Source organism: Pongo pygmaeus, chromosome 1 (assembly GCF_028885625.2).
Source record: "Pongo pygmaeus isolate AG05252 chromosome 1, NHGRI_mPonPyg2-v2.0_pri, whole genome shotgun sequence".
NCBI lineage: Eukaryota > Metazoa > Chordata > Mammalia > Primates > Hominidae > Pongo > Pongo pygmaeus.
The window spans coordinates 193,070,100-193,197,959 of NC_072373.2; the positions used below are offsets into that span (position 1 = coordinate 193,070,100).

General features: G+C 46.3%; 5 protein-coding genes and 1 pseudogene across 6 annotated transcripts; 3 read left to right on the forward strand and 3 right to left on the reverse strand.

The window, feature by feature from the left end:
• The first annotated feature begins 9,466 nt into the window (after positions 1-9,466).
• Positions 9,467-33,980, forward strand: RSPO1 (R-spondin 1). Its single transcript, XM_054458072.2, has 7 exons — positions 9,467-9,839; positions 12,068-12,134; positions 14,475-14,856; positions 27,700-27,891; positions 30,023-30,172; positions 30,464-30,652; positions 31,435-33,980. The coding sequence occupies exons 3-7, from the start codon at positions 14,763-14,765 to the stop codon at positions 31,599-31,601; spliced, it is 792 nt and encodes a 263-aa protein (XP_054314047.1). The 5' UTR covers positions 9,467-9,839; positions 12,068-12,134; positions 14,475-14,762; the 3' UTR covers positions 31,602-33,980.
• Positions 33,981-48,363: 14,383 nt separating this feature from the next.
• On the forward strand, positions 48,364-77,574 carry GNL2 (G protein nucleolar 2). The gene is made up of 16 exons (XM_054495028.1): positions 48,364-48,590; positions 50,486-50,570; positions 51,562-51,656; positions 53,527-53,666; positions 56,907-57,091; positions 60,468-60,534; positions 61,464-61,622; positions 62,064-62,177; positions 67,854-67,982; positions 68,710-68,814; positions 69,587-69,745; positions 69,954-70,067; positions 75,103-75,551; positions 76,040-76,122; positions 76,631-76,722; positions 77,387-77,574. Exons 1-16 carry the CDS (start codon positions 48,527-48,529, stop codon positions 77,537-77,539), a joined length of 2,193 nt encoding a protein of 730 aa, XP_054351003.1. The 5' UTR covers positions 48,364-48,526; the 3' UTR covers positions 77,540-77,574.
• A 1,665-nt stretch (positions 77,575-79,239) lies between these two features.
• On the reverse strand, positions 79,240-87,897 carry DNALI1 (dynein axonemal light intermediate chain 1). 2 transcript variants are annotated; one of them, XM_054495068.2, is made up of 6 exons: positions 87,372-87,897; positions 86,690-86,835; positions 84,937-85,106; positions 82,672-82,850; positions 82,160-82,324; positions 79,240-79,374 (listed from the first exon to the last, which is right to left on the reverse strand). In XM_054495068.2, exons 1-6 carry the CDS (start codon positions 87,516-87,518, stop codon positions 79,339-79,341), a joined length of 843 nt encoding a protein of 280 aa, XP_054351043.1. In that variant the 5' UTR covers positions 87,519-87,897; the 3' UTR covers positions 79,240-79,338. The 2 variants fall into 2 exon arrangements, 1 of the variants encoding a protein (XP_054351043.1); XR_010126554.1 differs by lacking the exon at positions 79,240-79,374 and having other exon boundaries at positions 82,239-82,324; positions 82,513-82,850.
• A 45-nt stretch (positions 87,898-87,942) lies between these two features.
• On the reverse strand, positions 87,943-88,197 carry LOC129040487 (small ribosomal subunit protein eS27-like). Its single transcript, XM_054495090.1, has one exon. The coding sequence runs from the start codon at positions 88,195-88,197 to the stop codon at positions 87,943-87,945; it is 255 nt and encodes an 84-aa protein (XP_054351065.1).
• An 838-nt stretch (positions 88,198-89,035) lies between these two features.
• On the forward strand, positions 89,036-107,803 carry SNIP1 (Smad nuclear interacting protein 1). The gene is made up of 4 exons (XM_063665776.1): positions 89,036-90,421; positions 91,654-91,756; positions 103,585-104,183; positions 106,348-107,803. The coding sequence occupies exons 1-4, from the start codon at positions 90,198-90,200 to the stop codon at positions 106,610-106,612; spliced, it is 1,191 nt and encodes a 396-aa protein (XP_063521846.1). The 5' UTR covers positions 89,036-90,197; the 3' UTR covers positions 106,613-107,803.
• Positions 98,933-99,798, reverse strand: LOC129012892 (ferritin heavy chain-like; annotated as a pseudogene).
• Positions 107,804-127,860: the final 20,057 nt, after the last annotated feature.

Here is a 127,860-nt window from a genome sequence, read left to right on the forward strand (position 1 = left end):
CCAGAAAATCAAGGCTGCAGTGAGCCATGATGGTGACACTAAACTCCAGCCTGTGTGACAGAGTGAGACCCAGTCTCAAAACAAACAAAAACAAACAAAAAACCAAAACAAGATTAAGAGGCAGAGCTGGGATCAAACCTAGGTTTTTCTGACTCCAAAGTACCTCAGCTGTCTTGCTCTGCTGTGCCATGTGTTAACATGGAGACCAACAGTGGAGGCAGATGACAGGGAGGCAAAGACCTCTTCCCAAGGCCCTGAGATGGCCGATAGCAGATCCAAGGGCTCAGCATGGGGCTGCCTGGAAGAGTCAGGTTGTGTCAGAGGCAGGAACTTGACAGAGAGGAGCCAGTTTCTGGAGGAAGAGTAATCCAACTTTTCCTAGGTTGAATTTGAAGAAATACTAGGATACACGTGTTGGAAATATGCCGCAGGCAACTTAAAGTATTGACTGGTGTGAAGATAAGAACCAAGCTGGAGATGTATTTATTAGGGAGCCAGAGGACTCTGAGCTAGTAGATGAAAAGGTGGTTGGAAAAGACGGAACTCATGTCAGTTGAGAGCTGGAGTGTGTGCTCAGTGCTTTGCACTACCACGGACATGTTTTGGGGTGCCTGCCCAGTCATAGTTCTTTCTTTGGGATTGTGTCCCATCCACAGTCCCTTCTGAGGGCATGTGCCCAGACAGCCAGACAGGGCTCATAACCCCGTCATCTTGTCCACAGGTGATGGCACCAGGGGTCGACAAGGTGTTCAATCCAGGGCAACTGGACTCTGTCTCCCTGGAAAGGGGTTTAGGACTCTGAGAGACAGTAGCTACGAAGCAGCTACGCCATAATCTCACAGAGAGTTGAGGCCATTTTGAGCCATGAGTGACCATGTGGAAGCAGAAGCAGCTAGTCTTCAGAGAGAAAGCCCAGCTGCACAGAAAGAAGTGGTGATAAGGGACCGTGCTGCCCCTGGAAGGAGTGATGCAGGTGATAAGCAGCCTGTCTCTCCCACATTTTACCCTCTCCTTGGATGTTTACCTGATTGTCTGTTATAACCTTCAAATAAACCTCCTCTTCTTTGAGCTGGCTTGAGAGGGTTTCTGTTCCTTGCAACAACATGGCCTTGAACTAAGACATGAAGAACACATCTTAAGCATAAAGTTCCTAGTGCAGTGCTTAACTCATCATGGGCAACTAAAAACTGTAGCTATTGTTATTTCATTTGCTCCTCAAATAAACCTGATGAGAAAAAAGGTATTATTATACCCATTGGGAAAATGAGAAAACTGGGACTGATTGACGTAGCAGCAAATACTGGCTGAGTTCCAGTGCTGGGGATTCAGGAGAGACAAGGTCCCAGCTTTGAAGATGCCTGCATTCCTATGCAGCAGGCAGACAACAAACAAATTTAGGTTGAGCATCACAAATGTAAAAATCTGAAATACAAAATGCTACAAAATCCAAAACTTTTTGAGCACAGACATGATGTTCAAAGGAAATGCTCAATGGAGCATTTTGGATTTTCAATTTCTGGATTTGGAATTCTGAACCAGCAAAATGCAAATATTCCAAAATCCATACAAATCTGAAATGAGGAACACTTCTAGTCCCAAGCATTCTGGATAAGGGATGCTCAGTCTACAGTGAACAAGAAAACGTCAAGCAGTGATAAGGCGCTATGAAGGAAACAATATGAAATGATCTACTAGAGCTACTTTAGACAACAGAAAGCCTCTCTGAGGAGTGACCCTTGAGCTGAGACCTAAAGGACAAAAAGGAGCAGGCAGGCCACATGCAGATCTGGGAGGAGGGCACTCAGAGCAGAAGGAAAAGCAAAAGAAAGACTTTTGGGCTTGATTGGGTGTGGTGCACTCAAGGAACAGCAAGCAGGCCAAGGTGAGCAGAATGGGGTAGCAGGAGTAGGTTCCTGAGGGTTTTACAAGTCAGGTGAGATGTCTGGCTTTATTTCTAACAGCAATGCGGAACCACTGGAAGGATTTAAGAGTGCTGTGGTAGACAGCCCTCCAAAAATGTCTCCATTCTAATCCCCCAAACCTGTGAATATGTTACCTCACATGGCAAAGAGATTTGCAGATGTTATTAAGGCTTGAGATGGGGAGAATATCTTGGCTTATCTAGATGGGCACTGTGGAAGCACAGGGCTCCTTATAAAAGGGGGGCAAGAGGGTTAGAGTCAGAGGAGATGTGATGACAGAAGTGGAGGTCAAAGGAATGCAAGTAAGGGGCTGTGAACCAGGGAAAGCAAGTGGCTTCTAGAAGGTGGAAAAGGCAAGGAAACAGACCTTCCCAAGGTACCTGGAAGGAATGCAGCCCTAACAACCTATTTTAGACTTCTGGCCTCTAGAACTGTAAAATAACAAGCCTGTGTTATTTGGAGCCGCAAAGTTACAATTTGTTATAAATAGGAAACCAGTACAAGTACTAAGATCTGATCTATATTTCTTAAAAATCACCCTGGCTGCTGTGGATTGTGGGGGCAAAAGGGAAGCTGGGAGATAAGCAACGAGTCTGAGGCATCACCCAGGCAGGAGACAGTGGTGCTTGGACTAGGTGATGGAGTCTGACATATGGATCCACTCTGGAGGTGGAAGTGAAACAATTTGCTGATGATCAGGCATGAGGAATAAAGGAAAGACAGGAATCTAGAAAAATTACTTCTTGGGGTTTTAATCTGATTATCTGGATGGCTGGAGGTGCTGTTTATGGAGATGGGAAAGACTGAGGGAGAAGCAAGTTTACAGACGTCGGCGGACTTGGATAAGATCATCCAGCCAGCAAGTGGAAGACCCGGAACTAGAACTTGGGTGTCCTGGCTCTCAGACCCAACATATTTGGATCTGTGAGAAAGATTTCACTAAGGAAAGAGTTTGGGATTTTTTAAGTTAAGATTTATTTAGCACCTCCTCTATTAGTCAGGGTTCTCCAGAGAAACAGAGCCAGTGAGAAAGAGAGATTAAATTTTAAGGAATTGGCTCGCATGAGTGTAAAGGCTGGCAAGTCCAAAATCTGCAGGGATAGGCTGGCAGGTTGGAGACCCAAGGAAGAGCTGGTGTTGCAGTTCAAGTCCAAAGGCAGAATTTCTTCTTGCTCAGGGGAGTTCAGTCTTTTCCTCTTATGGCCTTCATCTGATTGGTTAAGGCCCACCCACATTACGGAAGGTAATCTGCTTTACTCAAAGTCTACTGATTTCAGTATTAATCCCATTGAAAAAATACTTGCAGAGAAACAAAAAGCATAATGTTTTTTCCCATGGCCTAGCCAACTTGACACTTACTTTTCTTACTATTGGGCATTGTGCTTTTTCTCTATATTAGTTCATGGTTGACAAGAAAGGCAGATGGCCAGGAATCACCCTGGGTTTGTCCACAGTTAAGGGCTAGGAGGGCAGGTGGACAGATATACAAGGAAACAGGAACCAGGACAGTGGAGAGAAGCATTCCAAGAAGGTGGAGGTGTCAAGAATTGCAGAGGGAGAGAGAAGGAGGAAGACAAAGAAACCACAGAATGCAGTGATAAGGAGGTTTTTGGTGACCTTAGCCATGGATCATGCAGGGAGAGTGAGAACTGTGGCAAGGAAGGAGGCTCTTTCACATGGAAGGATTGGGAACTGGAGTCTAGTACAGGAGCATGCAAATAAATGGCTACAAAACGCAAAATAGGGCCAGGCATGGTGGCTCATGCCTGTAATCCCAGTGCCAAGGTGGGATTGGTCTTGAGGCCAGGAGTTCAAGACCAGCCTGAGCAACACAGTAAGACACCATCTTTACAAAAAAAAAATGTAAAAAATTTTTTTTTTACATTTTGGGCATTGTGACACGTACCTGTAGTCTCAGCTAGTTGGGAGGCTGAGGTGGAAGAATGAGCTATGATTGTGCCACTGTACTCCAGCCTCAGTAACAGAGTGAGACCCTGTCTCTAAAACCAAAATAAAACCAACAAACAAATACAACATACACTACAGCAGAAAGGAAGCTGTGATATGAAATAATGGGGGAGCTACTCAGATGGAGAAGCCAGGGAAGGCCCTTCTAACAAAATAATTTTTCAGTGGATATTGGAAGGAAGAAAAGAGGCTAGGCACAGTGGCTCACACCTATAATCCCAGCACTTTGGGAGGCCAAGGTGAGAGGATTGCTTGAGCCCAGGAGTTCGAGATCAGCCTGGGCAATATAGTGAGACCCCGCCTCTATTTAAAAAATTTTTTTTAATCAAAAAAAAAAAAAAGGAAGAAAAGAAATGCCCTACATGAAGAGCTATGGGAAGGGCAAGATGGCAGAGAACCTGTGCAAAGGCCCTGAGATGAGAAAGAGTCTGGAATTACCAAAGAACGGAAAGAAGCCTGGTAGGGCTGAAGTCGAGAAAGAGGCTATGTATGAAGCTGGAGGGATGTAGCCTTATAAGGGATGGTGTTTGAATTTGGTTCTAAGTGTGATGGAAAATCACTGGAAGGTTTAAGCAGGGGAGTAAATGATCAGACCTGCTTTATAATTGTTAATTTACTCTGGCTACCGTGTGAAGCCTGTGTTGGTGGGGGATAGAGTGGGAGTGGGGCAACCTGGAAGGGACACTAACAATTGTCCAGGTAAGCGGCAAAATTGGCTTAAAGCAGGAAAGGTTCTGGGGGCAGATCCAACAGAATTTGCCAGTAGAGTGGATGTGGGAGGTGAGAGAGAAGAATGCAAAACAACTCCCAGTTTCTTGCTTTATCGGCTTCATCGCTGTTTCCACGGAGAAAAACTGGGGAGAAAGAGGTTCTGTGCAGGGCTCAAGAGTTTAGTTTTAGGGGTAGGGAGTTGAAGGGGTCACTCTTGGCCATCTTAGCTGCTTGATGATGGGGGCTGGGAGGGAGTGAGAGGCTGTGAGAGGCTGTGAGAGGCTGGAAGGGGAAGTCTGCACGGTCATCCGTGGGCTTGCTGAAGCCCCAGTGGAGGCTGGCTGTGGATTTGCAGTGGCACTGTCCCAGGTAGCTGGGGGACTGTCCTGAGGATCTCAGCAGGAACTGGTAGGGGGTTTGTGGGGCAGTTGAGATGTTGAGGCAAGGCCAGTGCAGAAATCGTTATCGGGCAGGTGAAATGCCAAGAATCTGAATTAGAAGGAAAGGCATGAGAGATTGGGAGCAGAAGGTTAGAGTGGGGGGTCTGAGGATCTTGAAGCTTATGATTTCAGGGATGGAGTAGTTTGGGTGAAGTCAAGATGGGGTGGCCATGTGAGTGAGAGGCCAAAGTGGAGTGGACAAGAGTATCGACCTGGTCCAGGAGGTCCCAGAGGTGTTGGGAGTAGCACTGACACAGAGAATGAGGTCTCTAACATGATGCTTGAGTCTGCCACAGAGACGAGGACCTTGAGACAGATGCCAGCGTCCTGTGTGAGCAAAGAAAGCACAGCAGGGCATGGGGGAAATAACCCAGGTGAGGAGAGCAGGGAGGTAGAACAGGAGGAACAGTTACAAAAGGGAGGGCAGGGGGGTGGTGTGGAATGAGGCAGATGCCACACCCTTGTGCGGGAGAATGAGTGGTTTTTCCAGACCTTGCTGGGCAAAGGGGATGGCATCCCTGGTGTGTGTTAAAGGAGCCTGAACTCACTCACAACAAAGTGGAGAATCTGAGAAGTGTGTTTCTGCTGGTATGGGGCTTCCAGAGGACACAGCAGGCCCCCTGGGAGGAAGGTGGAGAGAAAGGAACAAGGAGGAACTGGGCAATGTTCTTGGGAATGATCTACTTTATTACTGCTCGCTGGGGCTCCTCACTCCCTTCAGTCTCACCTCTTCAAATTCAGCCTTCACCAGAGCTGCAAGACACTCCTAAAGCACAACTCTGGTCCTGCCTTTCTGCCTTATCTACTCTCAGGGGCTGCCCTTGCCCTCAAGGTAAAGTTCCTGCTCTTTGGCCTGGTACCATAAGGTCCTTTTGGAAGGACCCCATCTGCTGCCCTCTTCCCCGCCTCACCTCTCTCATCCGAAATCCCCACGAAGCAGAACTACTTATAGCACTAAGGGCACCATGATGCAGCAGGCCTCCGGGCCTTTGCACCTGCCATTCCCTCTGCCTGGAATGCGTTTTGATCACATGTGCCTAGAAAATGCCAATAAATCTTTCAAGCATTTCTTCCCTGGAGAAGCCTTCTCAGATTCCCTCAAGAAGTCACGGTCACCCCTTATTTTGTCCCACCACTCTACCTCATTTACCCTTTCACTAGGCTCTTGAGTCGGCCTTCCTCACTAAACTAGGAGTTCCTTAGGAAGACAGACAGTGTGATACTCATTTCTCTATCCTCCATTTCCAGCCGTGTGCCTGGGATACAATAGTGCTTGGTTGATATCTAATAAAGGCACTGACCAAATTATAGCTAATAAGAAGAGCCAGCATGTACTAAGTACTTACTATAATTCCTAACATTGTGCTAAGCTCTTTAAATGCATTATCTTATGTCATCCCTATAAGAACTGTGGTGGGTTAATACTGTTACTATACCTATTTAACAGATGAGGAAACTGAGGCTTAGGGAGGTGAAGTGACTTGCCCAAGGACATTAAGCTAGTCAGTGGTAGAGACCGGCTTCAAACTCGGCCGATACTAGTGTCCATGCACTTAGCTGTTATGCTACATTGCCTCCATGAAAGAAAGGATGACAAGATCTAGCCAGGGCAGTGGCTTACGCCTGTAATCCTAACACTTTGGGAGGCTGAGGCAGGCAGATCATTTGAGGTCAGGAGTTCAAGACTAGCCTGACCAACATGGTGAAACCCAGTCTCTACTAAAAATACAAAAAAAATTAGCTGGGCATGGTGGTGTGCCTGTAATCTCAGCTACTTGGGAGGCTGAGGCAGGAGAATCGCTTGAACCTGGGAGGCTGAGGTTGCAGTGAGCCGAGATCGCATCACTGCACTCCAGCCTGGGCAACCAAGCAAGACTTCTTCTAAAAAATAAAAAATAAAAAAATAGAAAGAATGAATGAATGAATGAAAGATTTCAGAGAACAGCAGGGTTATGAAGACTAGAGTTTTCAGGGGAGCCTGTAAATTGACAACAACAAAGTCAGCTTTTTCTAGAGTAACAGTAATGATCACAGATGCCAGTAGTTTCCAATCCAAAAGCCCTTCTTCTGTGCTGACAGAGTTCTGCTTTTGTCTGTGAACATCCTCCCAGTTCCTTAGGAACTCACTGCAGTGCAAGAGACCATCATTGGCCAATGATGGGTGGTGTACAGGTCTACACAAGGTTTGGAGGCTGACTTTCGAGGTGGTCACGCGAAACTTCGTACAGGCCTTTTGAAGGATGACACAAGAAGGATTAGAGAAAAAGACATTTCTTTTTTTGAGACGGAGTCTCGTTCTGTCGCCCAGGCTAGAGTGCAGTGGCGTGATCTCGGCTCACTGCAAGCTCCGCCTCCCGGGTTCATGCCATTCTCCTGCCTCAGCCTCCCCAGTAGCTGGGACTACAGGCGCCCGCCACCACATCCAGCTAATTTTTTTGTAATTTTAGTAGAGACGGGGTTTCACTGTGTTAGCCAGGATGGTCTCGATCTCCTGACCTCGTGATCCGCCCGCCTCAGCCTCCCAAAGTGCTAGGATTACAGGCGTGAGCCGCTGCACCTGGCCGAGAAAAAGACATTTCTAAGCAGAATGAACAGCATATGCAAATTTAGAGCAACACAGCTTTCCCAGGGAAACAACTCATTTGGCATAACCTGAACTGGGCTGGCCACTTGCAGGCTGTGTGTCTCTGAGCAATTGACTTGGTGTCTCTGAGGATCAGAATTTACATTTATGAGAAAAATGGGGGGAAAAAGAAAAAAAGAAAGGAACTACAATGGTTGCAAAATTAGGTAACAGAATATATATGCAAAACACAGTGCTTGGCATACATTAGATGCACAAGAAACATTCTTTCTTATTCACCCATTATTGTCACATGGTTCTAATTCGTTATCTTCTGTGACCCAGGTGGCTTTCTTCCCTTTCTCACTCATTCCTGAGCCTAGTAGCGAGGCCCCCCAACTTCCACAGACTTTTCCTCAGGCAGGAAACCCGAGCCCACTGCCTGGCCTAGGACAGCTTCTAGGGCTGTGTGGTTTGTGTTATTTCTTCTCTTTTCTCTCTCTCTCCCTCTTTTTTTTCCTAAATGCAACAAAATAGAACCAAACAAAAAGCCCAATGCCTGGCGTGGCTTGTCAGAGAGTTATGCAAGTGTGTAAAAAAATAAAATAAAATAAACATTGAGTTTTCGGCATTTGGGGCTGTTTGATTAGACACGGAGCAGAGCCAAGGGCCGGTTAGACGCAGGGAAGGCTCAGGGCAGAGGCGAGAGAAGAGGGACTTGAGTGGGGGTTGGAGGTTGGAGGGGGCCCCTGGACCAACTCGGAAATGACTGTTTGCCTCCTGCAAACTTGGCAATGCTCTAACTAAATGAACCCAGACACTGGGCATTTCAGACCCAACTGCTCCACTTTCTCTGGCTACCCACCATCCCTGTTCCCCGGCCATCGGGACACTCTAGGGGTCATTACATCCATTCTCCTGTCATTGTAAACGACCCTGTGCCCTTAATTCAATAGTCAGGGCTCCCCCCTTCTCTCTTAAGAGGGAGATTCCACAGCCTGTCTTGATTACTCACCCCCACTACACACACACACAATCAGTACATCTTTTCTGCTCTAGCTTAACTCCCACTAACTACAGTTTTAGCCCATTTTCCTTTCCCAATCTGAAGTGAAGCTAGAGAACAGCTTTTGCCACTCTAAGAAGTGAGTCTCCTTCCCTCCCTTCTTCAGGCTTGACTTCAACGTCATCTGGGTCACTGCAGGTGTCTGTAGCCTTTCAAGACTCATTCCACAAACATTTATGGGGTTCCCACCGTTAACCAGGAGTTTGTAGCCTTCATTTCATTGACCCCTCAGAACAGATGAAACCTTGCGATTCAGAGAGGTTCAGTAACCTAGGCATGACCACACAGCTGGTAGGTGATAGAGCCAGACATGAATCTAAGTGTTATTCTATGATCCCCCTCTACCAGCTGCCTCTGGAGGTGTCCTCACCTCAGTGCCCAGGATCTGATAGCCTTGGTATTTCTTCTGAGCTGGGAAGATGCACAGAAGATTTGACCCTGAAGGGGGAGAGGGTGTGGTCAGGACCACCAGGCTCTGTTGAGCCTGTTCCTTGTCACTTTCCAGGTTCCTGATGGGGAAACTGGGGTTTTCATGAGGGTCTCTGGCCCCTTTCTGACCCCAAGATGAGCGGAGTTGTTGGGGTTCTCTGGCTGCGTGGAATCCCCAGGGCGCGGGGTGGGGCAGGGGACAAAAGCAGAAGGTCTGCCCCAGGGTCGCGGGGACTTGTCCCTCCGCCAGCCCCGCTCTCGGAGCGCAGGGCGCCAGCTTCGGGCAAGGACGTGTGAACTCCCGGGCCGGCGCTCCAGTCCATTTTTTCTTGCGGATCCCCGGAAGGGGGGCCGGCTCGCGGGTGGGACTGCGAAGGGGGGGATTCCCTCCCTCGTGCTCGTAGCGGACTGGCCCCTCTCCGGGCTGGGAGCTCCGGCCGAGCGGAGGCGCGACGGAGAGCACTAGCGCAGGGCAGAGAGCCCGGAGCGACCGGCCAGAGTAGGGCATTCGCTCGGGTGCTGCAGAGAACGAGGGCAGCTCCGAGCCGCCCCGGAGGACCGATGCGCCGGGTGGGGCGCTGGCCCCTAGGGCGTGAGCCGTCCGCAGATTGAGCAACTTGGGAACGGGCGGGCGGAGCGCAGGCGAGCCGGGCGCCCAGGACAGTCCCGCAGCGGGCGGGTGAGCGGGCCGCGCCCTCGCCCCTCCTGGGCCTGCCCCCGTCGCGACTGGCAGCACGAAGGTGAGTCCCCTCGTAGCTGCCCCGTCCTCCTCCCCAGCGCCCCCTTCCCCGGGAGCTGGGGCGCGGCGGGCCCTCCCGTCGGGGCTGGTTCGAGCTGGGTGCGGGGGGTGGGGGGAGACAGATAAAGGAAGGGGAGTCTGATCGCTCTCCGGTCGGCGATCGGGAGAGGGCACCTCCTGCACCCCTTCCTGCAAGTCTGTCGCCCCCGTCGGCCCTCAATCCAGCAGGCAGCCTCCTCCCCTCGAACTCCCCTCCATCCCGCAGCCGCGGGTGATCGTCCGCACTCGCAGTCCTGAATTCCCCAAGTCCACCAGCCCTGTTTATACCCCGCCTCCAATCCAGAAGTTCTTGATCCTGGGGCTCATTGGCTCGGATTCCCCCAAGTCCCACGGTCTCTGGTGACCCCCACCCCAGTCCGCAGTCTGGGCCTGGGTTCGACGTGGCAGGCGGCATGCGCTGCGGCTCCCGGCCCCAGGTGCTCAGCGAAGTGGAGCGGCTCCCTGGCCCTCGGGGTCTGGCGCTCAGGAACCGATGGTATCGATTAGGTGGGGAGAGGTGGGGGCTATGTTCGCCCGGGACTCCCTGGAGGGCAGGGACAGACTTGGGGTGAGGGTGCTTGGGGGCAGGAGTTTTCTTGTGAAACTGGCCTCTCAGACGTGGACAGCTCTCTTGGCTCTTGAGGGCCAGCCAGGGGAACCTCAGGTCCGCGTCTCCCTCGGCACCTGTTGGGGCCTCTGCGGGATGGTGGGGGAGGGAAGAAGAATGTGCGCGCTTGCGGGGGTGATGGAGGGGTGAAGAAGCCATCCTCCGCTGCCCTTGCTTTTGGGGGCGGGGGCACGGCCCCAGCACCTGGCTTGGCTCCGACAGACAGGCTAATCCCGACAGGTCGGACAGGCACATACTTGGTCCCGCCCCCCGCCCGCAATTCTTCTGCCCCCGCCTGCCAGCCTGCTGGGCGGCCAAAACTCTCCAGCCTGTAGCCGGGCCCGGGGAGGGCTAATGTGAAATTATCTGGATAGTTTACATTTTTGGGTCTGTATCGGGCCCCTGATGGAGTACCACTTTATTCTGACGGAGTTGCAGGCAAGAAGGTGAAAGTGATTCCAGCCCCCTCCCGGGGCTGAGTTTCTGCCCTCAGCTCCACCTCCAGCTGTGTCCCCTTCCCCAACCTGTGTCCTCCCCTCCGAGGCCTGTGTGGCCTCTCGCTTTGGTCTCCCTTCTCAGCTCTGCCTCTGCCCCCAGCCCCGTCCCCACTTTGCAGGTCCACTCCCCAAGCTGGGTTGTGCCCCACACTCGGCAGCTCCCAGCAGGTTGCCCCGCCCTCCCCACACCCAGTCCTGGGTAGCAAACCCAAGGGCTGGTCCCTAACTAGGTCTGTAACCCCTGGGACCCTTAAACACTCAGGGCCAGGTCTCTCCCCCTGTAAAATGGAAATAATTCTACCTTCCTCCTTCCATTGTGAGGAGTAAACGAAGACCTGGCACATGGCAGGTGGAGGGAGGCATCTAACAAATGTGAACCCCTCACCCCCACAGTGGCAGAGAGAAATGCCCTTTCATACCCCCACCAATAACCTGAGGCACTGTCAGCAGTCCCCATTCTATCTGTGTAGAGCGAGCCTCAAAAACATAAACTGCCAGTGCCATATAGCCCATGGCTCAAAGGAAATCAGACAGAGGACTCTAAGAGAAATGAGGTAGCTTGCTTAAAAGGGAGTCGTCAGCTCCTATCTCCCCTCTCAGCCCTAGTCCATGCTGTCCGTGTCTGCAAGAGTGCATGCCTGTGTGTGCGCATATGGGGTCAGGGACTAGATGCAGGAATGTGGAGCCACTGAGGCAGGGACCTGTGGCCCTCTGGGGCTTGGTGCTGCAGGGTTCCTAGTTCAAGACCTGTCCAGCATTTCAAATCAGATTTCATATAAGATCCTGGATTTTCCACTCCTCTTTTAGAAAATCAGAAGATCTTTCAACAATCAGTCAGAGCTGAACAGCATATGCTCCCTTTAGATGGGGCATTTACCCTCCAGTTTACCCCCTCCACATCCAGCTTTAATCATATATGTCATTTGTACCCCCTGGTATAGAGGAACTCTTAGCCCCTTTACAGGGTTGATTCTACATGTATCTTTTCAAAAAGTGCTTGCAACTCTTCCCATCCCAGAGGTGAGGGAGGCCAGTGTCACTTGCTTCAGTGAAATTTACATCTGGATCCTCCTTATGATTTTCCAGCTGAGATTGTGGTTTCCTGGTGATTCAGGTGGGAGTGGGCCAGAAGATCACCGCTGGCAAGGACTGGGTGAGTGTGGCAGGGGTCAAGCTGAAAACTAGGATCTGGGAGGATTGAGATGGAATTTAGAGGGAGAGGAGAGGGAGGAAAAAGAAGGGAGCTAACATTTGCTGAGCACTCACCCTCAATTGCCAGGCCCCATGACAGGTAGGCACAAGGAATGCAGAGATGCATAGGGGACCTTTTGTGCCCCCAAAACCCCAAGGATATTGATCACGTAGTGAGTCCAAAGTCTTTCAGATCCAGGGTTAACACCAAGTTTGTCTAATGCAGTGTTTGTCAACTGTAAGGACTCATGGAACAGATCTACCAGGGATTCTCAGACCTTAGTTTGAGAAATGCTGCAATTAAAGGCAAATCCTATCACTTTGAGTGATTGCTTTGGTGTCAAGACAATCAACCATAAAGATAAATGCAAATATGGAAATTGCATAACAGTACTCAGTATTAAGGTTAGTATCCAGATGATACAGAACATGTTCGTATTGCCTTTTGAATGATCATTAGAATGTAGACACAAAGTGAAGCTTTGGTCATAACAAATACAGCAAATATTATTGAGTCATCACTATGTGCCCAGCACCATTCTAAGCAGTTTTATGTATTAACTCATTTAAGTAATAAACAACAATAACCTTCTTGCAGATAAGAAGACAGGCTCAGACCAGCTAAGCAAGGTCACACAGCTAATAAGCAGCAGAACCAATATTCAAAGCCAGGCAGTCTGACTCTGAAGTTTATGCCCACGACTGTCATGCTTTACAGCCAGCCTCTGAGACTACACACTTGGGCCAGAAGACCCCAGTTTGATAAACTCAACTGGACATCTATCATTTGTGGGTGATAGAAGTGTGCAGTGGGGGCTGGGGAGGATAGAAAGTCTTTGGTAAATCAGGCAGGGAGTACTGGAGGGGCGTGCAGGGGTTGGCAGCTGACGGGCATTTGGGGGTGGCTGGGGGCATCTCCACTGGCTCCGGCCACAGCACCAGGTGGGATCCATCAGCCTCATGTAAACACTTCTCACAGGCAGCTTAACCACTTGAGTGTGTCTGGCCTTCAAAGCCAGCGGGAGAGGCCAAGGAGGGAGGTACTGAACTCCCTTAGGGGATAATGATTTATCTCCTGTGCAGGTGGGCTCTGCTGGGGCCTCTTTGAGAAGTGAGGGGGTGGACTGGCACTGAAGAGCCTAGAGGGGAAAGGATTAGGACAGGGGGTGGGAGGGGCACCTCCACTCCAGCACCTCAGATTTCTCATTCCTGAGCCTGAACTCTCTGACTCTCAGCTAGCCTGTGACATAGTCATGCTTGTCCCCATTTTATAGATGTGAAACAGGTTCAGTGAGGCTACATGACTTGTTCAAAGGCATCTAGCCACTGGAGCGGAAGGTGATGGCTCCCTGGCATCTACAGAGACTCTGTGCTATTGACCTGCACGCTCTGTTGTGGTGTGGGTGTGTGTGTGGCGGGGGGAGTGTGGGGTGTGCGTGGGCAGGCCGCTGCTGTGAAAGAACCTTGGGAGCATCAGAGCATGTGTGTGATCCCGTGACGGGGAAGCAGGGTTTTCACTCTCGCTCCCAGGTTGGGCTCAGATGTCCAACTTCCCAGACACATCTGATCAGGGGAGGGACCAGCTCCCCTGCCCCCATCACCCCAGCCGGCCAGCGGGTCCAGAGACCTGGCTCTCGCTGGGCTGGGGGATTATCCCCATTCTCTGTGTCTCTGGCCAGGGCAGGCATTGCTGCCTCTTTTATCCTCTCACAAAGGCCAGGCCCGCCAGGCCTGCTGTGTCAGAGTTTCTGTGGCCGGGGGAAGCCTTACTTCCTTTTCTCCCGCCAAGCCCAGAGGGCCTAGCAGAGTCTGCCAGCTTACCGGGGGCCACTGCTTTAGCTCCAGGACAGGTGAAAGGCACATGGGTGACTCAGCCCTAGGAAGAAAAGGCTGAGGGGTCACTCATTCAAGGACAGAGAGAGAGAGCTCCTCTTCAAGAGACAGGATACTACTGCAGCATGAGGTCTGCAGGGTAGACTTAAGGAAGGACTTCCAGTTAGAGCTGGACAACATGAAGCAGGGGTGGGACCAGCTGGCTCCCGTTATTGAGAAATCATCAGTGATCCACAAGTTTGGTTTGAATGTTCGCCATATTCTGGCTACACAGGTTGCCGGCTCCGGTCCCAGGTTAGGGAATTCTGTAAGACAGGAAAAGGAGCAGATTTCTTCTGGAAAGGTGCTAGGTAGGTAACTTGTAACGTCCAAACATTTTGAGCTCCCAGTCTTCTGAGTAGGGCAGGAGGCATAGGTGGGAGTGTTCATGGTACTACAGAATTAACCCTTCTTTCTCCTTCCCGGACAGGTCGGTTTTTGGAGTAGTCCCTGCTGACGTGACAAAAAGATCTCTCATGTGATATTCCGAGGTACCTTTGAGGAAGTCTGTCTTTGAGGACCTCCCTTTGAGCTGATGGAGAACTGGGCTCCCCACACCCTCTCTGTCCCCAGCTGAGATTATGGTGGATTTGGGCTACGGCCCAGGCCTGGGCCTCCTGCTGCTGACCCAGCCCCAGAGGTGTTAGCAAGAGCCGTGTGCTACCCACCCTCCCCGAGACCACCCCTCCGACCAGGGGCCTGGAGCTGGCGCGTGACTATGCGGCTTGGGCTGTGTGTGGTGGCCCTGGTTCTGAGCTGGACGCACCTCACCATCAGCAGCCGGGGGATCAAGGGGAAAAGGCAGAGGCGGAGTGAGTAATGGAGCATGGTGGGCCACAGCTGGCCTTGGGAATGGGAGGGGGCCACCCGGGAACTAGGGGTCTTCAGGAGTTTTATTCCATGATGACCCTTGCAGAGTTCCACTCTGTCTACTATAGCTTTGTAGATTACTCAGTAGATGATCCTGTTTGTGGATTATTCAATTGGTGGATTAATTTCCTGAGATTACCCACTCTGTAGATGACTCACTTTGTCTGTTTTCCCCTTTGTAGACTCTGCTTTCTAGATTAACCCCTCTCTTGTGAGGATCCAGTTTGTGGATTACGCCTTTGTGGATTATGTGCTTTGACATAACACCAGCTTTGTGTGGTATCCATGGAGATGCTTCCCCAAACCCCCTGCCCTGGGGCTCCTTTTTTGGCTAAAGTGCAGCCATCAACCCTTTTGGATTAGGAGCTCTGCACAGCTTAGCACTGGGTAACAGGGCTTCCCCTGCCCAGATCATAGGGCAGGAACAGTGGAGTAAGGAGGGTCAGGAGACTGTCCACTGCTGTGGCTTTTAAACCATGCCCAGTGGGATTCAGGGAGCTACAGTGGCATCGAAGGAGAGACAAGCAGGCAGGGGTCTGGCCCGACCACACTTCAAACCAGAGCAGTCTCAATTTTCCCTGCTTTTGGTAATGAGCGTCCACATAAGATGTCATTGGAAGAGAGGGTTCTCATAGCTTTAAAAGAAAACCAAAATCCTATCATTGTACAGATGCTAAGAAAGGGGAAGAAACAGGTCTAAGGAGATACAGTTGATGTTGGAACCCAGGTCTCCTAATGCCTGTGGGCCCAGTCTTCTTGAAAGCCGAATTTGATGGAGGTCAAGGGTAATCTGTCCCTAGCCCCTTGATAGGCACTCTTCAACCTCTGCTTAAGGTCTCCAGTGATGGGGTCCCAGTGCTGTAGGGGTGGCCACTGTGTGTGAGGGGCCCACACGAGGGAGAAGGTGGGGGACTCCAGAGTCCCAAGTCCTCATCTGTCTTTTGACATCCGGCATCAGAAGATGCCACGCCCACAGGCAGGAGGTCTTCCTGAAGTCTAGGCCAGCTCCCTCTTGCTTCATGTTTCCCTGCAGACGGAGGCCCCCCAGTGAAGGATGAAAAGCAGTGGGGTTTTGCTGGGGCTCCACGGGAGCAGCCAAGGCCAGGACTCAGCCCAGGGAGAGAAGCTCAGAGAATTGGTGAAGCTGAAAATCCCTGGCTTAACAAACAATTAGAGACGGTTAGGTTTAATCAGCAGCAAGGCCTTGATTTTCCTCCCTTCTCATCTGTTGTGGCCAGTATTTTGGACTCCATGGGCCAGATGCGGTTTAGCGGTTTATAATCAGTCTCCTCTATTTCCGAAATGAGAGAGAGAGAGAGAGACAGAGAGAGAGAGAATGGGAGGAACCATTCACATTCATGCGATGTGCACATGTGCTTAACGCTGACCCTCACCCATGCAGAGCCTCATGCCCGGCTAAACCAGAGGTCACGGGACCTGAGTTCAAGTCTGTTGTATTAAAAAGGAAAGGAAGTACTAGACTTGGCATCAGAAAGGGCCTGGTCCTAGCGATGGTGAATCTCTTGCAGCAATTTTGACATGCTTGCTCGCTTTTCATATGGCCACATCTAACAGCCGTGGCAGCACATGAGCCAGTTTTTATTACCAAGTGATGTGAGTAACAGACATCCTTGATGGTAAGAGGCAAGGGTGGGGAGAGGTGTGGAGACAGGCTCAGGGGTGCAGGGAGGGATGAAGGTTGTGCTGTTTGTCAATACTTGTTATGTAATAGCCATAGTCATTGCAATCAGGAAGCTGAAATGTAAGTATAGGAGGATAGTAAGGCTTACATGAGATAATAGGTATACATATATAGTTTTGTTTTGTTTTGAGATGGAGTCTCGCTCTGTCACCCAGGCTGGAGTGCCGTGGCACGATCTTGGCTCACTGCAACCTCTACCTCCTGGGTTCAAGCAATTCTCCTGCCTCAGCCTCCCAAGTAGCTGGGATTACAGGCATCTGTCACCATGCCTGGCTAATTTTTGTATTTTTAGTAGAGACAAAGTTTTGTCATGTTGGCCAGGCTGGTCTCGAACTCTTGACCTCAGGTGATCCATCCACCTCAATAGGTATATATTTTTAACACCTTTGTAAAACATCAAGTTCTGTGTAGACTCTGGGTGCAAATCATTGTTACATAAACAATGTGTAGACCATTTTGCCTTAGGGATTCTGGGGGAGTAGGGAAGGGAAGAAGGAAGACCAAGACACCTGTGTGTGCCTGGCCTCTCGGCAAGACAAGCGTGGAAGGGCACTGGGTGGACCTCGGGGCAGGGGTAGGTGTGCTGTGTATAAGCCTCAGGGTTGTTGACTCTGGCTGACAGCCCCCGGCTGCCGGGTAGGAGGGCCACCAGAAGCCACTCAATCTAAATCTCATTCTGAGCTATTATACACCAGTTTTGAAGCCATGTCTGATTTCGGAGTCTGAGTGATGGTCTGCCTGCATGGAGCGAGAAAAGTTGAGCAAAGAACTTCTCTTTAGCTGTGAGTGGTGAAGTCCCCTTGAAGTTCCCCTCCTCCATTCACTGAGGACCCTGCCCCTCCCTGAACTCCTGTTCACTAAGCCCCTTGTCTTCTTGCTAGCCCTCCCCCCTGATCTGGGGTCCCTGCACCTTCCTGAGCCCTCATTCCCACTCATCCCTCGCACTGAGTAATGCTCCTTCCTGAGCCCCTTCTCCTTTCTGATTCTTGGGCCCCCTCCCTCAGTCCTGCCTCCCAGGAAGCCTTCATTCCTTCATTGAGCCCTGACTTCTCCAGAAGCCAGGAGCCCCCTTTGTGCCTCTTCTCACTGCCCCATCCTCCATCTGGAGCCTCTACCCCTGCTGCACTGACAGCCTTACAGTCCCTCATCCCTCACTGAATCCCCGTTCCTTCCTTGGGTCATTCTGCAAATGTTCATCGAGATCCTGCAAGCTGGCCCTGATCGCAGAGATGAATCTCGAGGAGCCCGCAAGCAAGTTGGGGAAGAAAGAATGTCAATCCAGTTCGGGAATGCTGCACAGGAGAAAACCCGAGGGCATGGAGAGCCCCGGGGAGTTGGGAGGAGGCATAGAGTGTTCCTTTAGGAAGTGGGGTGCAGCTAGGAGTAGCTGGGGAAATGAATTATCAAGGGGGTTCTGGGGAGCCCTAGGATTTCCACTGGAGAAGCTGTGCTCATATCTTTTCTGTTGGAAAGAAGTGTTCTGCTGCTAAACAAGCCATCCAGAACCTACTGGGATAGAGCAAGGAAGCTGTCTGGGGCTGAGGGGAGGGTCCGGGGAGAAGATGCTGCAGGGTAGAGGTTGGGTTATTAAGCTCTTCTCACCTGCCAGACTGAGGAGTTTGGACTTGGCCTGACTCCAGCTACAGTGGGTGAGGAGCCACTGAGGCTTTCATCAAGGAGCCCAGAGCCCAGCTGCATAGAGGGTGGGGGAGGTAGCTTGAGGTGGGAAGCAAACAGCCCAGGTAAGAAAAAGCGAGGATCTAAACTAAGCTCATAGTTGAGCTAAAGAATCCTGGGTCTGGCTCGGCATGGTGGCTCATGCCTGTAATCCCAGCACTTTGGGAGGCTGAGGCGGGTGGATCACCTGAGGTCAGGAGTTCAAGACCAGCCTGCCCAACATGGCGAAAGCTTGTCTCTACTAAAAATACAAAAATTAGCCAGGAGTGGTGATGTGCACCTGTAGTCCTGGCTACTCGGGAGGCTGAGGCAGGAGAATCGCTTGAACCTGGGAGGTGGAGGTTGCAGTGAACTGAGATTGTGCCACTACACTCCAGCTTGGGTGACAGAGCAAGACTCTGTTTCAAAAAAAAAAAAGAATCCTGGGCCTACCAGCGGGACATGCCCAGGGCTTGCTGAATGTGCAGGTCCCAGGAAGCCACAGGGATAGATCCACCTCCTGGGACAGCGTGTGGCCTGAGAGGGGCCCTGGCCTACTCACTTCCTCAGTCTCCTGGCTGAGGCCCCGCTACCTATCCTCCTACCCTCGCCAACTGAACTCAGGTCTCTCTTACCAAACCCATTTCCTCCAAGACTAGATTCCACCCCAAAACCAAGATTATCACTCTCTGGGTCACGGTGAGTTCTCTCCACCCACCACTGTCCCTAACCCATCCCACCTGAGTCCCTCATCCGTATTCCATCCTGGTCCCTCCACTGTAGTGAATCTTCATTAAGATCCATCCATACACCACCCCTCATCTCAAGCCTCTGTCTCATTCACCATATCCTCAACCTTATACCCTTGTGGAGCCTTATCCTTTACTGAGCTCCCATTCAGAAATGATGGGCTCTGCCTGCCAAAGCTCTTTCTAGTGAGAGAAAAAGACATGTTAGCAGATAATAACAATATAAGTGACGTTCACCATGACAGATTCAAGTACTAGGGGTGTGGGAACACAGAGAAATACTCCATTGAGACTTTGCAGGGAGGTGAGATCAGGAAGACTTCCTGGAGGAGGTGACTTTAGTTCTGAGGCTTGAGGGAGTTGGTCAGGCTCAAGAGGAGGTGGAGAGTGTTCTGGGCAGAAGGACCAACTTGAACAAAAGCACACAGGTGTGAGATAGTGCGACGTGTCCAGAGAAACAAAAATGGTTTGATATTGCTTAGGAGTGGTGCTGAGAGGTAAGGTGGATGGGATGGGCCCACAAAAGCTTTTAAGGTCAGGCAAAGAGCTGGGTCTTAGTTCTGTAGGTGATAGGGAGCTATTGATAGATAATAGGATGGGGTGTAAAACCATCAGATTTTTAGTGTAAGAAAGATTCCTGGGGATGAAGAAATTGGGAACTGGAAGAAGTGAAGCCCCTAGAGGGGAGGGGCAGCGATCCAGAACCACTCTTCAAGGGGTGTGGGGCTGAGCTGCCCTGGAGCAGTGCCTCATCATAGCCACAGCAACTTAAAAGGGCTTTGCGTAGGATGAAGGAGACTAGGAGAGTGGGAATTGAGGGCACAGCCTTGCTCTGCTAGCTCAGCAAAGTGGGCTGGAGAGCAGGGTGCTTGGGAGCTGAGGGAGGTGGGGTTGGGGGGGATGGTGGTTGGTGGGGAGGGCAGAGCTGGGGGTGCTGAAGAAGCCAGGAAGGAGGCTCCCTCCCCCGCAAGCACCCCTCGTCCTCGCCACTTGCTTGCCCTGCAAGCAACTTACAGCCCTTACAGCCCTTACAGCCACTTACAGCCCTGCAAGGCCACTTGCCCTGCACACCCCCCATAACAGACAGCAGAAGGAGGGAAATTTCTTGCCTTTGTTCCTTCTTTTCTTTTAGAGAGAGGGTCTTGATCTCACTATGTTGCCCAGGCTGGTCTCAAACTCCTGGGCTCAAGATATCCTCCTCCCTCAGCCTCCTGAGTAGTTAGGACTACAGCGTGTGCCACTGTGCCCAGCTAGAGGAGAGCTTTCTAAACTACCAACCCAACGATGCCCTTCCATTGGTCGCTTTCTTCACCAAGAGAATATATAAAGCTCAGCCGGACTTGGTGGCTCACGCCTGTAATCCCAGCACTTTGGGAGGCCGAGACGGGCAGATCACGAGGTCAGGAGTTTGAGACCAGCCTGGCCAACATGGTGAAACCCCATCTCTACTAAAGATACAAAAAATCAGCTGGGCGTGGTGGTGCATGCCTGTAATCCCAGCTACTCGGGAGGCTGAGGCAGGAGAATCGCTTGAACCCAGGAAGCAGAGGTTGCAGTGAGCCAAGATCGCGCCTTTGCACTCTAGCCTAGCCAACAGGGTGAGACTCCATTTCAAAAAAAAAAAAAAAAAAAAGAGAGAGAGAGAATATATAAAGCTCTATGTTCTTTTTTTTTTTTTCTTTTGAGGTGGGGTCTTGCTATGTTGCCCAAGCTGGTCTGCAACTCCTAGGCTCAAGTGATCCTGCCTCAGCCTCCCAAGTAGCTGGAATTACAGGCACATGCTATATAAAGCCCTATTTTCCATGCCATGGTCGATCCAGGATATTCAGTGCCTTGGAGGCTTTGCACTGGCTGTTCCTCCTGTGTGGAACGCCCTCCTCCCCTAGGCTTCTGGGTCAGGGAGTGCCCTCTGCTTCTCTACATCCAGATGTGTAACCAGCCCTGCCTCCCTCGTCCCAGTGGGCCTTTGTGGCTATACCTCCATGTTCCGGCTCCTAATAGCCCTAAGCACCTGTGAGGTGTGCAGTAAATATCTGTGAAATAAATGAGCCTTTGTTTTCCTCCTCTGAATCATTATGCATTTCCCCCAAATATGAACCGTCTTCCTTGGACCCTTCCTTCAAGGGCACATTCTCATTGTCGAGCCCCCTCTCCTGTCCCCCCATCCCCTCACTGCCTCTCTGAGCTGAGAACATCCTGTGCTTCCTGTCCCCCTTGATAAACATCCCTTTCCTTATTGAACTGACTCCACCTGTCAACTGAGCCCCCATTCCTCTTCTGAGCCCCCAAATCCTCATGGAGCTCAGCTCCCTGACCCCCTGGTCCCTCCTCCTAACCAAGGCCAGGCTCGGCATCTGAGCCCTGTATCTTCATGCTCCTATTTCCTCGTGTCCTTGGGTCTCTACTCCATCAATGTCCCCTGCCTCTGAGTCTTGTAATCATATTCCCCACCTCCAGCCGTGCTCTCCCGTTCTCTGTCTGTGATCTCTGATTTTCTGTTACCCTCCTGGCTTTATCTCCACTCCTTCCCTTCCACTCACTCCAAAGCCCACTGTGGTTCGGCTCTCATCTCCACCTCTCCACCAGAACTGCCCTTCTCAAGGTCACCTAATCAATGATCACTGAGAGTCAAGTCTTGTAGATTTGCTTCAGAGCTCACTGGTCTTGCTTCCTCCCAGCCCTGGTCCCTGAAGATCTCTCCCTTTTCAACCTGATTCCTGGCACCTCTGTCTCTCAGTCTCCTCCCAGCTCTCCAAGGATCCTTCTCCACTTCTTTCCCAAACCCCCCTTCCTCTTGCCTAGCTGTTGAATGCAGGTGTTGCCTGAGGCACCAACCAGGCTCTTCTGTTCCCACAGATCTATCAGGTTCTTTTTTTTTGAGTCAGGGTCTTGCCCTGTCATCCAGGCTGGAGTGCGGTGGCTCAATCATAGCTCACTGCAGCCTCGAAATCCTGGACTCAGTCAATCCTCCAGCCTCAGCTGGATTACAGGTATGAGCCGCCATGCCAGCCAACAGCCAACTTCTTGAAAGAGGGGGCGCTATTTCCTCTCTCTACTTCCTGACCTTCCTTTCACTGCTGAACAACTGCCTCCTGCTGTCCACCCCACCACCCCACTGAAACTGCACTTACCAGGTCGCCACCACCCGGTTGGGCTCACATGACATCTCAGAAGCAATTGTCGTGTTGATGCCTCCCTCTTCTGAGTGTACTCTTCTCTGGGCTCCCATGATGCTATATACTTCTCAGTGTCCCCTGCCTGTCTGTTGGCTCCTCCTCTGCCTCTGAGTGGACTAAAGACTTTTCCGTCCTTCTCTTCAATGTCCAGTTCCTCTTCTCACTCTCCAGACCCACTCTTCTTGCCATCTCATGGACTGGCATGCCTTTGATGACTGTTCGATGTTAAGAACTCCACCTCTTCTTAGCCAAGCATGGTGGCATGTGACTGTAGTCGTAGCTACTAGGGAGGCTGAAGCAGGAGGATCACTTGAGCCCAGGAGTTTGGAGCTTCAATGAGCTGCGTTTGTGACACTGCAATCCAGCCTGGGCAACACAGTGAGATCTCATCTCTTAAGAAAAAAAAAAAAAACTCTTAAAAAAAAAAAAAAAAGAAAAAAGAAAAAAAGAACTCAGCGTCTCAATCTCCAGCCAAAATAGTTCTCTTGAGTTCCAGACCCACGTGTTCAATTGCCTAATAGACATCATTCCCTGGATGTTCCACAGGAACCGCAAACTCAACATGTCTAATACTTAGCTGCTCATCATTTTCCCACCCAAACCCCCTCCTCCTTCTGTGGTCCCTCTCCCGGGGAAGGGCTGTTACACAAGCCCAGCATCTCGAGGTCACCTTGCCCCTGCCCCTCACACCCTCTTGTTGAATGCATCGCCCTGTCTTGTTGACCCTGCCGCCTGACCATCTCACGTGTGTCTACTCCCTCCCCTCTCCTTGTCTCAGCCCAGCTCTCCTGGACTGGAGTTCTAGCCTGGGAGTCTTCCTGTCTCCACTCTTGCCCTCGGAAAATCCATTCTCCACTCTACGGAGTGATCTTTCTAAAATAGAATCCTGACTGTGTCTCCTGTTGTAAACCTCCCACTGATTCCTTCTGACCTTCAGGATAGGGTGTGAACTCCTTCATCCAGGCTTAAGACCCTTCCTCATCCAGCCCCTGCTTCCCTCTCCAGCTTCCTGCCTCATCACTCGCTCCAAGCTTCCGCCATGCTGACCTGATTCCAGATTCCCTTCTCCGGGTGTGCCACACTTTCTCTGCAGTGCCATTGATGGCGCTGAAGAAAAATGCACACAGGGACTTGTTGCTAGTGGAATGGAAGGTGGGCAGCAGATCTGAAAGGGCGCCTTTCGCAAACCTGTTCTTAACACAGGTGATAATGGAGGAATAAATGAGTATGGCGGCATCGCTTGAAAGGGCTGCAAATGGGATGCCGGGATCACTGCCGTTACTGAAACTAAGGCAGAAACCTAGAGGGCGCATTCATGTCAACAATGAATTAAATCAAAACAGTGAGTCATAGACAATTTAATATCTTTGAAGTGGAAGAGGTGCCTAAAATCTATAATGATTCGTGAATTTGTAACACAGCTGAATAAAGACCCAGAATAGAAAAATAATCCGAAGGACTCCCTCATTTTGCCGCATTTGGAGTATTTTTGCTCATACAATGATTATACCAACAAGAACGATCGTGATTTTTATTTTTATCTTACATTATTATTACTATTATTTTGAGACAGAGTCTCGTTCACCACCTAGACGGGAGTGCAGAGGTGATCTTGGCTCGCTGCAGCCTCTGCCTCCCGGGTTCAAGCGATTCTTATGCCTCAGCCTCCTGAGTAGCTGGTATTACAGGTGCATGTCACCACGGCCAGCTAATTTTTGTATTTTTAGTAGAGATGGGGTTTCACCATATTGGCCAGGCTGGTCTTGAACTCCTCGCCTCAGCTTCCCAAAGTTCTGGGATTACAAGTGTGAGCCACCTTGGCCAGTCTATTATTATTTTTTGTAATAGAGACAGGGTCTCCCCATGTTGCCCAGGCTGGTCTTGAACTCCTGGGCTGCAGCGATCTGCCTGCCTCAGCCTCCCGAAGTGCTGGGATTACAGGCATGAGCCACCACACCCAGCCCATAAATTCCATTTTCCAAAAACATATAGTCTAACCACACTTTTAGTTTCCATGCCACCTCATATTGTCCTACCCTGGGCTCCCTATACTTTGTCTGCTCTGCCTGAAACACATACTGGCTGAGAAATTTTGTTCAAGTAATTTACCTTTCCATTCCCTCATCTAAAAAAATGTGCATAATAGGCCAAGAGGGGTGGCTCACGCCTGTAATCTCAGCACTTTGGGAGGCCCAGGCGGGTGGATCACCTGAGGTCAAGAGTTTGAGACCAGCCTGACCAACATGGTGAAACCCCATCTCTACTAAAAATACAAAAAATTAGCCAGGCATGGTGGCAGGTGCCTGTAATCCCAGCTACTCGGGAGGCTGAGGCAGGAGAATCGCTTGAACCTGGGAGGCGGAGATTGCAGTGAGCCGAGATTGCGCCACTGCACTCCAGCCTGGGTGACTGAGTGAGACTGTCTCAAAAGGAAAAAAAAAAAGGATAATATATTTAAAAAAAAAATAACAATAGTACCTAACTCATGGGTTGTTGTAAGGATTAAATGAGTTAATACTTGTCAAGCACTGAGAACATTGCCTGCCACAGAGTAAGTGCTCAACATTTAGTAACACACTGCCGCCATTGTGGTTATTACTGTGTTGTGACGGTTTGGTGTTCGTTATCATCTTCCTTCCTTCGGTTGCTCTCCTTCCTAACTCCTCCATGTTCTCCTGTTCTGAAACCAGGAATGATTCCTGCAGCATAGACTCACTCCAGCAGTCGTCCAGAGTGGACATCCTCATCTCCCCTTTTCAGGGAAGCACACAACATCCAGGATTTTGCCCAGCTTCCCAGACTGGGAATCTGGCTCCGGGTCCTGATGACTCTGAAGCCTGAGCTCTGGGTCCACTACCCTGCACCACCTCCTACCATCTCTATTCTGATTTTCCCAGCTCTCTGCCTTCTGCCTGTATCTGCAGCTCCTCTCTGCCTGGCTCTTTTTTTGTTTGTTTTGTCTTTTGAGACAGTCTTGCTCTTTCACTCAGGCTGGAGTGCAGTGGCACGATCTCAGCTCACTGCAGCCTCTGCCTCCCAGATTCAAGTGATTCTCCTGCCTCAGCCTCCTGAGTAGCTGGGATTACAGGTGCCCACCACCACATCCAGCTAATTTTGTGTACCTTTAGTACAGATGGAGTTTTGCCATGTCGGCCAGTCTGGTCTTGAACTCCTGACCTCAGGTGATCCACCCATCTCAGCCTCCCAAAGTGCTGGGATTCTAGGCGTGAGCTACTGCACCTGGCCGCTGCCTGGCTCTTGTTGCCCTTCTTGATCAAGTTCAAGTTCCTTAGCATGATACAAAGACAGGATACTTTACCTTTCACCACTCCACTCCCATTCCCATCTCCACCCCATGTAACTACTTTCCTTCCTCTCCTTCCCTCTCAACTCGCTTCTCTTGCCATGGGCTTCTTTTCATGTCTGGCCCCACAGCTCACCCACACCCCAGGCCAAACATCTGGGAATCACCCCAGGCTCCTTCCCACGCCTCTTTCCTCTCTGCCTGTTAGCCACGATGGCCTACTGGTTGCATTTCCTAAGCATCTCTCAAATCTGTCTTTTTTCCCTCTATCCCTGTGGAACATAATTTTAAGACTTTCTCACTTTTCTCACCTGGATGATCTAGTCAGCTTCCTCCCAAACAGTTCTTCCATCTCTGGTCTCCACCCTGGCTACCAGAGAAAATTTCCCAACATGTAAATTGGGCCAGGTCTCATCCCTGCTTGATATGTTCTAATGGCTCCCTGATGTCTAAACAGTCTGAGAAGGTCCCGAAACAAGTGTTCTGTGGCCAAAATGCTTGGGAAATGCAGTTCACTCTGTCCCCCCTCAGAGAGTCATTGTGCACAGGAAAGTAATAAAGCTTCCATTAGGCCTGCAGTAAAGAAATCTGTTGAGATTTGTTTGACCCACTGGTTCCTGGTCTTACATGACACAGTAGCCTTTCTCCACATTCTCCTATTCACAGTTGGGGGAATCAAGTTGTAAGGAATACTTTTTGGGAAATGCCATCTGGCAGGATCAAGTTCAAGTTCCTTAGCATGATATAAAGATAGAAAACCTTGTCTTTCGTCACTCCCCTCCCTTTCCCTTCTCCACCCCAAGTTATCTGCAATTCCGCCTTTCCCTAGTTTTACACCTCTGTGGTCCTGCTCCCTGAGTGCCCTTAATTCTACTTCCTAAAGGACAAATCTGTACAAATTATCTAAGACTTGGCCCCAGTGACACCTCCTTTGTGGCTTGTTTCCCTCCTTCTTTTGGGTCCACTATTGCTTGGCCTTGTGGCTGTCAGCATTCACCTATTTGTCGGTCTGTCTGCTCCACTGGAAGATCAGTTCCTCTACAGAGTGGCTTATATGCCTCTGTCCCCAGGGCTCACACTGTGCAAGGTCCATGGAAGGGCCTCCATGAGGATTAAACAAGTAAGTGAGATCAAAGATCTTGAGACTCAATGCTGGGATGGAAAACCATGAAGCCTCAAAAGATGGTTCTCTTTTTTTTTTTTTTTTTTTTTTTTTTGAGATGGAGTCTTGCTCTGTCATCCAGGCTGGAGTGCAATGGCACAATCTCAGCTCACTGCAACCTCCACCTCCCAGGTTCAAATGATTCTCCTGTCTCAGCCTCTCAAGTAGCTGGGATTACAGGCATGCACCACCATGCCTGGCTAATTTTTGTAATTTTAGTAGAGACAGGGTTTCACCATGTTGGCCAGGCTGGTCTCAAACTCCTGACCTCAGGTGATCCGCCCGCCTTGGCCTCCCAAAGTGCTGGGATTACAGGCGTGAGTCACCGCGCCCGACTTCAAAGGATGGTTCTGAGCCAGGATTTCTCAACCTCAGTGCCATTAACATTTTGGACCAAATGATTCTTTGCTGTGCCCGATGCATTGTAGGATGATTAGCAGCATCCCTGGTCTCTACCCACTTGATACCAGTAACAACCCCTTTCCCCAGGTGTGATCATCAAAAAGCTTTCTAGGCATTGTCAAATGCCCCCTGGGGAGCAAAATCATCCCTGGTTGAGACCCCTGTTCTAGGCATAGATTATTCCAGTTGTCTTTGTGTTTCTGGGTAGGTGGTCCTTTTCCGTTTCACTGTTTATCCCTCTTGCCCTTAACTTTCTCAGAAATTTAAGAAACCCTCCTTCTATACCTAAGGCTGACTATTTTGTGCTCTGGGGAGAGTGGATAAATTCCAGGAAGGCTGCAGCTTGGGTTGCTTCTCTGGGGAAGGTGGAGCCAGCCTAGAGAGTGAACTCATGTCGTGCCTGGAGCTAGGGAGGTACATGGGTCAGCATTTGTGCTAGCTCTCTGGAGAAAAGCTACGGGGAAGGTGTATAAAGCAACCTTGCAGAGAGCTGCCAGCCTGGCCGGTGCTTTCTGAGAAGCATATTCCTTCTGTGGAAGGAAATGTCCATCTACTCACTTCCCATCCTTGTCAGAATCTGGATAGGTGAGGTTCTCTCCACAGCCGCCTTCTCATGCCTGCTCCACCTTTGCAGTCAGTGCCGAGGGGAGCCAGGCCTGTGCCAAAGGCTGTGAGCTCTGCTCTGAAGTCAACGGCTGCCTGAAGTGCTCACCCAAGCTGTTCATCCTGCTGGAGAGGAACGATATCCGCCAGGTGGGCGTCTGCTTGCCGTCCTGCCCACCTGGATACTTCGACGCCCGCAACCCCGACATGAACAAGTGCATCAGTGAGTGTGGGCAGGGCTGTCGGGGGCAGGGGGCACTAGAAGCTCTGGACTGGTGGAGAGTGCTTTGAACCATTGGTGGCTGGCAAGAGGAGCAGAGGGGGCTCTGAGGAGAGGAGATGAGGCTCCGATTCAAGTATCCAGCTGCACACTTTCACCTTGGTGTGTAAATATCAGAACCCCGTCTCCTCCCTTCGCACCTGCCCCTACCTGTATTCCCAGAGGTCACCCTCCATGTCCCAACCTGTCACCCAAGCCACAGCCCTGAGTGCCAACCTCTCCCACCCCATCCACCCAATTGCCAGAGCCTGCCTGTCATCTCCTGTCTGTCCTCACTGCCACTGTCCTCCCCAGGCTCCCAGCACCTTGCTCCCGGATCATTGCAATAGCCTGTTCATCTGTCCTCCAGCCTTCATCTGGTTCCCTGAAACCCACCTTCTGCACTGCAGCCAGAAAGACGCTTCTGAGACACACACCCTACCCCATCACACTTCTGAGACACACAACCTATCTCATTACACTTCCGAGACACAGAACCTATCCCTATCCCATCACATTTCTGAGACATACAACCTATCCCATCACACTCTGCTTAAAAACCACTGTCAGCTCCACATGGGCTACAGGGGAATCCAAGCCCAGGCAGCCTGCTCTTCCACTCTCTTCTCTCCCTGGACTTCTGGCTCCTCATTTCCACACCAGCTATAGCTCCACGTGCTCCAAGGCACACGCTGCCATATCTCCATCCCTTCTCTGTAGATGCAGCTGTGGTGTGCTGGGGGACACGTGTGAACACACTCGAGGGACAATGCCAGTGCCCCCACCACCTGTTCAGTGCCTTGCCATTTAGAATGCATTTGCAGGTCTCCTATCAGTTGAGCCTCACAACAACACTGGGAGGGAAACAGGACACAATTGATGGTGCCCTTTTCAGGGCTGACAACATTGAGGCCCGGAGGGTAAATGACTGGTCCAAGACTAGACTGGGTTCTGAGCTCAACTCTGCTACTTCTTCATTGTGTGACCTTGAGCACATCTTAACCCCTCAATGCCTCATCTTTAAGAGTTTTTGCCCCCTAGGGTTGTTGTGAGACATGCATGTAAAGCCCTTAGTGTCTGGCACTCAATGAATGGTAGCTGCTATTGTTCTTATTTTTGTTCTTATTTGACTGGCAACCAAACCCAGGAATCAGAGCACCAGGGAGGGAAGGAAGGAGGGAAGGAGAGAGGTGAGGCTGAGATAAGCCTAGAGGATGGTGGGAGTTTGTGAGGACAGAGGTGGGACCCTGGGAGCTACCCTCTTGGTCGTCAAGGTCCTTAAGAGTCGGGAGCTCCTGGCTACGCCAGCTCCTAGGAAACTGGCAGCATGGGCTTCAGGTGGCAGAGCCTGGGAGGAAGTCAGCCCCGCCTGCACTCTGGGAAGGAGAGATTGTGAAAGACCCTGCCTGCTTCCAGCCAAGCCCTGGGAGACCCACCCTGCCCCCATTCCCCCAGAGGAGAGAACTGGCAGCAGGGAATCAGGGAGGGACCCAGGAGTCCTACCAAGGTGGTTCCTGGAACTCAGCCTTGCAGAGGCAGAGGAATTTGCCCTGGGATGGCTTCCCCCTCCTCCGTGCTGATTCTTTCTGCCAGGCAGGAGGAGAACCACAGTTTGGGACATTGTAGATGCCCAGCAATGAGGGAAGAAGAGATCACGCAGCCACTCTCTGGGGGGCCATTCTGTCCCTCAGTTCAACTCTGTTTAGGGTGGCCCTCTGGATGCTGTGAGATGCTGAAACACTCCTGTCCCACCACCACCAAGCCCAGAGGGCCCCACCTTCCTCTTCTGAAACTGCTCTCTTGAGCCTCACCTTGGGCTCCAGGGACTGAGACTGGGTTCATGTTCGAGTTGGCTGACGGTGGCAAGAGTCCCAGCCAGCCTTCAGGAACAATCGCTTCAGCTTCTTCCCTGGCCTGCCACTGCCCTTCCTTTCCCTTTCATCCCGAGATTCCTCTGCAGTAACTGCAGCTCTAGGCCAGGGTCCTGCCCTTCATGTAGGTGGGTGTGGATGGAAGGGAGGGTATTGGGGCTGGGGATGAGGGGAAACATTCCCACTAGGCTGGGCCGAAAGCCCCCAATCTGTCCTCTCCTCAGAATGCAAGATCGAGCACTGTGAGGCCTGCTTCAGCCATAACTTCTGCACCAAGTGTAAGGAGGGCTTGTACCTGCACAAGGGCCGCTGCTATCCAGCCTGTCCCGAGGGCTCCTCAGCTGCCAATGGCACCATGGAGTGCAGTAGTCCTGGTAAGCCATGGCAGGCACTGTGGGCAGAGGGTCCAGAACCCCAGAAGGAGGGGCCGGGTAAGGGTCTGCCCAGAGAGCGGGTGGGCTGGGGCACTGTGCAGGGAGAGCTTACCCTACCACTCCTTTCTGGGTCTCCAAGGACTTTTCTGCCCTCTGGACTAAAGATAACTGCAGCCTCAGGTCCAGGCAGAAGGAAGGTGGGAGGTGCTCCCCTGGGCTACTCTGGGCCAGGGGAGGAGACGTGATCCCCTCCTCCTTGTCCTTCTCTCCCTTCCTTTCTCTTCCTGCCAGCGCAATGTGAAATGAGTGAGTGGTCTCCATGGGGGCCCTGCTCCAAGAAGAAGAAGCTCTGTGGTTTCCGGAGGGGCTCCGAGGAGCGGACACGCAGGGTGCTACATGCCCCTGTGGGGGACCATGCTGCCTGCTCTGACACCAAGGAGACCCGGAGGTGCACAGTGAGGAGGGTGCCGTGTCCTGAGGGTGAGCTGCAGCCTCTGCCTCCTTGGGGTCAGGGCTCAGGCACCAGCCATGGCAGGTCCCACCACCTCTGCTTCCTGCCCATGGCTCAGGAAGAAGCTTCAGGGCAAGGCCAGATGGGGCACCCGCAACTCAAGACCTCATGCTGTCCAATCCAGATGCCATGTCCTGGCAGAGAACAGGGCCTCAGAACTCTACATGGTGGAAGCTGGAAGCTTCTGTGGTCAACATCCTTCCAGTTTCCCCACTTCTTCTGAGCTAGCGGATGTTCATACTAGAAGGCCCCTCAGAGGCTGGATGGGTGGGTGAAAAGGGGCACTAAGACCCAGAGAGGTGTAGTGATTCCATCAAAGTCACACAACCTGCAGTTGGCAAGGAGGTGGCTGCTGCTCTTGCCTGGCCCCAAAGGTAGCTGGTGGCGGATAGGGGATGGGGGCAGTCCTGCCTGTTGTGAGGGTTGCACTGAATACCTGGGAAGTGCTCTTGGTCCATTGGGATCCAAGGTTTGAGGAACCCATGAGGAAGAGGATGATGTCTTGTGTGCCTTGAGGGTTGGGGAGTGAAAGGGCTCTTGGGCTGCCTCCCATTACTCAAGCCTCAGGGTTCTGTGAAGCGGCTGTCGTCAGAGGAGGTCACGATGACCCAACTACCTAGAGGCAGCATCTCCAGCCTCCTCCCTGCCTCCCCTTCCGGCTTCCTCACACTCCCCTCCTACGGCCTGTGGCCATGCCCAGGGCCTCCCTGCACATCCTTTGTTGATTCTTCCTGCTGTTTGGTTGTTTCAGGGCAGAAGAGGAGGAAGGGAGGCCAGGGCCGGTGGGAGAATGCCAACAGGAACCTGGCCAGGAAGGAGAGCAAGGAGGCGGGCGCTGGCTCTCGAAGACGCAAGGGGCAGCAACAGCAGCAGCAGCAAGGGACGGTGGGGCCGCTCACATCTGCAGGGCCCGCCTAGGGACACTGTCCAGCCTCCAGGCCCATGCAGAAAGAGTTCAGTGCTGCTCTGTGTGATTCAAGCTTTCCTGAACTGGAACGTCGGGGGGGGAAAACGTACACACACACTCCAATCCATCCATGCATACATAGACACAAGACACACACGCTCAAACCCCTGTCCACATATACAACCATACATACTTGCACACATGTGTGTGCATGTACACACACACAGACACAGACACCACACACACACACACACATACACACACACACACACCTAAGGCCACCAGAAGACATTTCCATCCCTCGGGCCCAGCAGTACACACTTGGTTTCCGGAGCTCCCAGTGGACATGTCAGAGACAACACTTCCCAGCATCTGAGACCAAACTGCAGAGGGGAGCCTTCTGGAGAAGTTGCTGGGATTGGACCAGTCACTGTGGCAGATGGGAGCCAAGCTTCAGGACTGCTGGTGACCTGGGGAGAAACCTTCTTCCCACCCCGTTCAGCACTCCCAGCTGTGTGACTTTATCGTTGGAGAGTATTGTTACCCTTCCATGATACATATCAGGGTTAACCTGACTTTGAAAACTGCTTAAAGGTTTATTTCAAATTAAAACAAAAAAATCAATGACAGCAGTAGACACAGGCACCACATTACTTTGCAGGGTGTGAGGGTCTGGCGAGGTATGTGTGGGAGCAAGAAGGGACAGGGAATTTCAAGAGTCCCCAAATAGCCTGCTCAGTAGAGGGTCATGCAGAGAAGAAAGAAAAGTTAGGGGCTGCTCTGAGGGTGGTAAACAGGCTGTCTATATCCTTGTTACTCAGAGCATGGCCCGGCAGCAGTGTTGTCACAGGGCAGCTTGTTAGGAATGAGAATCTCAGATCTCATTCCAGACCTGGTGAGCCAGAGTCTGAATTTTAAGATTCCTGATGATTGGCATGTTATCCAAATGTGAGAAGTGCTGCTGTAATTCCCCTTAAAGGATGAGAGAAAGAGCCCCGGCCATCTTGCAGCAGGAGGGATTCTGGTCAGCTATAAAGGAGGACTTTCCATCTGGGAGAGGCAGAATCTATATACTGAAGGGCTAGTGGCACTGCCGGGGGAAGGGAGTGCGTAGGCTTCCAGTGATGGCTGGGGACAATCCTGCCCAAAGGCAGGGCAGTGGATGGAATAACTCCTTGTGGCATTCTGAAGTGTGTGCCAGGCTCTGGACTAGGTGCTAGGTTTCCAGGGAGGAGCCAAACACGGGCCTTGCTCTTGTGGAGCTTAGAGGTTGGTGGGGAAGAAGATAGGCATGCACCAAGGAATCATACAAACACATATATAACTACAAAAGGATGGTGCCAAGGGCAGGCGACCACTGGCATCTATGCATAGCTATGAAAGTGAATAAAACAGAATAAAAATAAAATACTTTCTCTCAGGGAGGTGTCTCAGAGGATGTGATATTTGATCCTAACTCTGAAGGATGGGTAGAAGGATTTTAGACAGACTGCTGCTGTCCAGTAGAAATATGTGAGCCACATATTTAATTCAACATTTTTGGGCTGGGTGCGGTGGCTCATGCCTGTAACCCTAGCACTTTGGGAGGCTGAGGTGGGCAGATCACGAGGTCAGGAGTTCTAGACCAGCCTGACCAACATGGTGAAACCCCGTCTCTACTAAAAATACAAAAATTAGCCGGGTGTGGTGGTGTGCACCTGTAATCCCAGCTACTCGGAGGCTGAGGCAGGAGAGTCACTTGAACCCGGGAGGCAGAGGTTGCAGTGAGCTGAGATCACACCACTGCACTCCAGCCTGGGCAAAACAGCGAGACTGTCTCAAAAAAAAAAAAAAAATGCCAGGCAGGGTGGCTCACGCCTGTAATCTCAACACTTTGGGAGGCAAAGACAGGAGGATCACTTGAGCCCAGGAGTTTGAGACCAGCCTAGTGTGTAAAAAAAAATTAGTAATAAAAAAAGAAAATGTTTTTCTAGTAGCCACAGTATAAAAGGAAGAAGAGGTGAAATTAATTTTAATTACATCTGTTATTTAACTATATATATGCTAAGTATTATCTTTTTTTTTTCCTCATAGAGGTGAGGTCTCACTATGTTGCCCAGTCTGGTCTTGAACTCCTGGGCTGAGTCGATCCTCTTGCCTCGGCTTCCCAAAGTGCTGGGATTATAGGTATGAGCCACTGCATCTGGCCCCAAAGTATTATCTTTTTAACATGCAATCAAAGTAAAAAAATTATTAGTGAGATCTTTTACATTTTTAAAACTAAGTGTTCAATGTTCCATGTGTATTTTTACACTCACGGCATATCTTAATTTGGATGCTAAATTTTCACCAGAAATACCTGATCTGTAATTACATTGCATAAAAACTGAAGTTGAAAAAGAAGATACACATACCCAAGTTGTTTTAAGAATACTTACCAGTTTTTCTGTAACTGAATGATGTATGTTTTTAAATTTTAAATTTAGCCAATTAAAATTAAATAACATTAGCAATTCTGTTCTTCAGTTGCACTAGCCATATTTCAAGTGCTCAATAACCACATGTGGCCAGCGGCTACCATGTTGGACAGCACAGTTCTACAGACACGCATATGCAATTGTCCTGTGACAGAAAATAGTTTGGCCAAGGAACTGAAAGAAAGCCAGTATAGCTGGAAGGTCTCGAGGGCAAATGAGTTCAGATGATTCTAGAAAGATTGCCTGGAGTTGGCCCTTTATTCTCAGAGCCAAAGGAGGCTGCTGAAGGGTTTTTAGCAGTAGGCCAAAACAAGCAGATTTGCATTTTGCAAAGATCATTTTGTCTGTAGTTTGAAAGACAGATTAGGGAGAGGTTGCTTAGGAGGCTGTTGCTGTCATCTAGGTGAGAGATGTTGGAGATTTGAACTAGGGTGGTGGCAGTGGAAATGGAGAGAAGTGAGGAAAATCAAAAGGTATTTGGGGCATAAAGTTGACAGAGTTTGGTGATGTGTTCGATGTGGAAGAGGAGAGAGATGGGGAGGAGTTATCAAGGACAAAATCTCTTTTTCTGACTCAAACACCCAGACAGATGACAGTGCTGTGTTCTGAGATGGGAAACCTGTGAGGAAGACCAGTTTGGGAGAAGAAGGAAGAACATAAATCTGGTTTCGACCACGTTGAGTTTGTAGTACCTCTGAGACATCCTGGTAAAGATGGTGAGCAGACATTGCTTAGACATAAACACAAGTTTAGTTGTACAGGCGGAGTTTGGGATGGAATGTAAACTGGTGTACAGAAGGCAATCGAGGCTGTGGGTTTGGAAGAGCTCAACTGAAAAGACAGCACTGGTTGAAGAGAGGAGTCTGGGCCCAGCTCTAATATAAAGGCCCTCTAAATATAAAGATCAGATCACAAAGGGTGAGTTAAAGAAGGAGCAGGCAAGAGGAAATCCAGGGGAATATTAGGTCCCAGAAGCTAGCAAGAAGGACGGAGAGATCAAGCAAAAGAGGACTGGAAAGTGACCATTGGACTCAGCAACGTGTGCCAACAGAAGCTTAGCAGCAGTGTTTGGGGAGGGTGATGGAAACAGACAATTCCTTAGCTGTGAAAAAGGGGAAGAGAAATAGGACAGGAGCTAGAAAGAAATATGAGTCAAGAGAGACCCTTTTTCTTTAGATGGGAAAGACTTGATGGTGTTTAAAACCTTCTGGAAGGGGTGCACTTAAGAGAAAGCAGTTGAGTACACAGGCAAGAGAAGGGGAAATCAGTAGTGGAAGGTTCCATGGGGGAGGGATGGCTCTGCAGGAGCGAGGAGAGAGTGATGCAGGTGTGGGAAGGCTGGGAGGTGAGGAAGGTGGGGGATTTCATGTCTGTGCACCTGCAGGTCTTGTCCCGTCTACACCTGTGATCTTCACTGCCAGTCACAGACTGCCCACAGCCAGCCCCAGCCCCTCTTCCCTCACTCTTTACCTTGTCTCCTCTCCTTGACCCTGGCTGTGTCTTTGCAAGTCTCTCTGTGCCATCCATCTTCCATCTCTCTGTTCCCTCTGCCTTTGCCCCTCTCTGCGTCTCTAACTCTGTCTTCTCGGTCCCTCTTTTTGTCACCCTGACCTTCTCTGTTCCCATTTCAGCCTCTGACTCTATTTTTGTGCACCATTGATTCTCTTTGTCCTTCAGTTTCTCACTTTGGGGCATCAATCCTCAGTCCCAGTATGTCTTGGCTGTCTTTGGCTCTGATTTGTCCCTGACCCTTAGGCTCTTGCTCCTCAAAGCGTGGCCATGGACCAGCGACCTTGGCCTCATCTCAAAGCTGCTAAAAATACAGAATCTCAGGCCTTACCCAGACCTAAAGAATCTGAATCTGCCTTGTAAGAAGATCCCTTAGGAAATTTGTGCAGATATTTAACAATTTGAGAAGCACTGTCATAAGCTTTCCTCTACACCAACATCAAAGCAGAAATCCAGAATCTTAGCAACATCAAAGAACGAGCTGGATCCTCCTGTATCTCCTGCCATCAACTCTGTGATGCTCTGAGCCATCCCGCTTCTCTACATCACATCTTCGAGCCACTTAAAGCTGCTCTTGAGGCCCTAGGCAGCTAAGATAAGGAACATAGTATGGGTTTCAGGAAGTCCTGAATCCACTGATGTACACCCCACACTTGAGCTTCTACATCTGCAGAATTACTGGCAAGATCATCTGATACTGATACACTGGGTGCTTTCAGATGCGATCCCAGTACATTCCTAAAAAACAATTAGCCCCACGTGGACCTACTCCTATCTGTCTCACTCTGCCCTATCTTTAGCTGGAGAGGGGTGTGTGTTTCAAAACCTGCTCACAACCCTAGAAGCAGCCCACCGGAGGCAGAGACCATAAGGGCTGAGAGCAGCCCAGAGTTGGTCCAGACATCACACCTTGTGCTTTTTAGGACGAGTGAGTGCTGGAGAGAGGGAATCTATGTCAAGATGTGGAGCTGCCTAACCCTATTCCCAGGTTTAGGCAACAACAGCACATGATTGTATGTGGTTGTTACGTGCCCACATTGTTATTTGGAAAATGTTAGCTTTTTCCTCTACAGGGCCACAGATTTGCCCAGACTAACACATTTCTGGCCACCGTACGCAGTTCCAGCTCTGGTATGTTTCAGATGAAATCTCCAGAGTCTAGAGTTGTTTTCCATTTCAATATTTTGGGTGATGGGGTTGTGTTTTCTGGATTTGTTTACTTAAGTGGGGATTTTTTTTTCTAGTTTGTTTGGTTTGGTGTAGGAGGACTGAGAGGGAATTTAGGAAAACGGTCAGCTTCTTGGGCTCTATTACAAGTTCCTGATGCAGGGCCAGCAACCCAGGTGCTGGCTTTTTGCGTCTCACTTCTCCAGCTGTGGTCCAGACCAGATTTAAATGGGCAACAGGTGGAAACCCAAGTGAACAGTGATAAGGTAGGAGGAAAACAATCAGAGAGAACAGGTTTCATTTTTAAGGACTAAATGGATTCATTGCAAAAGGGCTGGAATACTGTCTAGTACTGCCAGTAAAAGTGAGCCAGAACAAAAGCCTAGTTATAGGGGAGTAGAGAAGATCTGAAGATTAGGTGCCTCAGGGGTTGCTGAGATGTGAGCATACCAGGGTTGGGTGCACCTGCTTTGGTGTGGCGCACCTTCTGGCTCTCCCAAGAGAAAGCCAACACACGGGGAACAATAAACAGGTTTTGGCTGGAGGCTTGGTTGAAGCTCCTTTAGCATCAAGAATGTGAGGCTGGGCATGGTGGCTCATGCCTCTAATCCCAGCACTTTGGGAGGCTGAGGCAGGAGACAGCTTGAGGCCAGGAGTTCAAGACCAGTCTGGGCAACATACTGAGACATTGTCTCCACAAAAAGAGAGAGAGAGAGTGACCTGCACTAAATAGACCCTTGGGTGAGCTGGCATGGATGGGGACAGTGGGAGGGTTAGTAAATCTGGGCCCCTTCCTTTCTCCGTCACCGCTAGCCTACCAGGTTCTTGGTGACGAGAGACCCAGGCCAGTGGCTAGAGAAGGTGGCTTGGGTTCTGCCCTAGAGCCTTCCAGAACTTAAGTAGGAAATTGCGAAACACGGCTACATTTTGAAAGAGAAAGTATGTGAAAAATGGTTCCTCCCTCGCTCGTTCGCTCTCCCGGAGCTTGGTGCAGGGAGGTGGGTGAGATGGATTCCTGGCTGGACTCAGTCTGGTGTGGGAAAGAGGCAGAACCGAGTCCTTAGGGGCCCCTCAGGCCAGGTCTCTGCAGCTGTCAGCCTTCGGTTATTGATCCTTGTTATTGGGATGCACTTTTTCCATCTGTCGAGCATCAGCCTGGTCCATGGAGAAGGCCAGCTCCTTCCTCTGGCTGAGTTTTGTCTCCTAAAAGGCCAGCTTCTGAGGGCTCCCTCTGCAACCCAATATGTACCATGGACTGCTGATTAAATACTTGGAATGTCTTCAGGGTGAGCCAGGCCTGTCCATAAAATGGGAGGCATTTTGGCAGTTCCAAGGCCCCTGGCACCCAGTCTTGGCCCTGGCCTGGCTGTCTTCTTCAAGGAGCTGCGGTGGGCCTCCCGCCAGAATGCTTCCCTGGGAAACATCGAAGTGAGTTAAAGTCAACAATGAGTTCATCTCCAAAAAGAATAAACTGGCAGCCTTCAGGGCAGGCGAACAGAAGCGGGGGGTGGGGGAGGGACAGAGACTGGGGGGCAGAGGAGGGGGATAGGTGATGCTGCAACAGCCAGGTCAGATCCAAGCCTGTCAAACGAGCTGGCAGCGCAAGGAACAAAGAGAGGTGCTGTCCCGGGCCAGTCCTGGAAGGCTCGCTTGGCAAAGGTATGACAATGAGGGTGTCACAATCCCAGGGACCGTGGAAAGTATTCTCCTAAGGATTTGGAGCTGGAGCAGGACACTGAGATGGAAAGAGGCTGTGGCGGTTGGGTGGGTGGGGCAGTGAGCTGTGGCCCTGCTGACCCAAGCCTGCCCCGTGGGGATGTGAGGATGGCCATTCAGGCAGTTGAACTCCACTGTCTCATCTTGGAGGACTTGAAGAGGGAGGACTCGGTGCTGAGGCCAAATGACTAGCAGGCTCATGATGACAGAACTCAACATTTTCATCTGATCATCGTTCCCAACAGATTTATCTCTGAGGGCTTTACATGTGGATAATGGTTCCTGATGTGAACCAGTGTCTCGTGGCTACACTCTTCGCTGCCTGGGGCATGAGGAAACCACACCCTAAAGGGTACTGGACTGCTCTTGGTGCACCTTGGGCCTCAGGAGCCAACGGCAAGGCAAGCCCAAAGTGAGCACTGCCCTGGGATGGGCCTGAAGCTGGAGCCACCTCTTTGTGGGCCCCAGAGTAGAATCCCAGCCTGCCCAGCTACCTCCAGGGCTGAGCTCAGCATGGAGGAGGACAGCAGCACCTCCCTACTTTGGACAGAAGAGTCTGATAAAAAGCTGCCTGTTCCAGGTTGAGATACACATAACCCATCTGGCTCAGACTTTGGATATGCCTCAGGGGCTTGCAGACTCTGGCAACAATTGCCTTGAATATATACTTGGCCTTTTTCCCAAGGGCAGGACCATTGCTGATAGACTGTGCTTGATTTCTCTCATGCCCGCACATTCATTCTCACAAGGTATTTTATTGTACGAGGTATTTGCCTACCATGCATAGTTACAATTCTTTTCCCACCACCAAACCAACAAAATGTCCACAGACATTGCATCTCAATTTTTCACAAACACGTTTTCATCGCATTCCCATGGTTTACCCTTCTGTTTCCCTCTTTTTTTTCCTCCCGCTTTTTTCAAACCTGTTTCACCCTTCTGATCCTCCTGATCCCTCTCCATGCTGGCTGACTGGCTTCTCTGCTCTCCCAGACAGCCTGTAGCACCCCATCCGTCACTTTCCTTTGTCTTCCTTTTTTTGCTTTCCTTTGGCTGTGTAGCCACAGGTTCTTCACAGCCATGGCTTGCCCAGTCCATATTTCTCCTCTATATTTCACCAATTGCATTTGTCTTTTGGTATCACAAGCTAGATGTTTGTTGAGTGAATGAATGAACTGGTCCCTCTTGGATGGGTATGTTCTTATATTATCCCTGGAGATGATAATTATTGATGGTGCTTACTCGTTTTTCCTTCTAGGAGGCAAAATGAGGCCAGCATCAAAGTTCAGTGGGGCACCAGGCCAAAAGCAATGCAATCTCGATCTTTCTGTCATTTGGCCACAACTGTTGATGACAACCCAGATTTCCAGGCCCATCTCCTGCCACTCCCATCCCCTGCCCCATCTACTCTTCTACTCAGAATTACTGACTGTGCCCAATACAAATACACTTTCAAGTTCCCATGACTTCGTCTATGCTGTTCCCTCTGCCTAAAATGTGTTTCTCCCTGCTTTCATCTGTAGACCTTCTACTCATATTTCATACCTAGATGGAATTACCCTTCCTCCGTGAAGGAGGCCCCTCCCCAGTAGCTGCTCCTCCTATATGTTTCTATGGACTCTTTCACCTTTGTGACATCCATGTCTGTGTCCCATAGCCTAAGGTCAGCTCCTGAGAGCAGAGACTGTGGGATGTATTATTGCATTCCTGTTCTTTCCCAAGTCTCTTGAGGCTGTGGGTATAGTTGGAAATACTCTCATAGTGCTTACACTATGCACATACACATAATGCTTACAGTACTACACATCGACACAGTGCTTACACTATTCTAAGCCTTTTACTTGCATTGCTTCATTTAACCCTCAACACAGCCCTGTGAGGTGGATACCATTATTAGGCCCATTTTACAGTTGAGGAAACTGAGACACAAAGAGGTAAAAGGATGTGACCAAGAACACACAGCTAATAAATAGTGAGGTCAGAATTGGACGCCAGGTAGTCTGGCTCAGCTACCACTTAGCTATTTGAAAACTTGCATTTTCCATGTGCTTTTCCATACCTTAGTACCATGATATGCAGCCTGGTGAGTGTCTCATTTATTGGCAGGAGGGGATTCTGAGGGTTGGATCATATGTGCTCACAAATAATGCTATAGGGCCTGCAAGGACATCCATCCACCCCTGCCTTGCCTCTCAAGCCCCTCATCAGCATGCATTGCTCACAAAGCTACTCAAGACCACCTGCCAGTGTGTGCCCCCATGCCCCGCTGCAGGGGCTGCCTCCAATGCACCTGAAGCTGCCCACCCTGGGTGTAGCCCTTAAAGACCATGGTGCACCAGAACCATGCCGGGCAAGTGGACCATCTCCTCTACTTTCTGTTGTGCTTTGCTTCAAGGTCACCAAAGTTGCTTTCACAAAGACTGTGAACAAAGGAGCCCTTTGGATTTCTGCCTGAAGCTCCCTTCTCCTTTGGCCTCAGGAAAAAAAAAAAAAAAGTCCTGGAGCTCAGCTAGGGGACTGACAGGTCAGTGCTGCTCCCCTGAGACTTGCTTTTGTCCTCTAGCACCGGCTCTCTCTCCGTGAATTTTAAACCTCTGCAGAGAGCCCCCTGCTGGTCTATGAAAGCATCAGCTACATCAGGTGAGGAGTGGACCCCTCGTTTGAATCCCCAGGGCAGAAAAAATGAAATATACCTCTATAGTGGGATGGGCAATGTTCACTCTCAGAGAGCAATGGCAAATAAATAGTCATTGAATGGTCAATTCCCTGTCTCTTCAATGATCAGAACACACACCAGTGCCCTAGCACAGGGGGTTGTAGGCAAGTGTTTTCTGTAAAGGGCCAGGTAGTAAACATTTTAGGCTTCACAGGCCGTATGTGGTCTGTTGTGGCTACTCATCTCTGCCTTTGTAGTGCAAAAGCAGCCATAGACCAAACAAATGGTGTGGCTGTGAACCAATAAAACTTTATTTATGAACCCAGAAGTTTGAATTTCATATAATTTTCACATGTTACAAAATACTCTTCTTATTTTGAATTTGGTCAGTCATTTAATAACATAAAGACCATTCTTAGCTTATGGGCCACATAAAAACAGTAACTGGTGGGATTTGGCCTGTAGGCTGTAATTTGCCTATCCCTGCACTCAGAGATAAGCTACTTGGTTTGGTTCATGCCTTTTCTTGACGTAGGAGAGTGGGGAGGACACAGCAAACCTGAGTCCCCAGGTCCTGGGCACAGTGACTGGGGCATCTTGGGGATTTCCCTAGCTCTAGCTAGAAGCAAAACTGACAACTTTAAAGTCTCTCAGATAGACTTTTAAAGCATCTAGAAGGGGCTGGGCGCAGTGGTTCATGCCTGTAATCCCAGCACTTTGGGAAGCCGAGGTAGGTGGATCATTTGAGGTCAGCGGTTTGAGACCAGCCTGGCCAACATGGCGAAACCCTGTCACTACTGAAAATACAAAAATCAGCTGGGCATGGTGACAGGCACCTGTAATCCCAGCTACTCAGGAGGCTGAGGCAGGAGAATTGCTTGAACCTGGGAGGCAGAGGTTGCAGTGAGCCAAGATCGCACTACTGTGCTCCAGCCTGGATGACAGAGTGAGACTCCGTCTCAAAACAAACAAACAAACAAACGAACAACAACAACAAAAAACCATCTGGCAGGGCACGGTGGCTCATGCCTGTAATCCCAGCACTTTGGGAGGCCAAGGTGGGCAGATCACGAGGTCAGGAGATCAAGACCATCCTGGCTAACACGGTGAAATCCCGTCTCTACTAAAAATACAAAAAATTAGCCGGGCGTAGTGGTGGGCACCTGTAGTCCCAGCTACTCGGGAGGCTGAGGCAGGAGAATGGTGTGAGCCCGGGAGGCGGAGGTTGCAGTGAACCGAGATTGTGCCACTGCACTCCAGCCTGGGCGACAGAGCCAGACTCCATTTCAAAACAAAACAAAACAAAACAAAACATCTAGAAGATTCCTCCAACCTGGGTTGCACAGTGAGGAGGAAGGATTGCTTTTCCCAAAGATGAGGGAGTGATAAACTTATCTTTTTCTAACTGGGGCTCTAAAAAAGGAAACATAGCTAAAGGTGTTGACTAGTTCTTCCTCTGCTGCTTGAGAAGATATTCACCCTGACTTTCTTCCATACCTTTGCCTGAATCTCTATTTTAGAAATAAGATTTTGTTCCTAGTCTAGACAAAAGAGCAAGAGAGATGGAGGACGTCAAGGAAAATCTCAGTGTCTTGCTAAGCAGAGGATGCCCTTAGGGCAAGACTGACCATCTGACAGACAGAGCTCCACTGATTTGTTGGTTTTAGATGGGAAGTTAACTTTTCAGATTCTTTAACGTGACATTCTACTGGAAACAAACCAAGGGATCTCGATAAAATTTTTTAAAAGTGTTTTCTTAAAGAAAAAGGAGGGAGGTAGGCAGGAGACAAGGGAGTAAAGAATTACACAAAGATTTGGTCTAACGGCTTCAAAATCAAAAGGATCACTGGACAGATAGATATCGAGTGTAATAGGAAACACACTGATCCTGGGGAGATGACTTAATATAGGCCCTCCAGCCTCCTCACAGCTTAAACAATTACCTACAATTTGGAATTATACTTTAAATTCCCACATCAGTGTGTGTTCTGGATCCACTTCTCAGGACACGGCCAGCAGTCTTGAGTTATCTAAACCAAGCTGAAAATTAGAGGCCATTAATAGTATCTCATAAAAGTGCTTCTCAGATTTTCTTGAGCAGAATATGCTGAAGATCACAAGGGATTTGGTGATAGGAAGGAGCGAAATGCTTCTAGTTATTTTTCCAAAGCTTAATCTGGGGATCTTTTTGAAGAGCTCCTACCCAGCAGTGAGATGCATGCCAAGACTAATACAGACTGTTTTTCCCACTTAGAAGTGGTGACCATAAAGAAAAGTTTCTTGAGGTTCCCAGAGGTGAGTCTCCTAGCCATTTTTACAGCTAGCAAGCCCACCAGTTTGCTATATCCTTATCCAAGAATTTCCCAGACATCCTAGACTGAAAACTGAGGGTAACTTGGCCTATGAAGCTCTAAGTTAATACACTTTTCTTTTCTTTTCCTTTTTTTTTTTTTTTTTTTTGTGGTAGGGTCTCACTGTGTCGCCCAGGCTGGAGTGCACTGGTGTAAATCTTGACTCACTGCAACCTGTGCCTCTCGAGCTCAAGCAATTCTTGTGTCTCAGCCTCCCTAGTAGCTGGGTTTACAGGCGTGCACCACCACGCCCGGTTAATTTTTGTATTTTTAGTAGAGATGGGGTTTCACCATGTTGGCCAGGCCAATCTCGAACTCCTGACCTCAGATGATCTGCCTGCCTTGGCCTCCCAAAGTGCTGAGATTACAGGCATGAGCCACCACGCCCGGCCAAACTTTACTTTTCTTATACTTGAATTTGCTTTTAAAACTGTTGAGGTTGTATAACCAAGGACTCACTTTTTTGTTTTCTATCAATGAAACAAAACAACAAAACCCTGAAGATGTATATTCTGAGCCTTTCTCTGTTCTTCCAGAGTCCCAGAACCTAGCATTTGGGGACTAGGACTGTTTCATATTGGGCAGCAGCCATTCCAGGGGCCCAACTCTTGGCCTCAGCAGGCAGGGGTCAATGCATCATGGGCTTGCCAGAGGAGAAACACAAGAGGCCTAAAAAGAGCAGCTTCTGCTAGCAGTTCAACTGGGAAGTATAACTCAACAAGCTGGCACTAATTAAGAGCTAATGGCCTTACAAAGGAGCGTTGCCAAAGGATAACGACCCTCCGGCTGCAGCATAAATATCAAGGCATATGGGGTAGAGCCAAAATATATATTTTCAGAGTGCATTAGACACTGCAGCAGCCTTCCTCACCCTGGCTCTGCTAAGAAGAACAAGATGATTTAAGACAGGTAGGAAAGAAGCTGGATCTTCCAGGGTTGCCTTCTGGTCAGCAGGTCAGAAAGCCTCCGAGTGACTCTTGGAAAAGACTTCACTTTTGTATATACAAGAATCACTTGAGGAGCTTGCTAAAATGTAGATTGTCTTGGCCCCACCCCCAAGATGGTCTGATTTTGGAAGCTCTGGGATAAAACCCAGGAATCTGCATTTTTATTTCATTTTATTTTATTTTTGAGACAGGATCTCACTCTGTCGCCCAGGCTGGAGTGCAGTGGCGCAATCTCACTGCAGCCTCCACTTCCCAGGCTCAAGAGATTCTCCAGCTTCAGCCTCCCAAGTACCTGGGACTACAGGTTTGAGCCACTATGCCTGGCTAATTTTTGTATGTTTTGTAGAAACAAGGTTTTACCATGTCACCCAGGCTGATCTCGAACTCCTGCGCTCAAGCGATCCACCTGCCTCTGCTTCCCAAAGTGCTGGGATTCCAGGCATGAGCCACCATGCCCAGCATTTTTAAACACATCCCCCAAGTGATTCTGATGCTTGTGGTTCTCAGACCACACTTTGAAAAATGCTGCTTTAGAAGCTGCTGCTATTTGCCCATTAGACCCCAGTGACAAACTTTTTACAGAATGAAGATAAAAGTGAGGTCAGGGCCCGGCACACTGGCTCATGACTATAATCCCAGCACTTTGGGAGACCGAGGCAAGTGGATCACCTGAGGTCATGAGTTCAAGACCAGCCTGGCCAACATGGCGAAACCCTGTCTCTACTAAAAATACAACAATTAGCTGGGTGTCCTGGTGGGCGCCTGCAATCCCAGCTACTCGGGAGGCTGAGGCAGGAGAATTGCTTGAACCGACGAGGCAGAGGTTGCAGTGAGCTGAGATCGCACCATTGCATTCCAGCCTGGGTGACAGAGCAAGACTCTGTCTGAAAAAAAAAAAAAAAAAAAAAAAAAAGTAAGGTCAGGATTTCTGCTTCCTGTGAAGACACCAGTACAGAACATGGCATTTCCAGCCAGTATCCATTAAGGTCTCATTCACACAAACCTGTGGTTACCAGGAGCAACATTTGAGGGGATGAGTAGCTAACCTTGGATTTTGAGAAAAATAGAAAGCATCCCTGGCCAGTGCAGTGGCTCATGCCTGTAATCCCAGCACTTTGGGAGACCGAGGCGGGAAGATCTCGAGGTCAGGAAATCGAGACCAGCCTGGCCAACATGGTGAAACCCCGTCTCTACTAAAAATACAAAAATTAGCCAGGCATGGTGGCGCGTGCCTGTAATCCCAGCTACTCGGGAGGCTGAGGCATGAGAATAGCTTGAATCTAGGAGGCAGAGTTTGCAGTGAGCTGAGATCATGCCACTGCACTCCAGCCTGGTGACAGAGCAAGACTCCATCTCAAAAAAAAAAAAAAAAAAAGAAGAAGAAGAAAAATAGAAAGCATCCCATCTGCATGATGTGTACCATGTCTGCGATGCTTTCATATACCATAACTCATATGATCTTATTGCAGTCTTTCAGGGTAGTTAAGTTATTGCATTTGTTTTAAAGCTGAGGAACTATAGACCTGAAGGTGTATCTTGCCTCTGCTAGTCGGCATGACATCAGAAAAGAGAGTGAAAAATAGTCACTGCATTACAATGCGGCAAGCAGGGCAGGCAAATCAAACCAGTAACTTAAGCTTGACTTACCTTGATTGGGCTTTTTATCTGCTGGTAGAATTGAAGTTGGTTGTCGAAATCGGCAAATATTGTTGTAAAAGGATTGATGGGTCAGATTATAAAAATAGATGGAAAGTTTGTAAGATAAATGCAAGCAGAGTATGAGAACAGGAGAGAAACAACCCACCATATCATCTGGGAAAATGAAACTCCTTGGCAAGACTTCACAACAGCCTGATTCAAAATTTCATAATGAAATTATGTCTCTGATCAAAGCCTGAATGAGCTCATAGGCTGATTTTTGCCATCCGTGTTTATTCTGGTTTGCACCAACTTGAGGCATCAGAAACACATTAACTGAATCTTCTCTCTGGGAGGAGGCTATGGTATTCTTGTTTTGGGGATAAGAGGGACAGTGTGGGGTGGAAGGGGGCATCTTCACTGATCATGAAGTTTTTTCCAAATAGCTCTCAGAATTTCGCTAACACAGGTCACAGTCAGGGCCTTCCAAGCAGAGTTGCATTTAATCTCATGATACTTGCCCTTGGGGCAATAAAAGCGAAGCTTGAGGGAGAGGAGGTATTTCCAGCTCTAGCCTATGACATGGCCTGCTTTTGCTCTAAAGAGAATGTTTTGGGGTTTGTTTCAAACTCAGAGAAATAAAGACTCAATCATCCCCTGCTCAATTAGAATACCTCACTTTATAACAAATTGTTTGTTTTTATGAAATGAGCTACACTGCATGAATCCACCCTTTCTCTTGCCTCACCATCTCTTCTTTGGCCTATCCAGAGGGTACAAAGATGGCCATTTCCTGACAATTTGAGGTACCAAAAAAGAGAGAGGGACCAGGCGAGGTGGCTCACACTTGTAATCCCAGCACTTTGAGAGGCTGAGGCGGGTGGATCACCTGAGGTCAGGAGTTTGAGACCAGCCTGGCCAATGTGGTGAAACCCCGTCTCTACTAAAAATACAAAAATTGGCTGGGCATGATACCATGTGCCTGTAATCCCAGCTACTTGGGAGGCTGAGGCAGGAGAATTGCTTGAACCCAGGAGGCAGAGGTTGCAGTGAGCCGAGACCGTGCCACTGCACTCCAGCCTTGGCAACAAGAGCGAGACTCCATCTCAAAAAACAAAAATAAAAACAAAAAAAATAAATAAATAAATTGTAAAAAGAGAGAAGGCTTCTTGGTTCAAACACTGGCATCTAGAGACTTTATTTTGGCTAGTAGAAACAGAAATCACTGGGTCTTAATGCCTTCCTTCACCCTCAAGGCAAGAGACATTCCCATCTACTCATTCTTTCATTTAATGAATATTTTTTGAGTCCTTTGTTTTGGGTGCTGTTCAAGTCTTAAAGACACAGCAGTGAACAAATTTACAAGGTCCTCGCTTTTAGGAATCTTACATTCTAGTTTGGGGGAAGCAGCCAATAAACTTGTAAAAAAAAATTCAACTAGTGATAAATGCCATGAAATAAATAAAACAGAATACTGTAACAGAGTAACTGTGAAAGGGTGAAAGGTGGCTGGCTGATGTAGACAAATTAGACAGGAATGAGTTCTCACAGTAGGAAGGGTCACCAGATAAAATACAGAACGTACAGTTACATTTGAATTTCAGGCAAACGATGAATACTTTTTTAGTCTAAGTATTTTCCAGGCCCTATTGGAGGTGTACTAAAGAAAAGTATTCATTTTTTTCCTCTGAAATTCTAATTTAATTTGGTGTCCTGTATTTCTATTTGCTAATTCTTGCAGGCCTACCAATAGGTGATATTTGAGCTTAGGATTGAATGACCAGCTATGCAAAGATTCTGGGAAAGAGTGATTCAGGCAGAGAGAATATCCAGTGTAAATGTCAGAATAACCAGAGGGAGGGAGGTACACATGAGATTAGATAAATAGGCAGGGGCCAGATCACAGAATCCTGTAGGGATGGCAAAAAGTTTGAATCAATCTCTGTCTTTCTCTGTTTCTCCCTTCTCCCTTCCCCTACTTCTCATTCTAAGAGTGATGATAAGCCACCGGAGTTGTAAGGAAGAGGATGACACCTTCTAATAGATATTTGGCTGCTGTGTGGTCGGCAACTTTTGGAAGGACTTAGAAGACAAATTCAGAAGACAAACTTAAGCTTGCGCCACTGGCCTGGGAAGAAGCTTCTTTATTTGGAGGTGGACCCAACTGGGAGCTCTGGGCCGCGCGTTCAGGGTAACTAGGCGGTTGCTATGGAAGGGCAGCTTGGCGGTTGCTAGGGCTGGAGCGGGTTGGGGCTCCACGCAGGGCGACGCCTAGGCGGCTGGGGCGGGGGCGGAGCCAGGAGGGTGATGGCGCGCGCCGCGCGTTCACAGGAAGTCGCTCTGGGGCAGAGAGGGACGCGAGCGGAAGTGACGTATATCGTGCACACGTGGTCCGGCGTGGTTCACGCGGGTCACTTCGGCCGGGCTTGGGAACATATAAGTTTGTTTCCCCACGTAAGCCGGACCTCGCACTCCGGTCCCGGTCTCGTCGCCAAGATGGTGAAGCCCAAGTACAAAGGACGGAGCACCATCAACCCGTCCAAGGCCAGCACAAACCCAGGTATGGGCGGCAGGGCTGATCGAGGGTGGAGCTTGGAGGAAGTATAGGGAAGGGCTCCGAGGATCACTGGAGGGGAAGGAGGGTTACTCGGGTGGCATTGCTTAGAATGACTACGAGCGGGGTGGCTGTTGGGGATGAAAAGGGAAAAAGGAAAGCAATATTTGTGGTGGTTTCTTCTCAGGGGGGGAACTGAGGAGGGCTCAGTGCACGCCTGGCAGGCCAAAGTGTAGTCAACTGGTCTGAAGTCAAGGAAAGTGAACACTCAGGCTGACAGCCTTGGGTCCTCTCCAGTTGAGAGATGCAGAGAAAGTCAGATTAAAAATGGTGTAGGTTGACCCATCGGGCCTTTTACACGTGATCATACTTGCCTGCCACCTTAGCTTTGACCTTTAAAATGAGAAAGGGATTGTAGTTTTGGCCCTTGGAATTATTCTGTCTGGTAAAGTGCTTAGAGAACCCTACAAAGAAGTCAGTGTGATCATTGCAGTAAGGCTGTTTAGGAGATGTGTGTACGTTTTGGTGAGGTTCCACCTGTAAGATTAACAAGACATCCTATGGGAGAGTTCCTTCCATTCAGGTTTAATTAATAAAACTTTGTTTTAAAATATGGTTTAGAATTTTTGGCAGTTTTAATGCATGTAGAATGTTTATTCCGGATTGATAATCAATTATTTACTTTGCACAAACTGGAATCTCAGAATGTTAGACCCCAAAAGGCCCTTAGAGATTATGATTTTACAGGTGAAGAGACTGAATCGAAATACAGGAAGTGGCTTGTCATAATTGCAACAGTTAGTGAGTAGTAGTAGAGCCGCCAGTTTCTGCTGTTAGGAGAGCCAATGGGCTGTGGTTTCAGCCTGTCTTCTACTGCATCACTTCAGGACCAGACAGGTGATTTAAGGGGCTCCTGGCCAGGCGTGGTGGCTCACGCCTGTAATCCCAGCACTTTGGGAGGCCGAGGCGGGCGGATCACCTGAGGTCAGGAGTTCAAGACCAGCCTGACCAACATGGTGAAACCCCCTCTCTACGAAAATACAAAAATTAGCCGGGCATGATGGCGGATGCCCGTAATCCCAGCTACTCGGGAGGCTGAGGCGGAAGAATTGCATGAACCGGGGAGGTGGAGGTTGTAGTGGGCTGAGATCGCCACACTGCACTCCAGCCTGGGTGACAGAGCAAGACTCCGTCTCAAAAAAAAGATAATAATAAATAAATAAATAAATAAATAAAGGGCTCCCAAAATGAGAAGCTAGGCTAGTATTACCCTGTTCGTTTGTCCTTCTCTTTCTCTTTGAGATGTAAGGCAAGAATTGCTGTGTTGATTAAACAAAAATCAAACATTAAGAAAGTAAGAACACATATATCAAAATTATAGTCTCCATAGTGCCTTGCGTGGAGCAGGCCTCAATATTTGTTAAACTGAGACACAGAGGTAGGTGTCTTCGCGATTAAGACCATAGATGGTGATCAAATGCTCGTGTTCAAATTCTGGCTCTGCCATTTAGTAACGGTTTGACCTTGGGCAAGGTGTCTGACCACTGTGCCTCAGTTTCTAACTCCGCAGCATGGGGATAATATATCTATAGGATTATTGTATGGATTAAATGGGATGATGCCTATAATTTGGATAACACAGTGCCATCATAAGTGCTCAAAAATATTAGCTGTTCTTCTCAAATACAATCCTATCGAACATCAAAGATTGGGTCAGCTTTGTCATACCATGTAGCTTCAAGTAATAATTATTGGAGCAACATATGGAGAAAGTAGAGATTTTTGTGGTTGGTGGCTTCTTACCTAATTTGGGTGAACTACTTGTTGCATTTTAAGCAATGACTTGTTGGTTATACTGGTTGGTTATCAAATAGTGCACTGTGTACTTCTGCCTTTTGTAGATCGAGTGCAGGGAGCAGGAGGACAAAACATGAGGGACCGGGCCACCATCCGGCGCCTGAATATGTATAGGCAAAAGGAGCGCAGGTGAGCACTGGGTGCTGTCATCCTTTCTCTTTTCCTTCATGCCCTTGACGGCTAGCTGAGACTGATGAAGCCTTTGCTGTTCTCACCCCCACTTCCTCCAAATAGGAGTTATATATTCTCAAATATAATTGTATGTGAGTGTTGTTAGGATAATGTGTTAATTTTTGGTTAAGGGCATGGGTAGCTGGCGGTGAAACAGTGATGGTTTCACAATACTCAAAAGTAGAGGTCTTGTTTCTCACAGCCCTGACCTCCACAAATGGCGCATTAAATCTCAGAGTTAAATATGGCCAGATATAACAAAGCCTACAGGACTGTAGTTAGGAAAGCCACCAGAAGATGTGTTTTTTAATGCCAAAATGTAGATCACGACATTGTGGCACTTGGACATTCATCAAAACTCCGAGTTCTGCTGAGGTGGCCTCTACCACAGGGATTTGCTGAGTGTGGCATTCCGCTAACTGGTCTTAATTTGTTTGGTAATTAGATTCTCCATCTCCGTCTGTCCTAAAAGATGTGACTAAAATACAAATGTCAAAGAACTTAATATGCGTAGTCATCTACTTTGCAGTTTGTTTTAGAATTTGGAATTCCAGCGTAAATCACCCTCTACTTGAAAAATTCATTTAAACCAGCCTTTGAATAATTACCCAAAAAACTCAAGTATGTGTTTTTTTTTTTTTTAAAGTAAACAGTAACCAGATTTTTTAGAACGTCACCATTAGTTGTTATTCATCTAGCAGAAATCATTACGTGCTCTGTTGCAAGAGGTTAAATGGCTTTTGGGCAATCTGTTTCAAATGTAGAAGTACTTTGTGTTTACTGGAATTGGTATTTCATGATCATTTAAAACCAAATGATCATTTAAAACCAAATGATCATTTAAAACCAAAGTAAGAAGTCCTTTTGATGGAAAATATATTCTGTAAATCAAACTTCGCTGTTGCCATTCTTCTGTTGTCAACCAATATCTGTTCTTTCCTCAATTTAGGAACAGTCGTGGTAAAATAATTAAACCCCTGCAATATCAATCAACGGTGGCTTCTGGCACAGTGGCAAGAGTAGAGCCAAATATTAAATGGTTTGGTGAGTATTATCCCCTGTTACTTTGCTCTACAAAATGTATGCTGAGTGGAAATGGCTAGGATGTTTAAATGTCTAAACAGCAGGAGTTTTTGGTGAGTGAAACTGGCAAGGATTATCTGAGAAAGGGATAAGAAAAATTACTGGGAAAAGTAGTGGTGGTCGATTTAATAAATAACTTCTTTTTGAAGAGCGCTCACCATTAGTAATTGTAATTGAACCCTCTTAAGCAGATAAGACCATCCTTAATGACTAGCATTCACAGACCTTAGAATGCTCATCTTAATCTTTTCTGCTTTCCTGGAGAGATACTGTTTGAGAGGTGGCCTTGTAGGTGTTTGTGCATATATCCTTCAGGGTAAGTGCGTTAGCCCGAAGTTCTTGTGAAACACTTCTTAATGGGGTTTTTATTTGAACTTGGGTGACAAAGGGTCTCACTGTTGAACCTTCCAACAGTGAATAGAGTATCTTCAGTCTCAGGGTGATCACAGCTTCTTCCTTGGGAAACTCCCTGTGCCATTTCAGTCTGGGCTTTTAACTTTGCCCTTAGCCACTGGTAAATGTATGGGCAGTTTAGATGATCAGACCCCAGTGTTTGCTTGGTGTTTGACCTCTGTCCTTGGGGTCAGATGGCAGCTAGCTTTGAGTCTCTTATACTTTCGGTGGGATACTTCCTAAGAACTGCAACACAGAAAGGTGTCAAAGAAAACTCTGCAGAGAAGCATTTAGCATGGCTGCCGGGTACTGTGACTCCGGATTAGACTGCCTGGGTTTGAATTCTAGTTCTGTCATTTATGTGCCAGTGGGCAAGTTATTAAGTCTGTCTGTTCATCAGTTTTCTCATCCCTAACATGAGAATAAGATGAAACCTATCTCATAAGACTGTCATGGTAATCAAATGAGTAAATACAGGCAGGGCGCAGTGGCTCACGCCTGTAATCCCAGCACTTTGGGAGGCCAAGGCTGGTGGATCACTTGAGGTCAGGCGTTTGAGACCAGCATGGCCAACACAGTGAAACCCCCATCTCTACTAAATATACAAAAATTAGCCAGGCATTGTGGTGGGCACCTGTAATCCCAGCTACTTGGGAGGCTGGGGCAGGAGAATCCCTTGAGCCCGGGAGGCAGGAGGTTGCAGTAAGCTGAGATTGTGCCACTGCACTCCAGCCTGGGTGACAGAGTGAGACTCCGTCTCAAAAAAAAAAAAAAAAAAAAAAAAGAGTAAATACATATAAAGTGCTTAGAATAGTGCCTAGCAAATAGTGAATATAATATAAGCATTACTTGCTACCGTCATTACCACCTTGCTGTTTTGCATTTATGCTGCAGCATGCTGTTTAATTGAATACTTTTCAGGGTCTCCCTCACAAGATGTTTTCCAGGTGGTGGTGCAGGGCTCTATCTTGTTCCCTTGCATGGACTCATTGGTTAATAGTCCCTTTGAATCCTCATAACCCTAAAAGTGGTAACTATGACTCAAATTTCAGTGTTTCAAGATTCTCTGTCTATACTGACTGATCAGCTGTGATTGGCTCCAAGTTTCTCTGCCAGATCTAGCAGGTAGTAGGACATTTGACAGATCTCAGTTCCATTCCACGCTATTTATTTCTCAGTTTCATTTAGTCAGGAAACTGGGCTTGGAAAACTATTGAAACCCTTTGTGGGTCTGGGTTTGTGGAATAATTCATAGCATGCAAGTGCAGGAGAGGCAGTTTTTTGGTTTTTTCCTCTTTTAAGTTTGAAAACAGCTCCAAGGGATGGATGGATCAGGTGCTTGGGTAAGTCAGGGTAATTTAAAATCTTGCCTTTCACCTTGTCAGTGGAAGATGGATGTGCAAATATTAAGTGGCAACATTCTTTATTTGTAAAACAGGAAACACACGTGTGATTAAGCAGTCATCATTACAAAAATTTCAAGAGGAAATGGATACAGTTATGAAGGATCCATACAAAGTTGTCATGAAGCAAAGCAAGTTACCAATGTCTCTTCTCCATGATCGAATCCGGCCTCATGTAAGAAGTAGGATATCCCTGGTGATGGAATTTCCTGGGCAAACTCCATGCAGATCCCTCTCTAACATATTTGTCTTTTGTTTTTCCTTAGAAAATAATGACTTTAATGTAGCAATGATGAACTTTCTAAGACCTCTCTTTTCACCTTTTCATGTTTAGTATGAGGTGCAGTAGTGTAGTGAATCAAAGCACAGGTTTTGGAGTTGAGACCTGAATTTTAATCCTTGCTCTGTCCCTTCCTGTGCCCTTAGTTGGGTTTCTCCATGAACTTTAACTTCTTTGCCTTGAAAGTATAGATAGGTCAGACGCAGTGGCTCACGCCTGTAATCCCAGCACTTGGGAGGCCCAGGCGGGCGGATCACCTGAGGTCAGGAGTTTGAGACCAGCCTGACCAACAAGAAGAAACCCTGTCTCTACTAAAAATACAAAATTAGCCAGGCGTGGTGGTGCATACCTGTAATCTCAGCTACTCAGGAGAGGCTGAGGCAGGAGAATCGCTTGAACCTGGGAGGCAGAGATTGCGATGAGCCAAGATCGTGCCATTGCACTCCAGCCTGGGCAACAGGAGCGAAACTCCGTCTAAAAAAAAAAATAAAGTATAGATAACCCACCTCCTTGGGTTATTGGCTGCAGATGAAGCATCTGTAAAGCACTTGGCCTATAGTGAGCACATAGCACACCACCTAATAAGAGCTAAATTGATAACAGCTATTAGTAATATTATTTATTTTGGTAGGCAAACTTGTTTTAAGTGGTAATTCCATCAAACTTTGGGACAGCGTAGAATTAGGATTGAGTTGGTAGAACTTTGGTGTTGCGTACGTTCAACTTTTGTGAGATCCTTGAGATTTTTTTCTCAGCTGAAGGAGGGGGTGCTGGTCACATTGGTTGTCAATTGCTAAAATTTGAAGTACAGTAAGGATTCAATCTGGGTTGAGTGGAATGAGTTTCACACAGAACAAAGAAAGAATCTGATGTTTGTCTGCTTATTTTTACTTGCCTTGAATAATAAATTCCCAGAAATGCAGCCAGTACGTAAGCTTCAGTTACAATATGAGGAGGAGAGAAAAACATTGACATGCATACGTGGGTTAAATAGTTCAGGCCGGGCGCGGTGGCTCACGCCTGAATCCCAGCACTTTGGGAAGCCAAGGCGGGCGGATCACAAGGTCAGGAGATCGAGACCATCCTGGCTAACATGTGAAACCCCATCTCTACTAAAAATACAAAAAAAAAATTAGCCGGGCGTGGTGGTGGGCACCTGTAGTCCCAGCTACTCAGGAGGCTGAGGCAGGAGAATGGTATGAACCCGGGAGGCGGAGCTTGCAGTGAGCCAAGATTGCACCACTGCACGCCAGCCCGGGTGACAGAGCAAGACTCTGTCTCAAAAAAAAAAAATAAAAAATAAAAAAATAATAAAAATAAAATAGTTCAAAGAAAAGTGTTTACTTGCAGAACAAAATAAAAACCAAAGCCTGGTTATTGCCTCAGGTTTTGTCAGTTATGTTTTGTTTCATGATGCACTAGAAGAATGGCACCTATTAGTGGAATGACTGTTTTCTTTCAGGGGAACACATGAGTGTAATTCATGAACCACAGACAAGTTGCTCATTTCCCTTGTTCTCTTTGTCTGTTCTCCCTAAAGCTATCTTTTAAGCAGCTATTGAATCCTGTTTATGAGAAGAACAGAGAGGTTCTGTGATGGATTTATTGCTTCGTTGCCTGTTCTTGTTGTCAGTGCTTCTAAAATTCAGTGTTTAAATATCTGGTATGTAGAATGAAGGGTCTGCAGTTGCACCAGTCAGCTTCTTTGTTGATGCAGAAAGCTGCTCAGAGTAATTGATGAGTTTTCTGCTTTGGCCTTGAAAAACCTTAACTATTTTATTTTAGTGTGATATCTATTAGTTATAAAATCTAATTCTGAGATTATTTTGCACAGTGGAGTTAGATCAGATACGCATATTCATCTATATGTGTTTTAGAACTACAGTATTTCTGTAGCAATACAGTAAGAGTACTGTAACTTTGCATATGTGCTTTATATACTGTATATTACTGTGTTATACTTACTAATGTGTAGGTTTGTAGACATAAAGCCTTGTGTACTGTAACTTATAGGTTAAGAGATTTTGAAGGATAATTTTGGTCATACTTGATTTTACCCAGTGACATTAGACCCTATTTCCCATGTAAAATGAGCTGCTTCTGTTTGGGGATGCTCCCGAGTGGAACGTAGTGACTAAAACTAAACTGAGTTGTGGGTTAGGGCATCTGAGAAAATGATAATAGTTTAAGGATCTTTAGGAGTTGGAAGAGGGGATCTGTTAAAGTTCAGAAACCATGGGGGCTGCTGCATCATCCTCACAGCTTTTGGTAGTGGTGGTTACAGAGGAGCTTGTACTAGGGGGAAAAGGGTGATTTTTTTTTTTTTTTTTTTTTTTTTTTTTTATTGTCTGCAGGCTGTTAACATTCTGTTATGTGATAGATCCCAACTCAAACTTTGACTTTTATCTTGCTTCAGAAATTCCTATGCCTGTAACTCCTTTACAGGCACATGAAGTTCTAGTTAGTATCAGGTTCCTTTTATCATATCTAAACTATTATTTTGGACTTTTGTTAGATGTTTTTCATCTGAAGACTTGCCATGTGCATTTAATAAAAACGTTACCTAAATTAGGGAAAATGTTATCTGAAACTAAAATGCATCTTACGAAACAAGCAATTCCTTTTAGCCATGAAAGAAATTAACTTCCAAGAAAAAGTTGGCATTTACATTTGGTTTAAAAAAAACCCACAGATTTGAGTATGATTGTCCTTGACAAAATCTATGAATTTGGCGAATTTTATGCACTTGTTTGAAAGCTATAAAAAATGGTGGAAAAGATTAATTTTCACCACTGTAGCCTTACTTACATTTGACTGAAGTTTATGATAAGTTAAATAAAGCAAAGTTTTTGGCAAGTTTTTGTACAACTATTCATATTTACTTTGATTATTTGTATTACTTTTGTATTTCTCCAAGGAAGCTTACAGAACTTCAGAATAAGGGAACCAGTGTTTGTGCCATTTCAACAAGTATTTCTGATTTGAAACCAGACTGAAACCATGTTCTTACAGATTTGGGTATGGGTTGAACCTTGGAAAAATAAAATCAGAAAGTCTTTCCTAGGTGGGTGTTTAGCTTTTTGCTTTTCCTCAGTGCTTTTCTTAGTTTTACCTGTTATTCTCCTTTCTCTTCAGAACTTGAAGGTGCACATTCTTGATACTGAAAGTTTTGAAACTACATTTGGCCCTAAGTCACAGAGGAAACGACCAAACTTATTTGCAAGTGATATGCAGTCTCTTATCGAAAATGCTGAAATGTCCACTGAGAGCTATGACCAGGGCAAGGATCGCGATTTGGTAACTGAAGACACTGGTGTGAGGTACAGTTTTTTTTTTGTTTCTTTGTTTTTTTTTTTTTTTAAGATGGAGTCTCGCTTTGTCGCCCAGGCTGGAATGCAGTGGTGCGATCTTGGCCCACTGCAACCTCCGCTTCCCAGGTTCAAGCAATTCTCCTGCCTCAGCCTTTTGAGTAACTGGGACTACAGGTGGATGCCTCCATGCCCGGCTAATTTTTTGTATTTTAGTAGAGACAAGGTTTCACTGTGTTGCCCAGGCTAGTCTTGAACTCGTGAGCGCAGGCAATGCACACTCCTTGGCCTCCCAAAGTGCTAGGATTACAGGTGTGAGCCACCGCACCCGGCCGAGATACAGTTTTGAAGTTCATGTAAATCTCATCATTTGCTCTTCTGCAACAAAACATTTTCTTTCAACTTATTTTGCCTGTGTGAAGCTCAGTGCTTTAACTCCTATATGAAGTTATCTTCTTCCCTCAGACTGGAGACATTGGTGAAATTGGGGCTAGACTGAAGATGTCTAAGGTGGCTTGATTGACAAGGGTCTCTCCTCATCCCCAAAATAAATGACATTTTTTCATTTATAATAGTAATACACCAGTCATAGACAAATTAGGAAATATAGTTAAGTTGGAAAATGCAACAAAAAGAACATAACTCATGATCCCATTGCAGATATTAAGCGTTGTTAATGCCTCTGTGAATATCGGGGCTTCCTTAACTGGAGGTCTCTGAGTTCATGGATGGCCTGTAAGGTTTCTTTGACTCTTTGAAGAAAATGTGGAAAATTTGTGAGCGTACATAAAGGCAGTAGAGTTTTGTGTTTTTTGTTTTTGTTTTGGGGAGGAGAAGGAGAGGAAGTATCTATAACTTTAATCATATTCTCGTAGGGATCCATACTCAAAAGGAGAATCAGTCACTGGCTGGCTGCAGTGGCTCACCTGTAATACTAGTTTTTTGGGAGGCCGAGGCAGGAAGATCGCTTGAGCACAGGAGTTTGAGACCAGCCTGGGCAACATAGCGAGACCTTGTCTCTACAAAAAATAAAAAATTGACTGGGCGTAGTGATGTTCACCTGTAGTCCCAGCTACTCAGAAGGCTGAGGTGGGAGGATCACTGGAGCCCAGGAATTTGAGGCTGCAGTAAGCTGTGATTATTAGGAATATATTTCTATGTTAGTACATAATCAACAATAATATAATATTTATTGTCAGAGTAGTATTTTGTTTGTTATGGCCAGTCTCATTTTTGGACATTTATACTGTGTATAGTTTTTCCTTATGGTGAACAACACAAGGATGAAACATCAGTGTGATCGCATCTTTTTCATCCTTAATTATTCCCCAAAGATAAATTCTTACGGAGCAAAGCATGATATCAAAAGGTATGCATGCTTTTTGATAGGCAGCTGCCACATTGCTCTTGAGAAAAGGTTTAATTTCATTTCCCTTGGGCAGTGCTAGAAAGCTCTCATTCTCCGTCCATCTCATGTCTCTTAAATGAAGTGGAGGTTTTGCTGTCTTAGTGAAGAGGCATTGTCCTTTGACTGCGTCAGTGTTATTACCTCATTGCTATTGTCAGCCCATCTTCAAGCATTGGGCCACCTAGAGATAAAATGTCAAGCCATTTAAGGCCAAGGAAAAAGAGGCAGTGAGTTCATTTATTTATTCTTAGAATTATTTGAACTTTCGTTGGCTTTGTATTCTGCCGATTTGAATTTTTCCTCCCGCAACAGTTATAGTAGGTAATGCAGTAAAGACAAAACTATTTTTGTTTACCTTGGGTAAATGTCCTAGAGACTAGTAAGTAAACAGATTCTAAACCTTATCAGAAAAATACTGCTTTATATGGGAGCTATGGAGTATAGGTTGTGATTCAGGTCCTGCCAATTCCATTTTTTTTTTTTTTTGCCAGTTCCATTTTATAATTCTCTGTGACATACTGCCTAATTCAGTCATGCTTTTTTTTAGAGAGGGACCAGGCGAGGTGGCTCACACTTGTAATCCCAGCACTTTGAGAGGCTGAGGCGGGTGGATCACCTGAGGTCAGTAGTTTGAGACCAGCCTGACCAACATGGTGAAACCCAGTCCCTACTAAAAATACAAAAATTAGCTGGAAGCAGGGGTGCACACCTGCAGTACCAGCTACTCGGGAGGCTGAGACTGGGGAATTGCTTGAACCTGGGAGGTGGAGGTTGCAGTGACCCGAGATTGCACCACTGCATTCCAGCCTGGGCGACAGAGCGAGACTCCGTCTCAAAAAAAAAAAAAAAAAAAAGTACTCTTCTAACCTTTTGATGTGATCTCGGCTCACTGCAATCTCTGCCTCCTGGGTTCAAGCGATTCTCCAGCCTCAGCCTCCCGAGTAGCTGGGATTACAGGCGCCCGCCACCGCGTCTGGCTAATTTTTTTGTATTTTTAGTAGAGACAGGGTTTCACCATGTTGGTCAGGCTGGTCTCGAACTCCTGGCTTTATGATCCACCGCCTCAGCCTCCCAAAGTGCTGGGATTACAAGTGTGAGCCACTGCGCCCAGCTTTTCTAACCATTTTCAAGTGTACAGTTTAGTGATACTAAGTTCATTTACATTGTTGTACAATCATTGCAGCTATCCATCTCCAGAACTTTTTCATCATCCCAAACTGAAACCCTGTACCCATTTAACACTAACGGTCCGTTTCCCCTCTCCCCCCAGCCCCTGGTAACAACATTCTACTTTCTCTCTCATGAATTTGACTGGTTTAGGTGCCTAATATAAGTGGAATCATACAGTATTTGTCCTTTTGTGTCTGGCTTATTTCACTTAGCATAATGTCTTCAAGGTTCGTTCATGTTGTAGCATGTGTCAGAATTTTCTTCTTCTTTTTTTTTTTTTTTTTAATTAATTATTTTTTGAGACAGGGTCTTGCTCTGTCACCCAGGCTGGAGCGGTAGCCTGCTCACGGCTCACTGCAGCCTCAACCTCCTGGGCTCAAGGAGTTCTCCCACCCGTCTCCCCAGTAGCTGGGACTACAGGCGTGTACCACTATGCCCAGCTAATTTTTGTATTTTTTGTGGAGATGGGGTTTTGCCATGTTGCCCAGGCTGGTCTCGAACTCCTGGGCTCAAGCAGTCTGCCCTCCTTGGCCTCCCAAAGTGCTTGAATTACAGGTGTGAGCCACTGAGCCAGCTGGAATTTCCTTCTTTTTTAAAGTTGAATGCTATCTTGTGTATATATGTGCCACATTGTGTTTATCCATTTATTTGTTGACAGACATTTGGGCACACTTTTTAAATTCAGTTTGTTTCTGGTCCATCTCCAACTGGGTTTGATACTGTTTCTTTTGGTACATTGACTTTACCCTAAAGCATCCTTTAAGTCTTGATGGTGCTTCAGTTGCTCATTTGGGGTGCTTTCTTATTTAGAAATGAAGCTCAAGAAGAGATCTATAAAAAGGGACAGTCCAAAAGAATATGGGGTGAGCTCTACAAGGTAGGACTCCTAAATTCTCTCCCATTGAGTGGTTCCTTGGGTTTTCATGATTTTGTAGAAGAAAACTAATTTTGATATATTGAAGCTCTGTTGCCCAGAGTACAGGCACCACTGCCTGTTCCATCCTCTTCCTCCTACAAAGAAACTCGGAAGACGTACTACCATTGATCTAGGTAACTGCATTTTTTAAAGTACTCGTATAAGAGTAACAGCTATCTTTTATTATATACTCATATATTTATTACCTGTCAGTATTTTTTAAGATTTCCTGCCAAATTTATCATGCCTAGTTAAAGTCACGTGCAACATTTTAAGTTATTTAGTCCACCCCCTCCTTTTATCAATGAGGACTCGTGTCTAGAAACGTTTAATGCTGTGCCTAGCTCGACTAGCTTGTTAGTGAAGGAGGCTTTGTATATCTTGATTTCTGATCCAGTGATCTTTAACTGTCAGAGGTTTATGTCCATGCACTAATAATAACCTTCAGAAGAAAAATTTTCAAGTATAATCACGTAATTAAATAGTAACGTGATAGGAAACTAGTACCGTGAAGGCAAGCTAAACTTTGTAGTTTTTTGTGAAATACACAAAACCTATAATATTACAAACTTGAAGATAATATTACAAACTTAAAGGAGTCTAAGAAGTAAATGATTTAGTTCAATAATCCATAGTAGTTAGGAAATAAGTTGAGTTTCATCTAAGCTAGTTTTCCTGTTTTAAATTCAAGAGGTTTCAAAAGCCACAGGATGAAAAACCTTTTGAATTCTGATCACTGGGCCTTGAGATTAGCTACAACCAACTCTGCTCAGAGACTGTTTTGAAGTTTTCTCTAAATATTATTATTTTATTTTTCCCAGACTCCCTTAAATGTCATCCCTCTTTTATTTGTACTGTAGCAAACCATTTTTGCCTCTCTGAATTTTCAGGTGATAGATTCATCAGATGTTGTAGTTCAAGTTCTTGATGCTAGAGATCCAATGGGTACTCGTTCCCTTCACATTGAAACTTACCTGAAGAAGGAAAAACCTTGGAAACACCTCATTTTTGTACTTAACAAATGTGACCTTGTTCCAACCTGGGCAACAGTAAGTACAACTACTAAACCAGAATAGACTATTAAGACATGTGTTAATAAGTCAGTTGTAGGGCTTTTAGGCTAAAGTGTTGTCCTGCTGAGATTGTAGTAATGGGAGTGCTCTTGTTGGGAACACGAAAGTGTGCTCATTGATGGTGGGTGGAGGCACCAGGAGACGGCTGCTGAGGCCACTGCCTGCTTCACATTATGCTCCGTTAATTGCATTTAGTAACAATGAAGACATTTTTTGGAATATTGTTTTGTATTTATAAGACAGAAGAACAAAGCATTAACCATTATACTTGGAAAAAACATTTCAAAGAATTCTAGCTAACATTTTCCTTAGACAACAGTATATTTGAAACAGTACTGTAATTCAAGCTCTGATTCTTCCACATAATGTAAATAAATGAACTGCAGTTTACCAAAATGTTTTCATCTCTCCTTCTAGAAACGGTGGGTTGCTGTCCTCTCCCAGGATTATCCAACACTTGCTTTCCATGCAAGCCTTACTAACCCATTTGGCAAGGGAGCATTCATTCAGCTTCTGCGGCAGTTTGGAAAGGTATTGAGCCCTGATCTGTTTCTCCTGGAGTTGTGTAGCTGTGAGTTGGTGTAAGAATCTGTCTTGCCATGGCATAGCAGAAAGTTACCAACTTCTTAGCCGGATGTGGTTGCGCAGGTCTGTAGTCCTAGCTACTCAGGACGCTGAGGCAGGAGGATTGCTGGAGCCCAGGAGATCAAGGCTACAGTGAGCTATGATGGCACCACTGCACTCCAGCCTGGGTAACAGAGCAAAACCCTGCCTCTAAAAAAAAGGAAGATGTGGCCGGGCACAGTGGCTCACGCCTATAATCCCAGCACTTTGGGAGGCCGAGGCAGGCACATCACAAGGTCTGTGATCGTGAGACCAGCCTGGCCAATATGGTGAAACCCCGTCTCTACTAAAAATACAAAAATTGGCCAGGCATGGTGGCACGCGCCTGTAGTCCCAGCTACTCGGGAGGCTGAGGCAGGAGAATCGCTTGAACCTGGGAGGCGGAGCTTGCAGTGAGCCGAGATTGCGCCACTGCACCCCAGCCTGGGCGACAGAGCGAGACTTCTCAAAAAAAGAAGAAAAAGAAGATGTAAAAACTCACAGAGCATCAGGATTATAAGAGATTCTGAAGTGTTTTCTTGCTCAGCCTTTGCCCCCATCCGTGACCAGTGTTGCTTCCATTTCTGCCACAGCCCTGGCACCTGGCGTTCCATGCTCTGCTGGGCTTTCCAGGCCTGCTGTGCCTCCTCTGCCCATGAAGCCCATGCAGCTTCTATCCCCTCTGGTTGGAGAGGGCCCTGCCAAAATTCAAGCTTCAGATCCCTGGTCAGACGTCAGCTCCTGAGGGAAGCCCTAGAACCAGACTACCCTATCAAATATTCTTAAAGCTTCATGCTCTGTACCTGTCATTTTGAATTTGTATATTTAGTTAATTCTACATGGCTTCTAACAAAAGACACATGTCTGCTGTCCCACCCTTCCCCGCTTTACAGAAGCAAATGCTTCCAATAGCCATTAGTTCTGTTACTTTCCTCCATATTTTTAGTACATGCTTATGATTTTATTTTCTTGGTCTGTGCCCACCCCTCACCCCCAGTTTAAGATGCTTGTTAATTTCTTACTATGGAAAATGAGAATTTGCTATCTTATAGCCATCCTCTCTCCGTATGTAATTCCCCCTGTATTGTTAGATGCCAATGTTGGTTGGGTTACAGTATTATTCATTCAGTGTTGGTTGGTTGGTGTTGTTTTAATTTGGAAAGGAGAGCTTTATTTCTCATAAAGGGTTGCAGCCTGCAGGGTGGCCACTCTCACAGGCTGGGAAGAGTAGCCTTGGCCATTCAGTCTTTACATTGTCATGACTGTAAAATATTAGTCACAGCTGATCCACATGGTGTGTGCTATGAGTATAATTCCTTTCTGATCGAAGCTTTTATTTTCGCTAGTGTTACTTTGCTGTGTTCTATTTGTATCTGTCACTATCATACTACCAAATTCTCTGATACAGTGGGAACTGTCAGAGCTTCCAGGCAGCACAGGTAGTTTCCTTCGGTGGCCAGCACTCCGTCCTCCGCAGGGCTGGCCACTCTCCAGGCTGCTGCAGCGTCGTCTTTCTGGGATTTCCTTTCACTGTCATCCAGAGAATTCCCATGGCTGTTTTCCTGTATGGGACCTCTTATTTATAGGACCTCTTTTCTTCTTTTCTGGTTTACTCCTTTCTTTTATGGGACATATTTTCCAAAAGTTTCCTGAGAAGGAATACTTGGAAAAAACATTTTTTTGAGATACGCCTTGCATTCTGAAAATGTCTTTATTAACATCTTTATTCTACCCTTTATGCCATTTTTCCTCAGAATACTGAAGTTACCACTGCACTGTCTTCTGACTTCTGAGGAATCTGAGGCCATTCTGACCCCTCATACTTTGTGTGGCTGTGATTTCTTATTTTGAGACAGGGTCTTGCTTTGTCACCCAGGCTGGAGTGCGGTGACGCAACCATAGCTCACTGTAACCTCAAACTCCTAGGCCCGAGCGATCCTCCTGCCTCGTTTTGGCCTCCTGAAGTGCTGGGATTACAGGTGTGTGCCACCACACCCAGCCGATCTTTTCTTATTCTAAAATTTAAAATTTCTCTTGTTCTAAAATTTCACAGTGATGTGTCTTGAAGTGGGCCTTTTATTGCTCAATGAGCTTGGCGTTTGATGAGACTTTAGTCTGATATTGTCTTACATTATTTCTTTGAAATTTTCTTTCCTCCCTCAGTTGTCTGTATTCTTGTTCAGAAATTTGCTTTTACCTCTTGGTTTAATTCTTGATTTATATTTTCTTTCTTTTTTTTTTTTTTTTTTTTTGAGACAGTGTCTCACTCTGTTGCCAGGCTGGAGTGCAGTGGTGTGATCTCGGCTCACTGCAACCTCCGCCTCCCGGGTTTAAGCGATTCTCCTGCCTCAGCCTCCTGAGTAGCTGGGACTACAGGCACACACCACGACGCCCAGCTAATTTTTGTATTTTTAGTAGAGACAGGCTTTCACCATGTTAGCCAGGATGGTCTTGATCTCTTGACCTCGTGATCCGCCCGCCTCAGCCTCCCAAAGTGTTGGGATTACAGGCATGAGCCACCGCACCTGGCCTATATTTTTTTAATTTTGGTACATATATGACATTTTCCTCTATTTTCTGGGTACTTTTTTTTTTTTGAGACAGAGTTTCGCTCTTGTTGCCCAGGCTAGAGTGCAATAGCGCGATCTCAGCTCACTGCAACCTCCTCCTCCCAGGTTCAAGCAATTCTCCTGCCTCAACCTCCCGAGTAGCTGGGATTACAGGCATGTGCCACCACACTTGGCTAATTTTGTATCTTTAGTAGAGACGGGGCTTCTCTGTGTTGGTCAAGCCGGTCTTAAACTCCGGACCTCAGGTGATCCGCCCACCTCGACCTCCCAAAGTGCTGGGATTACAGACGTGAGCCACCGCTCCCGGCCACTTTCCTTGTTTTGATCATCCAGCTGCCCAGTCACAAAATTTATTTTGCCAATTGCTTTTAATTTTTAATTTCTGAGAGCTCTTGTTGAATTCTGATTTGCTCTGCCTCCTTTTACATCTTATTTCAGTCACAGTATCTTCTCCCTCTCTAAGAACATTAATGACGTTTTGAAATTTTCCTGTCTACATTGATTCTGTTACCTCCAAATTTTTGTGGTTTTTTTTGTCTTTTCTGCTAGAGTCACGCTTAAAAACTTTTTGTTTTACTTTAAAAATATTTTTGAGACAGGGTCTTGTTCTGTCAACCCAGGCTGAAGTGCAGTGGTGCGATCATGGCTCACTGCAGCCTCGACCCCCAAGTAGAGTCAACTTAAATGTTTATTCTTGGTTCTCTATTTATATTTAAGAGTAAGGCATTAGGTCAGGTAGAGTGGCTCATGCCTGTAATCCCACCGCTTTGGGAGGATGAGACAGGCAGATCGCTTGAGCTCAGGAATTCTAGACCAGCCTGGGCAATATGGCAAAACTCCATCTCTACAAAAAATAGAAAAAAATTAGCAAGGCATAGTGGTGCACACTTATGGTTCCAGCTACCCAGGGGGCTGAGGCAGGAGGATTGCTTGAGCCCAGGAGACAGAGGCCACAGAGAGCTGTGATTGTGTCACTGTACTTCAGCCTGGTTGACAGGGGAAGACCCTGTTTCAAAAAAAAAAAAAAAGTAAGGCATTAAAAAGCTGATAGGTTCTTTTTTTTCTCCATGGAGTGGCCTTGTTGACTGATAGACTTCATTGTAGGTTGATTAAATAGGGACTCTAATTTAATTTAATTTTTTTTTTTTTTTTTTTTTGAGACGGAGTCTTGATCTATTGCCCAGGTTGGAGTGGAGTGGCCTGATTTCGGCTCACTGCAATCTCCGCCTCCTGGATTCAAGCAATTCTCCTGCTTCAGCCTCCCAAGTAGCTGGGACTACAGGCAAGCACCACCAGACCTGGTTAATTTTTGTATTTTGAGTAGACTCGGGGTTTCGCCATGTTGGCCAGGCTGGTCTCAAACTCCTGACCTCAAGTGATCTGCCCACCTCAGCCTCCCAAAGTTCTGGGATTACAGGCATGAGCCACTGTGCCTGACTGGGACCCAAATTTTTTGTTGGGAGGACATCCTGTAGATACCAGTGTCTGTAGGTCTTTTTTCTTGGGCTTGTGAGTTTCCCCAGAAGAGAATCTTTCAATCTCTAGCTCTAGGGGTATAGAATCCTGGCTGCTAGAGTTCTGGGAACTCAGTGGGAATAGTAGACTGGGCATCTCACTATTTAATACTTAGATTTTCAATTAATCATTCTGGGAATACTGTTATTATCTCTAAATCCAGGATCCCTTTCAAGTCTGAAGATTACAGATACTTTCAAACATGTGACATTTCAAAAAATCCAAAAGCCACTTTCATAGGCCCTGGATTTCTTTGAGAGTAGAGAAGTTGTGTGCCCACCCTGAATGAGGGAGGGGATGGAGAAGTGTGGCTGCTTTGGCTATCTGCCGGTCCTTGTTTTCAGCCCTATCTTAAGAGGGATCTACCACCAATTCCCAGTGAATCTCTGTGATTCATTGTCATTATTATTGCTGGATCTTTAGTTTTTCTATCTTTACAACCACTTAGCTTTTATATTTTGTAATGGGCCAAGTTTGATACTACTTTTAAGCATCTAGTATTTTGTTTAACATCACTTTAGTTTTTGTTGTCTCATCTCCATCTTATTCTCTGGTTCAGTATGTTTGGTTCTGTTGGTTTAAAAGTGTTAATGTCCACTGCTGTCATTCTAGTGGAGTTGGTGAGGGAACGGGGTTAGCATGTATGTTCAGTCCACCATCTTTAATCAGAAGCCTCCATTCATTTGTAGGCCCTCTTCTTGATAGCAAGCTCTGCCTTCTTGAGACTCTCACCCGGTAGTCGTAACTTTCAAGGTTGCTTTTTTTTCTTTTGTTATTTATTTTTGGCAGTGGAAATGCAGATATATTATGCAAAGAAAAGGAGGGGTGAGTTGTGGGATTGTCCAGTTGATAAATCTGTTCATATTCTTTTTCCCGAAGATATTTTATCAGTAGATGGCATTGTTCTAAATCAGTGACTAACAAGCTGTTTTTCTTCTGTTTCTTTCTTTTTTTTTTTTTTTTTTTTTTTGAGACTGGAGTCTCTGTCACCCAGGCTATAGTGCAGTGCATGATCTTGGCTCCTTGCAACTTCAGCCTCCCAGGTTCAAGCGATTCTCCTGCCTCAGCCTCCCAAGTAGCTGGGATTACAGACATGTGCCACCATGCCTGGCTAATTTTTGTATTTTTAGTAGAGACAGGGTTTCATCATGTTAGCCAGGCTGGTCGAACCCCTGACCTCAGGTGATCCGCCCTCCTTGGCCTCCCAAAGTGCTGGGATTACAGGCGTGAGCCACTGTGCCGAGCCTTCTTTTGTTTCTTGACCTATATACTTTTAACCTTAACACATACAAGGATAATTTCACTTGCATGACTGAGGAAATGACTCACCTCTGATTTATTAATAAGCATACGTATCCAGCTCACTCAGATTATGTAGGTGGTGTGTATCTAGGCTTCAGATCAGGTTGTATCAACAGTTTCGCACTGTATTCTTGATATTAACAAAGTAATACAACCTACTTGTCCAAAGGGATATATATGACTGCATGTATGTGCTGTGTATTCTCTCTTTGAACAGTTGCACACTGACAAGAAACAGATCAGTGTTGGGTTCATTGGCTATCCAAATGTTGGCAAGAGCTCTGTGATAAATACATTGCGTTCTAAGAAAGTTTGCAACGTGGCTCCCATTGCTGGTGAAACAAAGGTACGTTGGGCGCAGGGTGACCTTACTTATGCATATTTTCTTTTCATAGAGGGTGATTGTTTAGGATTTGTTGATTTCTCTCTGCTTCTCTTGAATTCAGACCACCATTAGGAGTTTAGCTCACCATATAATAGTTTGGAGCGTATCAGAGTTGTTTCTGCCCACTTTGATAAGACTGAGAGTACTTTATATGCCACCGTGTGGCTTTGGCGTGTGTTAGTTAATGTGATTCATATTTAGATCTGTTTTAAATTGTCACTCCAGCCTTTTATTTTGATAAACAAAACTAACCCAAGAATATTTGATGCCTGGGTTAAGAAGCCTCAACCTTAAGGTAGGTTCTGAAAGTTGGGGGTCATATCCTAGAACACATAGTGGGGAACAGCATGGTTTTGCTTAAAGGCAATGAGGTCAAGCAGTACTAAGCTCTCAGGAGTACTTCTAAAACTCAGGAAAGGTTCATTGGGTATAATTGCACAATACTAGATGGAACTCCTGGCTCTGTGTTGTTTTTAGACTCTTAGCTGATAGAAACTATAGTTTACACTTAGTGGAAGTATCTTGTGCACGGCACAGATGAGAGAGTTAGTAGCTTAATTACTTAGCGTGTTGCTTTCCTTTGACTCACCCTTCCTCCTTTCCAGCTTCATACATGAGCATCAGGGGTTTGTGAAATTAGACTCTTAGTGTTTGATACAGGACATCTCTGACTTTTTTCTGACTTCAGGTCTGGCAGTATATTACTTTGATGCGTCGGATATTCCTGATTGACTGTCCAGGTGTGGTTTACCCCTCTGAGGACTCCGAGACAGACATTGTGCTAAAAGGAGTTGTGAGTATTTGGTCCTGATAGGCTGTTTGTGTTTGCGGGGGAGTGTTCTGTAGGGAACCCTGGATACCTTTCCTTTTTACTTATTAAGAAGGCAGTTTGGGGTCAGCCTGTCTGACCAAACTTTAGGAACATGATGCTGAACAGGCAGCCTCTCAGCATAAGCTGTTTGAGGAATTAGTGGAACCATGGGCATATCTGGTCAATATCATCCCACAAAAGAGTTTGTAGTTTACACACAGGATCCAAAGGGAAGCAGGGCCTGTTTATGCTTAGCTATAATTCGTCTTCGTGGGTTTATGGGTTGAGTCATTTTGGAACCCAGTCATTTCCTCACTTGTTTTTGAATACGACTGAAAAACTGTAAATGGTTCCACTTAACCTTGACCATGCTTCTGGCTATACATCCTGTGCACATTCCTCCTCTCCTTTCTTAAACTATTCCATTATTTTTGTGTCCTGGGATGGGCAAGCTTTTAACTATTTCTGCAAGTGAGTAACATGAAGCATTCCAAGTTTAAACTGTGGCAGCCACACAGTTAGTTTGTGGTGAGTGGGGATTAAAGCTGAGTTCTGGGCTCCATGGCTATGGTCAGCTTTCAGCAGTGCTCCTTGCAGCCGACCATGTCTAGCCACCTCAGAGACAGGCTCTTGCCAATCTCTACTAGCTTTGTGATGTTGAAGTCTATTTTCAAATAGTGCTGCAAAGGACGCTGGGAACTTCACTGCTTCCACAAGAAAGTTTGTAAGTGGGAGATTTCCTATTAACATTTAGGTTCAAGTAGAAAAAATTAAGAGTCCTGAAGACCACATTGGTGCTGTACTTGAACGAGCAAAGCCAGAATATATCAGCAAAACATACAAGATTGATTCTTGGGAGAATGCTGAGGACTTTCTTGAGAAACTTGCTTTCCGGACTGGGAAGTTACTGAAGGTGAGCCGGCGTTTGTGAGAATTTACACTGATACTTGTCGCAGGCATGTATGTATATGATGTGGGCCTTTTTTTGGTATGCATGTATGAGCAGTGTGAAACTTGTCACTTAAGTGATGATGAACCCCTGGGACAACTGAAATACCCCCAAAGTGGTAGGTGGTTTTGATCCTTTGAATTTAATTGGGAATCTCTTCGTGACCTTTCAGGGTGGAGAGCCCGACTTGCAGACTGTGGGTAAGATGGTCCTCAATGACTGGCAGAGGGGCCGGATTCCTTTCTTTGTCAAGCCACCCAATGCAGAGCCACTTGTGGCCCCCCAGGTAAGAGCAGGGTGGGCCCATCTCTGGGGAGCATGGGTCCTGACCTAGATTTGGTGTAGCTTGTGATTGCCTCTCTTCATAGAGCATGTTTTCATTCAGCTGCGGTGTCTCTCATTTTATTATTTTTTTAAACATATAAAAATATTTTTGGGGCCGGGCATGAGTGGCTCACACCTGTAATCCCAGCACTTTGGGAGGCCGAGGTAGGTGGATCACAAGGTCAGGAGTTCAAGACCAGCCTGACCAATATGGTGAAACCCCGTCTCTACTAAAAATACAAAAATTAACCTAGCATGATGGTGCGCTCCTGTAGTCCCAGTTACTCGGGAGGCTGAGGCAGAAGAATTGCTTGAACCCAGGAGACAGAAGTTGCAGTGAGCCGAGATCGTGCCACTGCACTCTAGCCTGGGCAACAGAGGGAGACTCCATCTCAAAAAAATAAACTTTTTTTTGAGGGTGAAGCACTGTTGGGAGCCACTGCTGGCCCCTGGCGATCACTCCACCCTCTCTCATTCTAGAGTGCCAGTGCCATGGCCTTGCTAGGGGGTGCATTTGGAGACTAATAAGTAGACATATGAGAGAAGACCAAGCTTAGATACTAGCCTTTAGGGCCTTGGAAAAAGAGGGCTCTTTAAATATAAGTGATCTTCTGGTACCTGTATCTTTTCTTATGCTTAAGAAACAGAATCATTGCTAAGATAACATTTGTTTAACAAACATTTATTAGCATCGACTATGTGCCAGGCACAGGGAATATAGGAACGAAAAACAGGCCTGGCCCTCAAAAAACCTGTGATCCAGTGGGAAAGGAGAGTGGTACTACTGATAGTCGGAGAAAGAAGACTGAAGGCTGGGGCCAGAAGCTCTTCTACTATCCCCATTTCCCTCACCCTGGCAGTGGACCGCCACAAGGCTCAACATTAACGTTTTGCCTTTCTGGTTCTAGGACCTTTTTCAGAACCCAGCCAAGTCTCTTGAAATGGTGGCTTCAAATTTTGCATCTATGCTTGCTAGTGTCGTTGGGTCCGTACAGTTCTGGTTTCCTCTCACCTGACCCCATTCCAAGTTGCAGTTGCAGCTAGGTATTTTCAGTTGAATGTATTCTGCAGCATTTGAAAGTTAGCCTGAAACTGATGTTAATTGACATTCTCCCTTCTCCCTGCCCAAACCATCAAACAATCAAACAAAAATTTCTCTCCCTCTTCATGTGTATTGCATCATTCATTCATTAATTCACTGATACATTCACTCAGCAATCCCATATTGAGTGTCCCCTATTGGCCACAGACTCTTCTGGGTACTGGTGGTGCTGTGGTGAGAAATTGACAAGCTGCTGCTCTCCTGCACATATATTCCAGCAGGGGAGTATGTGGTTTCTTCTGACACCAAATACATATTTTTTTTCCATATCAGTTCTGCAGTTCTCAGATACCAGCTGAGTGTCCCAACAATTTAATTCAGTTGTGACACTAACTCCCGGAGTTAGCACAGACCCCACAAGTTAAGGACTAGGTCTCCTGCTTCAGATGGCAGCTGCAGGCTGTCCACACTTATGCCCGGCTAACTACAAATTCAGGGGTTCTGGGGTTTGGTAATTTGCCAGGACTCCCAGAACCCAGGAAAGTGCTGTGTTTACAATTAACGGTTTATGATAAAGGATGAAACTCAGTCACAGCCAATGGAAGAGGTGCACAGGGTAAGGCATGGGGAAGAGGCACAGAGCTTCCATGCCCTCCCCGCACATTGATGTGTTCAGCAACCCAAAGCTTTCCAAACCCCATCATGTAGGGGTTTTTATGGAGGTTTCATTACATAGACATGACTGATTAAACCTGTGGCAGTTGGTGATAGGCTCAATTTCCGGTCTCCTTTCTCTCCTCTGAGTGGCTGAAAGCACCAATCATGTGGTCAAGTGCTTTGTCTTTCTGGTGACCAGCGCATCCCCCATCCTGAAGCTATCTAGGGGTCTACCATGAGTCACCACGTTAGCATAAACTCAGGTGTGGTGGAAAGGGGCTTGTAACCAATAACAGAAGATACCCATCGCTTGGGAAATTTCAAGGGTCTTAGGAGCTCTGTGCCAGGAAGTGTGATATTTATATCACAGGGAGACAGTAAGCAGATAAATATATACTGTCAGGAAGTCTGGCATGCTGTGAGGAAAACTAAACCAGGCTAAGGGGTTTGGGGGAGACGAGGAGTACTTTGTGTGGGGTGGTCAGGGAAGGCCTCTGAGGCAGTGGCACTTCAGCAGAGCCCTTAATATGAGACAGGAGCCATGCTAGTATCTAGGGAGAATATTCCAGGCAAGGGGAACAGCACATTCAGAGCAGCTGGGGCAGGAGTGTGCTCTGTGTGTCCTGATGCTGAAAGGAGGTCACTGTGGCTGGAATGTCGTGGGCCAGGAGAGGGTGTCATGGTGGGAAGCCACTGGAGGGTTTTGAGTTAGCTGGATTCTAGGGTCATTCTGGATGTCCGTATCATTGCTCTCTTGGGACCCTGTGTGGAAACACTGGCATTGTCTTCAGCCCTTCCTCTGTATGTAGTCAGTAAGTGTAAATAAGTAGTTCAGATAATTCTTAACTATTGTAACCATAATAGATTTGTTGCCCAATGCACACAGCAAGTCAATATGCTGAGACACCACCAGGTTGCAGCAGAGAAAGAGGTTTAATTGGAGGGTCACCAAAGGAGGAGATGGGAGGAATCCTGAAATCATCTCCACGGGAAGTTTGGGGTTAGGGTTTTAAGGGTTTTGGAGTGGGCTGGAGTGAGGGTCATTGGTTGGGTGAAGAGTGCAGGGTGAAGTCATGGGACAGGGAGATGAAGAAGCTGTGTTCTCATGCAGATCCCGTTTCTCTGGGGATCTTCAAACTGGTTGCTGGAATTAGGTATCTGAAAAAACATTTTAAGCAATCCTTAAACAAAAACCTTATGATTCTAATGTGAGAGATCTTGCCTATAGGAACAATGGGGGTGCACATCAATTCTTACATAGTCTTATGACCCAAATGTCAGAAATCCTATCTGTAGGGACAGTGGGGATGCAAATGGTCAGTACCTAGTGCTCAGGGACTTTTAGCAACAAGGATATGGGCCAAAGTGCCCCCTAATTAGTGCTTAATTATAATTGTATTTCTGTCCAGAACTTGGCAGGTACTTCTTGTCAACCCTTTGGAGGCAGTTTCACTATCATATGCCTTACTCTGTGATTCTGTTTTTCTTTTTTGGTTGAGGGCAGAAACCCCTTCAGAAACTGAAAGCTAAAAATTGCCCTTCCTAGAAAAATGTATGTATAAATTTTGTGTGTGGTTTCCTGAATTTTATAGTTCTATACTTATTTAGTGATTTGCCTGGCCACTGTTGACTTTAGAACATCACTTTTAAGTTCTCTGAGTTTTTGTTGCAAGGATAAAATGATATTATACATGTGAAACACCAGTAGAAAGCTTGGCACATACTTATCTTTGCAGTTACCTAAAACAGGCCAGTCATTTCAGGGTCCCCAGACTTAGTGCTCTAATGAACTCTCTTCACTCACAGAATTCCCCCTCCTTACCTTATACTCTTGCTTCAAGATGCCTCCTATCTTAGTCTGTTTTGTGATGCTGTAACAGAATACTACAGACTGGGTAATTATAATGAACAGAAATTGTTTTGGCTCATGGTTCTGGAGGCTGGGAAGTCCAGTATCAAGGCACCAGCACCTGACAAGGGTCATCCCATGGTGGAAAGTGGGAGGACAAGAGCAAGCAAGAGAGGGTCAAACTTGCTTTTATAACAAACTCACTCTTTTTTTTTTTTTTTTTTTTGAGACGGAGTCTTGCTCTGTTGCCCAGGCTGGAGTGCAGTGGCACGATCTCGGCTCACTGCAATCTCTGCCTCCTGGGTTCAAGTGATTCTCAGCCTCCTAAGTAGCTGGGACTACAGGCATATGCCACCATGCCCAGCTAATTTTTGTATTTTTAGTAGAGATGGGGTTTCACCATGTTGGCCAAACTGGTCTTGAACTCCTGACCTTGTGATCCGCCCACCTTGGCCTCCCAAAGTGCTGGCATTACAGGCGTGAGCCACCACATCCGGCCAGCAGACTCACTCTTAAAATAACGAACCCATCCCCGAGATCACATTAGTCCATTCATGGGGATGGAGCCCTCATGATCTAATTACCTCTTATTAGGCCTCACCTCCCAACACTTGCTGCATTGGGGATTAAGTTTCTGTATCAGTCCATTTTCATACTGCTATGAAGAAATACATGAGACTGGTTAGTTTATAAAGAAAAAGAGGTTTAATGGACTCACAGTTCCACATGGCTGGGGAGGTTTCACAATCATGGCAGAAGGTGAAGGAGGAACAAAGGCATGTCTTACATGGCATCAGGCAAGAGTGTGTGTGCAGGGAAACTGCCCTTTATAAAACCATCAGCTCTCGTGGGACTTAATTCATCACAGAAGCGGCATGGGAAAGACCCGCCCCCATAATTCAGTTACCTCCCACCCAGTCCTTCCCACAACACATGCGGATTATGGGAGCTACAAATCAAGATGAGATTTGGACACAGCCAAACCATACCAGTTTCCAACATATGAATTTTGGGGGACACATTTAAATCAGAGGACCTCCTCAAATACCTCTGTCAGTACTGTTCTAATCTGTAACATCCAGCCTGGCCTTCATTTTTATGTAGTTGTGTGTGCTGATTTTGCATGTGCTTATAACAGCAGCCCCCTACAGAAGGTCTAGGGAGCGTTGCTTGTCTATGATAAATCATTGGTTGGTTTTAATGGTTTAAATAGTCTTAGTTGGTTCATCCTATGGAACTACACATGTATTCCTTTGATCCTAGTACTGGTCTCTGGGCTTAATATACATTGGCTTAAAAATAGATTAATGAAATGACTCAAATTTGGGTGTTTTCAATACCTTCCCTTAGTCCTGAGAAGAGGACTGTTTAAGAGCAAGGTATGAGTTCAGAAATTCCATTTTTCATTTTCTGATTCTATTTATCTCCCCCATTTCCACCCCTTAATAGCTTCCACCCTCCTCATCTTTGGAAGTTGTCCCAGAAGCAGCCCAGAACAATCCAGGGGAGGAAGTCACAGAAACTGCAGGTGAAGGGTCAGAATCCGTCATTAAGGAAGAAACAGAAGAGAACAGGCACTGTGATGCTAACACAGAGATGCAGCAGATTCTCACACGAGTTCGGCAGAACTTTGGTAAAATCAACGTGGTGCCTCAGTTTTCTGGGGATGACCTGGTTCCTGTGGAGGTGTCAGATCTTGAGGAAGAGCTTGAGAGCTTTTCTGATGAAGAGGAGGAACAGGAGCAACAAAGAGATGATGCGGAAGAGTTTTCCTCGGAGCCTGAGGAGGAACATGTGGGAAACAACACCAAAGCCGTTATTAAAGCACTGGATGAGAAGATTGCCAAATATCAGAAGTTTCTAGACAAAGCCAAAGCCAAAAAGTTTTCAGCAGTCAGGTAATATTTTCATCTTCTCACAAATTGCAGATTGTTCATTCCTTTCCCAAAAATTTGCCATGAGTACTGGAGCCATATTTTTACATGGGGTTATTGCCATTTGTTTGTTCGGTTGGGTTTTTTGTTTGTTTTTTGAGACGGGGTCTCGCTATGTTGCCTAGACTGGCCTCACTCTCCTGGGTTCAAGCAGTGCTCTCATCTCAGCCTCTTAAGTAGCTGTGACTACAGGTGTGCACCACCACACTTGGCTGTTATTGCCATTTTAAAAAAGTGAACTGTAAATTTTGTAAAATTCAGCTGCCTGCAGTATGAGAAGCTTTAGAAACACCCAGGGAGGTACAAACATGTTGGATGTTGACTTCTTCCACTGGTGATAACTACTTGGATAGGAGTGGGGTTTCTTTAGTCTGAGTTTGTCGCAGGTCTCCAGGTCAGCATGTGATTCGGGCGAGTGAGAAGAGGAATGTTACTTTGCTTTTCTGTTTCAGAATATCCAAGGGACTGAGTGAAAAGATATTTGCAAAACCTGAAGAACAAAGAAAAACACTGGAAGAAGATGTAGATGACAGAGGTGAAGTTAAATTATTTCAATCATTTAGATGTAATTTGCATATTTAGAGTTTTGAGAAACCTAAGTTCAGCCTCCAAATTATCTCAGTCATCCACATAAATGTTTGTCATATCTGGCAGATTACTTTAAATGTACATACTGTTACGCAAATTGAATTATCTGCTTTTCATTCTGCATATTTTTTAGGATTAAATTGGCACTTCCGGAAACTTCCTAGAAAGGGTTCATTATTAACCTAGAATCCAAGGGTGGGTCCACAGACAAAGAGGGGGATGTGTTTCCTGCATTTATCCATTCCTCCATTTGACCATCAGCTTTCACATTGAGAGCATGGCTCGGGGCATCCTTACCTGGCGGCCTCCTCTTGGCCTGCTTTACTCACCACTCTGCTCACTCGCTCTGTCCGCATTGGGTGTCCTCCTCCTGATACATCAAGCTTGTTCCCACCGTTGGGTTTATAGACAAATTTTCAATAGAAAATTCCTGTTTGTTTATTGTTTTTATCCAGCACCTTCCAAAAAGGGAAAGAAGCGGAAGGCACAAAGGGAAGAGGAACAGGAACATTCAAATAAAGCTCCCAGGGTGCTTACATCAAAAGAAGTAAGTGTCATAGGTCTTAAGTATGGCCCAGGTAGAGTAACTAGAACTCCAGTTGTCAAGACCCACTGAAACAAATGGTCCAGAGCTGAATCCCAAGAACCCCAGTCCTCGTTGACCTAGTTGAGGTCAGATAAATAGAGTCGGGGCTGGCCCACTAGATGCAGGTCCTTGAGTCCATGTCATATGTTTTAGGAGTTTCTAATCAACATCTCCACATGAGTGGACTATCCTCTAGAGGAGTCAGTTTCTAGTCCCAAGGGAAATGACCCAATGAGCAGATCTGCTTTGGGCAGATCACTGACCTCTGTGAAGGACAGCTTTGGAGCTGAGCTGTTCAGAGCTAGAGTGGGCCCTCTGGGGAGGGGAGTGGTTAGCAGCACTCAGCCTTGCTGCAGGGGACTTGTCAGGAGTGATGTAGAACAGATTCTTGCACTGGATAAGGGTTGGATTACATGTGAATTTGTAACTTGGAGTTTCATAAGTCACAATGGAAGAGTAACCTTAGGTCTACGGGGGAGCCCTCCCTCATTAGCACTGCTTCCAGTAGCTGTGGAAGCAGCATGGGAAGTAGAACACAGAGATGAGAAGCAGAGACTCCTGTTTTGTGAATGACTTTCAGGGTTTTGTTGTTTTTTTCTTCATCTTTTCTTGCCATTTTTTACAGCGGAGGCGAGCAGTACGACAGCAACGGCCGAAAAAAGTTGGTGTGCGCTACTATGAAACACACAACGTGAAAAATAGGAACAGGAACAAAAAGACGACCAATGACGCAGAGGGACAGAAACACAAACGCAAAAAATTCCGACAAAAGCAGTAATGTTTAAAAGGTTTTTATTAAATTATACAAAAACATGCAGTTAGAAATTGTGTTTTCTTCCTGCCCCGTTGGCATTTCTAAGGCCATAATGCATTTGTTCTGAAGTTTGACAGTTGAAGCCCTTCACCAGTGCTAGGGAAATAAAGCCTCCTCAACCTTAAGGATTTCAGTGATAAAGAGTCTGAAAGTCTAGCACTTCAGGTAGACTGTGGATGAACTAAGAGGTTCCGCAGTCACCCTGTCATATAAATCTCTGACAGAAATAGGGGATGAGGTCTATAAAATGGAAAGGGTGGTATTTCTTTTTTATTGGTAATGAATGATTTGGAATAGAAGCATACAGAACTGCAAATTTCAAGGACGTTAGTGTACATGGCCTGGGCTTTGAAATACAAGGAGAAGGTTGGGCACGGAAGAAATAGGAGAAAACTACAGTAATTTCTGCCTCATTGAGTCTGTGAAGTGGACCCACTTATGGCACATACATTCCTGTTTTAGAGGCCTGGAACTAGCAGATCTCGTGGAAAGAGTTCTTTCCCATGGAAATGACAACACAGGCAGGTCATTTGAGTGGAGCCTTAAAATTCCTCAGGATACTGGATCAGGGAAAAAGCTGCTCCTTAGATTCCAGATGAGAATGTGTATGGTGTGTTCAGCATGGGAAACACAGCATGGAGAACATGCGGAAATGACAGTGCTTCCATTGTGAGCCTTGAAGCTCACTGAACCCAAGACGGATGGCAGGTGGAAGCTCTGCTAAGGAGAGTCCCTTCTCACACCTCTTTCTGGGGAACGTGAGCATGTTAGTGCCTTTCAGGTAATGTTACTTGTGCAGCCTGACTGGAGGATGAAGTCCTCCAGCTTACCACCCTAGCCCACCCTGGCTTGCCCCGAACTAAAGATTTATGTCACTCATTCAAACTTCTGGGTCTACAAAACCAGGAGAGTGGAAGAGAAATACTAAAATGCAGTTGTCTAGCAGCCGTACTCCAATCATTAGCCATTAGACCTGCATGTGAGATTTGGTTACCTCTTCAGTTGTTAATTAACATCACTACTTAGGGGAGTGCAGAGTCAGGGCTTGATTTTCTGCAGGATAAGGGGAACAGATCTGTGCTGGGGGAAGAGCTGAGTTGCAGACAACTCACAAAGGCCACTGTGACTAGTATTCCTTTCTGGCAAACATTTACTTTCCAAAGCCATGGGTTTGACTCTGCCATTGTTTCCTAACGTAGGCAGTCTGAAACTGAGGAGGAAGGGGTCCAGTTGACTGGCAAGTGGGGATAATACATTAGAAAACCAAAGCTCCAAAGTGAGTTAGAAATGCATTAGAGTAGGGAAAAGAAGACATTAAGTAAGGAAGGCCAGAGGCCCAAGAAGCCCAAGTTAAGGTAGAAGATGAATTGTAGACTAAAAGTTTGAGGGGCAGAAAGGCAGATTCATTTGGCCAGAAATAAGTATTGGTATAGAGTGATGATGAGAAAGCAGTGGCTTTCTTAGAATTTGAGTTGGCAGTTCCCAAGGCTGGCTAGTAAGCCACACACTGAGACTAACAGGGCCACACCATCTTCCATTGCCCAGCCAGGAGCCTGGCTGGCAGACCTTAGGTGTTTGATGACACTGGAGTAATAGTGTGACTTCTGACAAATACCTAGGTGGTGTTTAGGGGAGGTTATGGCTTGTTCGCTCAGGAAACTAGCTTTTTATTACAAAGGGCTTATGATGATTTTATTGGCTACCAGAGGAACACAATAAATAACTCCCAAGTGTCTTGTTGGAAATTAATCATGTGGAAATTATCACTTCTTTGGTGCAATAATGCCTTCCAGTTGGGCCTGAAAAACAAAAACAAACTCCATTAATACTTGAAACTTGCAGCCTGATACAAATAGCTGAGAGGTGATCAAAGTCTCTGGGAAGAAGAATCCAAATGCTGTCACTCCAAGGGTTCTTTTTCCCCTTGATCCCCAAATCCATATTTTCTAGATTAGCTAGTTTCTGGCTTGGCGTACAGTCTTAGTATATGAGGAGAAGCCAGAGCTGTCCTGGTTTCCACACAATAATGGCTCCGGGTATGATATAAAGCATTGAAAAGGATATTGAATGCATTGTTGTAAGGGCTTTTCATGGCTCAGATTTCAGGCCAGAATATGTCTGCTAAGTTAAACATTTGGCTCTCTGGCCGGGCGCAGTGGCTCATGCCTGTAATCCCAGCACTTTGGGAGGCTGAGGTGGGCGGATCACGAGGTCAGGAGACTGAGACCATCCTGGATAACACGGTGAAACCCCGTTTCTACTAAAAATACAAAAATTAGTCGGGCGTGGTGGCAGGTGTCTAGTCTCAGCTACTCCAGAGGCTGAGGCAGGAGAATAGCATGAACCTGGGAAGCGGGGCTTGCAGTGAGCCAAGATCGTGCCACTGCACTCCAGCCTGGGTGACAGAGGGAGACTCCGTCTCAAAAAAAAAAAAAAATTGGCTCTCTGGTTTAGGATCCTGGGAGTTCTGCTGGGACCAGAGGTTTGGGAAACAGCAAATTTTCAGCCACTAAGACAACTTGGCACACAATTAGAGAAATGCTGCCAGTGAATACAGAGCTGTCCCTCTTTGTTGGGGGTGGGGGTGGAGAACGGAGTTTTGCTCTTGTCACCCAGGCTGGAGTGTGATGGTGTGATATCGGTTCACTGCAACCTCTGCCTCCAGGGTTCAAGTGATTCTACTGCCTCAGCCTCCTGAGTAGCTTGGATTACAGGTGCACATCACCACACCCAGCTACTTTTTGTATTTTTAGTAGAAATGGGTTTCACCATGTTGGCCAGGCTGGTCTCAAACTCCTGACCTCAGGTGATCCACCTGCCTCGGCCTCCCAAAGTGCTGGGATTACAGGTGTGAGCTACCACACCCAGCCGAGAGCTGTCCCTCTTTATGTAAAGCTTAAGACACTTGGGAGTTATTTACTGTGTTCCTCTGGTAGCCAATAAAATAATACTGGACAGATCTTTAGGTAGGTCTATCCTGGGGACAGCAAAGCTGCATTATTTGCAATGCAGTTTTGAGCCAATAAAAATAGCTCACTTCCTGTATTACAAGCCTGTAATTCCAGCACTTTGGAAGGCCAAGGTGGGCAGATCATGTGAGGTCAGGAGTTCATGACCAGCCTGGCCAACATGGTGAAACCCCATCTCTATTCAAAATACAGAAATTTGCCGGGCGTGCTGGCACATGCCTGTAATCCCAGCTACTTAGGAGGCTGAGGCAGGAGAATCGCTTCAACCCGGAAGGTAGAGGTTGCAATGAGTCGAGATGGTGCCATTGCACTCCAGCCTGGGCAACAAGAGCAAAACTCCGTCTCAAAAGAAAAAAAAATTTAAAAATGCCAACTTCTAAAGAATCTTTCACCCTGGAGATTACAAGATTGCTTTTAAATGTTAGAAACATGCTAAGGTATTTGGTTTGCTCTTGTTGCTAATCCAGGAAGAACTGAGGAACTCAGGCTTATGAAAAAGGAATATGGCAGTTAAGGAAAGCAGCCTCAGAGGCTGCTAAGGAAACAGATTCATTTTTGGCTGTGAAAGTTTCTTGCTTTTCTTTGTGCAACAAGAAAAGTTCCAGTAGTGGTTAACAGAAAGCCTTCTTTATCGCAAATGGCCAGTCCTGCTGGTGTGTAGACCTAACAAGCCTGCAATGTCAAGACTGTAAGGTTTCTATCTGAGCCTAGGGAGGACAGGGAGATCCATCCAGGGTCCTTTGGCCAGGGCCATGGGAGAAAGCCACTAAATGTCAGTAGGCCATCTTTCCAGAACAGTGATGCTCAAACTTCTGCAAACATTAGAATCACCTGAGACCATGTTAAAGCACATTGCTGGACCCCAACCCCGAATTTTCTGATTTGGTAGATCTGGGGTGGGCCCAATAATTTGGCTTGCTTTGCCAGGTGAGGATGATGTTGGTCTGGGGGCTACCTTTTGAGAACCTTTGGACCAAACAGCTGGGAGTTGCAGTGCCTGTAGCATGGCCTCCTGCCCAGCTTTGTCCACCAGCCCCCTCCCTCCTATCACCTCAGCTGAATAAAAGACCACTGCTGGCATCGGACTTCGAGGAAGAGCACCTGTGCCTGGGTTCCCCGACCACATTCGTGGGGAAGGTTTCTGATTTGAAATGGTTCTTCCTCTCAAAGGGCCCTGCTGCCCACTGGTTCTGACTTCTTCCCCGGTTATGCCCTGAAACAGTGCCTCAGAGGAGACAGCCATGGGATAGCACTACCACGCAAGCCACCTGGAGCCCAGCCCCCTCCAGGAAGGCTCCAACATACCAGCTTCCAGGGGAATGGAGTTCCACTTTTTGCCATATCCACCTCTTCCTTGAGGATGGGCAACTTTTTTCCAGGGAGAAGAATCCTCCACTGGAGAGCCAGGCTGAGGCGCCTCAGAGAGTTGGAGTTGAGAGTAGAGACCCCCTCTGGAGCCCTCCCCTTCTCCCACCACCGAAGTCAGCTTCCTTTATCCTTTGGCAGTGCATGTGGACAAACATTTAAAAGCCATGGAAAAGGAACCGAATGCCTGGCCTGTGGGGCTGGGTCTCGGGGCAGGGGGCACCTCCACCACAGCCTGCACGTTGATTACCTTCAGCTGCTGATTTGTTCGCTTTAGGAACTGAATCTCCTCATTGTGCTTCTTCTCCTCCACCTGCCGCCTCTCGCTCTCCCGCTTCTCAGTGGCTTCACATTTTGCCTTCTGCTCGTTCACTTGCCTCTCCAGGTCTCTCTTTTCCGTCTCCAATTCTGCAATCTGAGGAGAGAATGCCCAGTCATTCTGGGATGTCGCCAGGTGAATGGAATGGTGTGAGCCTGGGTGGAAGGGACATGGGACATGACATTGCCAGGGTATATACTGCCACCCAGTGGGAGGTCAGTGCCTGGCATGGAGCGTCCACAGCGGAGACAACTCTGCCAAGACCACCAGGCTGGCCAACATACTCAACCAGGGGTCCCTCACTGGGATGATGCAGGTCCAGGTGTCGTGACTGTCAGGAGAGCACCTTAGGAGGTCAGAATGTAGTGCTGGAATGACAAGCACGTGGCCCTGAGGTTTACAGAAGAGACAGGGGGCCAAGGGTCACGGTAAACCCCACTCACTTTCCTCTCCATGTCTGACTTCCCCTGCTCAGCCTGCAGTGCCTTCCTCATGCCAAACGCCACACTGCTCTCGTACAGGGTCTGGTAGGCAGCGATGGTCATGCGGATCTCGTCCCGGACTCGCAGCAGCAGCAGCCCCCTCTCCGCACAGTTGATGGTGACCTCCCGGATCAACTCATCTTCCAATGCACACACACCATGAGATCAGACAGGGCGTGGGGAGGGGGCTTGCAGTATGTCTACTGCAAACACCCTTCCTCTTGGGAAGGACATTAGGGTGTTCTCGCTTGGAGACAAAGTACAAGGCCTCAGAGAAGGGCCTCAGGGAGGGTGCCTTCAGTGGCCCAAAGAGCCTTGCCATGCAGTCAGTCCTCTGAACTTGGCACTTGTGAGCAGCACAGAGTCAGCAAGCCTGGGTCGGCCAGAGCAAAGGAGACAAGAGGCTCTGGTTTGTTTACAGCACTGGGTCCCCTCCCTTCCGGCCTTAGGTAAAAACTGGTTACTACTCGAAAAAACCTGACTTTTTCTGTTTAAAGATGGCAGCTGTTTTAAAGCAGCTGGGACATCCTGTGTGCCCCCTTGGCTGCACTGGTTTGAGGGAAACAGCAGGGTCTAGAGTTTGCCCATCTATCTCCCCATAAATGCTGACCTGGAGGGCAAACCATAATAACACACGGATAGGGAAGCCTGCTAGACCCTGCAGCTGCCTGAGGGTTTGCAGGTGGTTTGCAGATCGGCGTCCATAAGAGCCAATGAGACTGGGCTGGGTGACAGCCATTTGACACCAGCACTCAAGGAGGTGCATCTTAAATCTCTCATGTCTGTGGGTTAACAACAAATCAATATTTTTCTGCACCAAGGGCCAAATATTGATGGATGGATGGATGGATGGATGTAAATACTGAACACTAATCTTTCTGACTAAAAAATTAGCATATGCTTATTATAGAAAATCTTTGAAAAAACAGATGGAAGTTCTCATTTTACTCCAAACATCTGCTAAGGGGTGAGGAACTCAAGTTGCCAAGAATACAGTGGCTGGCAGCTGGAGGACTTGTAGAAGAGGCGGGGCTGGTGTAGGGAAAAGAAAGATCAGACTGTTACTGTGTCTATGTTGAAAAGAAAGACACAAGAAACTCCATTTTGACCTGTACCCTGAACAATTGCTTTGCCCTAAGATGCTGTTAATCTGTAACTTTGCCCCAACCTTGAGCTCACAGAAACATGTGATGTATGGAATCAAGGTTTAAGGGATCTAGGGTTGTGCAGGATGTGCCTTGTTAACAAAATGTTTACAGGCAGTATGCTTGGTAAAAGTCATCGCCATTCTCCATTCTCAATAAACCAGGGGCACAATGCACTGCGGAAAGCTGCAGGGATCTCTGCCCTGGAAAGTCAGGTATTGTCCAAGGTTTCTCCCCACGTGATAGCCTGAAATATGGCCTCGTGTGATGGGAAAGACCTGACCGTCCCTCAGCCCGACACCTGTGAAGGGTCTGTGCTGAGGAGGATTAGTAAAAGAGAAAGGCCCCTTGCCGTTGAGATAAGAGAAAGGCCTCTGTCTCCTGCCTGCCCCTGGGAACTGAATGTCTCAGTATAAAGCCCGATTGTACATTTGTTCTATTCTGAGAGGAGAAAAAACGCCCTGTGGCGGGAAGTGAAACATGTTGGCAGCAATGTTGCTCTGTTACTCGTTACTCCACTGAGATGTTTGGGTGGAGAGAAGCATAAATCTGGACTAGGTGCACATCCAGGCATAGTACCTTCCCTTGAACTTATTTGTGACACAGATTCCTTTGCTCACGTTTTCTTGCTGACCTTCTCCCCACTATCACCCTGCTCTCCTGCCGCATTCCTCTTGCTGAGATGGTGAAAATAGTAATCTGTATTACTATTTAGATAGAAAATAATAAATACTGGGGAAACTCAAGAGACCGGTGCCAGTGCGGGTCCTCCGTATGCTGAGCGCCGGTCCCCTGGGCCCACTTTTCTTTCCCTATACTTCGTCTGTGTCTTATTTCTTTTCTTAGTCTCTCGTCCTGCCTGAGGAGAAATACCCACAGGTGTGGAGGGGCTGGCCCCCTTCAGCTGGGAAGGGGAACGGGGCAGTTAGCTGTTGCTGGGTTGGTCAGGCAGGGGGAGAAGAGGGGATTCCAGCATGAGATGGGCTCCGGCTCCAAGGTGCTCAGGCTTGGATCCGTGCTGAAGGTGAAGGGAAGGGAGTAGCAGGGTGTGTAGCGCCCACCCCTCACCTGGCTCACTCACCAAAACACTGTGAGTAGAGTTCCCTGCGGACAGGGCAGATGCCTGTTTCCCTGGCCTGCCGCTGCTGCAGCTTTAAGTCTAACTGCTCCTGGAGGTGCACCACGTCCATCCTGGTGCTAGGGGTGCTGGACACCTGCTGGATCCATAGCTGCTTGTCTTCCACCCACTCCCTGTGGCAGACACAGCGGGGCTGAGCAAAACCCATTGACTTGAAGGTCCCTAGCACATGAGCAGAGAGGGCCCTTTGAGCCCTCTGCCTGAGTAGTGGTGAGAGGCAGCTTTGCCACCAACCCACCAGAATCCTCCATCCCTTGGGGTGTGAGGCTCCAAAGCCACACCCACTATACTGCCTCCACAGGGATCTTGGGAATGGGTGGGTGGTGGACAATTTCCACCGCAGCAACGGGCCTCTGTGAAATCATTCCCCACTGTTCCAGATCTTACCCTCCTAACATGTTGAAGACCGATTTATGGTTGTTGCTTGATGTGAACAGCAGGAACTACCCACCAACTTATGGGGTGGGAAACACGGGACATCATGAACCTTGTGCGAGCCAGAAAGAGGCAGATGTGTGTATCGGGGTGGAGAGGTTCATGAAGGTGTGTGCCTGCGTAGGCCCCCATTTCCCTTTTCCTCATAGCCTTACAAACTGTGCTGTCAACTTATTACATAAAAATAGATGAAAAGGCATGTCCATTATCAATGTGGCTGCAGAAGAAAAAAAGCAAGAAAAGGAGATCATGTTGGGCAGAGGTGCTCTGCTATAGCGAATTCTCAAGGAAGGCCTGGAAGAAATGAAAGGAACCAGGAGAATAGCAAGGGAAGAACATCTTTGGCAGTGAAAACACCAGCTGTCAGGGCCCTGTGGTAGGAGAGTGAATGAGGCATTTCAGAAATAGCAAGTGAGGCCCCTGTGGATTCAGCACAGTGAACAAGAAACAGAATAACAGGAGATAAGGTCAGGGATACATCATCATAGGCCAGATCATGCCACACCTTCCAGGCCATTGTAAGGACTTTTGATTTTAGTCTGAGATGGGAAGCCACGAAAGAGTTTCTGGCAGAGACTGGCATGATCTGACTTATGACTTAGGGGCTGTATGGAGGATAGATTCTAGGAGCAGAGTGGAAGCAGTGTTTTCAGATAGGAGGCCACTGCAGCAGTGCGAGTGGCCACCAGTGACTAGGAGCAAGATGGTGGAAGCAGAAGTGGTGAAAAGTGGTTGGATTTGGGAAAGAATTTGAAGGTGGAGCCAAAAGAATGTGACGAAGGATAGGACACATGCTGTGAGAGTGATCAAAAGGAATGAAAGGTGGTTTGAGTCCCCAGTAAAAAGGAGAATACGGGGGATGAACAGATTGGGGAAGGAAGAAATTGCAACTTAGTTTGGACATATTGAGTTTGAGATGTCTGTTAGATATCTTCATGAAGATGATGAGGAAGTAGAAGACTATATGGTCCTGGAGTTTAGTGGAGAAGACAGGGCTGGAAATACACATTTGGGAACCATCAGCACATAGGTGGTATCTAAAGCCATGAGATTGGGTGACAGCATGCAGGAAATGAGGGTAGATTGAGAAGAGGTCTCCCACCACCCTGCCAGGATCCAGCCATATGTAAGTTCTAGGAGCTCTGTGATACTGGGAGGAATCCCCAGCCAGGAACAGAGGCAGAGTGCCTCCTCCCACACTCCCAAAATCCACGATGCAAAAGTTTAGGCCTTCTCCCAGCCACTGCTCCTACTTTCTTACCTTGGGGGTAGTATGGCATTCAAGATTTCTTCTGCCTGCTTTGTAGGATCTGGGACACAGGGAGTTGAGGGGAGCTTGGTCTTGGGTAGCTGTGGGGCTGAACCTGAAGGTCCAGGCTGCTGGGGGCTGACTTTCAGTAGCCGAGCCTGAGATGAAGGCACAGGTGAGGGCAGGAAATGGTTCAGGAGCTCAGCTCCACACATCCCCAACCTGTAGATTGCTCCAGGTCTTCTGCACAGCCCTCCCCTCTTCCTAGCCTACTTTGGGTCGGTCTTCTCAGCAGAAATTATGTCACAGAGCTGAAGGAGGCCATGAAGTCTGGTGCCAACTCAATGCTTGAACAGGTGTTTCTGGCACACGTGCTCAGGCATGTGCTTTCACACCTCTGGTGATGGGGAAATCACTACCTCATCTATTCTTGGACCCGCGTACTATGAAGAAGAGTGAGCCCCATCCATCTCCCTGGGACCTCCTTCCCCAACCTAAATCTGCCCTCTGGGGTCACACCCAACATCTGGGCTTCCTATACAATCCTCTCACCCTCCTTCTCCGACTTCCCAATTCCCTTTACTCCCAGTCGCTGCAATCCCTGTCCCCTGAGATTCCTGACCCTCAATGCGGGAATGTGTCTTTCCCTATCGGAGTTTCGAGGCTCCTTTGTCCCCCGAGCCCCCGTCCTTACCTTAGGGCTCCGTTTCTCCGTGTTCCGGCTCACCAGCACCGGGGTGTCGTACTTGAGCAAAGAGTCTGCGGGGGGAATCATGGCGGCGGCGAGAGTAGCAGCCCAGCAGCTGCCCTGTCCAGTGTGGGCCTTGTTTGCCGTCACCATGGAAACCGCCCCCTCACTCCCTCCCCCGCGCTTCTTGGCCTGCGCGGAGCTTCGAAGTGGGGCGGGGCCAACAGCCGGCGAGTTTCATTCTGCGCTCCCTGGGCAGAAATCTCTCGTGCCTGGCTTCTTAGGCCTTCTGCTCACCGGTTCGCCCCTGTACTCTTGAAGGCGAGGAAAACGGCGGTTCGAGTCCCTATACTCCCTAGCTCGCGATTTGAAGTGGGCAGATCACCTTTGCCGTGCTCCAATTTTGTCACCTGAAAAACAGGAGTCATCGCCTAACTCCTCATGAAGGGTTAAGGGACAATTCCCAAAGGAAGTCATCTGGAGTTCCTCGGTTTTTTGAAGTTTTCTTTGTTGTTCTAGTTGTTCCCAAAATGTGTTTATTGAGATTGTTTCCCACTCATCTTGATTCAGAGTGCTTTTAGTGCTGCTTCCTCCTGAAGGAACATCCTTCTGTAAGCCTTACTTTTCCTCCTGTAGGCTGGCAGAGGACAGTGGAGCAGCCAACACACAAAACTGCCGTTTGTGCATGGCTAAAGACTGTGGTGATTTTATAGCATCCTGGGCATTTCTCATCCATGAAGTAGGAATTGGGGCTCTGCACCAGGCCTTTCTTCTTGTGTTTCCTCTTCTCCTCTTCTGGGGAGGGATGAAGGAGATCCTTTGCGAGAGGCATGTTCTCGTGGGTAGGTCGTCACCGCAAGAAAGGGCTTGTTTTGTTTTTTAAATTGAGACGGAGTCTCGCTCTGTTGCCCAGGCTGAAGTGCAGTGGCGTGATCTCGGCTCACGGCAACCTCCGCCTCCCGGATTAAAATGATTCTCCTGCTTCAGACTTCCGAGTAGCTGGGACTACAGGCGCGTGCCCCCATGACCGGCTAAATTTTGTATTTTTAGTAGAGACAGGGTTTCACCACGTTGGCCAGGCTGGTCTCGAACTCCTGACCTCGTGGTCCGCCTACCTCGGCCTCCCAAAGTGCTGGGATTACAGCCTTGAGCCACCGCGCCCGGCCTGAAGTATTTTTCTAATTAAATGGCGAAATGACAAAGTAGGAGCCAATGGGAAACCTCCCCTTTGCCCCCTGAAGTTTCGCTCAAAAATCAATTCACAAAAGGCAGATTAATTGGAGAAAAGGCATACAAATGTATTTAAAATGTATACACAGGGAGAATCACAGCATGATTACCCACTCCGAAAAGGGTTCCGAAGCTTATATACCCTCCTGGTAAAACAGGTTTATGAGGGTGGGAGAAGGAGGAATTCTGTTCAGCAATTACTAGGCAGAATGAATGAATAAGGGAACAGAGATAAATTTGTAAATAGTTTTTTGTTGTTTTTTTTGTTTTGGTTTGGTTTTTTTGAAGACAGGGTCTCACTCTGTAGCCCTGGCCGGAGTGCAGTGGTGCCATCACGGCTCACTGCAGCCTCCAACTCCTGGGCTCAAGCGATCCTCCTGTCTCTGCTGGGACCACAGGCACGAGCCACCAGCCCCTGCCAAATTTAATTTTTTGTACAGACAGAGTCTTGCTATGTTGGGCAGTTTGGTCTCGAACTCCTGGCTTCAGGCAATTTTCCTGCTTTGGCCTCCCAAAGCACCGGAATTACAGGCTGCAGCCACTGTGCTCGGCTGTAAATAGCTACTTTTGACAGTATAAAGGTCTCTGGTCAGGTGTGATTACATTCTTGGGAGGAGAAGAAAGAAACAATTATTCCTTTTGGTAGTCTGGATCTTAGGCCGATAAAGGCCTGTGCTTTGGGAGAGATGGTGGGCACCGGAAAGGAACATTGAGGCTTCTTCAGTTCAGCTTGTCAGTGCGCCATATTTTGGGGTTTCGGTTTCTGAGCCCCAACAGCATTGCAGAAAGTTCAGGAAATAGAAGAGGAAAAGCTAATGATTTGCCCATGGGTTATCATCTCTGCATTTCCATTTCTTCCTCCCTTCTATTTCCAAATGTAAATGTAATTATAGTTTGCGCACAATTTTGTATCCTGCTTTATCGTTAACAAGTCAGGGTTTTTAAAGTTTGTAAATGGTTTACTAATGGCCACATAACACCCATTAATTTGGCTAACTTCCCTACTGCTTGTATTTACATTGTTTCCACGTTTTGTAATTACTAATAATGAGGCAACAAACAGCCTTGAGAGGTTTGCTTTTTCCCAGTTTTTGTTGTTGTTGTTTGTTTTTGAGACACCTCGCTCTGTCGCCCAGGCTGGAATGCAGTGGTGCGATTCCTGCTCACTGCAACCTGCGCCTCCAGGTTCAAGTGATTCATTTGCCTCAGCCTCCCGAGTAGCTGGGATTACAGGTGCGCGCCACCACACCCGGCTAATTTTTGTATTTTTAGTAGAGACGGGGTTTTGCCATGTTGGCCAGGCTGTTCTCTAACTCCTGACCTCAGTGATCCGCCAGCCTCGGCCTCCGAAAGTTCTGGGATTACAGGCGTGAGCCACCACGCCCAGCCAGAAGTTTGTTTTTGAAACTTGAAACTCCCGCCACTCAAGCCTGTCGCTGTGGCCACGCTCACTAGGGAGTAGTCACGTGTTTAATCTCTGCCGCGACGATTTCTGGGAGCCTGGTCACCCCGGAAGCGGAAGTCCAGGAGTCAAACTCGTCATTTCCTTCAGCTAGAGGAGCTCAACGGATCTGTTTTCTTTCGCTCAGCCAAAATCACAGAATGAAGGCGGTGAAGAGCGAACGGGAGCGAGGGAGCCGGCGAAGACACCGGGACGGGGACGTGGTGCTGCCGGCGGGGGTGGTGGTGAAGCAGGAGCGTCTCAGCCCAGAAATCGCACCTCCCGCCCACCGCCGTCCGGACCACTCTGGCGGTAGCCCGTCTCCGCCGACCAGCGAGCCGGCCCGCCCGGGCCACCGCGGGAACCGAGCCCGAGGAGTTAGCCGGTAAGTGGGGGAGCAGCCCAGGATGGACGTTGGGTTGGGCTCATTCAGAAAGGCGGGCAGGGCTAGCGTCCGAAACAGGTTTTGAATGGTGGGCGCAGCAGCCCGGACTTAATCCTGAGGGGCTGTTGAGAGTGATCCAGTCGTGCTTGTGTTATGCTTGCTCTGTCACTTGCATTATAGCTCGGTGTTCAACGCCTAATGACTAACCAGCAGGATCCCACTCCTTTATTCTTGTGTCCCTAGCACTTCGAAGAGTGTGGCCCAACAGATAGCACTGATAGATAATCTGTTAAATTGGATTGAGATTTTCCCCATCCCGCCCACAAATGGAGTGTGGGCGTTGTCTTTCCGGTTACCTGCCAGAAAGGTTTTCACATCGAGGTCTAGGCGAGCTACCTGACAGAAACTGGAAAAAAAAAAAAAAAAAGTTACTTTTTGCTAGACTCATTTATTTATGCATTCATTCACCATAGTTTTACTGAGTGCCTATGCAGTGTTAAAGACTGCCCTAGGTATTGGGGCTGCAAGGGTGATTCAGTTAGATAATCTTCACCGGTGCCAAATTGGCTATGCTCTAACCCTGAGACATGATAAAAAAATAAACAAAATAGTTTCAGTTAGTAACAAGTATTATTGATAGATTAAAACAGTAATGTGATAGTGAGAGATTGGAGAGAAGAGGGAGGAGGCCTCTCTAAAGAGGTGCCATTTGAGCCCAGACCTGACTGTTAAGAATGATCCAACCTCTTAAAGATCTAGGCAGAGGAAACAACATCTGCAAAGAACCTGAAGTAGAATGAATTATGATTGAAATGGGAAAAAGCCAGTGTCAGTGGATTATGGTGGTCAAGAAGGTGGGTGGTAGGAAGTAGAACCACAGGGTGGAGGGATTGTTATTGATGGTAGGGGTGTTGGTAGTGAAGGATAAAGAGTCAAGGGTGACTTCCGGATGGTGATGCCAATTAGTGAGATGGCAAGGAGTAGGAGAGGAAAGGTTTTTGAAGGGTTGGGAATTTTAAGTGAGAAGGTACAGTAGACAGTTGTCTATGTGAGTATGGAATGCAAGGGAGATGTTAGGGCTAGGAAAGTGAACCTCGTGACTCCTTTAATGTGACCGGCAGAGACCTTCACAAATGTGGTGTTTGTGTTAGTAGGTAAGCCTCATACTGGAAGCTAATTTTTATGGGGGAAGGGAAATTGCGAAAAAATCCTGTGTACCATGCTCTGTATAGGTCCCCACCCAAAAAGAAAAACAAGTCCTCAGGGAGAAGAAGCAAGTCTCCTCGCAGTAAGAGAAACCGAAGTCCTCACCACTCAACAGTCAAAGTGAAGCAGGTAAGTGGATTGGGGTGTTTTGATGGGTCCAAATTGACAGCCTTTTCCTATCACAGCTAAAGAGGGCTGTGTATGTGTGTTGTGTGTGTGTGCACGTGTGCACGCACGCTCGCCTACATCTCTACCTGTACCTTCAATGGGCTTTTCTGAAAACTGGCTGTATTTATTTTTTCTGCTTGTTTGCTTAAATTAAACTTTTTATTTTGAGATTATTATTGGTTCACATGCAGTTGTCAGAAATAATTCAGGGAGATATACTCTCCCTGGTTTCTCCCAGTGGTAACATCTATTCATAACAGAACTGTAGTACAATATCATCATCAGAATACTGACATCGATATAGTCAAGATAACATTTCCTTCACCGCAAGGAATACCTCGTGTTGTCCTTTTGTAGCCAAACCCACTTATCTCCCACTTTTATCCTTCCTTAACTTCTGTCAGCTTCTAATCTGTTCTTCATTTCTATAATTTTGTCATTTCAAGAATGTTATGTAAATGGAATCATACAGTATGTAACCTTTAGGATTGTCTTTTCTCACTCAGCAGAATCCTTTGGAGATTGATTCAGGTTGCATCTCTCAGTAGTTTGTTCCATTTCATTGCTGAGTGGTATCCAAATGGCATGGATTTAGCCACTTACTCATTAAAGAACATCTGGGTTGTTTCCAGTTTTTGGCTATTACACATAAAGCTGCTATATAGACATTTGTGTACACGTTTTTATGTGAACATAAGAGTTCATTTCTCTGGGATAAATGCTCAGGAGTACAATTGCTGGATTGTACGGTAGTTGCAGGTTTAATTCTTTTAAGAAATTGCCAGACTGTTTTCCAGAGTGGCCGTATTAGTTTACCTAGGGCCACCATAATGAAATACCATAGAGTAGGTGGCTTAAACAACAGAAATTCATTTTCTTGTAGTTCTGGGGCTAAAAGTCAAAAATTAGGGTGTTAGCAGGTTTGGAATCTCCTGAAAAAAATCCTCTGTCCTTGGATTGCAGATGGCTACTTCTTTGCTATATCCTCAAATGATCTTTCTTCTGTCCTGGTATCTTTTCTCAGCCATATTGGATTAGGGCCCTACCCTCATTTTAACTTAATCAGCTCTTTAAAGACCTCATCTCCAAAATGTTATTAATAAATTCTGAGGTACTTGGGTTTGGTACTTTAACATGTTAATTTTGGAGGGTACAATTTAGTCCGTAACAGTGGCTGTACCATTTTATATTCCCACCAGCAATGTATGAATGATCCGGTTTCCCTGTATCTTTATCAGCATTTCAAGTTATTACTTTATTTTAGCCATTCTGATAGGTGTGTAGTGGTATTTCATTGTGATTTTGATTTGCGTTTTCCCTTTTTTTTTTGAGACAGAGTCTGGCTCTGTCGCCCAGGCCGGAGTGCAGTGGCACGATCTCAGCTCACTGCAACCTCCGCCTTCTGAGTTCAAACGATTCTCCTGCCTCAGCTTCCCGTAATTTGCATTTTCCTAATGGCTTATGATATTGGACATCTTTTCTTTGTGTGTGTGTGTGTGTGTCACCCGGGCTGGAGTGCAATGGCGTGATCTTGGCTTACTGCAGTCTCCCCTTCCCAGGTTCAAGTGATTCTCCTGCCTCAGTCTCCCGAGTAGCTGGGATTACAGATGCCCACCACCATGCCCAGCTAATTTTTTGTATTTTTAGTACAGATAGGGTTTCACTATGTTGGCCAGGCTGGTCTCGAACTTCTGACCTTGTGATCTGCCTGCCTCGGCCTCCCGAAGTGCTGGGATTACAAGCGTCAGCCACTGCACCTGGCCTTGGACATCTTTTCATGTGTTTATTTGCCATCTGTATGTATCTTCTCAGGTGCAATGTCTCATGTCTTTGCCTGTTTTCTTTTTTCTTTTTTTTATTTTTTATTTTTTGAGATGGAGTTTCACTCTTGTTGCCCAGGCTGGAGTGTAATGGCGCGATCTCAGCTCATTGCAACCTCAGCCTCCCAGGTTCAAGGGATTCTCCTGCCTCAGCCTCCCAAGTAGCTGAGATTACAGGCTCGTGCCACCGTGCCCGGCTAATTTTTGTATTTTTAGCAGAGATGGGGTTTTGTCATGTTGACCAGGCTGGTCTTGAACTCCTGACCTCAGGTGATCCACCTGCCTCAGCCTCCCAAAGTGCTGGGATTACAGCAAAGTGAGCCACCGCTCCCGGCTGTCTTTTGCCTGTTTTCTAATACTATTATTTGCTTTTTTACTGTTTAGTTTTTTGGAATTCTTTTTATATTGTGGATACTAGTCCTTTGGGGATATATGGTTTACAAATATTTTTTCCCAGTCTGTAGCTGTCTTCATTTTCTTAACAGGGTTTATCTCAGAGCAAAAGTTTTTAATTTCAATGAAGTCCAGCTTATCTGTTTTTCCTTTTATGGATTGTGCTTTTTATGTCATGGCTAAGAACTTTTTGCCTAGCCCTAGATCTGCGAAATTTTCTCCTAAATTTTTTTTCTTAAAAGTCCATGATCTGCTTTCAGTTTCTTTTCAGGGTTTCAGGGTTGGGTTGTTTTTTTTTTTTTTTTTTTTTTTTTTTGGCCTATGAATGTCCACTTGCATCAACACCATTTGTTGAAAAGACCATCTTTCCTCCAATGAATTACTTTTGCTCTTTTGTCAAAAATCAGTTGGGCATATTTGTGTGGGTCTGTTTCTGGGATCTCTGTTCTGTTCCATTTGTCAGTGTCTGTCATTCTGCCAATACCACACAGTCTTGATTACTCTATAGCTATGTAAGTCTTGAAATGGTATGGATGATTTCTCCTATTGTATTCTTCTTTATAAAAATTGCCTTAGCTATTCGACTTCTTTTCTCTTCCATGTAGGTTTTAGAACAATCTTGTCGCTATTTTTAAAAAGTCTGGGCCGGTCACAGTGACTCATGCCTGTAATCCCAACACTTTGGGAGGCTCAGGTGGGCAGATCACTTGAGCTCAGGAGCTCCAGACCAGCCTGGGCAACATGGTGAAACCCACCTGTACAAAAAATATAAAAATTAGTTGGGTGTGGTGGCATGCCTGTAGTCCCAGCTACTCAGGAGGCTGAGGTGGGAGGTTTACTTGAGCCTAGGAAGTTGAGGCTGCAGTGAACAGTGATCACACCACTGCACTCCAGCGTGGACGACAGAGCGAGATCCGAAAGAAAAGTCTTGCTAGGATTTTGATAGGATTTGTGTTAAACTGGTGTTTGGGGGCAATAATTGACTTTTTACTATGTTAAATCTTCTAATCCATGAACATTGTGTATCTCCCCTTTTATTTAGATCATCTTTGATATCTTTTATCAGTGGTTGTAGTTTTCAGCATATAAATCTTATACATATTTCTTTGTGGAATGATTATAAAGGGTATTTTAAATGGGTGTCCACATGTTCATTGTTACTATATAGAAATATAATTCATTTTTGTGTGTTTATCTTCATCCTATATCCTTGCTGAACTAATGTATTCTAGTTTGTGGTTTTTTTTTTAGATTACTTGGGATTTTCTACATAGACAATCATATCTACAAATAGGGACAGTTTTATTTCTTCCTTTACAATCTGAATGCATTTTATTTCCTTTTGTTGTTTGCATTAGTCCGTTTTCATGCTGTTGATAAAGACATACCCGAGACCCAGCGATTTACAAAAGAAAGAGGTTTAATGGACTTACAGTTCCACATGGCTGGAGAGGCCTCACAATCATGGCGGGAAGCAAGGAGGAGCAAATCACACAGGGATGGCGTCAGGCAAAGAGATAAAAGAGTAATGAGAGCAGACACTCTTGCCTTATTCTCAATTTTGAAGGATGAGAATTCAGTCGTCTTTTTTTTTTTGAGATGGAGTCTCGTTCTGTTGCCCAGGCTGGAGTGGTGCATTCTCTGCTCACTGCAGCCTCCGCCTCCTGGGTTCAAGGGATTCTCCTGCCTCAGCCTCCCAAGTAACTGGGATTAGAGTCTGGGCCAATCACAGTGGCTCATGCCTGTAATCCCAGCACTTTGGGAGGCTGAGGCGGGTGGATCACCTGAGGTCAGGAGGCCAGTCTGGCCAACATGGTGAAACCTCGTCTCTACTAAAAATACAAAAATTAGCTGGGTGTGGTGGTGGGCGCGTGTAATCCCAGCTACTTGGGAGGCTGAGGCAGGAGAATCACTTGAACCTGGGAGGCGGGGATTACAGTGAGCCAAGATTGTACCACTGCACTCCAGCCTGGGTGACAGAGCAAGACTCTGTTTAAAAAAAAAAACAAATTTTAAAAGACAAATAAAAAACAGTATAACAACTATTTATATAGCATTTACATTGTATTAGGTATTATAAATAACCTAGTGATGATTTAAGTATACAGGAGGATATTCACAGATTTTTATATAAGGAACTTGAGCATCCTGAGATATCTTTTTTTTTTTTTTTTTTTTTTGATATGGAGTCTTGCTGTGTCGCCCAGGCTGGAGTGCAGTGGTGCGATCTCGGCTCACTGCAAGCTCTGCCTCCCGGGGTTCACGCCATTCTCCTGCCTCAGCTTCCTGAGTAGCTGGGACTACAGGCGCCTGCCACCATGCCCGGCTAATTTTTTTGTTTTTTTTTTTTAGTAGAGACAGGGTTTCACTATGTTAGCCGGGATGGTCTCCATCTCCTGACCTTGTAATCCACCTGCCTCGGCCTCCCAAAGTGCTGGAATTACAGGCATGAGTCACTGCACCTGGCCCTGAGATAATCTTTTTTATCCACTGGGGATCCTGGAACCAATCTCCTGAGGATACCAAATGATTACTTTATTCTTTTCTCAACCTCTGAACCATCATTTTGTGTTTTTTGTTGTTGTTGTTGATTTTTGTTTGTTTGGTGAAGTGTTGCTCTGTTGCCCAGGCTGGAGTGCAGTAGTGTGATCTTGGCTCACTGCAGTCTCTGCCTCCTGGGTTCAAGCAATTCTTGTGCCTCAACCTCCCCAGTAGCTAGGATTACAGGCACGTGCCACCATGCCCGGCTAATTTTTGTATTTTTAGTAGAGACAGGGTTTCACCATGTTGGCCAGGCTGGTCTCAAACTCCTGACCTCAAGTGATCCACCTGCCTCAGCCTCCCAAAGTGCTGGGATTACAGATATGAACCACCGTGCCCAACTGAACCACCATTTTCGGAACAAATGTATTGATTACATGCTCATTGTAATAATACAGAGGTATGTAAAATATAAAATGAGAGTATGGTTTACTTCTCTCATCCCCAAAATTGCACCACCTCCTCAACTAAAAAACCTCTACCTCACTTGCCAGAGGTAATCACTATGATATAGACTCTCTGTCCATCATCACATGGCCTTCTCCCATGAATCTCTCTATCTCTTCTCTTCCAAGGTCATCAGTCACGTGGGATTAATGACCTACATTACTCCAGTATGACCTTAATTTATTACATCTGCAGTGACCCTCTTTCTAAATGAGGGGGAGATAAACATTTGAGAGTAATCTGCATATAGGTGTATGTAAAGTATTAGGATTAGATGAAATTACTAAGGAAGTGACTGTAGATAGAAGAACAACCAACAAAGGTCTGAATCCAGGGGTGATCCAGTGTGAAGAAATTGCAGTGACATCAGCAAAGAAGACTGGAAAGACAGAGAAGCAAGAGAATTTGGTAACTTGAAGCCATTAGAAGGAAGTGTGTTGAGGATAGAGTGATTAACTCTGTTAGATGCTGCTGATAGTTAAGTGAAATGAAGACTGAGAATTAGCCACTGGATTTAGCAATGTGGAGGTCATTGGTGATCTTGACCAGCAATTTTAGTGGAGTAATAAGGGTGAGACCTGATTGGAGGGGTTCAAGGGAAGACAGAGGAGAGGAATTGGGAACTGAATTTTTAAAAACAATACTTTTTCTTTCTTTCTCTTTTTTTTTTTTTGAGACAGAGTCTCACTCTGTCACCCAGGCTGGAGTGCAGTGGTGCAGTCTCGGCTCACTGCAACCTCCACCTCTGAGGTTCAAGTGATTCTTCTGCTCCAGCCTCCGGAGTAGCTGGGACTATAGGCACGTGTCACCACATCCAGCTAATTTTTGTATTTTTAGTAGAGATGGGATTTCACCATGTTGGCCAGGCTGGTCTTGAACCCCTGACCTCAAGTGATCCACCCACCTCAGCCTCCCAAAGTGCTAGAATTACAGACATAAGCCACCACACCCGGCCGTTATGTCTTATTATAATGACTCTTAATAAGGGATAAAGGACATGATGAGGTTAGTCCTGGTGAACTCAAGGCAGATAGCGGTGGCAAACTTGTAAATGTTTTGGAGTAGGAAGGGTGGTTGTCTGAGGCTCTTTCTTGATGCATGTCTGTGCTAGGCTAGGAAGTCTAGAAAAACTGAGTCCCACTCTAAGCAAGCAGGCCCTCACTTGAGCCCTGTGTATGGCAGGGAGCCGGGGAGGGGGTCTTAGTCCCAGTGCTTCCACTTTTGGGGTATTGTGAATAATGCTGCAATGAACATGGGTGCTCAAGTATCTAATTGAGACCCTGCTTTCATTTGTTTGGGATATCCAGAAATGGGATTGCTGGATCATATGGCGATTCTATTTTTTAATTTTTTATGGAACCACTGTACTGTTTTCCGCACTAACTATACCATTTTACATTCCCACCAGCAGTGTACAAGGGTTCTGATTTTTCCACATCTTTGCCAATACTTGTTATTTTCAGTTTTTTGATAGTAGCCATCCTAATGGGTGTGAAGTCACCTAAATTTTTGTTTTTTAATTTTATTTTTATTATTATTTTTAGAGAGGGCGGGGGGGGTCTCACTAGGTTACCCAGGCTGGTCTCGAACGCGTGGACTCAAGTGATCCACCCACCTTGGCCTTCCAAAGCACTGGGATTACAGGTGGGAGCCACCACGTCCTGCCTGCCTGATCATTTTTATTATTATTATGTATTTTTTAAATTAGGGGCCATGCTAATTTTTGTATCATTCTAATTTTCTGCCTAATCATTTTGAAAGTCTCTTACTGCTCTCTGTTTTAAAATTTTTAACCTTAATTATCTGTAAACATTTTTGTACCTTACCTAGTCCATAACAAGAAGTTTTTTTCTTTGTTTTGTTTTTTGTTTTTTTTTTTGCGGGGGCGCGGGGGTACCACATTTCTTTATTTGAAGGAATGGTACAAATCAACTTAAGTGGATGTTTTGGTACAACTTATGGAAAAGGTAAAGGAGACCCCAACATGCATGCACTGCCTTGGTGACCAGGGAAGTCACCCCATGGCTATGGGGAAATTAATTAGCCTAAGGCTTAGCTTTCATTATCACTGTCTCCCGGGGTGTGCTTGTCAGAGAGATATTCTGCCAAGCCAGATTCGGGTGCCCTCATCTTGCGCAAGTTGGTCACATGGTCACCCAATTCTTTGATGGATTTCACCTGCTCATTCAGGTAATGTGTTTCAATGAAGTCACACAAATGGGGGTAATTTTGTCGGTGGCCAGTTTATGCAGTTCCAGTAGTGACTGATTCCCAAGTTTTTCCAAATGTAATGCACGCTCCATCGCATTCGGCTTGCTCTCCCAGTCATCATGGTCTGGTTTCTTGACATCCCGAAGGAAGATTCAGCCACCTCATTGGTTCTGCAGCTTCATCAGTTTCTTGGCATGTTCCCTCTCCTCATGAGATTGGTGAAGAAAGTATTTGGCAAAGTTCTTCAAAGCCACATCATCGCCGTCAAAGTAGTAAGACATGGACAGGTAGATGTAGGAGGCGTAGAGCTCCACGTTGATCTGGCGTTTGATGGCGGTTGATGGTGGTAGTTCTGGCGCACCTGCGAGGGGGACACGTGGTCGTCGTGGTGGCTGCGTGGCGGTGCTGCGCGGCGGTGGCTGCACGGCGCTGGAGTGGCGGCGGGGGCCTTGGGACAGTCAGAGGGCCCAGTGAAGAGGTAACAGAGGGCTAGCTATGGGCGGCCAGCCAGGGTGGGGTACGAGTGCCCGGTTCCGTCCAAGCACTGTTGAACCAGGAAACTCTGGGGACTTTCCGCAAAGAATGTCTCATTTTTTTCTTTTTGAAACAAAAATACACAACAACATTTTTGTACATGAATGAAGTCCTTGGGGATCTACATCTATAAGACTTCTTTCTTTCTTTTTTTTTTTTTTTTTTTTGAGACGGAGTCTCATTCTGTCACCCAGGCTGGAGTGCAGTGGCGTGATCTCGGCTCATTGCAACCTCCGCCTTCCGAGTTCAAGTGATTCTCCTGCCTCAGCCTCCCAAGTAGCTGGGATTACAGGCGCCTGCCACCGCGCCCGGCTAATTTTTTGTATTTTTAGTAGAGACAGGGTTTCAGCATCTTGGCCAGGCTGGTCTTGAACTCCGGACCTCGTGATCCACCCACCTCGGCCTCCCAAAGTGCTGGGATTACAGGTGTGAGCCACTTCATCTGGCCTCTTGTTTCTTTTTTTTTGAGACAGAGTCTCTCTTTGTCATTCAGGCTACAATGCAGTGGCGCCATCTCTGTTCACTGCAACCTCCACTTCTGGGTTCAAGCGATTCTCCTGCCTCAGCCTCCCGAGTAGCTGGGATTACAGGCATGTGCTACCACACCTGGCTAATTTTTGTATTTTTAGTAGAGACGGTTTCACCATGTTGACCAGGCTGGTCTTGAACTCCTGACCGAACTCAAGTGACCCACCCGCCCTTGCCCTCCCAAAGTGCTGAGATTACAGGCGTGAGCCACCATGCCCAGCCTGTAAGACTTGTTTCTGCTGCCTCTCATGCTCAGTGGCTTGTTTCCGTTTCCTTGTGCGTGTCTAGTATTCTTTAGTATTTGAGCTCATGCTTAGGGCTCAAATATTTTTTTTTTTTACCCCCCTTTGGAGATTTTTTTCTCATTGGAGATTTTGCCTTGCTTATTGTGAGCCCAACAATGCATTAAAAATTTAATAAGTATCTAGTTAAATTATAGTGGGAACATCTCTCCAAGTAGCTCATCTGCCAAGTCTCTATATAGAAATATCTGGTCTTATTGTGAAACTTGCCCCTTCTCTTTTTTTCCCTCCCATTTAACAATATATTAGATATCTTTCTATGTCGTTATCTCATTCTTTTTCATGGCTGTGAAGTGTTCCTTTGTATGAATAGATAATAATTTAACCATTCTACCATTGCAGGACATTAGGTTGTCTCCAGTTTTTTTTTTAATTACGAAATTACAGTAAACACATTCATATGTATGTCTTTGTGCGTTTCTGCTAGTGTTTCTGTAGGATTGATTTCTATAAGTGGCATTAGTGGTTGATGAGATTTTGATTAAATACTGTCAAATTGACCTAAATAGGCTATGCTAGTTTATACCTGTACCAGCAGTGGCTGAAAATACCCATTTTCCTGTACCTTCTTTTTTGACTCTAGATATTATTGATATTTTTAATTTTACTAATCAAGGAGAGAAAATTCATATTTCTTTTAGAATTTGATGCTTTGGTTATTAGGGTAAGCATATCTTCATGTATTTATTGGATATATAATTCTTTTTTTTTTTTTTTTCAAGACAGGGTCTCTGTTGCTCGGGCTGGACTGCAGTGGTATGATCATAGCTCACTTCAGCCTCGACCTCCTGGGCTCAAGTGATCATCCCACCTCAAATTCCGAAATAGCTGAGATTACAGGTGCACGCTGTCATGCCTGGCTAATTTTTGTATTTTTTGTAGAAATGGGGTTTTGCCATGTTGCCCTGAGCTTAAGCAGTTCTCCTGCCTTGGCTTCCCAAAGTGCTGGGATTACAGGCGTGACCCACTGTGCCCGGCCCTTGGACATTTATTTCTTCTGAAAATTGTTCATTTTTCTTTTCTTTTTGTATTTTTGAGACAGAGTCTTGCTCTGTCATCCAGGCTGGAGTGCCGTGGTGGAATCTTGGCTCACTGCAATCTCTGCCTCCCAGGCTCAAGCGATCCTCCCACCTCAGCTTTCCGAGTAGCTGGGACTACAGGCATGCACCACTGTGCCCAGCTAATTTTTGTATTTTTGGTAGAGACAGGGTTTTGCCATGTTGCCCAGGCTGGTCTCAAATTCCTGGGCTCAAGCGATCCATCGCCTTGGCCTCCCAAAGTGCTGGGATTACAAGTGTGAGCCACTGGCACCTGGCCATTTATCAGTTTCTCTGTTGAATTGTTTGTTATTGATATATTAATATGCAGTAATCTCCCCTTATCTGTGGTTTCACTTTCTGCATCTGAAAATATTAAATATAAAACTCCAGAAAAAAACAACTCATAAAATTTAAATTGGTCACTATCCTGAGTCACTTGGTGTAAACTTCTGCTGTCCCACCAGGAACATGAATCCTTCCTTTGTCTGGTGTATCTGTGCTGTATGCGCTACCTGCCTGTCCATCACTTAGTAGCCATCCTGATTTTCAGAGAACTGTTGCAGTTTGCAGTGCTTGGATTCAAGTAACCTTTATTTTATTTAGTTGTGGCCCCAAAGTGCAATAGTAGTGATTTTGGCAATTAGGAATGCTAAAGAGAAGCTGTAAAGTGCTTCCTTTAAACGAAAAGTTGAAAGTTCTCAACTTAAAGAAATTTAAAAAAAACTTTTCAAATCATATATTGAAGTTGCTAAGATCGATAGTAAGAATGAATCTTCTATTGTGAAATTGTGGAGAAGGAAAAAGAAATTCATGCTAGTTTTGCTGTTGTACCTCATACTGTAAAAGTTATAGCCACAGTTCACAAGTGCTTAGTTAAGATGGAAAAGGCATTACATTTATGGGTGGAAGATGTGAACAGAAATGTGTTGCGTTTGATGGCAGTCAGGTTCGGTACTATCCGTGGTTTCAGCCATCCACCATACTTAAGATGTATCCCCCTGGGACTACTGTATGGTTTGTGCTGCAAACATTTTCTACCAGGCTGATTTTTTTTTTTTTTTTCTGAGAAGGAGTTTCACTCTTGTTGCCCAGGCTGGAGTGTAATGGTGCAATCTCGGCTCACTGCAACCTCTGCCTCCCAGGTTCAAGCGATTCTCCTGCCTCATCCTCCTGAGTAGCTAGGATTACAGGCATGTGCCACCACACCTGGCTAATTTTGTATTTTTAGTAGAGACAGGGTTTCACCATGCTGGTCAGGCTGGTCTGGAACTCCTGACCTCAGGTGATCCACCCGCCTCGGCCTCCCAAAGTGCTGGGATTACAGGCTTGAGCCACCATGCCTGGCCTAGGCTGATTTTCAATGCTGTCTTTTTCAAGAAATCATGGTATGTTTCTCCATTTCTTCAGATCTTTAAAAAACACCTATTTTAATGAATTTTTACAGTTTTCTTCTTATATGTCTTTCATGTTTCTTAAGTTTATTCCTAGGTATTTAATTTTTTTTTTAACTGTGGAAGTAGGATTTAAAAACTTACTATTATATTTTCACTTTTGGCATGAGAGAAAGCTAGTTTCTTTCTTTACATATCTTGTACCTGACTACTTAACTCTTAGTTCTATTTTCTGTATATTCTTCCCTGTAAGTTTGCCCATAGTTACCTTTGTTCTGAAAAGGAGGGAATTATTTTTCCTTCTCCTTTCTGGACTAAATAGTCTCTTGTTTTTAGGGCTCTGGACCTGGACTTGTGCTATTAGGGCTATAGTTGAATAGCAGCAAGGGATATCATCTTTGTGGCCTTGCAAGGGAACATAACCAGCAGACATAATCTTATTTCTGTGGGAAATGTTGTTCTAAATGCCAAAGTCCAAATTACAAAAGACTTTTTGAATGCACTTCGTTCAAAAAGAACAACATTTGGGCTGCTTTTAGATTGTGCACTGCGTTTAAATTACAGAATCTGTTTGAATTTCAGGAGCGTGAGGATCATCCCCGGAGAGGACGGGAGGATCGGCAGCACAGGGAACCATTGGAACAGGAACACAGGAGAGCTAGGAACAGTGACCGGGACAGACACCGGGGCCATTCCCACCAAAGGAGAACGTCTAACGAGAGGCCTGGGAGTGGGCAGGGTCAGGGACGGGATCGAGACACTCAGAACCTGCAGGCTCAGGAAGAAGAGCGGGAGTTTTATAATGCCAGGCGACGGGAGCATCGCCAGAGGAATGACGTTGGTGGTGGTGGCAGTGAGTCTCAGGAGTTGGTTCCTCGGCCTGGTGGCAACAACAAAGAAAAAGAGGTGCCCACTAAAGAAAAACCAAGCTTTGAACTTTCTGGGGCACTTCTTGAGGACACCAACACTTTCCGGGGTGTAGTCATTAAATATAGTGAGCCCCCAGAAGCACGTATCCCCAAAAAACGGTGGCGTCTCTATCCATTTAAAAATGATGAGGTGCTTCCAGTCATGTACATACATCGACAGAGTGCGTACCTACTGGGTCGACACCGCCGCATTGCAGACATTCCAATCGATCACCCATCTTGTTCAAAGCAGCATGCAGTATTTCAATATCGGTAAGTAACATTTAGGAAGAAACTGTAATGTGAGCAGAAACAATTGCTCAGTTAGTTAGGATTACTAAGATTTTTGTTCATGTTTATGCAGAAGAATCCCATACCGCTCATATCTTATCTAAAGAGTATTGTTAATCTAACTGCCCTTTAAATAACTGCTTACATATTTATAAGAACATTAAACTTTTAATCTATTTTTTATTTTTTTGTGACAAGGTCTCACTCTGTCACCCAGTCTAGAGTGCAGTGGAGCAAACACAGCTCACTCCAGCGGCAACCTCCTGGGCTCAAATGATTGTCTCCTTCCTCGGCCTCCTGAGTAACTGGGACCACAGGCATGTGCCTCTGTGTCCAGCTGATTTTGAAACTGGATCTTGATAGCTTGTATGGGACGTCTGTGATGATTCTCACAACAATCCTGTGAGAAGGATAGGACAGATTTTTTGTTTTTTGAAACGGAATCTCGTTCTGTGCCCAGGCTGGAGTGCAGTGGCGCGATCTCAACTCACTGCAACCTCTGCATCCCGGGTTCAAGTGATTCCCCTGCCTCAGCCTCCTAAGCAGCTGAGAGTACAGGTGCACACCAGCACACCCAGCTAATTTTTGTATTTTTAGTAGAGACGGGGTTTCATTGTATTGGCCAGGCTGGTCTCGAACTCCTGCCCTCATGATCCGCCTGCCTTGGCCTTCCAAAGTGCTGAGATTACAGGTGTGAGCCACTGCGGTTGACCCGTTTTTTTTTGTTTGTTTGTTTGTTTTTTAACATAGTCTCCTGACTTTGAATGGACAAGTATTTATATCCCCATTTGACAGATGAGAAGACTGAAGCCCATCAAAACCAAGTGACTTGCCTAACAAATGATCACTATAGTACAGTGGTCCCCAACCTTTTTGGCACCAAGGACCGGTTTCATGGAAGACAGTTTTTCCATGGAACCAGGGGAATTCGGGATGATTCAAGTGCATTACATTTATTGTGCACTTTATTTTCTAATACTATCACGTTGTAATATATAATGTAATAATTATACAACTCACCATAATCTAGAATCAGTGGAAGCCCTGAGCTTGTTTTCCTGCAACTCGATGGTCCCATCTAGGGGTGATGGGAGACAGTGACAGATCAGGCATTAGATTCTCGTAAGGAGCGCGCAACCTAGATCCCACCTGTGCACAGTTCACAATAGGGTTCATGCTCCTACGAGACTCGAATACCACCACTGATCTGACAGGAGGCGGAGCTCAGGCAATAATAATTCGAGTGATGGGGAGCAGCTGAAAATACAGATGAAGTTTGGCTTGCTTGCCTGCCTGCTCGCTGCTCACCTTTTGCTGTGCGGCCCAGTTCCTAACAGGCCACGGACTGGTACCAGTCCATGGCCCAGGAGCTGGGGACCCCTGCCATAGTAGAACTCTGGCTCAAATATAGCTCCCTTGACTCTGAAGTCCAAGTCCACTGTTTTTTCCCATTTGGACAGAAACTAAAATATATTGAAATAGGTTAAAGAAACATTATATTGATTATAAACAACAGAAAAAAATGTATTTTCTTAACCACAGCAAGAGACATTGGATTCTTCATTTCCACCTTTTGATTTACCATGGATTCTCCCCACCCTCCAGCAACTCATTCTCACCTTTTTTTTTTTTTTTTTTTTTTTTTTTGAAATGGAGTCTCGCTCTGTCACCCAGGCTGGAGTGCAGTGGCGTGATCTCGGCTCACTGCAACCTCCGCCTCCTGGGTTCACGCCATTCTCCTGCCTCAACCTCCCGAGTAGCTGGGTCCACAGTTGCCCGCCACCACACCCGGCTAATTTTTTTGTATTTTTAGTAGAGACAGGGTTTCACCATGTTAGCCAGGATGGTCTCCATCTCCTGACCTTGTGATCCGCCTGCCTTGGCCTCCCAAAGTGCTGGGATTACAGGCGTGAGCCACTGTGCCCAGTCCATTCTCACCTTTTCTACTAAGTATATTTAAACTTCCAATTTTCCTTCCCAGGGCCATGTTTTCCCCTTGATTTCTTTGATTCCCTAGAATTTTAACTTGAATTGTGCTCAAGCCAGGTTATTTACATCATCTAGGCTATCTTAGCAAAGAGCTTTAGAGAAGCTGGATGATCTGAGGCAGAAGTTTGCTCACAGGTTTCTCCTTTTTCTCTGCTAGGCTTGTGGAATATACCCGTGCTGATGGCACGGTTGGCCGAAGAGTGAAGCCCTACATCATTGACCTTGGCTCAGGCAATGGAACTTTCTTAAACAACAAACGTATTGAGCCACAGAGATACTATGAACTAAAAGAAAAGGATGTACTCAAATTTGGATTCAGTAGCAGAGAATACGTCTTGCTCCATGAGTCGTCGGACACTTCTGAAATAGACAGGAAAGACGACGAGGATGAGGAGGAGGAGGAAGAAGTGTCTGACAGCTAGCAAACTAAGAACCCAAGCTATTGAGACACGTTTTCCTTCTTGGAAGGCTTTGATTGACTCAGAGAGCACTATGGTGGTGGGTCCGGCACTATGGTGCTCTCTGTAATGCCTCTTATTGCCTTAAGTCTTTCCTCTGTTGCTGACCAGATTGTGTTACCATTTGAATACACTGACTAATGTTTGTTAAACTTTTTCTGTGGCACCTTGGTCACATGCCTGCAGGCATTTGTTTTCAGAACAGTCTCACCAATTACATCACACCGTGTTTTAGTAGAAGTGTTGTGGTTTTAGTTGGTGCTTTCAGAACTGCTGCCTAGGAAACTATAAACCCTTGGTTAAGGGGAAATCATGGCTTGTTCTCTTTGTATAGTTCCTTTATTTATATAGGTGTTAAGCTTTGTGGACCAGGTGTTTTTCTTTTGGGGCAAACCCCTGAGCAGAGAATCTTACTAGGCTTTGGTTATCACCAAAACAACCTCCAGTATATACCAAAGCTTTGACCTGGTTGAGCTCTTGAGCTTAGAAGTTGATTTTGCACTTATTTTTTGGGGGGCTGCAGTCAGTAAACATTGACTGTTTAACTTAAACAGATGCTTTATGGCACCTGCTCAAGCCCGTGACTGTACAGAAGGATCCTGGTTGCTACCAGTGGGTGCTGATTCAGCATCACAAGTGACTGAAATTGGCCGTGGATCTGTTCTTTGCAAAAGAATTCCCGATTTCTCCATGGAGCATGTACACAACAATTTTGATCATATTAACTGCACTTCAGTTTTGCATTTTAATTCAAATGTTATCTCTTTTTTTCTTTGAGAAATAAACTGTCACTGATGTGACAGCATTCTTACTTTATTCTAATAACATGTATATGTCTAAAGCAGGTTGTGTTGTTTACATGTTTCTACACATTTCATCCTTTAAAAAATTGTTGAGAGAGGTTGTATTTACCTTCCCAAGGTTGGAAAGCAGGGGAATTTCCCAGTGTCCTAGTTTTCCACCAGAGGAATATGTGTAAGTAGCAAAGTATTTGCTGCTTACATATAGTGTATATGTATGTATATATGTAAATTGTGTGTTAAAGAGCTGATACTGATTTTCATATGACAATGTTAGGCAAAGGCCTCCCTGCATTTGAAGAGCAGGTTTTCATTTATATGTATTTTTGGGATAAAAAAATAAAATTTGTAAATATAGCCCCATTTCAAAGAGTAATGCTTTCCTAGCGTAGAGGACCTTGTGTTCATAGGTGTATTTGCTGCTAATGGAGCCTTCTGTCAGTACTTTTGACATAAAAGTAGGTAGCTGTTTTAGAGTGTTGTGGGGCAGGTTATATCGTTGGCCTCCAAGTCAGTGGAATAGCAGATGGTGACATGGAGGTGGATTGTGGGGAAAGGTGGTGAAGCAGCTCAATCAGTGTTACTACTAATTGTTCCTCTTGGGTTGAGACTTAGGATACTATTAAATTTGATTGTTTTCCATTGTTTTTATACCCATGTGTGCTCAGGGCTAAAGTTGGCTAGTGGGAGGGGCAGCTGACTAATGTTCATTCAGAAGTTAAAAGATTCTTTGAAAAGTGAACACTTACTAAGGTCATTAGATGAAACGTAAGTTGGGCCAGGCATGGGCACAGTGGCTCATGCCTGTAATCCCAACACTTTCGGAGGCTGAGGTGGGCAGATAATCTGAGGTCAGGAGTTCAAGACCAGCCTGGCCAACATGGTGAAACCCCATCTCTATTAAAAATACAAAAATTAGCTGGGCGTGGTGGCGCATGCCTGTTTTAATCCCAGCTACTCGGGAGGCTGAGGCAGGAGAATCGCTTGAACCCAGGAGGTGGAGGTTGCAGCGAGCTGAGATCGTGCCACTGCACTCCAGCCTGGGCGACAGCGAGACTCTGTCTCAGAAAAAAAAAAAAAAAAGGTAAGTTGAAGAATGTGTTCTACATTGGCCACTGTAACTGCTATTTTCTTCATTTTGGTGTGTGCCATAGATCATATATATGTGCTTGTCTGAAAAATAGGTTTGTTTAGATGAACTTTTCTCTTGATCCAGACTGACGGTTTTCTCTTGAGGGTTTAAGCACTAATCTGGTATCTTACTCTAGGACCTCCTTGTTCAGTTTGTGCTGCAGTAGCACTGCTTTGTGGTAGCCTTGAGTTTTGCTACAAACTTCATCCTGGTGGGCACTGTGGTAGATGACCACTTTGCCTACATTTTTCAGTAAGAAGTCCTAATTGTTTAGTCAGTTTTTGTTTTAGTAGAGGAATAACGTCCTGGATTAAGAAATTCTTTATGCCACATATCTGAGAAGGTGGGTTTTTGTTTGTTTGTTTGTTTGTTTTGAGATGGCATCTCACTCTGTCGCCCAGGCTGGAGTGCAGTGGCACCATCTCGGCTCACTGCAACCTCCACCTCTCAGTTTCAAGCAATTCTCCTGCGTCAGCCTCCCAAGTAGCTGGGACTACAGGCACCTGTCACCAAGCCTGGCTAATTTATATATATATATAATTTTTATTTATTTTTTTTTTTTAGTAGAGATGGGGTTTCACCATATTGGCCAGGCTGGTCTCGAACTCCTGACCTTGTGATCTGCCCCCTCAGCCTCTCAAAGTGCTGGGGTTACAGGTGTGAGCCACCAGGCCTGGCCTGAGAAGGTGTTTTTTTTTTTTTTTTGGTCTTGTTTTCCCTTATCCCTTTCTTTGAAGAAAGAGTGTCAAAAGACATTACCTGCCTCTAAAGCCAGATATCACCAGCAGACTTCTTAAAGTGGACATAATCCTAAAGCTTTCATTCTGTTTAGAAGTTCATGTTCATCTTAGCTATTTGGAACTTCTTCATTCTCTGTCTTTTCTCCACGGTGGCTGGGCTTGTCTGCAAATCATTGTGTCAAAATCAAACTATTTTCAAAACAGCGCTTTGCTTCTGAGCCCCTCCCCTAAGTTTTCTGTGGGGGTCCACAGTTCTGCAGAGGTATGGGACAGAATCTTCAGATTTTACCCCTTGAGTCTCTTCCTAGTCATATCCTGGTTCCCTCATTCTAACATTGACAAAGGATGACTCATTAAGTGCAACTGGTGATGTAACTTTCAAATGCTTTGATTGTGTATGTCAGGTTGATTATCATTTGATACAGTGCACAGATGGTTTTTTTTTTTTTTTCTTCCTAACATCCTTCCCATTGTGTTAGTTGTGGATCTGAGGAACAAAATGATGTCATGTTAATCGGAATCTAAATGTGACACAAACAATGTGCCAGCAATACCTGCTTGTGAAATAATGTTCTGAGCCCACAGTGTTTCTGGGTATGTGAGTTTATATCAAGTGAAAAGGCTGCTTAATTGACATTAAAGTTTTGGAATGTAAAGCTTCATTTGGTCTCTTGGGTAAAATTTCCAGTGTATTTATCAAATGGGAAACAATTCTAAAAACAGTTGTTCACATTTACTCTAAAGTGAATTAATCCAGTCAGCAATAGTTGCATAAGTTTATGCAGTTGGTTTACAGCTAAGTTAGAAAGGGAGCAATAGCCAGGTGTGGTGGTATGTGCCTGTAGTCCCAGCTACTTGGGAGGCTGAGGCAGAAGGATCACTTGAGCCCAGGAGTTCAAGACCAGCCTGGGTGATATAGTGACACCTCATCTTTTTTAAAAAAGGAAAAACAGAGAAATAATTTGGACATGGGCCGCACCTTGTGGAAGAGATGACAGTTGAGGTATACCTTAGAAAATAGGTTGATTTGGAGTCAGTAGTAAAGGAGGACATCATGCCAGACTGAGCAGTCCACGGACTAGCAGGACTGCAGTGGACTGTGGGTAAGACCCTATAAATTAAGTTGTTTACCTCAAGTCCCATGGCACGTCAGTGGTAAACCTGGGATGAGAAATCACCTCAGTCCTGGCTCAGTGATCTTTCTGCTGGACTGTTCTGCCTGCAGAGCTTAGCAGAGATTTAAGGAAGGAAAAGACAACTGATTCATTAGGCTGCCCAATTCATAACTAGGGGGTTCAAGGAAATCACAGGAGGTGGGACTTTCTGCAGTAGAGGGTGGCTTAGGCAAATCCTCACCTCACCAAGTCACAGCTAGAGCTACTTGGAAATCATCATCTTGGTTCATAAAAATAGAAAAATATTCAGTAATGGGATGCCAAAGAACATGTAAACTGAGACTTCAATAATAAAACGGGCTAATATTGAGCACTTTCTATGTACCAGGCACAGTCCTAAGCATTTTACATGTGTCCTACTTCATTCATGAACTCATTGAATCCTCACAACCCAACAAGGCAGGCTTCAATGGTTGTTCCATTTTGCAGATGAGAAAACAGGCACGGGACATTATGGTCACAGTGGTAGGTAGGACTGGAATTTAGACCCAGTCACTCTGATTCCAGATGCCACATTCTTTTTTTTTTTTTTTTTTTGCTTTGTCACCCAGGCTGGAGTGCAGTGGTGCAATCCCCACTCACTGCAACATCCGCCTCCTGGGTTCAAGTGATTCTTGTGCCTCAGCCTCCTGAGTGGCTGGGATTACAAGTGCACACCAACACGCCCAGCTAATTTTTGTATTTTTAGTAGAGACAGGGTTTCACCATGTTGGCTAGGCTGGTCTCGAACTCCTGACCTCGTGAACCGCCTGCCTCAGCCTCCCAAAGTGCTGGGATTACAAGCGTGAGCCACCACACTCAGCCGATTTATGTTTTTGAGACAGGGTCTCTCTCTGTCACCCAGGCTGGAGTGCAGTGGCACAACACCACTCACTGCAGCCTCGATCTCCTGAGCTCGTCATCTGTGCACCTCAGCCTCCCAAGTAGCTGGGACTACAGGCACACACCACTACGCCTGGCTAATTTTTTAAGTTTTTGTAGAGATGGGGTCTCCCTGTGTTGACAGGGCTGGTCTCGAACTCCTAGGCTTAAGTGATCTCCTGCCTCAGCCTCCCAAAGTGCTGGGATTACAAGTGGGTCACCACACCCCTCCTTTTTTTTTTTGTTTTTAGACAGGGTCTTGCCCTGTCACCCAGGCTGGAGTGCAGTGGTGTGATCTCAGCTCATTGCAGCCTTGACCTCTTGGGCTCAAACAATCCTCCCACCTCAGCTGCAACTGTCAGCCTGGCTTTTTTTTTTCTGTAGAGACAAGGTCTCTCACTGTGTTGCCCAGGCTGGTCTTGAACTTCTAAGCTCAAGTGATCCTCCTGCCTCAGCCTCCCAAAGTGCTGGGATTATAGGCATGAACCACTGTGCCCAACCTTAAACAATTTTTTTTAGAGATTGGGTCTCACTGTGTTGCCCATGCTAGAGTACAGTGGCACTATTATAGTTCACTGCAGCCTCAAACTCCTGGGCTCAAGTGATCCTCCTGCCTCAGCCTCCTGTGTAGCTGCGACTACAAGCACACTACCATCCCTGGCTAATTTTTTTTTTTTTTTTTTTTGAGATGGAGTCTCTCTCTGTCTCCCAGGCTGGAGTGCAGTGGCGCGATCTCGGCTCACTGCAAGCTCCGCCTCCTGGGTTCACGCCATTCTCCTACCTCAGCCTCCTGAGTAGCTGGGACTACAGGTGCCCGCCACCATGCCCGGCTAATTTTTTGAATTTTTCGTAGAGATGGGGTTCCACCGTGTTAGCCAGGATGGTCTCGATCTCCTGACTGCGTTATCCGCCCGCCTCAGCCTCCCAAAGTGCTAAGATTATAGGCGTGAGCCACCGCACCTGGCCTAATTTTTAAAATTATTTGTAAAGACAAGGTTCTGCTATGTTGCCCAGGCTGGTCTCAAACTCCTAGTCTTCTTCCTACCTCAGCCTCCCAAAAGGCTGGAATTACAGGCGTGAGTCACCACACGTCATAGATTTTCTTTTGCAGACAACTTTTGGCTAGGTGCAGTGGCTCATGCCTGTAATCCCAGCCCTTAGGGAGGCCAAGGCAGGCAAATCACTTGAGCCCAGGAGCTTAAGAGCAGCCTGGGCAACATGGCAAAACCCCATCTCTGCTAAAAATACAAAAAATTAGCTGGGCATGGTGGCGTGCACCTGTAGTCCCAGCTACTTAGGAAGCTAAGGTAGGAGGAGCGCCCTGAGACCAGGAAGTCCTGGCTGCGGTGAGCAGTGATAGCACAACCGTAGTCCAGCCTAGGTGACAGAGTGAGACTCTGTCTCAAAAAAAAAATCCCAAAACAAAAACGTTTTCTCTCTACATTGATTACATACAAATCTCAGATTTAAGATGCTCTTGAGCCTAGGAAGCCAAACCAAGGCAAATTTTAGACTTTACTTACAGTTTAAAAGTTCTTGGATCTGCCAGATCTTGATCAAAAGGGACAAATGTGAAAGATGTTCTTTTTTTGTTTTTTATTGTTGTTGTTTTGTTTTGTTTTGTTTTGTTTTGAGACAGAGTCTCGCTCTGTCCCCCAGGCTGGAGTGCAGTGGCTCAATCTCGGCTCACTGTAGCCTCTGCCTCCCTGGTTCCAGTGATTCTTCTGCTTCAGCCTCCTGAGAAGCTAGGATTACAGGCACGCACCACCTCACCTGGCTACTTTTTGTATTTTTAGTAGAGACGGGATTTCACCATGTTGGCCAGGCTGGTCTCCAACTCCCGACCTCAGGTGATCTGCCTGCCTCGGCCTCCAAAGTGCTGGGATTACAGGCATGAGCCACCACACCTGGCTGAAAGATGTCAATTTTGACTCACTTAGTGTAGGGCTAGGAGGTCTTGAAGCTAGGCATTGTATGCATATTCTTAAATATAAAATTTCAGTCAAAGCCTTAGTAATATAACCAATGTTTCCAACTGTATCCTGCCTGTAAAAAGAGAGTAGGTTTTTTTATTTTTTTTTCTTCTGTCATCCAGGGAGTACAGATTTTTATTGAACTGGTGTAAATAAAAATAAGAACACTCATGACTAGTTTCCAAAATCTGGGGAAATCAAGTAGGAAGAAAAAGCAAATGCAAACTATAGATAGCTTACAGGAAAATTCCTTAAATTTGGAAAACACTTAATAAAGAACCTATAATGGTTTAAATAAAAGCCATAAAAACACTATCTTCATTCATAACTTAACTTCCTGTAATTAATTTTTTGTTTTACTTGAATCTTGATAATCAATTTCATGAACCCATCAATTTCCTTATTAGTGTTCTGGAAATTTTTGTTTAGTCCATTGTTTTTCTTTCTTTTTTTTTTTTTTGAGACGGAATCTTGCTCTGTTGCTCAGGCTAGAGTGCAGTGACGTGGTCTTGGCTCAATGCAACCTCCGCCTACCGGGTTCAAGTGATTCTCCTGCCTCAGCCTCCTAAGTAACTGGGATTACAGGCGTGCTCCAACATGCCCAGCTAATTTTTTTGTATTTTTAGTAGAGATGGCGTTTCACCATGTTGGTCAGGCTGGTCTCGAACTCCTAACCTTGTGATCTGCTCACTTCGGCCTCCCAAAGTGCTGGGATTACAGGCGTGAGCCACCGCGCCTGGCCTAGTCCGTTGATCTTAAAGTTATCAGAACTCTGTGTTCAAGAGTACTTGTAGGCTGGGTGTGGTGGCTCATGCCTATAATCTCACCTTTGGGATGCTAAGGTGAGAGGATCACTTGAGGCCAGGAGTTCAAAACAAGCTTGGGCAACAAAGTGAGACTCCATCTCTACAAAAAAATTTAAAAATTAGCCGGGCATGGTGGCCCTTATCTGTGGTCCCAGCTATTTGGGATGCTGAGGCAGGAGGATTGCCTGAACCCAGGAGGTCAAGGCTGCAGTGAATCATGATAATGTCATTGCACTCTGGCCTGGGTGACAAAGCAAGAGCCTGTCTCAAAAGAAAAGAAAAAAAGAGGCCAGGTGCTGTGGCTCCTATGGCACACACCTGTAATCTCAGCACTTTGGGAGGCTGAAGTGGGTAGATCACCTGAGGTTATGAGTTTGAGACCAGTCTGGCCAACGTGGTGAAACCCTGTCTCTACTAAAAATACAAAAATTAGCTGGTCATGGTGGCGGGTGCCTGTAATCTCAGCTACTTGGGAGGCTGAGGCAGGAGAATCGCTTGAACCTGGGAGGCATAGGTTGCAGTGAGCTGAGATCATGCCACTGCACTCCAGCCTGGGCAAGAAGAGTGAAACTCCATCTCAAAACAAACAAACAAACAAAGCCTAGGTGCGGTGGCTCATGCATGTAATCCCAGCAGTTTGGGAAGCCTAGGCAGGTGGATCATCTGAGGTTGGGAGTTCGAGACCAGCCTAACCAACATGGACAAACCCTGTCTCTACTAAAAATACAAAATTAGCTGGGTGTGGTGGCGCATGCCTGTAATCCCAGCCACTCGGGAGGCTGAGGCAGGAGAATCACTTGAACCCAGGAGGCAGAGGTTGCGGTGAGCCAAGAACATGCCATTGCACTCCAGCCTGGGCAACAAGAGCGAAACTCCATCTCAAAAAAAAAAAAAGAAAGACTTGTTAGAGTCTCTTCCATGAAAAGCAATCTTGGTCTTAGTCTACAGTTGATTACAAATGCTTTTGGAGAAGAATTCAAAACAATAGCTGTGAATAACAACAACTTAGAATAGTCTTGGTTAAAATCTGATGAAAGTTCCCAGTTGGCAGGAAAATGTAGTTATGTTTATTACAAGCAGTATTTAAGAGAACAGCCAGAACCATGAATGACAGCATCACATGAGGATCATCAGACTTTTATAAATGTTATATAATCTTTAGAATACTCACATTAATAACATACCCATACAAACATAACTTTAGATAAGGTTTAACATGACAAAATCATAACTGATGGCATTAGATTTATATGCATTTACATAATTTTGAAACACTAATATCAATAACATACTTATAAATTTAAAGAAGATCCAGGTTGCTTATGTAGTAGCCATTCTTTTATTCCAAAAAAAAAAAAAAAAAAGATCCAGCATCACTTATTTGACAATCCCTCCCACGCAATTGAACAAATAAATCTAATCATTTATTATTTATACAAGTTGAGTGTTACATTCTTTGAGGTTCTACAGGGGTCCAAGTAGAAAAATCCCAAAGTTAATTCGACATCGAAAAAACTTAATCTAAGATTTTGATCCTGAAAAAGCCTGCCAAAGATGTCAAAAGGTTAAAAATATTTAATCAAAACAGAATCACAGGTCACTGTAAAATAATACTCATTTAACCAGAGTGAAAATCAAAATACTTCAAAAGCAATACAGAAGTTACACAGATAAAAAACCTTAACCCTTTTAAAGCTCAGTTTTCGAAAGTAATCAAAAACCTAACAAAGACAATGCAGGGGCTGGGTGCGGTGGCTCACGCCTGTAATCCCAGCACTTTTGGAGGCCAAGACGGGTGGATCACTTGAGGTCAGGAGTTTGAGACCAGCCTGGCCAACATGGCAAAAACCCATCTCTACTTAAAAAAAAATACAAAAATTATCCCGGCTACTCGGGAGGCTGCGGCAGGAGAATTGCTTGAACCCTGGAGGCGGAGGTTGCAGTGAGCCAAGATTGCACCACTGAACTCCAGTCTGGGTGACAGAGCGAGACTCCATCTCAAAAAAAGAAAAAAGGCAATGGAGGAATTATCTTGATAAAATGTAATGTCATTTTTTTTTAGGCCAGTTACCAGAAAGGTAAAGAAAAACTTCCTGTAGTGGAAATGCTTTTCCATATGTCCATATGGGAAGCCCATTTAGTACCCTGAAAGTCAAATCTGATGGAAGAGGCACTTTAATTTAATTAGACACAGGAAGACTGAGTCCAGTGTTATAAGTGTACATTATATTATTAGAGGAATGTATATGAGAGGAAGGTAAGCTAGAAAAGTAATACCACAAGCAGGAGAGTACAGGGCTCTTAGTATCAGCATGGGACATTTGCTAGTTACATGGAACAATTCAGACACATCAAGAAAAGCCAAGAGTACAGAATCCAGTTAAACCGTAAGAAAACCCTGCTTTTCTAGACCTTCAAGAGAAACATTTCAACATCAGACCATAACAGCAGACTTAGGAGAAAAAAAAAGTTACAGGAATTGACAGGTTGAAGGGGGCTGTTAGCACCTCAGCCAAGCATAAAGCTATACCTTTGCAAGTTGAGAAAAAACAGAAGGCAGTGATATATGACCTGAAAAGCATATGCAGTACGGTACAGCAAACGTTGAGCTTCTGAAATATAAATCTGAGAAGTCTCAAAAGGAACAATTTTACCTAAGACAGCTGGGTGTGGTGGCTCACGCCTGTACTCCTAGCTGCTTAGGAGACTGACGTGGGAGGATTGCTTGAGCCTAGGAGTTCAAGGCTGCGGTGAGCTATGATTGTGCCACTGCATTTCGGCCTGGGCAACAGAACAAGACCAATCTCTAAATAAGTAAATAAATAAAATACATATATATGTATAAAGAAATAAAATTACCAATCAGATGAAAAAGACAGCATTTTCTTTTTCTTTTTTTTTGGTTCTTTTTATCAGTAGAGACAGGATCTTGCTATGTCACCCAGGCTGGTCATAAGCAAAGACAGCATTTTCAATCTGAAACTAAGGAAATTAATTTTTAAATTTGTTTAATTAATTATTTAAAAAAACTTTTTTTTGAGATGGAGTTTTAGTCTTGTCGCCCAGGCTGGAGTGCAGCTGTGAGATCTCAGCTCACTGCAACCTCCACCTCCCATGTTCAAGTGATTCTCCTGCCTCAGCCTCCCAAGTAGCTGGGAATCCAGGCACCCACCACCATGCCTGGCTAATTGTTTTTGTATTTTTAGTAGAGATGGGGTTTCATCATGTTGGCCAGGCTGGTCTCCAACTCCTGACCTCAAGTGATCCACCTGCCTCGGCCTCTCAAAGTGCTAGGATCACAGGCGTGAGCCACTGCCCCCAGCCTATTTATTTATTTTTTTGAGATGGAGTCTCGCCCTGTCACCCAGGCTGGAGTGCAGTGGCGTGATCTTGGCTCACTGCAATCTCTGCCTCCCAGGTTCAAGCATCTCCTGTCTCAGCCTCCCTAGTAGCTGGAAATCCAGGCACCCACCACCACACCCGCCCACTTTTTGTATTGTTAATAGAGAGAGGGTTTCACCCATATTGGTGAGGCTGGTCTCGAATTTCTGACCTCAGGTGATCCACCTGCCTCGGCCTCCCAAAGTGCTGGGATTACAGGCATGAGCCACTGTGCCCGGCCTATTTATTTTTTTGAGATAGGGTCTTGCTCTGTCACACAGGCTGGAGTGCAGTGGTGCAGCCATGGTTCATGGCAACCCCCACCTCCCAGGCTTAAGTGATCCTCCTACCTGAGCCTCCCAAGTTGTTGGTACTACAGGCGTGCACCACCACACTCAGCTAATTTCTTTATGTTTTGTAAAGACAGGTTCTCTCTATGTTCCCAGGGCTAGCCTTGAACTACTGGGCTCAAGTGATCCTCTCAAAGTGCTGGGATTACAGGTGTGAGCCACCACAGCTGGCCTGGGAAATTAATTAGATGTGAGGAAGAAATAGAAACTCTGTAGTTTAGAAGATGGCTGTTGTAGAACCAGATTTCAGAGTTAAAAATCAAAAGCTCTTGCTATTTTACCAAGAGTAAATTAAATCAGTACTTTAAGAAAACCTTGTTGTTTCAACATAGGGAACCAAAATTTTTTTTTTAGTTTTGTATTAATATATTTTCATTATGAAATCTCTATCTGGGCTGGGTGCAGTGGCTCACGCCTGTAATCCCAACACTTCGGGAGGCTGAGGTGGGTGGATTACTTGAGGTCAGGAGTTTGAGACCAGCCTGGCCAACATGGTGAAACCCTGTCTCTACTAAAAATACAAAAATTAGCTGGGCATGGTGGTGGGTTCCTGGATTCCCAGCTAGTTGGGAGGCTGAGGCAGGAGAATTGCTTGAACAGGGGAGGTGGAGGTTGCAGTGAGCCGAGATAGTGCCACTGCACTCCAGCCTGGGCGACAGAGCAAGACTCCATCTCAAAAAAAAAAAAAAAAAAAAAAAAGAAAGCTCAATCTTTTTTTTTTTTTTTTTTGCCTAGGCTGGTATTGGACTCGTGGCCTCAAGTGATGGTCTCACCTTAGCCTCCAAAGTAGCTGACATTACACCCTAAGACTGGTTGAATTGTATAGAAAAGAAAAAAAATAAGTACCCTTGAATTAGTAACAAATCTATCCTTTGCTGGTCTGGTTTGCTTGAGTAGTATATGTTGGGGAGGAAAGAATTTTAGCAAGATTTTCCCCCTGGCTTTTTCTTTCTTTTTGGCTACTGCATGGCAGAAAAAGCAAAATTTTTATGCTGAATAGAGGTACCTTATACTATTGCTCTGAGCTCAATATTTTGACCTGTTTGATCTGAGAGCCTAACTTTTATGAACACTTATCTAGTTATTTTTCTGCATATTATGAATTTTTTAATTAAACATTCATCACCATATGCAATTGTTACTCAGGCAAACCTAATTTTATATTTGTAAAAGGTGCATAGGTTGTTTTTTACTATACAGCTGTTATTATTTGTAAATCCATTGATTTAAAAGCCCTTTAAGACTTAAAAAATATGGCCGGGTGCGGTGGCTCACACCTGTAATCTCAGCACTTTGGGAGGCCAAGGCGGGTGGATCACCTGAGGTTAGGAGTTCGAGACCAGCCAGGCCAACATGGTGAAACCCTGTCTCCACTAAAAATACAAAAATTAGCCAGGTGTGGTGGTGCATGCCTGTAATCCTAGCTACTCAGGAGGCTGAGGCGGGAGAATCACTTGAACCTGTGAGGCGGAAGTTGCAGTGAGCCGAGATGGTGCCACTGCACTCCAGCCTGGGCAACAGAGCAAGACCCTGTCTCAAAAAAAATTGCTGGAATGCCATAAGCAGTGAGTTTTCTCTCAACACTAGTGGAAGTCAGCAGATTAAAACTAGGCAGAAAAGGCTGGGCATGGTGGCTCACGCCTGTAATCCCAGCACTTTGGGAGGCTGAGGCAGTGGATCACCTGAGGTTGGGAGTTCGAGACCAGCCTGACCAACATGGAGAAACCCCGCCTCTACTAAAAATTCAAAGTTAGCCAGGTGTGGTGGCACATTCTTGTAATCCCAGCACTTTGGGAGGCCGAGGCAGGCGGATCACCTGAGGTTGGGAGTTCGAGACCAGCCTGACCAACATGGAGAAACCCCGCCTCTACTAAAAATTCAAACTTAGCCAGGCGTGGTGGTACATTCCTGTAATCCCAGCTACTCGGGAGGCTGAGGCATGAGAATCGCTTGAACCTGTTAGGCAGAGGTTGTGAAGAGCCGAGATCGTGCCATTGTACCTCAGCCTGGGCAACAAGAGCGAAACTCTGCTCAAAAAAAAAAAAAAAAAAAATTAGCTGGGCATGGTGGCACGCACCTGTAGCTCCAGCTACTAGGGAGGCTGAGGCAGGAGAATCACTTGAACCCAGGAGGCAGGGGTTGCAGTGAGCCGAGATTGCACCACTGCACTCCGGCCTGGCGACAGAGCGAGACTCTATCTCAAAAAGAAAAAAAAAAGTAGGCAGAAAAAAAATAGAGAGAGCAAACTTAGAAGATTCTCTATATTATCTCTATAGTTGTAGGTTTTTCAAATAATGACCATTTGAGCTTTGAATTTTCCTTCCTGTAATTGCCCATTCATTTAAAAATGTGTGTAAGAATAGGCCATAATATATAGCCAGCTGGAGTCCCTGAAACCTAGCTTGCTTTAATATTTTAGAATCTCATTTCATTTCTTATTAATCTCTGGAGAGCAAAGAAAATCCTGTAAATCCTGTCAGGGATTATCAGAAGTTTAGACCAGTGTTTTACATGGTGGCAACTGCCCTAGTGGCTTTTTCTTTCTTTTCTTTTCTTTTTCTTTTTCTTTTCTTTCTTTCTTTTTTTTTTTTTAACACAAGGTCTCAGTTGCCTAGGATGGATTGCAGGGGTGTAATTATAGCTCATTGCAGCTTCTAACTTCTGGGCTCAAGCAATCCTCCTGCCTCAGCCTCCTAAGTAGCTAGGACTACAAGTGTGTGGCACCATTCCCAGCTAATTTTTTAAAAATTTTGGCCGGGTACAGAGGCTCATGCCTGTAATCCCAGCACTTTGGGAGGCCGAGGTGGGCGGATTACTTGAGGTCAGGAGTTCGAGACTAGCCTGGTCAACATGGTAAAACCCTGTCTCTACAAAATACAAAAATTAGCCGGGCTCGGTCGGGATCAGTGGCTCTCGCCTGTAATCCCGGCACTTTGGGAGGCCGAGGCAGGTGGATCACGAGGTCAGGAGATCGAGACCATACTGGCTAACACGGTGAAACCCCATCTCTACTAAAAATACAAAAAATTAGCCGGGCATGGTGGCGGGCGCCTGTAGTCCCAGCCACGTGGGAGGCTGAGGCAGGAGAATGGCGTGAAACTGGAAGGCGGAGCCTGCAGAGAGCTGAGATTGTGCCACTGCATTCCAGCCTGGGCGACAGCGAGACTCCATCTCAAAAAAAAACCAACAAACAAAAAAAAATTAGCTGGGCGTGGTGGTGTGTGCCTGTAATCTCAGCTGCTTGGGCGACTGAGGCAGGAGAATTGCTTGAACCCAGGAGGCAGAGGTTGCAGTGAGCTGAGGTCATGCCACTGCACTCCAGCATTTGAAAAAAATAGGAGATGGGATCTTGCTATGTTGCCCAGGTTGGTCTTGAGCTTCTGGCCTCAAGATATCCTCCTGTCTTAGCCTCCGAAAATGCTGGGATTACAGGCATCAGCTGCCATGTCTGGCCCAAAGTGGGTTTTTGTTTTATTTTATTTATTTATTTATTTCAGACTGAGTTTCACTCTTATTGCCCAGGCTGGAGTACAATGGCACGATCTTGGCTCACTGCAACCTCTACCTCCCAGGTTCAAGTGATTCTCCTGCCTCAGCCTCCTGAGTAGCTGGGATTACAGGTGTGCGCCACCAGGCCCGGCTAAGTTTTGTATTTGGTAGAGACAGGGTTTTACCATAGTGGTTAGGCTGGTCTCGAACTCCTGGCCTCAAGTGATCCACCTGCCTTGGCCTCCCAAAGTGCTGGGATTACAGGAGTGAGCCACCATGCCTAGCCTACTGTTTTTTTTTTAAAAAAGTAAAAAAATAAAAGAATGGCTACTCTATAGGCAGGGTATCCCCTTTTTAATTAGCCATCCTGTAACCACCATCCAGAATGTTTATTTTTGCCACCAGAAGATTTTCAGTAGCAAGCAAGGGAAAAGAGTCAAGCCAAATCATAAGAAACCAAGATAAGTGTATTCACAGAAATTTTAACCTAGGCTGGAAGATCAAACAAAATATCAGATTAGGTGCACAAACCAGAAAAGATATGCCTCACAGTCAGAAGGTAAATTTCTGTAGAAACCAAGATTAATCAATTCAGAAAGACACTTGTCTTTATATCAGAAAGGACTTACCAAAAAAGACAAAAAGGTCTTTTATCATCCCAGGAGGAACATATGGTCCTTTATTAAGGTGGCCCTATCCAAAACAGATCCTAAACCATGTCAAAAGTCTGTGCCACAGGAAAGAGACTCAGCCTGAGAGAAGACTCACCAGGGTAGAAAAGGTGAGCTATTGAAGCAGAGATCTCAGAGTTCAAATGTGTACTGCATACCAGTTCCAAAGATTACTGATTCCTTCCTGTAGTGATACTGTTCAGATCTCACTTCCGTCACCATATATGTCAACTTAAATAAAAAACAGAGACATGCTTTCTAAAGGAAAAGACATTTATCTGTGAATAGAGCATTGAAATGGGAATATGCATGCTATAAGTAACCGATGTGTGTATTTAGGGACATAATGAAAGACAAATCTTTTTTGAGGTTAAGAGTGAGGTTTTCATTTCTTTTTCTTTTTCTTTTTCTTTTTTTTTTTTTTTTTTATGATGGAGTCTTGCTCTGTCTCCCAGGCTGGAGTCCAGAGGTGTGATCGGCTCACTGCAACCTCCACCTCCCGGGTTCAAGTGATTCCCCTGCCTCAGCCTCCCAAGTAGCTGGGACTACAGGCGCATGCCACTACGCTCAGCTAATTTTTGTATTTTTAGTAGAGGTGGTGTTTCATCATGTTGGCCAGGCTGGTCTCGAACTCCTGACCTCAGCTGATCCACCCAACTCAGCCTCCCAAAGTGCTGGGATTACAGGCGTAAGCCACTGCGCCTGGTCTTTTTTTTTTTTTTTTGACAGAGTCTTGCTCTGTCACCCGGGCTGGAGTGCAGTGGCGTGATCTTGGCTCACTGCAACCTCTGCCTCCCAGGTTCCAGTGATTCTCCTGCCTCAGGCTCCCGAGTAGCTGGGATTACAGGCGCACACCCCCACGCCAGGGTAAGTTTTGTTTTTTTAATGGAGACGGGGGTCTCACCATATTGGCCAACCTTGTCTCGAACTCCTGACCTCATGATCTGCCCGCCTTGGCCTCCCAAAGTGCTGGGATTACAGGCATGAGCCACTGTGCCTGGCCAAGAGCGGAGGTTTAATAGGCGAAAGAAAGAGAAAAGCTCTCTCCTGCAGAGAGGGGTCCCAAGCAGGTCTTCCTGACAAAACTTTTTAAAGGAAAAAATAAGAATTACATAATGGTTTTGAAACAGTTATCCTGGTTACAAATATCAGTAACAAAGGTGACACCAGTCTGAGGTTAGACAAGAAATTAGTTGCTGGGCAGATTTTTTTACAGAAATATTTTTATATGTGGAAGACTATAATGTCCATTGTGCTACACAGTAGTTTTCGTAGAGTCTTTTTTATTATCAGGCATACAAGTGTGAAAACCCTCTCTTCATAGTCATCCCTGGCTCTACTCATCAGGGTTTTCTTAACATTTGTGACTCCATTTTGATTCTGACAACTTTCACAAAATTAATACAATTACTTTCTTGAGGGAGAGATATATATATATATATATATTAAATCCTTTCTGGCCAGGCGTGGTGGCTCACGTCTGTAATCCCAGCACTTTGGGAGGCCAAGGCGGGCGGATCACCTGAGGTCGGGAGTTCGTGACCAGCCTGACCAACATGGAGAAACCCCATCTCTACTAAAAATACAAAATTAGCTGGGTGTGGTGGCGGGTATACACGTAATCCCAGCTACTTGGGAGGCTGAGGCAGGAGAATCACTTGAACCCAGGAGGTGGAGGTTGCGGTGAGCCGAGATCAAGCCATTTCACTCCAGCCTGGGCAACAAGAACAAAACTCTGTCTCAAAAAAAAAAAAAAAAATCCTTTCTAATTATTTCTACATTTTTCCTCTGAAGATAAAGTTATATTTTTTAAGCACATAAGAAAACAAGTCACCATAGGTAAGAAGCAGCAGAAATAACACAGGCTTCAGATACACACAGACTTCAGATTCTTGAATTATAAGACAGTATAAAATGTTCATGATTACTATTTTTCTAATTTTAAAAAAGTTTAGAGGTGAGGTTTTGCTATGTTGCCCAGGCTAGATTTGAACCCCTGGGTTCAAGTGATCCTCCTGCTGCAGCCTCCTGGGTAGCTAGGATTACAGGTGTGCACCACCAGCACCTGGCCATGTTACTATTTTCAAAGAAATAAATGAACTTGAAAATATCCACAGGTAACAGTTATGGGAATAAGTGAAATGGGAGTTATTTAGAAGACCAAGTAGAAGTTTCAGAAATGAAAAGTATAATGACTGCAAAGCCATCAATCGGTGGCTTTAACAGCAGATTAGTGCAGCTTCAGGGAGAATTAGTGAACTAATAGAACTAATGGATGAGAATAAATTATCTATACACATTCGTTTTTTTTTTTTTTTTTTTGAGACGGAGTTTCTCTCTTGTTGTCCAGGCTGGAGTGCAATGGCACGATCTCGGCTCGCTGCACCCTCCGCCTCCGGGGTTCAAGCAATTCTCCCGCCTCAGCCTCCTGAGTAGCTGGGACTACAGGTGCCCACCACCACGCCCGGCTAATTTTTGTATTTTTAGTAGAGACGGGGTTTCTCCATGTTGGCCAGGCTGGTCTTGAACTTCCGACCTCAGGTGATCCGCCCGCCTCGGCCTCCCAAAGTGCTGGGATTACAGGTGTGAGCTACCGCCTTGGCCTCATTTTTTGTTTTTTTTTTGAAACAGAGTTTCGCTCTTTTTGCCCAGGCTGAAGTGCAATGGTGTGATCTTGGCTCACTGCATCCTCCGCCTCCCAGGTTCAAGTGATTCTCCTGCCTTATCGTCCTGTGTAGCTGGGATTACAGGCACACGCCACCATGGCCGGCTAATTTTTGTATTTTTAATAGAGATGGAGTTTCACCATGTTGCCCAGGCTGGTCTTGAACTCCTGACATCAGGTGATCTGCTCACCTTGGTCTCCCAAAGTGTTGGGATTACAGGTGCTGCAGGCGCGAACCACCGCACCTAGCCTCTTTTTTTTTCTCTGTCACCCAGGCTGGAGTGCAGTGGTGCAATCTCAGCTCACTGCAACCTTTACCTCCTGGGTTCAAGAGATTCTTCTGCCTCAGCCTCCCAAGTAGCTGGGATTACAGGTGCCCACCACCCTGCCCTGCTAATTTTTGTATTTTTAGTACAGACAGGGTTTCACCATGTTGACCGGTCTGATCTCAAACCCCTGACCTCAGGCAATCCACTCGCCTCAGCCTCCTAAAGTACTGGGATTACAGGTATGGACCACCGCCCCTGGCCTATGCACATTAATTTAACTTAGATGAATGGACCAATTCCTTGAAAACTATAAACTACCTTGTTATGGCTTGGATGTTTTGTCTCCTCCAAATCTCATGTTGAAAGAGATCCCCAGTGTTGGAGGTGGGGCCTGGTGGGAGGGATTTAGGTTATGGGGGTGGATTCCTCATGAGGGGCTTGGTGCTTTCCCCACAGTAATGAGTTCCTGCAAGATCTGGTTGTTAAAAAGAGCCTGGAACTTCCTCTTCTCTCTCTTGCTCCCTCTCTTGCCATGTGACACACTGGCTCCCCTTCACCATTGGCCATGGTTGTAAACTTCCTGAGGCCCTCACCTAGAAGCCTGCACAACTATGAGCCAAATACGTCTCTTTATAACACAGTCTCAGGTATTCCTTTATAGCAATGCAGAACAAACTAATACAGGAAATTGGGTTGGAGGAGTGGGGGATTGCTATAAAGATACCTGAAGATGTGGAAGCGGCTTTGGAACTGGGTAACAGAGAGAGTTTGGAAGAGTTTGAAGGGCTCAAAAAAAGACAGGAACACAAAGAAAAGTTTGGAACTTTGGATGGTGGGTACTGGTTGCAGTGAGCTGAGATTGTGCCATTGTACTCCGTGACAAGAGAGAAATTCTGTCTCAAAAAAAAGAAAACTAAATATTGTAAAGAAATGCATAGGCAGTTTGGCAATTCTTTTTTAATATAGTTAAGCATGAAGCTGGATTTAGTGTGGAGCCAAATTTCACATCCATGCTTGTATTGCTTCACACTATGTTTACTGTTTTGCATGGATAGTCCTGGCACTGGAGTACTTATTGGTCATGTGCCTAGAGTGAATTTCTTGATTTCGCAGGATGTATGGTGATATTGGTGGACTTAAGGATATTGAATTGTGTATTAGGAATAAAATATTATGTCGAGTTTTGGGGGCTCTGGGTAACACTGTAGCCTCCAGGGTAGATTGAGTAGGAAAAATTTAGAGTTGGTTTCCTGTTTATTTGTTTTTGTTTCTAATTTTCATTCGTTTGCTCTTTATTCTCCTCTGGGCCTTGCTTGTGTATGCATATATATATTGCTTCTCGGCCTTTTGGCTAAGATCAAGTGTGTATTCATATATATAAAACCATGATTTTTTTTTTTTTAGTTTCTATTGGAAGGCTTTTATTTGGTTCTGTGAATAGTTATTTTGTTTCCCATGCGTTTCTAGCAGGTCATCATTTGTTCCATTTATCTGGAATTCCCAGGCTACCTTTGTCGGGCCTCCAGGAATTAATGGAGCACACCAGCTTTTTTTTTTTAAGATGGAGTTTCACTCTTGTTGCCCAGGCTGGAGTGCAATGGCGCAATCTCGGCTCACTGCAACCTCCGCTTCCCGGGTTGAAGCTATTGTCCTGCCTCAGCCTCCTGAGTACAGGGATTACAGGTGCCTGTCACCACGCCCGTCTGATTTTTTATATTGTTAGTAGAGACGGGGTTTCACCATGTTAGTCAGGCTGGTCTCCAACTCCTGACCTCAGGTGATCCACCTGTCTTGGCCTCCCAAAATGCTGGGATTACAGGCGTGAGCCACCTTGCCCAGCCAGCTTTTTGTTTTTGAGACAGAGTCTCACTCTGTCACCCAGGCTGGAGTGCAGTGGCAATCTCGGCTCACTGTAACCTCTGCCTCCCGGGTTCAAGCGATTCTCCTGCCTCAGCCTCCTGAGTAGCTGGGATTACAGGCGCGCGCCACCACACCTGGCTAACTTTTTGTGTTTTTAGTAGAGATGGGTTCTCACCATGTTGGTCAGGCTGGTCTCGAACTCCTGACCTCGTGATCCGCCCGCCTCGGCCTCCCAAAGTGGTGGGATTTAGCCACCGCACCCAGTAGCTTAGAGGTTTTTTGCTTGTTTTTTGGTTTACACTAGGAATATAGAGGTACTTCCTCGCCTTGAAAAACAGCATCTACAAAACTCCCACAACTAACGTCATACTTCATGGTGAGAGACTGAATGCATTCGCCAACCCCCTTTTTTTTTGAGACAGAGTCTCGCTCTGCGCCCAGGCTGGAGTGCAGCGGCGTGATCTCGGCTCACTGCAACCACCACCTCCCGGGTTCACGCCATTCTCCTGCCTCAGCCTCCCGAGTAGCTGCGACTACAGGCACCCGCCACCACGCCCGGCTAATTTTTTTTGTATTTTTTAATAGAGACGGGGTTTCACCGTGTTAGCCAGGATGGTCTTGATCTCCTGACCTTGTGATTCGCCCGCCTCGGCCTTCCAAAGTGCTGGGATTACAGGCGTGAGCCACCGCGCCCGGCCTGCATTCCCCTTAAAACAGGGAACAAGGCAAGGATGTCTAATGTTATCACTTTTATTTAACAGACTACTGGAAATCTGCACAATAAGGAAGAAAAAGAAAAAGCAGTCAGCTTAGAAAGAAAAAAACTCCCTATTTGCAGATGAAATTATTATCTATGTAAAAAATTCCAAGGAATCTATACAACCCCCCCCTAAAATTAGTAAGTGTGTTCAGCAAGATGGCAGGTTACAAGATCCGCACACGAAACCAGTTATTCAGAATGCAGCACAGAGGGACAAAAAGTTGGAAAATATAGACAGTAGGTTAAAAATAAAGGCTTCTTATGTTCGAGTTCCAGAAGG

Coding starts and splice junctions, on each gene's coding strand:
- RSPO1 (XM_054458072.2), top strand. CDS start 14,763: ATGCGGCTTGGGCTGTGTGTGGTGGCCCTGGTTCTGAGCTGGACGCAC. Junction 27,892..30,022: donor CGACATGAACAAGTGCATCA/GTGAGTGTGGGC, acceptor TCCTCTCCTCAG/AATGCAAGATCGAGCACTGT. Junction 30,173..30,463: donor CATGGAGTGCAGTAGTCCTG/GTAAGCCATGGC, acceptor TCTTCCTGCCAG/CGCAATGTGAAATGAGTGAG.
- GNL2 (XM_054495028.1), top strand. CDS start 48,527: ATGGTGAAGCCCAAGTACAAAGGACGGAGCACCATCAACCCGTCCAAG. Junction 51,657..53,526: donor GCCAAATATTAAATGGTTTG/GTGAGTATTATC, acceptor TTTGTAAAACAG/GAAACACACGTGTGATTAAG. Junction 76,723..77,386: donor GGGTGCTTACATCAAAAGAA/GTAAGTGTCATA, acceptor CATTTTTTACAG/CGGAGGCGAGCAGTACGACA.
- LOC129040487 (XM_054495090.1), bottom strand. CDS start 88,197: ATGCCTCTCGCAAAGGATCTCCTTCATCCCTCCCCAGAAGAGGAGAAG.
- DNALI1 (XM_054495068.2), bottom strand. CDS start 87,518: ATGGTGACGGCAAACAAGGCCCACACTGGACAGGGCAGCTGCTGGGCT. Junction 85,107..86,689: donor AATGCCATACTACCCCCAAG/GTAAGAAAGTAG, acceptor TGTCTGCCACAG/GGAGTGGGTGGAAGACAAGC. Junction 82,325..82,671: donor AGTCAGACATGGAGAGGAAA/GTGAGTGGGGTT, acceptor TTCTCTCCTCAG/ATTGCAGAATTGGAGACGGA.
- SNIP1 (XM_063665776.1), top strand. CDS start 90,198: ATGAAGGCGGTGAAGAGCGAACGGGAGCGAGGGAGCCGGCGAAGACAC. Junction 91,757..103,584: donor CAACAGTCAAAGTGAAGCAG/GTAAGTGGATTG, acceptor TTTGAATTTCAG/GAGCGTGAGGATCATCCCCG. Junction 104,184..106,347: donor CATGCAGTATTTCAATATCG/GTAAGTAACATT, acceptor TTTCTCTGCTAG/GCTTGTGGAATATACCCGTG.